The sequence below is a fragment of the Aythya fuligula genome, chromosome 8 (assembly GCF_009819795.1).
Source record: "Aythya fuligula isolate bAytFul2 chromosome 8, bAytFul2.pri, whole genome shotgun sequence".
Lineage (NCBI taxonomy): Eukaryota > Metazoa > Chordata > Aves > Anseriformes > Anatidae > Aythya > Aythya fuligula.
The window spans coordinates 26,435,554-26,570,221 of NC_045566.1; the positions used below are offsets into that span (position 1 = coordinate 26,435,554).

The 134,668-nt window shown below is 38.7% G+C and overlaps 8 protein-coding genes across 14 annotated transcripts; 5 read left to right on the forward strand and 3 right to left on the reverse strand.

Annotated features, from left to right (window-relative positions):
• The first annotated feature begins 2,986 nt into the window (after positions 1-2,986).
• Positions 2,987-26,168, forward strand: WDR47 (WD repeat domain 47). 3 transcript variants are annotated; one of them, XM_032192195.1, is made up of 15 exons: positions 2,987-3,029; positions 7,768-7,934; positions 9,452-9,535; positions 9,989-10,073; positions 11,724-12,526; positions 14,141-14,267; positions 16,696-16,874; positions 16,981-17,238; positions 18,053-18,128; positions 20,034-20,191; positions 21,688-21,857; positions 22,816-22,986; positions 23,411-23,542; positions 24,048-24,266; positions 24,759-26,168. In XM_032192195.1, exons 2-15 carry the CDS (start codon positions 7,777-7,779, stop codon positions 24,899-24,901), a joined length of 2,763 nt encoding a protein of 920 aa, XP_032048086.1. In that variant the 5' UTR covers positions 2,987-3,029; positions 7,768-7,776; the 3' UTR covers positions 24,902-26,168. The 3 variants fall into 3 exon arrangements, with proteins under 3 accessions (XP_032048086.1, XP_032048084.1, XP_032048085.1); XM_032192193.1 differs by lacking the exon at positions 2,987-3,029 and adding an exon at positions 3,882-3,953; XM_032192194.1 differs by lacking the exon at positions 2,987-3,029 and adding an exon at positions 3,882-3,953 and having other exon boundaries at positions 14,144-14,267.
• An 884-nt stretch (positions 26,169-27,052) lies between these two features.
• Positions 27,053-42,332, forward strand: CLCC1 (chloride channel CLIC like 1). Its single transcript, XM_032192619.1, has 11 exons — positions 27,053-27,215; positions 28,842-28,937; positions 29,767-29,874; positions 30,819-31,040; positions 31,893-32,033; positions 32,483-32,576; positions 33,638-33,735; positions 33,815-33,961; positions 34,547-34,837; positions 35,390-35,639; positions 39,406-42,332. The coding sequence occupies exons 1-10, from the start codon at positions 27,063-27,065 to the stop codon at positions 35,618-35,620; spliced, it is 1,581 nt and encodes a 526-aa protein (XP_032048510.1). The 5' UTR covers positions 27,053-27,062; the 3' UTR covers positions 35,621-35,639; positions 39,406-42,332.
• GPSM2 (G protein signaling modulator 2) lies at positions 37,286-62,709 on the reverse strand. Of its 2 annotated transcripts, none has more exons than XM_032192618.1 (15): positions 62,632-62,709; positions 53,920-54,229; positions 47,459-47,680; positions 46,246-46,381; positions 45,673-45,815; positions 45,059-45,182; positions 44,664-44,779; positions 43,886-44,041; positions 42,966-43,074; positions 42,428-42,557; positions 41,735-41,805; positions 40,331-40,507; positions 39,388-39,550; positions 39,051-39,268; positions 37,286-37,844 (listed from the first exon to the last, which is right to left on the reverse strand). In XM_032192618.1, the coding sequence occupies exons 2-15, from the start codon at positions 53,979-53,981 to the stop codon at positions 37,680-37,682; spliced, it is 1,992 nt and encodes a 663-aa protein (XP_032048509.1). In that variant the 5' UTR covers positions 53,982-54,229; positions 62,632-62,709; the 3' UTR covers positions 37,286-37,679. The 2 variants fall into 2 exon arrangements, with proteins under 2 accessions (XP_032048509.1, XP_032048508.1); XM_032192617.1 differs by lacking the exon at positions 62,632-62,709 and adding an exon at positions 55,020-55,336.
• A 222-nt stretch (positions 62,710-62,931) lies between these two features.
• Positions 62,932-74,044, forward strand: AKNAD1 (AKNA domain containing 1). Of its 4 annotated transcripts, XM_032192486.1 has the most exons (15): positions 62,932-63,814; positions 64,369-64,489; positions 64,601-64,752; positions 64,861-64,920; positions 65,415-65,548; positions 65,893-66,028; positions 66,364-66,518; positions 67,008-67,101; positions 67,660-67,751; positions 69,119-69,204; positions 70,327-70,446; positions 70,533-70,643; positions 71,500-71,581; positions 72,453-72,534; positions 72,932-74,044. In XM_032192486.1, exons 1-15 carry the CDS (start codon positions 62,942-62,944, stop codon positions 73,049-73,051), a joined length of 2,418 nt encoding a protein of 805 aa, XP_032048377.1. In that variant the 5' UTR covers positions 62,932-62,941; the 3' UTR covers positions 73,052-74,044. The 4 variants fall into 4 exon arrangements, with proteins under 4 accessions (XP_032048377.1, XP_032048378.1, XP_032048379.1 ...); XM_032192487.1 differs by lacking the exons at positions 67,660-67,751; positions 69,119-69,204 and having other exon boundaries at positions 71,511-71,581; XM_032192488.1 differs by lacking the exons at positions 72,453-72,534; positions 72,932-74,044 and having other exon boundaries at positions 71,511-71,568.
• A 794-nt stretch (positions 74,045-74,838) lies between these two features.
• Positions 74,839-98,103, reverse strand: STXBP3 (syntaxin binding protein 3). Its single transcript, XM_032192458.1, has 19 exons — positions 98,030-98,103; positions 94,636-94,685; positions 92,957-93,038; positions 90,648-90,724; positions 89,929-90,007; positions 87,843-87,943; positions 87,086-87,240; positions 85,317-85,407; positions 84,602-84,726; positions 83,331-83,435; positions 82,741-82,798; positions 82,466-82,531; positions 81,977-82,057; positions 80,878-81,016; positions 80,161-80,267; positions 79,585-79,683; positions 78,589-78,674; positions 77,646-77,794; positions 74,839-75,510 (listed from the first exon to the last, which is right to left on the reverse strand). Exons 1-19 carry the CDS (start codon positions 98,070-98,072, stop codon positions 75,419-75,421), a joined length of 1,785 nt encoding a protein of 594 aa, XP_032048349.1. The 5' UTR covers positions 98,073-98,103; the 3' UTR covers positions 74,839-75,418.
• An 813-nt stretch (positions 98,104-98,916) lies between these two features.
• Positions 98,917-110,435, forward strand: FNDC7 (fibronectin type III domain containing 7). Its single transcript, XM_032192564.1, has 13 exons — positions 98,917-98,989; positions 99,467-99,485; positions 100,106-100,363; positions 102,129-102,383; positions 103,100-103,360; positions 103,880-104,137; positions 105,547-105,801; positions 106,513-106,770; positions 107,182-107,436; positions 108,186-108,440; positions 108,994-109,254; positions 109,898-109,927; positions 110,398-110,435. The coding sequence occupies exons 1-13, from the start codon at positions 98,927-98,929 to the stop codon at positions 110,433-110,435; spliced, it is 2,466 nt and encodes an 821-aa protein (XP_032048455.1). The 5' UTR covers positions 98,917-98,926.
• A 3,957-nt stretch (positions 110,436-114,392) lies between these two features.
• PRPF38B (pre-mRNA processing factor 38B) lies at positions 114,393-123,244 on the reverse strand. The gene is made up of 6 exons (XM_032192456.1): positions 122,959-123,244; positions 119,970-120,038; positions 119,510-119,661; positions 119,365-119,425; positions 116,758-116,981; positions 114,393-116,470 (listed from the first exon to the last, which is right to left on the reverse strand). Exons 1-6 carry the CDS (start codon positions 123,241-123,243, stop codon positions 115,612-115,614), a joined length of 1,650 nt encoding a protein of 549 aa, XP_032048347.1. The 5' UTR covers position 123,244; the 3' UTR covers positions 114,393-115,611.
• A 319-nt stretch (positions 123,245-123,563) lies between these two features.
• Positions 123,564-132,284, forward strand: HENMT1 (HEN methyltransferase 1). The gene is made up of 7 exons (XM_032192077.1): positions 123,564-123,623; positions 126,623-126,754; positions 127,597-127,709; positions 128,821-128,955; positions 129,231-129,413; positions 130,141-130,318; positions 131,874-132,284. The coding sequence occupies exons 2-7, from the start codon at positions 126,638-126,640 to the stop codon at positions 132,282-132,284; spliced, it is 1,137 nt and encodes a 378-aa protein (XP_032047968.1). The 5' UTR covers positions 123,564-123,623; positions 126,623-126,637.
• Positions 132,285-134,668: the final 2,384 nt, after the last annotated feature.

The window sequence follows — 134,668 nt, forward strand, 5'->3', positions numbered from 1 at the left end:
GTAATAAAGTTACTCTAGCTTATTCCTTCTAGAAAGCAGCTACTTTGTTTTATTCAGAATGACTGGTCTACATATGAGGAGGGAAGCAATATACAATACATACATTTAAGACCTCAATAGGCATAGCCTTTGGGAGATGGAGTTCTTACCACTAGGTAAGAGCTATCATTTCCTGAATTCAAGGACAACACTAATGGACTCAAGACAGAATTGCCTCTGATCAGAAAAGATAAAAACCAGGATTTCAAGAAAGGTAAGAACAGGTAAGAATGGTAGAACAGAGGTAAGCATTCTACTGAAAAAAAAAATAAATATATATATATATATATATTTAAAAGTTTCTTCAGCCTCTTATTCAGCATTATTAAACAACTGCATGTATAAAACTGTAGGGTTAGTGGATAATTCATTATCCATTGACAGATTTATTAAGCAAGATACTGAAAAGATTTTTTTTCGTGTAAAATGTATGTATTTTTATGTCACTGTTAATCTGTTAATGGAGTTTTGCACAAAGACAAAGCTAATATAAAGCTTTCCATCAAGGCGGCTCTGCCTTATCCTTTCTACATCATCGCTGATCTAAATATCTGCATTACAAGACCTGGCAAGGCCCCACAAGCCTGCAATTATTTAAATGACTTGAAGCCAGATTATCCTTTAGCTTGGTATTTTTCTTGTTTAAGCTACCTGAAACTCAAGTTGTGATGCTGACATAAGCGCCTAATTCTCCCACAGGTTATGCAAGAACATTTTAACTTGTTTGCTGCATTGTCACCTCAAAGTTTCGGGAAACCTCTCATGAAATGAGTGAAGACTGTTTCCAGAAGAAAAGTTTTCAACAGATTTTTTTTTTTTTTTTTTTTGCAACTTTTTACCAGATAATGCAAACATATTATAAAAAGTCAAGACCTGAATGGGCCTTTTATAATCACTAAAAATCAAGGGCCCATTTTAATGATGACAACACGATGATGCTTTACACAAACTGCTGGACTCCACTGGCAGATCCTGTGCAAGGTTAGCACTGGAGAATAGTTATAAGAATGTATCCGACCGTGCTAACATTGTCTGTGGCCACCTGCAACATCTGCAAAATAGTTGCTTGGTTTTTTTTTGTGTTTTTTTTTTTTTTTTTTTTCTGAATTGGTTCCAGAACAGACTGCAGTGCTCTGCCTTGTCACTAGGCAATGGAGAGCTCCTCCTCTACTAATCCTGATTTTCAGGCTCCCTGAAGCCCACACCCAACAGCTTTGCTATTCATGGGAGTTACCTTCTCTGCAATAACCACTTGGGAGTTCAAAGCAAGCTGAGGCCATCCCAAAGACATCCTTCTATGCCAGAGCAAAAAGTTCTTAGTGACCAGAGAGCAGCGGCTTCTCTCTCCTTTGCTGATAGGATGCTTCTGTGTATCCTCTCCAGATATTTAAGAGTAAAATTATTGCCCTCCCAAGCGGGCACATCAACTATTCTTCATCCCTCTTCCTGAAGGCATACTTGGTTCTTGAAATCTCTTTCCAGACTACAGGAATTTACTACATTCCTGTGAAAGGCCCTATATTCTGAGCAGGAGGGACAAAAGAAAAAAATCCTCTTTTTTTGGGGTCTATAACTTGGAAAAAGCCTCACCTCTTTCTTCCATTCCAAAACTCCAGAGGTGAAGTCACAGGCTTGATCTCAGGGCCTCCACTGAACACAAAATTATTACAAAAAGATTGTTAAACCACTGTAACACCGCTGTAAAATCAAGATTAAATTTAAAAACAGATGTGCTCAGCCCTAGCTTTGTTAAACAAAGTTTAAAGGAGACTCATCCAAACGTATGTTCAGCAAAGCTATACATACAGCTTTGTTTGGACAACCAAATTATCTTGTATCACTTGTATGGGGAAGCAGTTTCATTTCTATAATTAATTTGTCTATTAATCCGTGCCTCCAGATGTAACTAAGCAACAAGTGAGAGCTTTATTAGCAGGAGGAAGGATTCAGTGTTTTACTGGAGAACCGAGCTTCCTGGGCACGATGCTGGGACTTTGGTGGTGCAGAAGGAGCCAGCAGGTGCCACAGCCCCGCTTCTCCATTGCAGGCATTGCTGCGCAGCCAGGTGGCACCTTGCCGGGGCTGCTCCTCACCAGACGGGCTGCAGGACAGCTCCGTGCATTCCTTTCCAGAGAGAGAGGAGGACGGTGTGAGGGGATTTCCCTGCTGCCCTTTGGCTGATTCTCAGCAAAACAGTTTGGGAGCAGAACCAGCTCACTGCCTAACATCTGCTACCTCACATTTTTAACCACCGTCGTGAGAGAGAATCCAGTTCAGCTTCTTGTCAACCCCTGACAACCTGACACATGTGTACACAAACGTAATTTAAAATATATGTGTGTATATATGTATATATATCAGGTCTTTGCTACTTCTGCAGTCCCAAGAGTTCTCTGTCAGGAAATGGTCGGTCTCCATTTTGATGGGGCCTGCCGATGCCCTGCTGTATCCACGCCGTGTGTTGTCCATGTACAGCACTGGCACCTCAGCGTGACTTTTTGTGTTTCACCTCACAGCTCTATGTGAACACAGAGAGAGCTCACTGACTGTTCACCTTGATCTTCCTTAGACGCTCCCCTCTCCTGACAATTACAAACAGGCATTACATTTAGCCGAATATGAAGTTAAAGGGGGGAGACGGGGCAGCTGCGAGGTGCTTGTGCTTTGTTGACCCCGCACCTGGCGCTGGGGCTCCCTCAGCGGCTCCCTCAGCCCCGTCAGGCAGTGCCCGCCCCGCCGCCCCCGCCCCGCCGGACCGCCCCTTCCCGGTCCCCGCCCGCTCCGCCCCGGCTCGGGGAGGGGCCTGGTGGCCGGGCAGCAGCGTCGGGCCGGGCGGCAGCCGCAGCGCCCAGCGGCAGCGAGACCCCGGCCGGCAGCGGCAGCGGCACCGCCAGCGGCAGCGGCACCGAGCCGAGCCCCGCCGCGCCGCGCCGCGCCCCGCCGCCATCTTCTCGCCCCGGCAGCGGCCGTCTCCGCGCGGGGCCCCGCGGGTGAGCGCCGCCGAGCGGGGCGAGAGGGGCCGGGTGGGGCTGGGCAGGGCCGCCCGCAGGGGCTGTCGCCTCCCCCGCCGAGGGAAGGGAAGGGACGGGAAGGGAGGGGACGGCAGGGGAGGGCAGCGCAGCGCAGCCCCGCACCGCACCGCCGAGCCCACAGCGGCGTCTGGGGCGGTGGCGGCGCCGCCGTCTCTTTGTTGTGGCATCCGCGGGGCGGCTCGGCCGGGCTGGCGGCGTGTGGCGGGCCCGGGGAGGCTCCGTGAGGCCCGGCCCTGCCCTGTGGGGGCGGCGGGGACCCGGCCGCTGTGTCACGGGCAGGGCTGGTGCCGGGAGCGGCGGAGGGGAAGCCGCCCGGGGGCCGTGTCAAGGAGCGGCAGCGGGCGCTGCCTCGCTCCGTGCCTGCCTTCCTCCTGCAGCCCCCGTGCTGCCATCTGTTTGCTCTCGCCTTTGTGGCATTTTTTGAGCGGGGTGCTCGGTGTGTGTGAGCTGGCTGGCAGGCAGCGCCCGCGGTGAGGCAGGCGCCCCCAGAGCAGGGTGAGCTGGGTGGGGGCCGCCCTGAGCTGTGAGGTGCTTCCCCTGCAGCAGCCAGGGCACGGGGTCAGCCCCAGGGGACCCCTGGCTGTTAAAAAGAAGAGAGTTGAGCTGTACAAAGTGGCGAAGGGCTTCGTGTCCTCAGCGCAGCTCATCTGGAGGTACGAATCCTGGAGTGGCGTGGGCTGAAATGGTTGTGATTGAGTTGCGCTCGCTGCTGTGGAAACCAGCTGGAATGAAGCGTTGGCCCACAGACCTTTCTTTCGCTTGTAGAGTAACTGGAAGATGACTGAGGGCACTTCAGGAGCGGAGCCGCTGGGTACTGCCCGGGCCCCAATTCCCCCGTGGTGGGACTGCGGAGCGGCCGCTGGGCAGGCCGCAGGGTCGGATGTAAGTTCCTGCGGGTGGGTGAAGGGGTGAGAGCGCTCTGCAGAGCTGTCCGCTGCCTGAATACACAGCACTCCTCTGCGCTTCAATTTCTGATGCCAAACAGCTCGTGGAGATGCTGAGGTTTTGTATTATGCACTACAGCTGTCACTGAAGTTGGCTAAGCAAGACTTTTCATTAGGTGTTGCTTCACGTTCAAAACGCAGGGCTGGTCTCTGTCAGTGTGACAGCTAGGATCCGGACTGTAATCTCCAACCACACAGAAATACAAGGGAGAAGTTCTGAAATGCCTTGCCTATTTTTGTGAATGCATAGTGTATACTCTTGGCAAGTGGTCTACTTTGGGCAATTAAGGCATTGGAATAACAATTACTTTAGAATTTTGCAATTCATTTTTATTACAGAATATTAAACCTTACTGTTACTTTCTGTCATGTGATTACATATGTATTTTCGATTTCTTCTAGAAAATGTACCTTAAAGACTACCTAAAAGTCACAGTTTATAAGCATTTTCCCAAAACACTGTGTTTGCAGGCCTACTTAATCATAGGAAAATAGTTCTTTTAAAAAATTATAGCACCATGAGAGGATTCTTGCTGTTGGTTTGTTCTTAGAACATAAGTAAAAGAATAGAACAGGAATGGGATTTCTCCCTACAAAATATACAAATAGACAGATGATGTTCCAAAGGGCCTGTTCAAAGGACATCTTGTCCACTGAAGCTAGAGGAAAGGTGTGTCAGGTTAGTGGCAGGAAAGTTTTTTGTTGTTGTTGTTTTTGGTTTTTTGTGTGCTGTAGGTTAATTTAGGAGGAAAACGTGCTGAAGGACAGAACTAGGGGACAGGAGTGTGGAAAAGTTCTGTTCTAAAAAAGGTTGGGTAAGAAAAAATGGTTGTAGCAAAAACCCCGTCAGTAGAAGGCACCTGAAATTTTAAGCTTTAATACACATTTATCTTCATTTATATCTCAAGCTAGTGCTGCGCTTCACTTGTTCTTGAGTATTAGTGCTTGAGCTGATCGGATTGTGACGCTACGTGCCATATGGGCTGGCAGAAAGCAATGCAGTGGGATGGACTGGGATGCAGCTTGAGCTCTTATGTTGCGTTTCCCTGCTGCTCGTTGTATTTATTTATTTATTAACACATACACACCCCACCGAATGTCAGAATAACTGATTTATTTCATAGTGTCATGTGTAAACCTATGTATATTTATGATCTCATCATGGTGTTACAGTGCTGCTTACTATTTTGACAGCATAATGCAGAGAAGCCTGGACTCATCAGTCTAAAAAAAACTCAATTAAGTGGAAATCTTTTCTAGTAGGTTTACCGTTTTCTAGCTGTCTGTCAATAGGAGTGATGCTCTGACATCAAATGCGTGCTAGGTATTTTCAACATATGTCTAATTTATGAGCTTATTGGTATATTTCAAATCTATTTATTTCATTTTTCTTAGCAGGACCCCAAAAGTGTCATTACTTAGACCTATAAAATAGAGGGTGCTGATCATCCATTATCAGATTTATATGGATGATATAAATAAAGCAAAAGAACGTAAGTTTTAGAACTTGGCAGAAGGATCTACATGCAGGACAAACCAGTCCTGTTAAAACTCTAATGGAAAATGGAAGCTAACTACTTCTTGCAAATGTTAAATTTTACTTAATGTAGTTGTACTCTTAAGCAAAGTACTGAGTGTTACGCTCGCTTTTCCATCAACAGCCTATATGAATAATTCAAGGTCATCTTGAAGCTGTGTAGGGTGGCTTCCTATTCAGATTTGAGTTCAATGGATATAGTTGAAGAGAGAGCTGGACTTGTTCCTTTCTTCAAAGGGAATGTTAGTGTGAATTATTCTGGTAGTTTTCTTATGGCGACTCTCCATGCAGCTTTGCCTGTTTTACTTTGTTGTTTGGCAAGGAAGCTCATGTAAGTTACATGAAAACTACCAATGCAATAAAGCATAATAAAAGTGAAATGCAAACGCACTAGGTGGGGAATTAAGATGTTAATGCTAAACTGCTGGATAGATTTGTGTTGATTTCTTCTCCGGTCTGTAAGAACAGAGTTGATTTTTTTTTTTCTCTGGGAACAAAAATCCCTGTGCGGTTGCCAAAAAGGGGAAATGGAAACAGTGCTAAAACATAAGGAAAAAGCATCTTTCTACATGTGCTGGCTTTAGGTTTGTGTGTTGTCTGTCTGTTTTCTTTCCTGCAGAAAAGCATGCTGCATGCCAGATGTTCCTTTTTTTTTTTTCTTTTGACTTTACTAGGCAGGAGCGGGCACGTGGTCTCTGGGTAAGTCTTCCATGAGACCTGTCAAAACGCTTGGTGATTGGAGTCTTCTGTGACTAAAATAAGAATTAAACACAGACATTTTAAAAAAGAAGTTAGGCCATTTCATCTGGCACAACTAGGTCTCTGTTGTTCCAAAATAAACTGTGCTGCTATAATCAAATGCTTTCCTAGTCAAAAGTTCATGCAAAAACCTCCTTGGAAAAAGGCTGACATATAACTGTGAGGAAGATGGAAAAAAATCCTACACGTATGAATGCCTCACTTTCTGTGTTTCTTATAGTTCAGTAGCCCTGGTTTGTGAGGAGCAGTGAGAGGTTTCTTTTCCCTTTGTCTCTGTTAATTAATGAATTACCATGTAATGCTTGGAGTCTCTTATTTGAATTATTCAAACTTTCACAGAAGTAAGTAGTTGTATGAAAGAATTCAGCAGTGTTTTTATCTTGACTTTTGACTTAAAAGGGGGAGCAATTAGGGTAACTCCAACTCCTTACTGCAGACATTTTGCTCTGTGTGCTAATCTCCCTTTTTTCATTTTCCTCTCACTTTCATTCTACTTCCCTTGTTTCTGGGAATAACGCTTCCTGCTGGGGGGTTCATCACAGATACCAGCTTCTCTTCTTTTGTGCGCTCTCATAATCGATTTAAGTCGCTTGGATGCTTTGCTTCTGCCACGGAGCGCAGCTGTGCTGGTCCCTGTCGGCGTTAGGGCCCCGAGCCTGCAGGCCAAACCTGTCGGCCTTCAGTGTATGCCAAGCTCAGCGCAAAGTGTCTGGGATGTGGGGCAGAAAGCAGGGGAGCGTTTTCCTTTTTGCAGGAACCTGGATGTCAGCTGAGCCCTGCTGGGTGGGAAGGCGTACCCAGGTAGCCACCGGGCTGCTGGGTTTTTTGGAAGAAGCCCGGCACCCGGGGACAGGGGAGTGAATGGGCCTTGTTAAATGGGCCTGGGATGGCTTGGGTTTGCAGGTTTAGATTCTTCATAAAGCATGCAGACACAGGTAGGTGTCCTTAAAAAGGAAGAATGGAAAGCTTTGGTGTCATTGCCATTTACAGCTTCAAAAAATGGGGATGAAGAAATTGCCTTTTGGTGGGCTTTGCTTTTTGGATATATTAGAAGCATTTAAGTTTACGTGTAAGATACCTAGATAGTGACATAACTGGCTTGATTCATGGTTTTTGAGCTTATTTTGTGAAATGCAGATAGTCCAATACAATTTTACATACTGTATACTCACAGCAATACTTCCACACTGTGGTAGGATTGAGTTCTTTGTAGGTCTGTTTCTCCAGGCCTATATGCATAGGACAGAAATACAAAGATGCAGTGTTAACCTTAACTGTGGCTTCATAACCAACCTCTTAAATAAACAAGATTAGGAAACTGGATTTTATTTTTGTAATGCTACGATATTCTGCCCTTTAAGACTAGACAGAAAAAAAATGGTAGCCACGATTTGTTAAACAAGCATAAAATAAGATACTGAGCATGGCTAAAATTCTCTCTTCTCTTTCCTTTTAGGCTGCCATCATGACGGCTGAAGAAACAGTGAACGTTAAAGAAGCTGAAATAATCAAACTAATTCTAGACTTTCTGAACTCCAGGAAACTTCATATCAGTATGCTGGCACTTGAGAAAGAAAGTGGGGTCATAAATGGCCTGTTTTCAGATGACATGCTTTTTTTAAGGTAGGACTTCTTTCTCCAGTGCTTAAATACCACATACGTGAAAGCATACAGTTGGGCTGTGATTCCGTGGGCAGCCCCATGCCACTAAATAGGAGGTCTCATCTTATTCTGCTTCTTCCTGATTCCAATTGTGTGGTCCAGCCCTGTTGAGTTCCAGCTCTGAAGGTAATGAAGTCCTTCACTTGAAGTAACTGACTAAGCATCAACATAGGCTTTAGAGTTACATTTGAGGCTTTAGTGTTACATTTGTTTGTTTTTCTTGTTCCTTCATGTGTTCATTCATTTTGACCTTGGTTATTTTTCTGGCATGCTTGTGAATTAAAGTAGGAAGGGGTCTTAACAAGGGCCCGTGTCAGCACAGGCTAAGTCAGAAACGGTACATGAGCAGACGTAAACAGGAGAACAAGATCTTCTGTTAACAGCAGCCATCTGTTGTTACCTGCTTACCATGGCACATGAACTGAGCATGTAGTTTATTGAATTCTAATATAAATAGAATATTTTCAGTGTTCTAGCCCTATGCTCTGGGATGAGTATAGATGTTTCCAGAGCTTTTCCCCTTAAAAATATCTGTATTTTGAAACAATACTTAGGTTTCTCTTAAAGTTAGCAATATGAAAGGGGTGCCTGAGGTCATCAAGGCATGAAAGTTTGTGTGATTTGCCATTCATGATATCACCCTCCTAAATTATGAAAATGTTACTGTAAATGGTAGGTTGTAGGTCTTCAGCATTGCAGTCTTCCTTTTCATGCCGAAGGTGTTTAAAAAACTTTTCTGGAAGCATAAGAAAACAATTTATTCAACTGTTTTTATCTTGTTTGGTAGTAAAAACATTTTTAACATTTTTTCTCACGTGGCTTCCCTTTTGATAAAATTACACATATTGGAATAAAATGAAAGCAGAATCAGAGAAAGATTGCAATTATTAATACTTTGTGTTTCATTCTTAGTTCAGTATACATCTAATGAGAAATACAGCCTTTCCTTCTAGAACTGGACATTTTACAGACAACTCTGTGCATTATGAGGAAGTGAAGGGGCAAAATTAATCTACCTGTGCAGTCTAACACACTGGTCTTGGAGTTGAAGTTCTTTTGCTGACGTAGTAACTTCCAAGCTTTTCCTTTTATATTCCTAATACTGGAGGCCTGCCCCTCTTGGTATAAAATAGGTCCAGCAGTATTTATACAATTAAAACTTTAGGTCCATTTTCCTTCTTCAGGATGTCTTAATTGAATAAATGTATTTCATTTATACTTTCCAGCAAGAATTTTAAAAATAATCAATTATCTTATACAAAATACTGAGAAAGGACTTGGATTTTGCACTTACTGCATCTGTCAACTTAACATCTGTACAAAGCATTAATTTTTCCAGACAGGTTGATCACCTGTTGTATGCTTAAATATTCATTTGTCATCTAAATATACAACTCGTGATATTAAATGAGCTGATTGCTTAGAAGAAAGCTGTACTTGTCCAGTGAAATTAAAGCAGTAATTTTTTCTTTTACTAGGCAGTTGATTCTTGACGGTCAGTGGGATGAGGTTCTTCAATTTATTCAGCCTCTTGAATGTATGGAAAAATTCGACAAGAAAAGGTAAAATAGAATGTATGTTAGAGTTCAGGGTTTTGTGATTTTTTTTTTTAAACTTAAACTGTGAAAAATATATGCAAAATATGTGCAAAATATGTGTAAAGAGTTTTCATTTCCTGCATACTTTTGGAATACGGTACTACATGTACCATTGTTTTATAGTCGGCTGAGCTATCACACTTCTGTTTAAGAAAGGAGTATGCTTCCTATACTTATTTTACTTGTGACCCTTCAATTATTTTTATTGTGCTGTTTCTGAAAGCAATAATAGAAAAAAAATCTGCTAAAATTTTTAGGTTGCCAATTTGTTGAACTTTGATCAGAGTTATTTGTCACTGCAATTTCTATGCCTACCTCAAAAAGTAGCTGTAAAATACCCTGCTCATCTCTAAGAGAATATTGACCTATTTGATCGAGATGTGTGGTGTTTCACTGCATTTCACTTCTTACCTGCAGATTTCGTTACATTATAATGAAGCAGAAGTTCTTGGAAGCCTTATGTGTAAACAATGCAATGTCAGCAGAGGATGAGCCTCAGCATGTAAGATTTCTCTTTGTTTTGGGATTATTTTTTTTGTTGGCAAAAAGCTTATTGAGATATTGTAATTAAAAGCAAACTGAAAACTCCCACGCTTAATATACAAATTCTACCTATTACCAAATGGTTTCATAGTTTAAAAAAAAAAATAGATGTCCTTTGGAAACTAATGTGATTGCCAGGTCTCAAATAGTTTCATATGTAAGGGTTGCTTGAAATTTAGCAGTATAGATCAGTGACCACATGTCATCTTTGTGGTCCTGATCTTTGAAGTTTACTTTAGGCCATTATGCTGAAGTACAATGCTTCTTTTCAGGAGTACTCTGAAGCAAGCTTGAAAATCAGGGAAATTTATTGTCAGAGTCAGGTCCAAATGAAAGATTCTAGTTTCAATTAATCTTAAACATAATTTCTGTAGCTTTTAGAGAGAAAGGACATTGTCCTTTCTTTGAAAGGAACAGATGTGGTCACAAAGGACTGATTTAGTTAAATGTGCAAACAGCAGTAGCTGTGAACTTAGGTTCTTAGTATAGAAAGGGACGTGAATGGCAACTCACACTGACAGAAAAGGCATGCAGGTTGTGAAGGTTATTAGTGTATCATTTCTGTTGATAACACAGAATAATAAATTTCTAACATAAGAAGTTATTAAATTAAAGGATTATAGTAATTTTAGGATGACTGATTTTGTTATCCAAACTGGATTAACTTTAATTCTCTGTCCCTTTACACATATATTAAACTTCAGGGCCTTGACAGTATAGAGAAAGCTTAAAGTCAGTCTTTATTGTTGCAAAGGAAATGCATGCTTATCCACTAAGCAGTCTATCTTTTCAAGATTATTAGATAACAGCACAGGGAAAAATAAGTCAGATGTATGTTTATTTTTGTGCTGAATGTTAACAAATATGTTGACATATTGTGGATAAAAGGTTGGTGTATCGAGAATGTGCTAGGGAACATGGATAGGATTTTTTGAATACATATTTAAAATCTCTGTAACTAAAAATACTAAGTTACATGTACTTAGCATGTTTTTTGGCTTTTAGCTTCAACAGGCTTTCTACTAAAGCCATGTATTCATTTGGAGGTCTTATCTTCAGAGATTAACTTCTTGAACTTTGTTTTGTTTTGTTTTTTACATTTTTATGATTGGAGAACAGAAAACCTTGATATAAAACACAACCTACAGTTGCTACTCACTGAAAACTAGAGAAGTATGCAGCTTTATGTAATTTACGCCTATAGCTTTTCACATGCACACAAAAGAGAAAAAAGAAATTCAGTTGGCCCTGTGAGTGGAATTAACCTTCTGTGCTACAATAAAATTGAAGCTATTTAGCTGCTGGCTTAAAATGTTAAACCTGTAAAACCTGCAGTGACATGAAAGTTCCATAGACCTGTAGGCAATGAGACTGGGAGTGGGGCTGGGAGGGATTTCAGAAAGCCAAAACATCCAGGAATTTGACTCTGTTGTAACTACACTTGCACCAGCAATTTCGGTCTCTATATTATGTGCTGTTTTCCTTAACTAGAGACAGTAATAGTAATAGAGGAATGGTAGTGGAGAAATTCCACTACTCCTTGTTCTTCTTCAACTAACTGTGGAAACATACGTGCTACCAACTACTGTTCACCTCAATATTTCTGTAGCTGGAATTCACAATGCGAGAGGCTGTGCAGTGCCTACATGCGTTGGAAGAATACTGTCCCTCTAAGGAAGACTACAGTAAACTCTGCTTGCTGCTCACGTTGCCTCGCTTGACCAACCATGCAGAATTCAAAGACTGGAATCCCAGCACAGCCCGGGTGCACTGCTTTGAAGAAGCTTGTGTGATGGTGGCAGAGTTTATTCCTGCTGATAGGAAACTGAGTGAAGCTGGTTTCAAAGCAAGTAACAATCGTTTATTCCAGCTTGTAATGAAGGGATTGCTTTATGAATGTTGTGTGGAATTCTGTCAGAGTAAAGCAACGGGAGAAGAAATTACAGAAAGTGAAGTATTGCTGGGCATCGATCTCTTATGCGGTAATGGGTGTGATGACTTGGACCTTAGCTTATTGTCATGGCTGCAGAATCTTCCAGCTACTGTTTTTTCCTGTGCTTTTGAACAAAAGATGCTTAACATTCATGTTGATAAACTCCTCAAGCCTACAAAAGCTGCATATGCTGATCTTTTGACACCTCTTATCAGCAAGCTTTCTCCATATCCATCATCCCCAATGAGACGGCCTCAGTCTGCTGATGCTTACATGACCCGTTCCCTAAACCCTGCCTTAGATGGGCTGTCATGTGGATTAACAAATCATGATAAGAGAGTCACAGACCTTGGGACCAAAACTTCTCCAATGTCGCACTCCTTTGCTAATTTCCATTACCCAGGAGTACAGAATCTCAGCCGAAGTCTCATGCTTGAGAATACTGAGTGTCACAGTATTTTCGAAGAGTCACCTGAGCGGTAAGTGCAACTGTAGCTTTATTTTTTACCTTGGCTCATGTTACATTACTAGATTCTTACACGTGTTGTATTTTTGAACATAATTGTAACTTTGAAATAATTGTTCAACTTCTTTTGTAAGTAAAACTGTAACTGGAGTTCGTTTTTTTTATGCTTTTATGATTAAAAGTAGATTTTCATATTTGGGTCATGAGCCTTCTGGTTTCAAGCTGGACTTTCTTAAAGTTTAGACGTACAGAAACTTGAAATCCTGATGGACTTGATATTTTTTTCATGTTGGACTTAGAGGTATTTAACATTTATTGCTATCATAACTTATAACAACTTTGTTTAATGCGGTGTAGACTGCAAAGTTGACTTCTTTATTAAGAAATAACACATGAAATCTTTGCCTTTCTACTTTACCCTTTTGAGAGAAAAGTCTTGGTAAAAAGGAGAAATAGTACTTGTCAGTTAAACACTTAAGTTTTTGCTTGGCCTTTATTTTGATCAGTAATTCTGTTCCTTTTTAAAAGTTTTGTATAAATGCAGTAACTTACTGCAATCTTCTGAAGACCCTTTGTATAGGCATTTGAATGTGATACGATGTTAAATGAAGTTGATAGACATTAACTTTTTTTTTTTTTCAATGAATCTCTTGAAGTTCAGAATGACCCTACATAGCTTTCAAGACAGCATTATATTTTTCAGGAAAAATCCAATTCTGGATTGTGTATCCAACTGAAGTGGCAGTATTTGTGAGGGTACAAGCTGAAAGCTAAGCTTTCTCAGTATCTAGCCCCTCCATCTTTTTGGATATGGAAGAAATATGGTATTAAATTTGTAAATTGTATTTGGCAAGCAGTCACTTGTCAAAAAACTCAGTTAAGTAACTTTTTAAGTTACTCAGTTAAGTAACTTTTGTTAGCACACAGAGATAACAAAGAGTTCAGAATAACCTTAAAGAGCTTTGCTCCAAGTCACTGAGTAAATAGGACTTTGTAAGCTGACAAAACTGGAGTTGGGAATGCAAGTATTCTAATGTGTTGTGTGCACTTACTGCTTGCTAAAGCATTTGGGAAGGTGTTCCATGGGAAATACTTATATAATATAAGGATGGCCAATTTCATACAAACTTTTTCCTAAATAACACTTTCAAGAATGTTCAATCTGATGAATGTTAAGCATAGCTTAAATTTAGATTGGTAGCAGTAGGTTAGTATTAATCTATCAATTAATCAATTGGTAGATTAGTATTAAAACTTAATACCTGCTAGAAAGCACTAGTCACATGGTTAGTTTAAAGGTATATAACTAAAGTGTAAGGATAGAAAATAGAGGGCTTTGATATCGCATGATGCTAAGGTGTTTAGGAAAATGTTGGCACATCACAGTGCCTCTCTATTTTTTTGTTTGTTAGTTTTTGTTGTTGTTTGGGTGTGGCTTCTTTTTAGTGCAATCAATTTTTTCTGAAGCAGTATCTTCAGTTTTATGACTTAAGTAGGTTGCACACTTTGTTATCAGTTTTTACTCTAGAATATTACTTATCTTACCAGGGGATTTTCTACTCACAATTTTTCTCATTTATGCTTTTTTATGCTTCTATGCTTTTCTTCTTCTCCATGTTGCTACAAGAAGTGATACTCCCGTGGAGCCACAGCATCCCATCAGCAGCGAGACTTTGTGCCAGAGTTCTGTTCCAGAAAATGAGCCAGTTAATGGAGCACAGAGTCAGGGATCTGCCAAACAAGAGAAAAATGAGGTAGTGGTTGTTTATTTAAAAATAATGAGGCCCTTTGAGCTATGTTCTGATACATTCATAATTATTTGTTTTTTGTGTTGAGAACTTCATGTATGACAATGGATTGTTTTAAATCTTGTTTTCACATTAACAAGTGAAAACACAATATTACATCTCTGACAAATTTCTTTTTTTCCATTATATGAAGTTCTGCCATCACTTCAGTCTACAATGCACCTGATGAGTGCATTCTTGCATCAGTGTTGCTAAACTATTGCCTGTATCTTAAAACAAAGACTTCAGTACTCAAAGCCAGCAACATTGAATTAACCATGGTTAAGAATCCTTTTAGTGTTTTAGTCATGAATCTGGCACGTAGTCTGCAATTTTGGTGTTAATAGCAAGCTTCACAGGCCACCTAATGTCTAGAATACAGTGTTGAAAATCAAATAATTCCCTAGTGAATGTATCTTTGCCATTCAGAATTCAATAGCATAACCTTTTTCAAAAATAAATAAATAAAAATTATTTTTTTGAAGGCCTTGTGCCTTGACTTTCTTTTTTTCCTTAACAGCAATGTGGAAAAAGGAAAGTAGCAGTTCAGTAGAAAGCAATGAGAATAGTTACCTATTCTATTCCCTTTCCACAGTTTTAAATATGTGCCTCTTATTTCAGTAAGGATGAATTATGTCATCTGAATATTTGCGCTAAATGTTTGAGTGCTGAAATAACATCAACACTGCGGTTTGTTTTGCAGACTCCAGTTTGATTTTCTTAAGTAAACTCCTGTCTTGGCTTGTGACATCTATATAGCGCACTGAAAACCAGTCCAGTCTTGACAGGGTTATTCTCTTGTAGACTCTGGGTGCTTGAGTGAGGCAATGGGGCTATGGGAGGATTACCAGAGTCCTTCAAACACAAGGACTGGACTGCATAACTTTGCCACTGCAACAGCATTGTGTATGTGGATTGGGAATAAGGGCGAGAGGAAAGAGCTTTAACTAGAACTATAACAGAGCAGACTTCAAATGGCAGAAAACCAGGGGGAAGATTTCTGGGGGAGAATGAAGACAATAGATGCTATACTGTAGGTGAATATGTTGGCCAGACTATTGTACACAGGTATAAAAGAATGTAACACCAGTCCAATTGCTTCTTGTTTTTTTTTCTATGTCTTAGTGGTATATGTGAGAAAGAAATTCTGTTAAGTTTATTTTCATTATTTTTTATTTTTGTATTGCTCCTGGAAAGATTGATTTATACGGCAGAATTTGTACAAAAGAACATCTGGGCAACACATTTTAGGTTTAGGTGTTGGATCATTATTATATCTTTATATAATTTATCTTATATATATTGTTATTGTGTTATTACTCAGACTAAACAATCCAAGGATCGGATCCAATTGCAACAAACAAGTGTCAGTCATGCAAAGAAGTATTGGCCAGAATATACCTGTTCCTTAAAAGGATAACCCAGTGACCAGGAAATAGCTTACATATTTGAAATATTGAGAATGCTTGTTAAACTTCTGAAGACAATTGCCCAATTTTGATCTTTGGAAACCCAATGTGGTAAACATTTTACAAGTGCAGCAGCGATAGGAATCCACTAGATGACAAAGATGTCATTTCTCTTTAAGCAAGAAACGTGTTTTTTTTTTTTTTCTTATACTGATTTTTTTTTCCTTTTAGTTGGTAAAAACGGTGTTTGATTAGTTTTCTTGGGAAAACACATGGCACGGTTGTTGATACTTCTGGCCTTGGACCGAAGTTCTTTCGGTTTCCTGTGTGTTCCATTTTTAATTTTCAGCTTGTTCTCATCTGGTTTTGATGGTAGCATTTGGGACTGGTGACAGAAGGAGAAAGTGAGGATCAGAGACTGCAGATGGCAGAGAGTCCGGAGGAGCTGGCGGTGGCTGACACCAAAGATAGTACATAAATAGGAAGAGATCATGGAAAAGGAAGCACTAATTTGTTCTGTCCAGAAGTGCTGCATCTGATTTTGATGTTGATAAATGGCAGATTGATAGCAGAGAGGTGTCAACACAGCAGAAAATACAAAAGTTACATTGGAAATATTACTTGGAAATTGGAAAGTAGCTTATGTTGCTTTCCAACTTCTATTTTTTTCCTTTTATTTTCAGCTTTGGATTACTTATTTGTTCTGATATTAATTACTACTTTGGGAGTTTTATGGGCAAGAGCAGTCTTGTCCTGAATAAGGCACAAAGGCAGAACTACTTCAACAGTACAGAAGGACAGGGATTTCCTTCTTTAGTGAGTAAATAATATCTGGTTTTAGGGGAAAACGAAAGCTTTGTTCTTCAGAGGACAATTTGATGGCTTTGTGATGCATGTGGTGAAGTAGTGAACCAGAGTGTAAGTATTTAGGTTAACTACTGCAACTAACTATTTAATTCTCATTAATAATTCTCACTTCTTTCAAGCTTCGTGATTCAACAGAACAGTTTCAAGAATATTACAGACAAAGACTACGTTACCAGCAGCACTTAGAACAAAAGGAGCAGCAACGTCAGTTGTACCAGCAAATGTTGTTGGAAGGAGGTGTAAACCAAGAAGATGGAGCTGACCAGCAACAGAATCTTACTGAGCAGTTTCTTAACAGGTTGGGGACATCTGTTAACTTCCTTCTTCACCCACCCCTATGCCTCATCAAGTTCTCAAAATAACCTGGTTTGGTCTTCTCCCCCCTTTTTTTTTTTTAATATTAGATCTATCCAGAAGCTAGGAGAATTAAATATAGGTATGGACAGTCTTGGAAATGATGTGCAAACACTTAGCCAGCAATGTAATGGGAGCAGAGGGAATGCATCTACTAACCCAGCAAGTAACTTTACATCACCACCTTCAGATGCTTCTCAGAGGCTAACGGCTGATGGCCAAAACATTAACACAAGCACTCCTCGAAAACGTGGATCAGCTAATCAAATACCCTTTCCTGAAGAGTCACCTGTGCAGGGGAATCAAATGTAAGTTATTTGAAACTGCTTAGGACTGGAAATCCCCCTATTTTAGGAGGGAAGAGCTGTTTGTATTTGTTTTGTTATCACGTTAATTTGTCATTGAATTAGGGGTGTATAGTTAATGACTGTTGTTACCTAGGTATTTTTATATTGATGATAAAATTGATGTTTTAAGACACAAGAAATAGTGGTTATTTGTGGTTTACGTTGTGTACTTATTTTTAATTTCTTCTTATTCCATCTTATTTGTATAGTTCTTGTTTATTTTGTATTTCTACTAAGCTTCTGAAAGCTTTTTTTGGTGGTTGTTTTTTTTCCCCTTATGAAATATTAGTTAAATGAGAGGCAGGACAGAGTGGCAACTGGATTTCTTCCCTTAATCATAGAATGGCTTGGGTTGGAAGGGACCTTAAAGATCATCTAACTCCAACCCCCCTGTCAGAGGCAGGGATGCCACCCACTAGATCAGGTTGGCCAAGGCCACATCCAGCCTTAGGTAAAGGTACCACTAACGTGAAAGAAATAAACATTCTTCCAAGTGTGTGTATGTTATGGAATGAAAACAAAAATCTTGTTTTTTTTCTTGTAACTTTCTTTGACTCATTCAATACTTGGAGTACCTGCAAAAAATGGCAACATCTTGCAAAAACAGTAGTTTAATGATAAAGAATCAGACATGCGTAACACTAATCCACATAAGTTAGTTCTAAGTGTGAGTTAATGTAACCTCAGTCCAAAAATATTTATAAACAAATCTATTCCTCCTCTTGTTTGTTTTTTTTGTTGTTATGAATTCAAATTCTTCACCAAATCAAAACAGTGCATCAGAACATGCTGTCACTCAGCCACCGTTGGACGACTCTTCAGGGAGCCTAAGTAGGACAAGAGGTGATGAGGTGAGTTTCCTTACTGTCTCTTGCAGTGTGTTTTCACAAGATTCAGTGTTTTATCCTGAGTATGCAGCATGCTCTCAGTGTTAACAGAAGTTTACACTGAATTTTGGCTGATGTAGTACTTTGAGAATCACAGAACTGTTGATTGGAAGGGACCTCTGGAGACTGAATCCAAACCAACTACTCAAGATCCAACTTGAGCAGGTTGCTCAGGGCCTGTTCCAGTTGGGTTTTGAGCATCTCCAGGGATGGAGACTCCCCAACCTCTGCGGGCAGCCTGCATCCATGTTTGACCACCTGACCACCCTTTGTTTTTGTTTTTTGTTTTTTATTGTATTTAAAACAACAGAAATATTTAAATTGAACCTCCTGCATTTCAATTCCTGTCTATTGCCTCTTGCCCTTCAGTGGATACCACAGCAGAGAGCCTTGCTCTGTCTTTATAAATACTGGACAGGAGGAGTATTCACTGATGAAATCTGCCCCACCAGCCCCCTTCAAGCCTCTCTGTCTCTCTCAAGAGCAAACAGTCCTAGCTTTTTCAGCTTCTCCATGTGTAACAGAGACTCCATCCAGTCCCTTAGTTGTTTCAGTGGAGCCCAGCACTGGATGCAGTATTCTAGATGTCAGGTGTTAAAATGTGGCAAAAAGAACACTGAGCGGTAACTCGATTGTTTTTTAATCTATTGTACCTTCTATTCACTCTAGATAATAAAGCTGCTCCTGATTACAGCTTCCATTTGACTGTCCTTGCATTTGTCTCTGAGTCTGTACCTAAATACTACTGCAGGGTTAACTCGTTGGTCCAGTAGCATGATTTGCTGATTGAATCAGCAAATAGCTATCCAACTAATACTACTTCTGTTGGTGAAACAATTAGGATACACAGGAATTACATAAACTGCTTATCGGTAATTAAGTACTTATTTCCTCTGCTTTTTAGGTAGCCCCAAAGCTGTAATCTCTCCTCCTTACGAAGGAAGCTACTTTGTATAGAAATTGAACCTAATGATTTCTGTCTTGCTTCCTGGGGATGTAGGGCAACAGAGTCAATGCTTTCAAATTCGAAGTTGTAGATGCTGACAACTTGCTCAGTAGCATTGCAAGAATACTTACTGCACTAACTGCTGTTGCTATAATTGGCAGCAGTGTAATAGGTGATTACTTTGTGTTCTCCAGGTTAAAATTAAGATCATTTGACTCAACTCAGTATGGCCAAACTCTAGGGAAATAACTTTGCAACGAGGACGTTCCAAAGTTTCTGTATCACACAAATGAAACCAAAACATAAGGAAGGTGGTGATGAAGCCTTCTGGAGGACAATGTAATAAAAAGTTTTGCATAAGTTGAATTATTTTAAATATATATATATATATTTAATATATATTTATATATATATATTTATATATATATATAAAAGATTATATATAAAAATTGTTTTAAATGTTAACTGCATGGTGGAAAAGGTAGTTCTTATGCTTAGTATTATATCTGTTTTATAAATCATTTGAGCTGGACTGTTTTAATTAAAAATGTACCTTTGCTCTCCTTACAATTTACACCCAGATCAAATATGTTCACACAAATAAATCATAATATCAGGCTTCTGAGATGGGCTGTTAAGAAGGAGAGTTGTTGGTAGCCTGGAGGGAAACTGAGAAATGTACATCTAATGTCAGCTTCAGAGGGAGTTGAGGTAAAGAACTTCTTGAAGAGTGCAATTCCATGACCAGGAATAGACATTGTTTTACAAATCCCTCAGTTTAGTCTGGTGCTGCTGCTTCTTAATACTTATAACAGTTATAAATTATTCTAAAAAAAATAAAAATAAAAAAAAATCAGTCAAATACACTTAAATGTCCAGTTTGATATTGTAGAGCCTAATCTGACTGTGATCATTCTACACAGGATGACAAATCAAAAAAGCAGTTCATTTGCATTAATACTCTAGAAGACACACAAGCTGTCAGAGCTGTAGCCTTTCATCCCAGTGGGAGTTTATATGCTGTTGGCTCCAACTCTAAAACTTTGAGAGTGTGTGCCTACCCAGAAGTAATTGACCCAAGGTAAGAAAGCTTGTATAGTTCTGTATTTTCCTGAGTCATAGCACTTTTCCCCTGTAGCTACTGAAATCTGTATGTTTCATACCTTTATTTTGTTGTCATAAATAGTGCAATGTTTTCTTTCAAAACCAGAACTGACAAGCAAAAATAAAAAGAATCTACTGAAAAATTTGTGTATTCGTGGACTAGTTTTTGTTCTCTTCTGTTATGTGTTGGATGCTTTGCTGCAGTACTACATACAGCTTTACCGTATAAAAGTGGTTTTTTTTGCCCTTGTGATTGGGCCTCTGTTTACTCTGATCGCTTCTGCTTTCAGTACTTTGGTTGTAAAAGTGGGAGAAGAAAGCATGTGTCAGCCTAAGCAAGCACAAGGTGGGTTTAATGAGATGGAGTGTTTAGCAGAAGGACAGATTTGACAGTGGAGAAACCAACAAATCCAGCTGTTACAGCAAAGTTACAGAATATGTCTGAGTCTCTTGTTATTTTAAAGACTGTTTTCCTGATACTTAAGCTCCTTGAAAAGAAAAGGGTCCTTTGTGGTTTACTGGCTACCTAGTCTTTTCTGTTAGTTTTTCTTTTTTCTCGTTTCGCCCTCAAAACCCTTATTTTTAATAGAGGGGTATGTGTGTGCCTCTTTTTTCACCTGGAAGAAAATACTGCCATCTCAATAGTCGTCGTGTCTCTACTGTAGTTACGTTATTTTCTTGGACCAGAGGGGAAAAACGTGTCTAAAACTTCATAATTTGAGAGAGCTACAAGTATGCACAGTGACTTTATCTGGGAGACCTTTCAGTTTAGGATTTGTGGTCAGGCTTCTAAAATGTTCAATAAGTAATCCGATTTATTTTTTTTTCCCCACGAAAATATAATCAGTAAAGTAGCCTTTGAAGTTTAAGTCCAAAATACTTATTGGCAGTATATGAAACAACCAAAAAAGCTGTTGATTTTTCTGATACTCAGTGCAACCTGGCTTGCTGGGCTTGAAGCCCAGATAACCTCTTCTTGATTGGTAAAAAGTGCAAAACTCTCTCAGTAGGACAGATGCTTTGTTATCGACTAACTACAGTCTCCTCTCACACACCTTACTTCTCTAACTACTGGGAAACATTCAGTTGACTCTGTAGCCTTTGTCTCTTGTTTAGAAAAATCTTACCCATTTAGGAGCGTGGGGATAAGGATTCATTCATTCATATGTAGCTACAATTTCTATATTTTTATCAGCCCTCTATTGATGAAGGGATCCTGTAAGTTCTTTCACAAACTTAATCACAAACAAAGCCTAATCACAAACACAATGGAAGACAGGGGAAAAAAAATAATAAAATGGGATGGAGAAGATCATTTTATTTTGTCTTAGATCCCATGCATTTGTTTCAGTGCTAACAGTCTTACCTATGTCATGTTATCCAAAACAACAGGGAAAAAAAGGCAGTATTTTTATTTTAGAGCACACAACTTTCCTTGCAAATAAAAACACGCTTTTCTGTTTTCTTTTGCAGTGCTTATAATACTCCTAAACAACCTGTGGTTCGCTTCAAAAGAAACAAGCATCATAAAGGATCGATCTACTGTGTAGCATGGAGTCCCTGTGGACAGTTGCTGGCTACTGGTTCTAATGATAAATATGTGAAAGTACTACCTTTTAATGCTGAAACTTGTAATGCGACAGGTAGGTCTCTGTATAGTTTAAAGAATTTATTTTCACTTGTTTATCCACTATTTGGCAAGACCCTTGAAATAAATATGTATTTAAGTTTTGTTATTCTTACTCCAATACTTGAATTAATTTAGCCCCTTTTCCCATTCACCATTTCTGTAGTCTTTGTTCAGCAAATAGCCCCAGAGCTGTTGGGAGTGAGGATTATCATTTGGGCTTTATTTTAGTTGGGTGTTCTGGGCTTGTTTTCATTGCAGGCATTTTTTTTCTTGTTTTGGAAGATTCTGTGCTATTGTGTTGTCTTCTCATAAAGTGTTTTTTGTTTTTTTGTTTGTTTGTTTTTTTTTTAGACACGGGTAAACGACTGGATATTCTTACCCAATTCTAGTTCTTGATTGTCAGGAGAAATTCAAGCTCTAGTTTTCCTTACCTACCTCTGTCATCTTCTTCCCCATCTTAAAAATCCAGTATTTCTTTCCTGCAAATACTATTTTCTATGCCTGGCCCTTCTAGTCAATTCCCAGAATGTGGCTCTTCTTTATTTTGACCTCAGGGTGACTTGTCCTACGTGACTCAGTGTTCTTAATGATCCTTTCCTCCTGGCAGAGGAAGCCTTCCTAATTCTGTTATTTCACCGCAGTTTACAAAAATAAATGATTTTACTGTATAATGTTGCCTGGGATTGGCTATAGAGATACATCTTTGGTATGCTTTAGGAACTGTGGGAAGCTCAAGCAATACTCGGTGTAAATAAGATCATTGAAGCTTTTATTTGAACGCCCATAACTCAAATGGGATATTCTGCAGAAAGTATGCAGTGTTTATAGTAGGTAGTGTGCCGCCCTTGTCTGAAATAGTCTGCGTTATCACTGTAACTGCTTTAAAGATTGTAGCGCTAACTGTGCTAAACAAAGTATGCCTCATCATGTGTTTTATTTTTTTTATAATTTGTATTTTATTATTATTTTAGGACCAGATTTGGAATTCAGCATGCATGATGGAACAATCAGAGATCTTGCTTTTATGGAAGGCCCAGAAAGTGGTGGTGCTATTTTAATAAGTGCTGGAGCAGGGGACTGTAATATTTACACTACAGATTGTCAGCGAGGACAAGGTCTGCACGCTCTAAGTGGTCACACTGGTATGTTGCTGTTTCTCTTTGGCACTTCTGAAGCCTGTATTAGATTCAAATAATGTTTGTTTTCAAAAGGTTTTATTTGTCTTTTTCTTGCTAGAAAGACTTTGGTCCTCCCCAAACTGCTTCAGTTGTTTTTGTGTTTGGGGATTTGGAGTATTTTTTTTTGTTTGTTTTCTTTTTTTGTGGGTGACTCTGGTTGGGTTTGTTTAAATATCCTGGCTGTTAATTTAATGGGAAGTGCATGCTTCACTCCAGAGAAGGTGCAAAGCTGGCTATTGCCTTATACTGTTGGCATTTTAGACCATGCAGCTTGCAGGTTTTCCATGGGACTGTTTAATTTCTGAGTACAGAAACGTAATCAGAATTGCAGTATTTAATTATTTGATTAACGTTGTTTGATCAAATTAAGAAATCTTCTTGTTCATAGGTCATATTTTAGCACTTTATACGTGGAGTGGTTGGATGATTGCATCTGGATCCCAAGACAAGACTGTAAGATTCTGGGATCTGAGAGTGCCAAGTTGTGTTCGCGTTGTGGGAACGACGTTTCATGGAACAGGTAAGACTTGCTATCATGCCTCTGATCATTTTTGCATAAAAACTTATTTTAAGGACATCTAAGTAGTGTGGAGTGAATGTAAGGTATGGGGTGTTTATATATATTTACATATACACACACACATACATATATATATATATATGTATGTATAAATATATATATAAGAAAAAATATATATATTATATTCTGTGGTATATATATATCACAGAATGGAGATGCCCTTAAGGACATCCTCACCAATTTCCTTTTATCTGTGTTTTTATTTTTTCCCCTTAAAAATCAATAAATAAAATAATATACTTTCAAAAATCAGCTACTTTTTTTGCCTTGTGATTATCAGACATCAAAGCTGTCCAAAGCACATCAGAACAAAAGCTGCATAGCTGTTTCAGAGTAAAAAGAAGGCCAGCATTTGGTATTTTTATATAATAGCTTTTCTTTTAAGCAAGAACATACATTTGCATAAATGTACATGAATTCGGGGGGGGTTGTTTTTCTCTTGTAGGAAGTGCTGTAGCTTCAGTAGCTGTAGATCCTAGTGGTCGTCTCCTGGCTACTGGACAAGAGGACTCCAGCTGTATGTTGTATGATATTCGAGGAGGACGAATGGTTCAGAGCTACCACCCTCATGCCAGTGATGTTCGCTCTGTGCGCTTCTCTCCAGGGGCTCACTACTTGCTCACGGGATCATATGATATGAAAATAAAGGTGACAGACTTGCAAGGTAACGTACTTCAAAAGATGCAAGGTTAACTTTGATGGTTTTAATATTAAGGTTGTAAGAATTTCACTCAAAAGATAGGGTTTTAGTTTAAAATGGGGGGAAAAAAAGAAGCTTTGAAGCATTTGAAATGTGTATAAGTGTGATTGTGTTGAGGAGGGTTGGGAGGCTGATAATGGTAAAAACTAATACTGTTGCTGGATGAGTTAGCCTTCGCTTTCAGACAGCATTTAGAAAATCGACTCTTTTTTAAAAAAAAAAAAAAAAAAAGATTCTTATGCTTACTGTGAAGAGTTGAGATATCTGATATCTTCCCTTTTCCTATGATCTTGTTTTTCCTGGACTGCTAAATTGTGTGTGTGTGTTGAGAGTTCAACTGTGCTTCACGAGGTGAAGTACATAGTAAATTTTATTAAACAAAAACACACACACACAAAAAAAGAGCTAAGATGTAAGTTCATGGAGTGACTAATGATTTCTGTTCCTCTGCTGTAGGGGACCTCACGAAGCAGCTTCCTCTTATGGTGGTAGGAGAGCACAAGGACAAAGTTATTCAATGCAGATGGCATACGCAAGATCTTTCCTTCTTGTCTTCGTCTGCAGACAGAACTGTAACCCTGTGGACCTACAATGGCTAGAGTGCAGCTAAAGGCAACCTATGCAGCTAAAGCACAGAGACCTGAGACTACGGAACTGTAAAAACCAAGTAATAATAAATAGGCATTCAGAGAGCAGCAGTTGAGTAGGAAAGTGTCTTATCAAGAGGAAAGGCGCTTGTCACAGATTTTTCTGGTTTCTCGGAGGTCTTGGTGTTTTCAGTATATTCTTTTGCAGTGCTTTCAGTCTTCCATGTGAACTCATGCTGCTGTGACCTATTGTAGTCTTGTTGCCAAAGTCTGAGAAGAACTCCTTTGTTGTCGATGTGCACTCTGAGTAACATGAATGACGTGTTTACAGTTTGGTATTAATTGCATTCCTTGGTCTTTGCCTCAATGAGAATTTTATATAGAACCTTAAGTTGAACAAAACTTCAAGTTAATATCAAACTAGTTCCACATGCACATAAAAGATAAATTACTTCCACTGTTTTTTCAGATTTATTATATTCATCACTTCTCCACGAGAGGTCAAACTTTTTAACATCTCCATGGTTTCAACTTTTTTAGTAATAAACTCTGAACTTTAAAGTTGACTAGGCAGTAACCACATCTTGATTATGGTCCATTGTATAGTGGGGGTCTTTCCTTTCTCTTCATCTAAACAGGGGGAAATGTTGCCGTTTTTACTACATGACATTGTTTTCAAAAAGCTAACATGTTGGAGGGGGGGAAGTAAAATATTGTTGTTGTTTTTTTTGTTTTTTTTTTTTTTTGCTGTAGAAACATACAATATTTTACTTTCTGAATGCAACAGAATACCTCTGTGTATAATGTACTGTAGAAAAGAGTGGATTGGCAGCAGTTGTCACAGTGAGCTTAACGGCTATCAGTTTTCAAAGTAAAAGGGATACCATTAACACTATAATAGAAACCAGCATGGCTTAAAATGCTATGTCTGCATGGTAATTTAAGAATTAAGTCATTTAAATTCCCAGGTCAGAAGCTTATTTGAATTTTATTTCTTGCACTGTTTATGTATGGGAAATTACAATTTTATTTCTACAGAACTTTAGATTCTAATGTTTATGTATTGTTATATTTTTCATATTGTACAGTTTCTTTTACTTTTTAAATTTAAACATTAGCTTATTTATTTATTTGAACACCTAAGTTTTGGATTCTCTTACATACTAAATTATATGTGCACTGTAGCAAGCAATTTTAACTATCGTATAAAAGTGGAAAGGTAAATATAGAAGTGTATCTGTGCTATAATCTCAATAAAGACCTCCAACACCTGCAGCTATCTCATTTGTTGTTTTAGACTGTTGTTCTATAATTCCAACGTGCTGCTCTGATACCTGAACATCAAGATCTGTTGTATGATTTGAATTATAAAAGGCTTTGGATGTTCGATACGATTTCCAACTATCTCACTTTGCAGTGTGGTAAGTAATAGTATGGCAGAGGTAAGAGTTTGGTAATTTGATATGTAGAAGTCATGTTTTCCTTAGCATTAGGGCCTTAATCAAACTACTCTATGCCTCGGGCTGTGTGCCTATTTGTGGACATAGCTGACAGGCTGTTATTAAGTAGCACCTTGTGTTGAATGCCACCTTTCCTGCGTGGGTGTTACAACAGTGTGTCTTGGCATTGTTATATGTGCTTGGCTTTTGTTGTGAAGCCAAATTGTTAATAGGGCAGAGAGCTCCTGTGTTTATTGCTTGGGTGTTCTGCAGCCAAACAAGAAAGAAAGGGGAATCTTTCTTCCTCTATCTATGCCTGCAACGGCAGATGACAAAGAAAAATGGCAGTTTGGACTAAAACCCCTGCATTCAACAATCAGTAAGAATTTCTCCGTCCTCTGCCACCCAGCCTCGTGTGGCCGTACTTGGTTTTTAGCCTCCTTATACCCGGGGGGGGCCCCGTTTGGCAGCGCAGCCGGCGCCGTTCCCCCCCTCAGGGGCAGCCGCCATGGCGCGGGCAGCGCCGCCCGGGGCCTGAGGGCCGCGGCCGGGCCTCGGGGCGGGGCCGGGCCCGCGGAGGAGGCGGCACCGGGGCCGCTGCGCCTCGCGAGGGCCGCGCTGAGGCGGAGCGGGGCGGGCCGGGGGCCGGGGGCGCTGCCGGGAGCCGGGCGAGGAGCGCGGCCTGCGGCTGGGGGCTGGGGCCCGGGGCCGGGGCGCGGTGCGGTGCGGGCGCCATGAGGCGCGGCGGGCCCGCGCTGCTGCCGGCCCTGCTGCTGTGCGCCGCGCTGCTGCCCCGAGCCGCCGCGGGGCCCGACGAGGAGTGGATCGACCCCACCGACATGATCAACTACGACGCGGCCGCCGGGGCCATGAGGAGGCCCTACAAGGTGCGGGGAGGGGTGAGCTGGGGGCTGCGGCAGCCGCGGAGAGATTGCCCCGGGGCTGTGGGGTTTGGCAGGGTTGTGTGACAGAACAGTAGGCGCTGTTTATAATAAGAGATAAAACGTATAGTAATATATAGTTATAAATAATAGAATTATGCTTGTATCACCTTGTAAAGTTATATCCTCCATGGCGGGCGGCGGCTCTGCAGCCGCTTCGCTGAGAGGTCCAGGGCTCAGCAGCTCCTGGTGGCCTCTGAGGTAAGGGCTGAACATCTCCAAGGGTTTAGTCGGTAACAGTTGGAAGATCCGAAGTTAGTGGTTACATTTGGCTTGGATTACCTGGTTCCCCAGTAATACAGGAGTAAAGCCCTCCAACGCCTCGTAAGCTGTGTGAAGTTTTGTAGCGCTGGGCACTGGGATCTGTGGAAGGGGATCAGAGGGGCTGGTACTGCACGGCCGTGAGCCTGGAGACAGTGAGCCATGAACAGGTAACTGAGAGACAGGGAACTGCACTCGGCTGTCCTGCGTCGGGGGCTGTGTGTATGGATCGTGAGATGCATATTATTTGTCTACAGTACATGTGCACACAAGGCGCTGTAAGCCACGGGTGGTTGTACAGGCACCCCTGATCTTGCCGTCCTTCAGTTTTAAAGTTTGGCTTTGCAGTCTTGAGTACTATTATTTTAATGGTTCAGAAGTTAGTTTTATGGAGCTTAAAAAATGCAGACTACATTATTCATCTCCACAGAGTTCCCCCTCAGCCTGCGCCGACCTCAGGTGCAGCTGGTAGTTGTCAGCATTTGTGAAGTTCAGCAGCAAGCTTTGGAGTCTTTAACTTCACTGCCCAACTGCTTCTACTGTTATCAGAAATACTCAGAGTTCTCCTATTGTCTCCCATGAAAAAGGGAGAAATGTGACTGCTTTGGAATAATCCTTCAAGAATTTATTTTCTGCTCTACAGGGAAATTTTAGTTTTCTGCTGTACGGTGAGAGGTTTTAGGCAGGCTCTGCAGCCGAAACAAAACTTCCTATCGGGTGATGTGTTCTCGTGAGGTCACTTAATTCTGTGACATTTTGCTTCCTTTTGGAGACTTTCCTCAAGGTGCATACCAAATCGTGTAGAAGAAGCACTGCTAAGACTGCAGCTGGGCAGTAGCCAGAGAACGTGGGATGTTGTTCCAGGGCGAAGGGGAACAGGAAGGTTAGAGCATGCAACAAGGAACGTGCTTGGTGTTTGCTTCCAGTCGGGCTGCGTGGCCAGCCAGGCCGGGAATTTCATCTGGCTGAAAATGGTGTGTGCTTGCTGAGTCAGTTTTTAGCCGGTCAGATATCTAATCTGGTGCTCTGTGGGCTCATGTGGTCACCAACACTCAGAGGAGGGGAAAGGGCAGGTGGGGGAGGACAGGGCACGACCTCTCCTTTTGATGGCAGCATGCATTTAGATAAGCATAAAGCAATTGTCACTCTGGATGGAGCCTAAAACAACAGCAGAGAGGCAGCGAATATAGCTGAGGGAGTACATGCAGAAAAGGCTGACACTGTTTTAGCCCCTTTGCTTTTTTTAAAGTGAGCGGACCATAAGAGTGTAACGTGGCATATTGACAAATTGTTCTTCTTTTGTAATTTTAGGTAAACTATTATGACTCTGAGGATAAGACAGCGGATACAGTCAACACTGAAAAGTTACCAAGCTGCTTCAGGGAAGTGGATTCCTTGCAACAGAAGGTTTGTGGTGGAGCTTCAGAATGTTTTCTGATCTTTTCTAGTTCGTGCTTTCTGACAGTTGCAGAGGCAGCGGATAGCATAGAGCAGGTGAATTGCTGCACGGTTTGAGAGAGATCATGGATTATATAGGGGGAACTTCTTCGTGTAACTTTAGAGGAAAAACTAAAAGTGATTTGACCTTAACTCCAAATTGCTGCTCAGCCTACCAAGGCCTGTTCCCTAAAACGTTCTGAGCTGTAACAGAAGTCAGGAGGAGTTGTGTGCTGTTTGGTGCTGACAGTTTAACCATGGTGGTGGTGGTGTTACTCCGTGCTGCCAATAGCCAGAGTACCTGACCTGTTCGAGCTGTTCAGTTCCGTAAGATTTTAAGGGGTGGGCTGTGGGTGTAAGGAGTGCGCTTCCCCTGAGCTCAGAAGGATGCAGTCCTGCTGTGTAGCTACCAAGACTCGCTTCCCTCATCCGTTTGGAGACCCAGTGTGAAATGTAATTTTAATACTGCTTGACTTGGTGTGTTTGGATAGGAACTTAAAAATTAAGGAGATCCAGATCTTAAGTTTTTCTCGTCTTACTGAGGTTGGTATTCAAACCATGCTATCACCAGAGCTGAAACCCCCCCTATTTGGCCAAAGCCATGGAAAGCAGCAGCAGAATGGAAACTTACACTGTACAACTACATATGATTTTTAATTTGGGATTCAGTCGTGGGATTATTGCCAAACTAATGCGCTTCCATTAACTGTGGGTGTAATGTGTTTTTGTGGTGTTTTTTTATCTCTTACAAATGAGCTGGTTTGAGCAACAAACGAGTGAAAGCATCTTTCCATTGTAGATCGCAGAATGCGAGAAGAGGAATGCCAAATCCCGGGAAAGCCGGAGCTTTTATATTTTTAAGCGATACTTGAATAAGATTCTAAATGAGGCTGGAAAACTTGGCCTTGTAAGTATTTGAATATTGCTTTAAAATGAATTCATATTACCATTTCCTTTGTTTTTCACAGTTAATAAGTATTGATTGATTATTCTCTCATACTTTACAATTCAGTTCCCTTCATTTTAATTTAAAGAAAAAGATGATACAAGAATGTGCATCCGGTATTGCTGTTAGAGTTACCAGTGTTTGTTCAGTTGCCATTTTATCTGTAAAGCATCTGAGGGAAGATTGTGAAATCAGAATGTGTATCCAAGTATCGGTTGCTGGGGTGCAGCTACAGTAATACCTCCTCCAGTTCATGTCCATGGCTGTTAAACTGAAGAGAGCCCGATCTCGTTTGTTCATTGTTTTTATGCCTTTGTTTTAGACTTACCACGTTACCCATGTAGGAGTAGTAGCTTCTGGAGTCGGCGTATAAGAATCACCTTGTTACTTTATTCATTACATTGTCTTTGGAAATACTTTCTTTTCTGTTCAGAGGTAGAAGGATACATTTTTAGCAATTAGCAAAATTAATATTTTTAAAAAGAACATTCTATTTAACAATGTAAAATTTCTTATTTCCATGCTTAATAGCTTCTATCTGTATTACTCAGGCATGATCGAGTTCGGTGGCACACACAGTGCATTAGTCATTAATAGCTATTAATGAGAAGCAATGGTAAAATTTTAATAACGCTTCATTGTTTTTAGTTTTTTGCAGTAGAATTGAAAGAGAACAAAACAGTTGAGCTCATGATTTATAGGGGTGAGGTGAATGAACAGAAGGATCGTAGAGCTATAGTGGGCTCCCTACCCCATGCCTTCATCCTGCAGACCACCACAAAAAGGGGCTGGCATAGGACGAGGGTCTGTAATCAGGATTTGGCATAGTGATACAGTTTTTCATATATCCATGTATTTCCCAATAGACGACTTCTGACCATCGTTTTGCTTTGCTTTTAACTCAGCCTGAGGAAGACATGGACCGTGTGCATTATGATGCTGAGATCATCCTTACAAAACAGACACATTTGGAAATCCTCAAGTTTCTCAACGAGGAAACGTGGCAGTCAGGGGCTGTGGATGATGCCCTTAGTGATATTCTGATCAATTTTAAGCACCATGATAGTAAAGCTTGGCATTGGAACTTTGAAGACACTTTTGGAATTGATTTATATAATATGTTTGTGGTAAGAGAAGAAGGAAGGTGATATATATATATACATATTTTAATTACTGTTTTCTCCAGTTCCTTTGTGCAAGTCTAGCCAATGATAATACAGTCATTTTCACTCCACGTGAAAATCAGCTCCTTCCATCATATGTACAGTGAGTCACTCTGGCTTCTTGGCTGCTGAAGGTAGAGGTGATATAGTCAGTTAAAGTAAGAACTAAACTTTTTTTTTTCCTTCATGGTTTGCTTTTCTTTTTTTAGAATTGCATTTTTTTTTTTATGGTATGCATTTTTTTCTTGCTTTTTATATCTGTGTTGTGTGATTCCTTAGACTAGTTTCTCATCACATTTATAATGCACAAGTTGCTCATTTTCCAGGTTTGCCTCTTGTTCAAATAGATGCTGTAGCTGTTGGCTCCTGCAGGAGCTGGAATAATTTTCTGTTGAAACAATATATATTTGATGTCTTAGATTTTATAGGTTAGAGTTGTGAATTGAGTAGAAAAAAATTGTCAGCTGCAGTGGTACTGTGGTTCATAGCATGCATTTCAACACTCGTGTTGGATTGTATCCATTTTGTAGTTTTAACTTATGATAGGTAATGTGATACATGTCATAAGGAAGAAATAACAAAATATGAGGAAAAAAAGAGCAATGGAAACATAAGGCTGTGATAGGAATGACTGCTAGTAATGCCATGATGCTTGTCTGCTTTGTGCTGCAGCAGATGTGCTATGAAAACAAGAAGTTTCCTAACTGCTTCTGTGTAAACGATGCTGGTAAAAATGAAAGCTGACAGTTTTTTCAGATGTCCTGATTGTAAGCTTGGAAAATCTGGATCACAATTCTTTCCTATCTTCTCTTTCAGATGCTCTTGTGCTTAGTGTGCGTTGTGATTTTAATAGCTACGGAGCTGTGGACACGTATTCATTTGTTTGTTCAGCTGAAACGTATTGTATTAATAAGTTTTCTCATCAGTTTTGCATGGAACTGGTTTTACTTATATAAAGTAAGTTGTTTTGAAACCTAAATGGCTTTTAGGCTTAAAACCTGACAGTTGTGAGGGAGTTAAGGTTATTTAGTTGACTGCAAAATGAAAGAAGGGATGAAAGGCTGTGTTTTGTTCTGCGCAGGTGGCTCTGTGCTGCCCGCTGCAGAGCGGGGTTTGGGGTCTGGGTGCCCTGCACCTGACCTGCACACACTGCGGGGATGGGTCTCGGCCCCGGGGGCTGCAAAGCTCTTGTGGACTGTCCCAAGGGTTGTGCTGCTGGCAGCAAGAAGATCTGTGGTGGGAGCAGTCAGTGCTTTTCAAACTAGTTTTGTCCCTGTAAAGAAACTTCAAACGGGGTTTGGCTTGTGGAACGTTGCTTTTTCAGATGTGCAATGAATCTTAAAAGTTTTTACAGATGATGGCATCTCTCTCTTTATTTTTTACAAATATTTCTGATTCTCCTGCAGCTGGCCTTCGCGCAGCACCAAGCAGAAATTGCCAAAATGGAGCAGTTTGATAACGTCTGTGCTGAGAAATTGAACTGGAAGGACAGCCTTATTGGTAAATATTTGTTTAATTGTTTTGTGATAGTTTTTAAGATCACAAAATACTCAGTAATTGTGCCCCAAATACTCTAATTTCTTCATAAATTGTAAGTACACTGAATGTTCTTGAGCAATACATGATTATGTGGTTTTACCATTTTTCCATTTCACAAGGCTTTCCTTGCTAGGCCTTTGAAGGAGAGACGATGGCAAAAATGTTCTTAGGTCCTGTCTGGGGTTACTTCTTTTCCTTTAAAACTTGGCCCATGAGTGTTTCACCAGCTCCCCCACCCCCTATGCCATTCGGTGCAAGTCATCAAAGATAGAATGGCAGAATCAAAGATTTTTTTCCATCTTTCAGGCATGTGAATATAACAGAGTTTGGAAATTCAATCTTGCAACCAATTACTGTACTTTCATTATTATACAGAGATGGCTGATTTTTTTGATAGCCATTCTTTGTTATCCAGTGGTGTCGCAGGTAGATTAAGTATAGCAACTCTTAATGAGTGTCTGTTGTGGTCTTTTCTTGGAACGTAGTGGCTGTGATTACTTTATGTCAAATTTCGATGGTTTTTGGTATGACTACACTGAATTCAAACTGCAGAAACAAACACTGGTGTCATAAATTAAGGAGTAAGACTTTCAGGTTAGATCTAAGATGCTCTCTTGAAATGTACCAGGTGCACAAACATTCTTCTGTATACTTGCAGCCAAGCAGGTAAGTGGAAACACGCAACATTACTTCTGTTTCAGTTCCTATGGACAAAATGTGCCAGATAACAAGTGTTTCCAGAGGCCGTGCTGCTGCTGCTTCTGTGACTTCTAGACTCTAAATTCTTCCAATAAAGAGAACTTTTTTGACTAAACGTGGGACTACTCTTTCCTTCCTTCTCTGCATCCCTGTGACTGGATAAGCTACGTTGCCAAGCTAATCTCAGATTGTTAGAAAATAAATCTGGGCTTTGATAGAAGATTTCCATTAGAAGTTGAAATGCTGCTTTCTGTATTATAACAATGTCATGAAATGCGTTTTTTAAAAAGTAGTAAAAATGTTTTCTCTGCTTTTGACTACAGAATGGCTCAGAAGTAAGTGGACGTTTCAGGATGATCCCTGCCAGAAGTACTATGAAACACTACTAGTGAATCCTGTTCTGCTGGTTCCACCAACAAAGGTACGTGCCAGACCCAGACAGACTGCGTATATTTGTTTGTCAGCAGCAACAACATCATTTTGGGGTTGTGTTTCTCTAGGCATTGGCTATTACTTTCACCAACTTTGTAACTGAGCCTTTGAAGCACGTGGGACAAGGCATTGGAGAATTCATCAAGGCGCTTATGAAGGAGATACCACTGATCCTGCAGATCCCAGTGCTAATTATAATGGCTCTGGGTGTCCTGGTTTGTATGCCTTTCTTATATTTCAAAGCTCACATTTATTTTTATATACTAAACTTATTTATACTTAAGTATCATTATGGTATTAATTATTGCTTATTTGTACTGATAAACAGATTTCCTAGCACAGATGAAATTATTTCTACAAGGGATTTTTTTCTAGACTGTACTCTTTATAAGTACAGCTGGTTTAGCTATTAAAATAACTTCAGTTTGTATTGAAATTGCATCACTTTCCCATTACACAAGTAGGATAAAATAGCATTAAACTGCTTACAATTCTAGACTCTGACAGTTTATTTGAAATTATGTTCCCTTTTCTTAAGTATCACAGTGATGCACCTAATTGGCATTTTGTACATAACACATTGAGGAAGAGCCTTCAGCACCTTTCTTCTAGCACCAAGGACAGGTTACAACCTGGCAGCTGCTGCAGTGTGGTCAGACTGCAGAGAGCTTGAATTTTATCACAGCCATTTTGGTCATCCACGCTTTTCTTTGTGCTTTTCAGGTTTGTGACTTTGAATTCTGTATGGAACCTGTAGGTTGCAAATGTTTGCAGTTCTGTTTCTGTTTTCCCACCCCCAGGTTTTCTGCTATGGTGCAGGATCATCCGTGCCTATGATAAGATATTTCACATCTTCTCAGAGGAAGACACTTCCTCCACCTGACAGTCAACAGGAGAAAATAGACTTTGGGCGATATGACAGGAGTGCATCGGATGGCTGCTATTCACAGATTGCTTACGTTTATAGAGGACCTTACGACAGAGGAGATGCTCAGCTGAGACCTGGAAATGGCAGCAGAAGCCCTGACATGCTGCATGCGAGCAGTGAGCCAGACACGCAAGTAGAAGAGTCTCAAAAAACAGACCCTGGTGTATGTTAGTCTCTGAGCTGGGATTCAGTTTGCTAGATTTGTGCCGTGTGCTAGAACGTGGTTAAACAACAGGCTTACCCAAGCCTTGTGAGGAGAGGTACCTGTGCTCCCCTATAGAACCATGTGGTATAGGTTGTTTTGGGCATATTTTGCTCTGGAAAAATACTGTGTGATGGTTAACTCTGCCAGGAACACACTGAATGAAAATATGTGGTAGTAGAGACTTCCCTTGTTTTGAGAGATCTTGTGTACTTATAACTGTTTGACAGTATTTATGTCAGCCTCAGGAATACAGATTACTCGTGTAAGGGGAAAAAAGCCCAGTGGACTTTCCTTTGAATTACAGGAAATTTTAAACAGATTTGTACTCTAGATTGTGCTTATTTCCATGTGCTGTTTCCCTAAGGGGAAAAAAAAAGATACCAAGACACCAGTCGTACTTAAAAGTTAGGAGATCTGGGGGAGTTCTGCCCTTGAGCTGAGAGGCACTTGAAGGAATGGCCACCATCAGTTTGGGTTGGTTGATTAATAGCTTATTATTAATTTTTACAGAAGAGATTGCACACTGAGTCTGAAGTCTGTAGAGTAGAAACTGCCCCAGCTACAACTGTTACCGAAGAACATGCACGGGAACAGCAGAAACAGCAGACAGGCAAAGCAGAGCAAGAGACTGGAGAAAAATGCGATCCCAATAAAAACCTAGAAGGAACAAGTTCTACAGGGGGGCCACTTGAAGAGAAGAAAAAGAGCAGCACGTGCGACTCACAGGAAGGAGGAGAGTGAGGAACCCGCAACATCTGCTGTAAGTTCTGTCTAATCTTTAATTGTCCCATACTGAAGTAGCTCTGCTCTAGCTCTGAAATGTTTTAGTTCTAAGTGAGGGCTCAGTAAGCTGATGAGAACTCAGTGTTGGTCAGAGCAGTGGTCAGCATAGCTGTGAGGCAGGGGTGAAAAGTGGTGATGGTGTACGTACTACTGCAACTGGAAATCAATCTGCTTTTAAGAAGGATAATACAACATTAAGTAGCCAAGGGAACAGCTCTGTGCAGGTGGCTGGCATTGTTTGAAATCAAGTTTGTGGCACAAGTTTCAAGTAAAAGTAGATAGTCTGTGGTAGGAAATCACCGATACTCTGTGATTAGCAAACATAACCCTAATCAGGTAACTGGAAAACAGCTTGAAGGAAGTTGCTGATAGGCACATAATTCATGTAAGACTAATTGCAGCTGAAATAGAAGTCTCAGGAAACCCCACTCTTGTTTTTATTCTTTAAAACCAATTTTCAGTAGATAGAATTGCTATTCATCAGCTCAGTTCTGGGACATCTTGAAATCAAGGGCAGAAGTGTGAGAAACTGATGTTGTATCAGTTTGTTTTAGGGATGTTCAAAGCTGAACAAGGAATAAGAAGCACTAAAGCACATGTACCAAAGATGAGCTCACTAAAATGATGGTACACCTGATTGTGGAGCAATGTTCTGGCATTTCTCCTTAGAAGAAAAAAAAAAAGTTTTTGTTTCAGTAGAGGTTGATTTTTCAGGGCTTAAAAAAACTACGAGAGCAGCCTGTAAAACTTTCAACAGTTAAGTCTACTTCATTAGTCTTAAAATGCCATTTTATTCTGGTGCTAAAAGTAATGGTCAATTCTTCTCCATGGATATAATACTTGAATTAAAAATGGAGAACACTTCATTCATAAATAACCAAAATAAGCATTTTGCCACCTTAGCCATTAAATCAATGACTTTTAACTGAAGTCATGCACTTAAGACAGCACAGAGACCTCGGGGTTCTCCAGAGCCCTGTACTACTCCAGGGCAGCACAGGTGTCCAGCGCGGGTGAGCACTAAAACTTAGACCAGCTTCTCTCAAGAAAGCCCCAGCACAGCACGTGGTCTTTTCAGGAGAAGTAGTTCAGGTCAAGTAATAAGCAGCACAGGTATGTTTGTTGTTTGTAATGCTAAAAATTGATTCAGAGGAGGAATGACCTGATGTCTGTGGTAGCCCCTGCCAAATACCTCCCATCCCGGTAGAACACCAGTGGTGGCGGAAATGTACCACAATCTATAGAACAGCATTGACAGCTGGTAAATAAATGTACTATTATAAATATATACTAAATAATATATAAATATACTTAGATATATCTTTAAAATAGTCTTCTGATTGTTTCCTACATTGTAGTAGTGCAGTACAGTGTAGTAGTACACATTGTACAGTGTAGTTTTATATTTAAGTTAACTAAATACTGCCCAAATAAACCCAGCATATTTTTAAAATAATGTTTTTGTTTCAAAGAGGAGTAAAACTAGGTTTTGAAATACTTTTTTCTTTTTTAAATAATCATGACTGCAGAAAGTTTGGAAGAAGAAAAGACAGACTACGTACTCAAGCTATTTCACAATTACTTTTATTTTTTAAAAAAATTATAAAAGAAAATGGGACAGTTTTCCAGGGAGGTACAAATCAGAAAAAAAAATCAAGTTTTCTTTAAAAAGAACATATACACTTAGGTCTTAACACTAGATGTGGGAGAGTCCACACATCAGCACTGAGAATACCTTGATGACAGCAAAAAAATGATATTAATGTTCATCAACTAGAGCAGTTAAGAGGGAGATACAGTAATCAGTATCTCAGACACTGCTAGAAGTAGCTGCCAATATAAGGAACAGTGGCAACTCCAACTACTGGTCACAAGCATGACGCTGCTATTATACAAAAATGATTAGAAAGGAGACAAAACTACTAATTAAAGTCTTTTGTAAAAAGGCATTTATGTTTTCCAACAAATATAATTGATTCCTAAGATGCTAGTGTACAGTACAGGCCTGTTAATTTCCTCAGCTAGAACTTGGTCCTTTTATAGCAGAGGGTAAGTGGACTCTTTGCTCATCCATTCTCTTAGCTTGTGATCGCAAAATCAGGCTGAAAAAGTCCTCATCTGGTACAGTTGGTCCTTTTGCAGATGATGGAGGAGCACATCTTTGATCATCCAGTCTGGAGCCCTGCAGACAGACCAGGCAATAAAGCTGCATGTTTACAGGAATATATATACACATATACACTCTCTCTCTCTCTCTCACTGTCTCTCTTCCTCCCCTCCCTCCCCCCACCATGTATATATCGATAAGTGAACAATATGAGTGAAAAATCATTAAAAGTAAGTTTCTGTTTTCCCAGAGTTAAAGCTATTCATGGATTTAACAGTTAGTTAAGCTTTGATGCAAGTAGCTAACTAGGCCTTAACCATTCTCAAATGAAGTTACTAAAGTAAAATTACAAGTGTAGAAAAATGGTGCCTCCAACTGTATCAGAAAATAAAACCCCCAATTTAATTCTTGTTCCTGTTGCAGAACATGGTTCAACTGTCTTTTGCCGGAAGAATTTCAGTGTTATTTCTATTAGTTCTAGTCTCATATGACCAAAAACATGGTTATTTCTGACATACCAGCATTGCTCTTTAGGCTAGGGTTGCTACCCTTAGCGCTTCTATTACAGAAGTAAGGATTTTACAACTGACTTCCTTCCTTCCACTACACAGGGAATAAAAATAGCTACACTGTAGTAAGATTTGGATAAGCAATATTAGAGAGAGTTTTCCTTCAGACTCATCAGACTGCGATTTAAATGTACTGATGTTACAGAGCAGTTTGCATGAAATGCCTGAGCTTGTTTCTGTGTTCATTTCACACAGCTGCCAGCTCCTGGTCAGATTTTACAAGCTCTGGCTGTGGACTGCAACCATGTCCTTGAATAGAGTTGACTTTGAGATAAAAGTCTCAAAATAAGCAACTCTTTTGTGCATAAAGCAGTAACATCAGTACTGGATGACAAGACTAAAGTTTTCTATTCTTTTCAGACTGAGCACAGTCCAGGCGTATTACATATTTGCTACATATAGTGCACATAAAGAGACAAAAAAAGAGACAAAATTTATCATACTAATTTCTAGATTTTTTGCTTGACTCAAAAAAAAGTAAATAGACAAGTTGCTAAAATAGGTATTTCATCAGATTATATAAATATATATATTTATATATATAAAATACATACATGTATGTGTGTATATTTATGTACATATGTGTATGTATTTACTTTCTTACCCACCAAATCAATTTGTATCTTAAAACACATGAGAAGCACAGAGACTTAGTTGAAGACACTAAATATTTGGGATGCACAATCAAACCCCGAAAGACTCAGACTCTTACCTGGCATTTTATCAATATATCAAAGAAGTCATCGTCCAGCTCTCTGTTGTTACTTGCCATCAAGTGCCCCAGGACTGACTGGCTGTTGTGCTGGTTAAGACGAAGGCCGGGCAGGTTACTGAAGCTAGCGCGCTGGTCGTCTAGGCGGCGGCTCTGGGAGCTGGCAAGTAAGTCCAGAAATTCATCCGTGTGGGGTGAGACTACAGAAGTAGAAAAGGCTAGGGGAGGAAGAACAAAACCAAATGAGCCCAGAAGCAAGCACCCTTCCATTCAAATACAGTTTTAGGATGTCATTCGACAGGAACTGAAAGCTACAGGTTTTGTTTTTAAAACTTACATTTTCTCATTGTTTTAGGTGGAGTAGAGGATGTTGCTACTGAAGCAGCTGAGAATCTGTTCTTCTCCTGGAAGTAGCATCTCTGATCATCCATCCTGTTACTCTGGAATCGACTCAGCAGATCAAAGAACCCTTCATCTGCCATCGTCTCTCGACTGTTTCTCTGGAGAGGAGAGAAAAAATAGAGGTACTTTGAACTCAGAAGTACCTAAACCCAGGACAGCTGCGTGGCAGTTTCATTCCAGTTATATGTTTGATAACTGAAATCCAGTAAGCTAATTTTTTTTAGTCACCCATTTCTATAGACAGAGATTTAGCCTAATAAGAAATGTTAATAATATGGCAAACACTTCTGGAAGGTAAATCTATTAGAAACATTTTGTTCTCCAAAACATTACAAAATAGTGCTGTTATCAGTACAAATGGAGTTATTCCTCTTCAGCCATTAATCAACCAACAACCCAAATAAATGCCCATGAAAGAGAAGACAAAAAACAGCAATGAGCAATATCCATTTGCTCCTCAGGTCTGTGGTCAAAAGCTCTCTTCTCTTACCAAGACCAAATGACTTTTTTTTTCTTAAACTGATTTTTGTGAAGAGTGCAATAACCTAGAAAATACACCAAATATCTTCCTCTATTTGAATCAGAAAAGCTACTTTTTTTTGTAAGTTAGGAAAAGCAGGGTTTGGGAGAAACTCTAGACATAAAACGTATGTGCAAGCTGACCTGTAACTTGAGAAAATCCCCCAGGAAAAAAACTTCCAACAGTAGAAAAAGCTTAAAGCTGTCACCACCCAGGAGACAAACGTAGAGTGCCAGATTCTCCCATCAGTGTTTAAACATGTAAAAGTGAAATGGACATCTGCAGGAATGTGTTTTTCATAATTTTGGACAAACTGAGATAAGTAAAGGCTGTCATCTCCACAGCTCTCCGAACCTACCCTCTGAGAGTTGGGGAGACGATGATCAATAGAATTACTGGCATCCTGCAAAACTTTGGAGGCGGTGCTGGTTTTGTACTTTTTGCCTTTTAGGCGATTTACAAAATGCAGTTTTGCTGAAGGTTTGGCAACGAGTGGTTTCTGTTTAGCAAGAATCTCACTGTTCCAGTTCTGAACCTAAAAAAAAGGAAGACTCATGAAACTAAGCCACCTAATTTTGATCACGTACGGTTACCTCTTACTCAGGTCTTCTTTTCCTCCCCAGAATGAAACGTTTTACAATATTTATTTTATCCAACCACTAGGAAGTAAAAAGTTAGTTTTTAGTTCTATTTACTTGACGTGCGATTATTGATACCTCGTTACCTGAGGCAGGTTAGTACTGTTACTGACCAAAATATGGTCAAGTGGTGCCTTTAAGCAAACTTCCTGAAATTTTCCTTGCTGACTGCAGTGCAGGAGCTGTAGTTCATGTCAACTCAAAACATGACATTCTTATCATAATAACTCTTACAAAGCGTAAGTGCAAAACAAACCTAGATATTTAATCAGCTTTCTGTATAGTCCTTCATATGCACAGAACTCCCACTGAAGATTGGAGAGGAAGAGAGAGAAAAATGCGAGCACAAGAGTAAACAGGAATAGCTGTCTATCTAATTTCAGTGAGTAACAGAATGGATAGCTTTGTCAACCTGAAAGCGTTTTCATAAAAGAGAATTCCCCTAAATTCTCTTAAAATAAATATTTTATCTATAAAATGATAAATTCATCCAGAATTAACAAACTTCTATAATATCTACACAAAAAAAAGAAAACCTTTAATCTTGATCCTAGATCAGAAAGTGTGAACACAATCACAAATCTTTCAGCAATACTGCCTACCCCGATGAAATGACTTCTAAAGCTTATTAAAGATCAGCACACATTCCACCTCCAAGCAGCTGGTATCCTTGTGCAGCCAAACCATAGTGCTAGTGCCATACGTTCTATATATCAAAGGCATTTATGGAAAGAGTTTTTGGAACCTACCACATAAGGATCTTGAGGAAACAAAAAAAAAAAAGAAAAAAACCTTTATAAGAAATAAGCTGCAATACTGTGTTACTAGTTGCTAATAAGACTCCACATTAAGCATTTTAGTGTATTTATTAGTGAAACACACTATGTGTATGTTAAGTAAATTGATTGCAGCCAAAGGAAAACTGTTTAGAGCAGCTGAGCTAAAACTTTGGCGTTTTACACTGAGTCACTTTCTGCACCAACCTCAAAACACTTTTTAAAAGGAGATGAAAGGAATTCCTTTGATGCACACTACACTGATAATTTTGATTATTAAACCCTTACAGAAGCCTATAGATTTTGTTGCTGTCTCACCAGCAGAACAAAAAGAATAAAATTGCCAACCTTTTCTGGTGTTAATTTCATAAGTTCCATGTTCTCCATGCTGTGACGGCGTCCTACTCTGGGTCTGGTACCTTCAAGAAAGAAAAAAGAAGTTTATCTTGTTATCATTAAGACTTATTGTGTCACCTTCAAAGCTGTGGCAGTTTTCATCAAATATCCAAGATAAAGCAATTCTGAGTTCCAGAACTCAGCACAGAATAAATAATCACTAGTAAAAGCAGCCTTTAAAACCACACCAATCTCAGGTATGTAAGCTGCTTTCATGGGACACAGAGAAGAGCCAAGGACCTTAGATTCAATCAGGAACATCAAATGAACCAGCTTTAACTCTAACCCCGTGTTCCAAAAAGAAGAAATTGAAGAATTGGAAGAAAAAAAAGAAAGACATAATTTTGCAGGTATTAGACAAATCTCCCACGTTAAAAAAAAAGGGAAAAAAAATCCAAACACAAAACCCAGGAACAATTAGAAACTGAAGGTGAGGCATCATATGAAGAAACGAGGCATTAAGCTGTGATTCACAACATAAACCCATCAAAAAAGCAGGAGGTGAGGAGGTACTGCAAAAACAACTAGTTTTTTTTTTTTGCTGGTGGGGAAAAAAATATAAAGCACCTATAGTCAGAAAACAGTGCAAATAACAGATTTGTGTTGAAGTTTACTGTTAGAAAGCATTCGGAAAAAAGCACATACCATGCAAATTGTTATCTACCACGTGGCTTTCTGACATCATGGAGTTGTTTGTGCTGTAGCTTAATCCAAGAACCATTTGAAGATCTGAGAGATTAAGTCTAGCAGTGAGTTCTCCACTTTTATCTCCCACCTGCAAACCAAATAAAATAAGCAGTTGTTACTGTAAAGAATTATATACACATGTAAATACAAACACTGTCCTCCCAGACTTCTGGGAGTAAAACGTTTTCCTCGCTGAAAACTTAGACCACCTTTTTCATGAAGTACACAAAAACTAAAAGGTTCAAACCAAAGCCTAAAATAACCTCTGCTAGGCTAATAACTTGAATCCCATGCTGGTTACTGGAGGTGACACTAGAACTAAGGATGCAACTGCAGTGACGTACGGCTGACATAACTTTGAATAAACTATCTCAGAAATTATCCAATATCCTTTCCATTCTCACAATCACATGTACAGACACAACCTCTGTACCATCCCTGCGTTACGTGAGAGCGAAAACCAGGCAAGCAGTGTATGTAAGCGTGAGCATCATACCTCTCGTGAAATCTCCAGGTGCCTCTCAGCAAAATGCATAGCCTGGTCATGATTTCCCAGCGCCGTGTACGCGTTCCCTAAACTCCAGCACGCTCTTCCTTCACCGATTCTGCAGAAGAGAAACATGCTCAAGGCTGTCTCCTAATACTCGCTGAACGCTAGGGGTCGGGTGTGCGTGATATTACCAGATTACTGTGCCAGGAACAACTAAGACTATCTTCAGAAACCATTCCACCACCACCACCACACTAAGTATTGTAATTAAAGGACTGATCTGGCATAAGCATAAATACAAACAAATCTCATCAAAATTTGAATTTTTAAATTTACAGCAAACATAAGTCACTATTTTCAGTTTTAGAGGCATGGAACATTTTATAACCTCCTTACTTTGCCTCAGATTGCATACTTTATTGTTTTTCACAAATTTTGCTTCCTGAACTAGAAAAAGTACATTTATGAGTTGTTTTTTTAAAAAAAAAAGTAACTGTACACTGTACCCAATATTACAAAAAAGCTACAGAAGTCATTATAGTACTTATTTTAAAATAAGCATTATTTACTACTGGATTATTCTCCCTTCCCCACCCCTTACTATTTTCTTCATTTGTGGAAAAGTAGAAGATGTATTCTGATGAAGGTACGCAAAATTATTGTGATCAAATCATGGGAAAAAATGCTAACTTTACAAAGATGATACCAACATAAGAAGGTTCAGAGACATCCATTCATGAATCTCCCTTTCATCTCACATTCATTAGCCACAATCCTTTCACGAGCAGTTTTTCTCTCCATTTGAAAACAAGTTGTAGGGAATTCACATTAATTCAGATGTCATTTATAGAACAACAGCAGCGGAGTTAGAGGTAACAGGATTCAGTTTAAGTGTCATATACATAAAACAATCTCTTAGGGCTTACTTATCATTTAATTCCTGAGCAATCACAAGGTGTTTCAAGTGATAATCAATTGCTTTTTCATAGTCCTGAAGCAAAGTGTATGTGTTTCCAAGGCTGTAGCAGGCCTGTGCTTCCACAGCTCTATCTTTAAGCTGTCGAGCCAGCTGTAATGTCCTCCTGAAAAAAAAAAAACAAAAGTCAATTACCTCAAAAAAAATCACTAAAGTTTTGAAAAGTGTATTTGCACAACTAAAAATCAGTTGCACAAGTTAAACAAATTAGGACAACTTGTAAATTAGCTGCTAACAAACTACCATCTTGCAAAATCTTAAGAAGAAGAATCCATCTTAATTACAACCATGGACTAAATGTGTAAAACCATGTTGATACGCACCACCAACCCCAGCTAATGAGCGTACCTAGGCCAGGTACCCATCTCCAGTGTACTACACTTACTCAGATCATTCCAGAACTTGCTAAGACAGGAATGCTTGTTTCTAGAATAAAGCTGAATAAATGTGTCTCAACAAAAAGGTGTCTACTGTGCTGAGAAGAATATATTTAAAGTAACAAAACATTGAAAGATTAGCTCCCCTAAAAGAACCTGAATAGTTAAGTAAGTAGGGAAAAATGCTGGGTGGTTGGTTAGTGGGGTTTTGTTGCCTTTTTTTTTTTTTTTTTTAAACAAATGCAGCTCTTTGAAGAGATGGCTGTTCTACAGTGAGCTGAAGTACTAGGCACAACAGAAATTAACTGGACAAGAAGAGATATAAACTATATTTATAAACAGTCAACTAACTTGTAGTATTCAGAAGCAGTTTCAAATTCTCCCAGGAATATGTGGGCATTTCCAAGGTTGCTGTATGCTCTTCTTTCCGCTGATCTATCACCAAATTCTTTTGCAATTAGGAGACGCTTAAAAATGGGAAAGAATTGCATTAATTACTCCATTTTGTGCTTCATAGTGTACATTTGCATACAAAAACACGTGTTCATTGATTTCCCACCCTATCTGTTCTTTAGACCAACAATGCTTGAAAAGAACAGCCTGGACTTGAGGCTGTGCCCTTAAGATCTAAAGCTTGCATTAAAAAGCTTGTGACAATATCCAAAAACCTACATGTACATAAAATCTGTAGCAACCAGTGATACTTTACAGAACAAACAGAATTGTTTACTAACACATTGCAGTACCTGTTCATGAGCTAAAACTGCACTCCTGAAGTTGCCCAGAAGGTAGTGTGTGTTTCCCAGATTTCCAAAGGCACGTCCTTGTGCTGCTCTATCACCCAGCTCTGTTACTATCGTCAGGTTCTCTCTGTTTTGGGGGGAGGGAGGACAAGAGCAAGACTAGTGACTTTTAAGTTACGTTCTTCTCATAATCACTTAAACAAAAAAATCTTTTCCCCATTTAAATAAAAGTAGATCATTCTACCTTGTCCTATTTTAATAGCCCTTATGCAACACAAGTTTTCCACTGAGTAGGAAACATTTGCTGTGAGATATCCAACTTAACTGCGTTCTTACGCTGGCACACTCATTTCTAATGAAGCAGCTATGTTAGATGCAGAACACGTCTCAGCCTGGTTCTAAGAGTTACACTGAATTCTAACAGAGAAAGAACGTGCCAGCTAGTAAGAGGTGTGCTGAAAATGGCAGCTTGACAAAAAATAACATACTCTCCAGTTTAAAGGGGGGGAAAAAAATCACAGGTGCATTAGTTCATGATACCACAAACCTCAATATTTTAACAAGCCAGATGACCAATCATATCCTCTCAATCACGAGCATTTAAAACTGCTACTTACTCATAATAATCTGCAGCTTTTTGTAAAGCATTTTTCACATCATCTGGAAGTTCCCCTGGATCGTAAGTCCCAGCACAAGCTACATTTTTCCCTTTAGAGTGATAAACATTCCCCAGATTATACAGTGCTCTAGCTTCTCCAACCTAAAGCAAAAACAAGGTATTAAAAGGACGCCTCAAAGACTTGTGTCACAACAGCAATTAGAACAAGCCACAGAAGGGAGAAGAGGTTTGGTAGCTACTTGTCAACACACGCTCTCATTGCCCAAATTACTCCCACCCGGTCACATTCCTCAATCAAATTGTTTTGCGCATTATTCCCTTCTGAGGTGTAAGATACATAATAACTGTTGAGGCCAATTATCATTAAAAACTAAACTTAAAAAATATTTGGGAATCTGGATACTGTAGACTTCTAGGTGCAAACAGCCACCTGACATTCTTATAGTCAGGAAGGAATATTTGAATATGCAATATTTAATTCCCCCTGAAAGGTGGCACACTCATTACCAATACAACAAGGTTCACCACTATTTGTTCGGAGTTCATTTAAAGATTCCTAAGCAATTCTTACCTTATCATTAAGTTCTCTGGAAATATCCAGATGTCTTTGACAACAAACAATAGCTTCTTCAAAATTCCCAAGTACCTTTAAGGTATTGCCCAGATTCCCACTAGCTTTAGCTTCTCCCAGTAGGTCTCCAATTGTCCTAAAATTGCAGCAGAAAAGCACCCAGTTAACAGTGTGCAATTTGAAACCAAGGACATGATCAATGCATGGCAGACAATTCAAAGAATTTACTGAAAGAAATTAAAATTGTGTGTGTATTCAGTTCATTTTATATCTAAAATGCATTCACATAAATACAGCTCACTCTGTGGTTACAGAAACATTTGGTTTTGTTGGTGCTGTTTGTGCGGTATTGATCTACCTACTGTAAATCAAAAAAGAAAAAAGGCATCACTTCTCCTAGGAAGAGAACATGGATACTTAATGATTATGCAGAAAGACTGTTCCAGGATTACAAATAGTTTTATAAAAATACAAATACAAATTTATACAAATAGTTTTAGCTGTTTCTGCATTTAACTTGACTATCATTCTTACATGATGTATCAGACCTGCCAGTCTCCCAGAAAGCTCAGAGGAAACATTACATTTCTAGCTTCTAAACACGCTTAAGGCAGAAGAAGGGCACTTGAGCCACTGAGTCTCGGATACTTGGGGAAAAACACAACAGAAAAAAAGGGGTTCCCGCAAGGATGCTTAGTGAGTTTAGGTACCTCTCTGCTTACAGTATTTGAACAGATAAAGGGGGTGGGGAGAATAGATTTTTGCCTAAACTGTGGTTAGATTCTACATTAGGTGATTGTGTCTTTTATTGGATCCATACTAATTAAAAGTCAGATGCATAAATAGTGTATGAAATGCACAGTAGGTTTAGACCTCACAGGATTATACTGTGAGTTTTACACAGAGAACCATGAATGCGCTCTGTCTATTAAGACGGCCAGAAAGACTGAATTTTAAAAACAGGAAAGGGCGGATTTAAAGAAGCTACTTAATTACCCACAACCCGGTGAGGCCTCAGTTAGTACCAGGATTACGGTGCTCCCAGGTTAAAGGGCAATCGAGTTACCTCCCTGACTCCCCAGCCCTCTGCCCTCACCTCCTTCGCTCATTATCTACTGTTAACAGCAGGCTTTGGTAGGCAAAGCAACAGCCAACTGCTCATCTCCACAAGAACAGGATCAAACAGAGAATATGGTTAAAGACAGAAGATTACCTTGCAAGAGTTAAATCATGGTGATGGTATTCCAAGGCCTTCGCATATTCATGCAAGTAGAAATAGGCATTGCCCAGCTGGCTGTAAATAGCACTGAGTGTTTTTAAATCTTCAGTTCCCACTTGAACAGCTGCTTCAAAGAAAGACACACCAGCTCGGCAGTCTCCTGCTTTACACAGGCGCTCACCTTCCAAAGCCAGCTCTAGGCAGGAAGCCTCCATCCTGCACAATTTAAGTAAAAAGGGAAAACTGTTATTCTGCATGCACTACTCTGTCCAATAATGTTCTGAAGAGATGTATTTTACTCCAAGGCTCTCTATTTGTTCAGGACAGGAAGGCAGCACCACAGTACAAGCAATGAGCTTGACATCAATGGTGCTATGAAGTGAAGGCTGAAATCTAACTTGGCACTTCAGTAGTGATAAGCAAATATTTGTTCTACATAACAATAGAACAAATGGCTTCAACCATATATTTATATTTAATTTTTTATGTCTGGGGGGAAAATCCGAAGTCTGCCTCATCCATACATAGCAGCACCTGTAGGTTCTAAAACGCAGAGTATTTACTGCCCAGGCGATGTCAGAACAACGACCTCAGACTGCTGTGACTACTGGCAAATACTGATTTTGACAAATGTTGTGTAGTATTAGCTTTTTATCAGTAGGCTTATGGATGCAGAACAATCAACAAAATAAGCGTTGTAACAGCAAAACATAGGTGCAAATGGATGCGGCAGTATTTACAGCAAAAGGCAATTGCTTGCTGCTTTCTACCTCTTCCTTCCCAAAAAAAGTGGAATTGATTTTTAGGAAGATAACACAGTTACATGCAAAATGTCTTAAAAACAAACAACAAAAATCTTCCAAGTTCAATATTCCTGTGTATCAAAGATCATGACTACTTTTCCTCAAGCTGTTTCCTATGTAGCTAAGCACTACTTGGCACTTCATTTCCTAGTGTCACTGTTAGAAAAATTCTCACAGTGTGAAGAAAAAAGTAGACTTAATTAACAAAATGCACATCAATTCCAGTTAGTTAACTGAGCAGCAATAATTTCAGAAGCCATTGGAATATTTTTGATTATTATCAGCAAATAACTGTGTGATCATACAGGTATAAAATGCTGCAAGAAGGTACTAGTTAATTTGCAAATTACATGTTAAACAATGAATAAAGAAGCTCTTATAGAAAACAGTGGCTACCAAAACACATCCATATACATTTATGCTATTGTGAATTTTGGTGTACAAAAGGCAAAAAGGCAAAATTTTATTAAGTGTTAATGAATATACATGAACACTTCCTACTTCCCAGTTCTAAGATGTGAGGGAAGTAGGGAGGAGGAAGATGAAGACGACAACCTCAGGGTCTTAGTCTTGAAGCAATACGGTTCTCTAGCTTTTTAAGGCTGTATGCACTTGAAAAAGCTCACAAAAATGCCACCGTTCTACTTTCTAGAAGATTTTTTTTGAAAAGAAAATCAGTAAGAGACATCCTCTAAGTGTTATACAAGCGTGCACTTATATTTCCAGAAAATGTTGGACATCAGCCTTGCAAATTTGTATCTTGTTTTGCATTTTTCTTCAAGATGGACTGTTTTGGTTTTTTGGCTTGCAGTCCAGAACAGAACATTTTGCATGATTTAATATTATCTTTGTTATATCATTATTTGATATTTACCTAGTTTTAAGAATAGATCTTCTGTAATTCTAGCCCTAAACCAGTTTTCCTTCATATGCAAGATCAGTAATAGCAGCAATCACAAACACTCAGTACTCCAACAGCTATTTTAACAGCAACACCAGAAGACAGCTGTTTTGCCAAGATACAGAAATGCAGTATGTGACAGACCCGCAATGTTTGCATTTCTGTGTTTGTCTAAATCAGAAAAAAACAAGCTACACAACATTCTACTGAAAGCTGAGTAAGGAGGAGGTATTTTTGAAAAATCCTGAGTTTCCAAGAGAAATAGAAGAATTTGGATCGTAAGCAGAACAAGCTACTAGCACAAAAGAGTACCGTACCTGCTGGTCTTCGACATTCCACAACTCAAGCACAGTGAGATGACAGACATGTTTAACTTTTGCAATTACAAATACTCTATGCGTGGCACCTGGTAAAGATGCAGACAGCAAACAAGAACTCAAGCATGAAGTTCTTCCCAGGCCCAGCTTCTCAGGTTGGATATCCATACCACATGCAGTATTTCTAGGTTTGGAAACTTCTCAGAGCAGTTAAAGCATTGCTGTTTGCTAGAACAAACAACCTGGTTTTCACTACATTGTGCATTTGTTGAATGTGAGACAGAAAAAGGCAGAAATGATTAAGTACAGCATGTTACACCATCAGCAACTCAAGGTTTAAGATTTAAAACACTTCATTGGGTAATCTTAATCCTATCCAAAGAGGTTCTCTCCGGGCACCTCATGTTAACTGACACGTCCAATTAAAGTGATGGCTAGGAAATATGGCGCTCCTTACTGCAAAGATTTAGAGCATTATACAATCACATTCATTTCCTGCGATTTTTAGCTTGAAGGGATTACATTAGAGCTTCCAGGAAAATGTGCATATGGCGTCATAGTCACAGCGCTGTACCTGGCTCCAGTTCCATAAGGGAATTGTTATGATTTGCAATTTGTGATGCAACAGTCATCAAATCAATTAAGAAAAGGCACAGACTAAAACGGTACAAAGGCAATACCAGAGAAGGCTACGAAGCAGGAATTTTCAGGTACCTCTCCACTCAAGTAATTTCACATTATTCCAAAGACAGCCAAACGCCAAGGCAGCATTAGGCAGCATTACCGTTTTGGCACGGAACTTGAAACAATCTTCTGACTCTGCAGCCCAGACTTAATGTAACTTCGAGAAAGGAAAGATGTGGTTGGTTGTGGTTTCATACAGAACCTAAATAGCTACAAAGCCAAGTCTTATACCCAGGCTGATGAGTATCAGCTGTTCTTACAGGGCGTCAACTCAACCAGAATTACAGGAAGTAAATGAGAATAAGAATTAGCAATTGCTTGGGTATAAAAGAACTCCAAATGTAATATTACCATTGAGAACAGCTCTAGAAAGGCTGTATTGGCAGGTAGCTAGAACCTGCACAACAAACTAAAGCTACACAGCCACCTGGATCTGTGCTCACTGACCTTCTACAGTTTCAAAGTCTAAGTAAGCTACTAAAAGGGATGAACAGAGAAAATGAAATATTTATTTTCATCTTATTACAGTGGCCTACACCCAGTATAAATATTTTATTCACACTACATAAAAGCTTTGGAATTACTTATTTTTGTTTGTTTTTTACCACTGAAGAGCACAAAGGTTTCTTCAAAAAGTACAAAAATGGACTCAGAAAAGGTGGTGTTTGTTTGTTTGTTTCAGTCCTTGAAAGACTGTTAGGAAAACCATGCAACATTTTAAAAAGAGGCACATAATTCTACAGTCAAAACCCCGTCATCTCTTGTTCTCAGAGGCTGCTTTAACCATCACTTCCAATGGCTGAATAGCATGTCAGCAGACTAAACAGGGCCAGGTTATCAATGTTTTAGGAAGTCATTAAATAGTTACAAGGAGAATATAAAATTACTTTCTCTGTTCCCAGAGCTGAATTGAATTACTTATTTATTCAATACCGAATGGCTAAACAAAAGATACATTGAGCCCATAGAGACAAGAGGAGAACAAAACCCATTCATCTGGGTACTTCTAATGAAATTCTGTTCCTGCTAAACAGGATAAGGTTCTTCCAGATATTACTGTGGAAATACTCTTACAGGGCTTCATTTTATTATTCTGCTTATAGTTGCCTCGACCTGTTCTCTGAAAGGCTGGCATCTCCTGAATAATTTCTCATCTGTAAAACTACCTCATCCTTATCTCTCCCTCTAAGCTCTTCATCTTGCCTGGCTCCCTTATGCTTTTTTTTTTGTGTGTGTATGGTTTTATTTTTTGGTCTTGTTTCTCATCTTAGCAAAAAAGAAAGAAAACTGGTAGGAAATAAGACAACAGAAAACAGCAAGAAGATTACACTGATTATTACAGTCTCTAAACACTACTAACATAGTTTTACCCCATTCAGTCCCAACTAAGAGCATTTCTGAACATTTTTGCTATTGGGGCGAGCTGTCGCATGACTATGCTGTGACACACATGGATACATAAAACACATGGACACGGAAACAAAAAAAAATCCTCTCTAATTCAGAAGCATAAAACTGCTACTGCCAGTGAATCCTAGCCAAAGATCCCACGCCATTCCCCACTCCTGCCCCTGTTTCTATGCCCCGTGCAGAAGTGTATCGCACTGACCGCTCCAACCAACCTGCTGCATGTCCACTGCAGCACTGTGCTTAGTCAAACCCTTCAAAAAGTTTTAAATTTTGGTGGTGTATGGACTCAGCAGGCTAAGACAAATTAGTTCTGCAAATATTTACGCAACAGATCACTTATCAGTCCAATTTATTAACATCAGCATTTTATTTTCAGTCATTAATCTGTGATTGTTATAAATCACATCAGAACAACAAATAGTTTCCTTCCGTCACTTTTATGGCTGCTGAAGTCAGCTCTAAGTTCACGTGGGTCAGATACCTGCAGTGAGGGGAAAGAAACAGCTCGCCCAGAAAGAAACTGACCCAGAGCAAACCCTCCCTTAGGAGTGGGCCACCAGTTTCTTTTAAAGTCAGTTCCACTACAAGACCAGTAGGAAAGAAAAAGCAGTGTGAGAACCCAATGAACATGGGATGAAAAAAATAATAATAATAATAAAACACCCCCTGATAAACATTCACCCAGTAATCCATTATGTTTTTTCCTGGATTAAATTTTAAACTACAAGCAAATCAAATCTTTTGAAATTATAGGTATTAAAGCATCATAAAAATCTGATTTCTATACTGAATTAATTTGCAGTTTCTTCTTAGGGAAGTTTAATATTTGAAAAAATTTAAAAGGATTACTCCTCGGTGGTTTTTAGATGTTCATCAGATTACAGTTCTTACAGCACAGTTTAATAAGGGCACGGATATTTTTGTTGTTAATCAGTACCATTCAAGCCTGGACTGAAATACAGAATAAAGCTGTAGGACACTTTGCCTTGGCTGTGCTTGCCATATTTTTTAGAAGTTATTTTTGGCTTGTCAATTTGAAACAGGCAGCTGGCCATGCCGCTTTCTTAGTCCATTTACTTCCACAAGGGTAACCTGAGCAGCCCCTGCTTTAACTGGAGAGCGGGGCTCTGTGGGGTTGCGTGGGGACGGGCAGGGGCACCAGCTAGCTACACCCCAGAAACGCTGAGCGCAGCACAAACGTCATGCTCAGACACTCAGGGATTCCTGCAACCGAAGCCACAACATCAAGTTTTTAGCAAACTAAAGAGCAGAAAGTAAATTACATTTGCCTATTTTTTTCCATATTGAGCATGAAAAAGCTCTTCCTGCTGAGTGCGCTGCTGAGCAGACCCAGCACTGTGCTTCTGTGAAGGAAGGCCAATCGATCAGCAATCCAACGCGGTCACAACAGCTGGATGAGAATGTTCTCAAAGCACCTCCCTGTTTTCCAGCATTAATTTTAAGCCACAGCACGTGCTGTTGTACAAGTAAGGGTAGTGGTTTGTTCCCGTCAGTTAGCCAGGAAAAAGCCCCCAAGCACGGCTGCCTGGGGGCGAGGCTGGGGGAACCACAAGAGCCGCGCTTGCCATTTGTGTTCAGAACAATCACTGCAGTGTTCCCGCGCCCCTTCCTGCTGAACGAGCCGCAAGATTTACCCTGCCCAACACCAGCCAGCCAAACACGGTGTGCTACACAATGTTTCTCTTGTTCTGGCTCATTAGAGCGAGGCTGCAACGCTAACACGCTATCCCACGTCTGTAAAGGGGATTCCAGAAGAAAAATGATAAAAGCTCTGGGAGGGAAATGGCACATCCTCTTGACTTGCAATAACAGCACTGTGCTAGTCCCAAGTATCACAGCAGTTTTAATCTATCAAGCATAACTATTATAGGCAGGGAAAACGGTGCTCTATGTGACAGTGCAGCTAAAAAGTCATCATTCATAGCAGCAACACGGGGACAAGTAGAGAGGACATCAGCAGGCAGAACTTGCACAGGCAGCCCAAAAGCTAAAAAGAGAGAGCACGTATTACCAGGCAGGGATCACACCTCGTATCATTCTGTCACAAGCCCAGGCAGAAAGACAGGGAGGTACAAACACTCGCACATTATTCTGTAGCTGCACACAGCTCCAGCATTAGGCAAGCCTGTAACTGTGCCAGTATAATCTGCTGTGCAACAACAGCGAATTTTTGTAACTCAAAAATCAAGAAAAGCAAAGAAGGTGTCGTTTTAGCTTGCAGTTTCATTAGTACTGGTAACAGAAACACCGAGCTATTTGCTTGTTTACTTCTCTACCACTAGCAGTACTAAAGCACCCACACTGATTTAGTTGCCTTACCTGTATCGCACATGGAAGGAGCGATCTTCACGCATGCTTATCAACACATTACTTTCCTCCATCGAGTTGCATTATCAGCAGAGCAGGGACTGTTCTGCAGCAGGTAAGTGCTCTGCTGTGGAGAACTGCTGCCAGAACACCATTCCAGTCAGTACATTAACAAGGTGGAGCACAGGTATCCTAAGCTCCTGTTGAAATATTCTTCTTTGTTACTAAGGTAAGGAAGTCACTGCCAGACACATCTCACGCTTTCAGAAACGTGCTCAAGTTCTTGCATCTGTGGCCCTTTCAGTTCCATTCAGCTGCGTTTCTGCAAAGGGAACACAAGACGCGTGGCTTGAAGTCTGACAGTCAGTTCATAACTCATAACCACTCGCAGCTGATGCAGCAGCAGAGCGCTGCTCCCACCAAGCAGGAAGTGTCAATCAACAACCTGAAGCTCGCCCCGGAGCCAAAACCTGCTACATACACACGGCAACTCTCGTAGGCAAGCAAGAAAGCAGGAAGGTTTAATGAAAAACAACGCTCTCTTTTCTGCTGGGAACTTGGAGTCATTTATCTTTGTTAGTACTTCTTGGCCTCCTGCGATTCCAAGTAAAAGGCTTAAAGGATGAAAGCTGCAGGGTGAAAGGCATAATAGGAAGCAAATCACAAACTGCTTCACATGCAAACAGCCCTGTTGAAACCACGCAGCTTCCCTGGAGTCAGAACAGGCTGACACAATCCCACCTAGAGATGAGCTGTTCTGGAGTTCATCCTGCCTGGAACATGAGGAGCACAGAAGCCAGCAGATGTTTAAGCCCTATTCCCCTTCCCCTCCTTCCTCAAAAGGGATTTTTTTGTTTTGCCTTTTTTTTTTTTTTCCATTGGCTTCACATTCCAGAACGCCGCAACATTGTCATATGAGCTCCAAACTCAGCTTCAAAGGGATCGCAGCAGCCAGTACTCAGAAGTCAGACACGTTTAGGCTGGCAGGGAAAATAATTTACAAAAAAAAAAAAAAAACAAAAAAAACACACCTCTATTCAAAAAGTTTACCCACTTTAAAGTATATTTTTAGTAAAAGAGTTGACATATTTATTGCTCAGCACTAACGTTACCTTCCTTTGCAGAGTTGTGTAACTCACAAATGCATATTTCATCAAGAGATGGCGGAGATGTCACAAAGTAAGAGCAGAGCTCAGATTTAAAGCTGTCACCAGAAGAAAATGCATCCGTCTTTAACTGTCAGTGCAGGCAGTGCTTTTCCTCTCAGGAGCTTTATCAAGTGCCAGGAATGAAGATTTGTGCTTCCCATCCTCCTCCTCCTCAAGAGCATCCTTCAGACCGCCCATCCACTTTCCTCCCGTCAAACAACTCTGCCCTTCCATGCTCCGCAGCAGAGTTATTTGCCATCCACACGTGGGTGTGGGCATGTTTTTGCAATTACCAAGTGTGACACATACATTTTAATACCATTACAGCCCACGTCCTGGGAAGACTGCATTACGGCTGTTCACCCTCTGGAAGCCTGTCCAGAGCACTCACACCAGGAGCCAGCTCTAAGTCACCCATGAGCAGTCTTGGTGCTCAGCAATAGCAGGGAATTGCAAGTTTGTTCGGCAGATGGGCAGATGGCCACCCTCACGTGCCCTACTGCGTGCCACAGACCAACAAGGGTGTGCTTGGGCGACTGGCGGGGCTCAGGAAATAATGGCTGTGGCAAGTTGTTTGTCCATTTGCTCTGTAATGGTAATTAATAATTTGTATCAACCACGCCAACAGGCAATCAGAAACAAACCTAAAGCACATTATTTAGAGTGAGGGATTAAAAATTAAGGAGGCAGGTATCAATGAAGCCTTTTGCAGACACGATCTCAGGTGTAAGCTGGCCTTGGAGGATCACGCTTCAGCAAACTGAAGGCTCTTTCAGTTGAAGCACGGTGACTTCACAGATCACCTCTGTAATCCAGCCCTCCAGAGCTGGAGATCAGCACCTCCGAGGGCACCGTACTGCAGCAGCACAGCCTCAGGAGTTCAGGGAAGCTGGGAAAAGTTCTACCATATCTGCGTCTCTCACAGTGAGAGTTTCTCCTAAACTTGTGTTTAATTAAAGCTTCATACAGCATGAGAAAAGCACTTGTGATTACTAGGAAACCTCTGTATTAGTGTGAAGCAAAAGCTTTAAAATGTATTCTCTCCACAACTTGAAGCAATGAAAAATTCCTATACACCTAAAAGAGCTGCCTTTCACGCAGGCATGACTGCCATGTTGTAGTTGCACGTACAACTGGAAAATGCCCAATTTTACTACTCCAGCTAACAAATGCAAGAAGTCCTAGCCACTTTTGCCATTTTAAAATGGGTGAGAAAAGCACAAAGAAAAGAGCGGGCTTCCTTGAGAAGTGGAAAATTAACTAAACTAGTGTTCACAGTTACACAACAGCAAAACACCGAACAAACAAACAAAAATGAAATACAGCAAGGCAGATAGTAGGCAAAGTGGCAGAGTTTATACCCCCAACTGACAAAATGCGCACTCTAATAAACTCCTTCTTCTGATAAAGAAGAAAACGGTGAGCCACAGAGGCTTATCCATCCCGTCAACAAACAGGTAAAGGATCTCTAAATCAAACCATCAGTAAAAAGCTCTCTCAGCATCAGCTGGTAATCACAAGGCAGATGCAGAGGGAGATGGTTTTTTCCCCTGCATTTCCCTACCTCAGTAAATGCCTGCAGCTCCATTGGCTCCTTCCCTCACCCCACGGTCTCCCTGAGCCCGAACCTTCCCCTGCGGAGCTGTCAGACGATGCGAGGACATTTCCCTGCTCACCTACTGCTGCTGGCTGGGCACCCGGCGGCTGGCTAGGAGAATTTCACAGTTCGCTTCTGCCTGCCTTTCCCTAAAGGAAGCAACCGAGTCCTGCCTTCCCCATCCATCTGCTATTTTCACAAAGCTATAGGGAAGGAGCATCTGCCAAATGAAGTCATCACTGCCTGAGAGGTATAAGTTACCAGGGGAAAGGAAAGTACAGATTGAGGCAGTCCAATCACACAGATTCTATTTCTGTACATAAACTAGCTACAGAGGTTTGCTGTTTCGAGATTAAGGCAAATTTTCCAAGGTTGAACTAAGTTTGAATTTCCTTTCAGAGACAGGCATGGGTGGGAAACTAAAAAAAAAGCTTGCAATGGATTACTTGAAAATAAAGAAGAGTTTTGCAGCCCTTATGGAGAAAAAGAGACTAAGCAACAAAAAAATGTAGTGACAGCTGTGTTACCGAAATACAGAGAGTAGCTTGACTCCAGACATTGAAATTATAAAGCAGCATATAAACATAAATAGTAAGACCAGGAACACCAAAACCACAACCAGAACCAGACAAACCAAAATTTCAGTCTTCAGTGATGCCCAAGGATATTTTTAAAAATCACCTGAGCTAACACAAATAAGCCAAAAAAAACTATATCAAGTTTAATATTGTATTTGCACAGAAAACAGCACGGTCCACAGCGTTTGTGCAGTAACAAACATTCCCCTCTGAACAAACCTTAAAATAACCGTGCGACATGTTGGGACATGGGCTAGGTTTTGCAAACCTTGAGCACAGCAGATACAAGTGGTGCGAGTGGGCCAGGCAGATACGAGGAACGCTGTAAGCAGATGACCAGCGTGGTGACTCTTGGAAGTTGAATTTTATACTCCTCTCTGCACCACTTTTGACACAAGCTCAACAGCTGATAAGCTAACAGCAAACAGAAACCACCCTCACTGGTGAAGTGAATTTGAGGTTTTATTCAGGGTGAGCTATGCCGTGCAGCAATCCCTGCTCTGAAATACCGGATTCTTTCTCCAGCTGGATTTCCACATGGAGCAGATACCCCCAGAATAAACCACGGGGCTTCTGTGAAAGGACTGGCTTCGAAGCACGCGAGATGAGCAGCGCTCCAGTCTGACACAAGCGGGCTGCACCTGAAGGACCACACAGGAAAGCGGAGGTTCGTCAACAACCACCCCACCTAGGTGCTGGTCCGACAAAGGGCACTCTGCAGAGCTTGTAATTCCTGCGGAGCACGGGCAAGACCCAGCCTAGCACATCCTATGCTATCAGGCACACCAGGCAAGCTGTAAATAAATTAATACCAGTATACAGCGTGCCTCATTCAGATGCTTCCTCCTCCGCCCCAATTATACTTGCTGACTTATAAATATCGGGCCCTATGAAACCAAGTCCCAGTACTGAATATTGCAGACAATCCTAAAACAATCCTGGCAGTAAGGTCCCTTCCAAGTCTTAAAATGCTAAAAAAAATACACAAACAAACCAACCAAAAGAAACCTAATAGGTGATGAGTATATTGGAGACCAGTCTTGCTCACAGAGCAGTGAGGATCTCGCTGCCTCCACAGCTGAAAACGACAGCATGGACTTGAATTCACTGCTTGAGAGCGCAGCTCCAGCACCAACACCTGCTCCCGAACCGCTAACACAGTGCTGCATTATGGCAAGCATGGTAACAGCGGAGAGAATTACTTTATCGCCCTGTTTCTAAAAAGGCTTGATCTAATTTTTATGTTTTTTGGTTACGTAAGCCCAATTGGCCTTGCTGCATGGCGGGTTGTATACAAGGTTAGCGAAAGCTCGTTGCTTCAGTGCCCTTTCATGTGCACTCAGTCCTCCTCAGTCTCCCTCCCCTCACAGCTCTTTTTGGCCTACCACTCCAGCCAGCCTGCCTTATACAGTATCATGGTAAAGGCAAACAGACGTGTCGGAGCATTTCTGCATGCCCTCTACTGTTACCTGTATATATTTTCCACTTATTCTGCAGATCGGCAGTAAGATTTTTTTCTTCCATGTTTGCGGAGTACCTTGTTGAGCAGAGTTTGGTGCATTAATGCTAAAGGGCTTCAATATGGCAAGCTTTTTAAACTCTACGCATGCGTTTTGTTCGTTTTTTTCTCTCTGCCGTTACAGGGTTGTGCAAGCGTCTCCCTTAACAAGTTGGCATTGCCTAGCATTACTTGCAACATTACTCACAATTATCAGCCTAAAAAACAAGCAGAGTCTTAATGACACACGTTATTTCTGCCAGATCATAAAAAAACTATTCCCAACAACCACGATAACTGATTCCAGAAGCATCTTCCCACTGTGAGTCAGAAGGAAACTCGCCCGCATTCTTAAGGGTTATTTTCTTTTCCTTCCACACAAAACACCCAAGCCATAAATAAAAACTGCATATATATATGCTTTGCAACAAGAGGAAAAGTACATTATACATCAAACCCAAGGAGGGAAAAAAAAAAAAAATCAATTAAGGAACTTGCAAATATCTGGCAAGAATCTGGGAGCTCTGCTCAACCCTAAATGCCCTGTTTGCACCCAGCAATCAGAAGCGTAAATACATTCCCTATAATGGAATCATTAATTAAGCACAGAAAGAAATGCCGGAAACTTAGGAGAGTGATGCAATACATAAGTGGCAAAGCCCCACATATCCTCATTGCTAGCACGCTCAGCAGAGCACTGTCACAGTTGCAGGGCAGCTCCATTAGCTGCAGCACGAGGAGGTGCCCTGCCAGGCAGCACTCGGTCCTACAGGTTTGTGAAGAGAAATACTTCAGGCACCTGGCAGCGATGCAGGCCCTACCCTGACTTACAGGCTAAGCATGTACTGGTGACAAAAACAACCAAAACTATCACACAGATTTCCACTACGTGGAGTAACACAAAGCAGCAGAAAATGCACATGATACTAGACTGATATCCAAGTACATGAAATATCCAAGTGCAGGGATGCAAAGGTGGACTTCTCAGTGCCTCTCTCTCAGAGCAGCTCTCAGAATGGAAAATAATGAATATTTAGCTGAAAATCAGCATGCTACTTAATGTCTGTAATTGCTGCCTAGTGTGCAAGCTAAAGAACCGGGTGTAGCTAACGCACGTAACCACAAGCATTTTTATTATACGGACAGTTCTGCAAACAGTTTACGTAAGCCATCCATTTAAACTCTGAAGTAAGGCAATCCCGCACCAAGACAAAATACGAAAGGAAGAGCGCACAAAGCGCCTGCAGCACAACGTAACTAATATCCCTACATCCCTATAATAAATCTAATCAGGCAACTGGGAGCTCATTCTAAATGCAATAAGATTAAGATTTCAGATGGAAGGTGCTAGAGTAACATCCTCTGTGCATTAAAAAGAGCAAAATAGCAAAATCTAAATAGCTTTTTTTTTGTTGTTACGTATTTGATACATCAAGTTATTAGGATTCCTTTATTTTTATTTTTGATTGGAATAATGAGTTCTAAGTTTTTACACATTGTCATTCCCAGACTGAAAAATATTGTGCTGCCAGCAACCTTCTTTCCAAGCATCCCACAACAGGAGATGAGATTCACAGTTTTCAAGCACTTAAATGCCACACCAGCCTTCAGTGACGATTCACAAGAAAACAGTATCTTGTGATCTTTTTCTTCTTCTCACATAAGTCACATTACCACAAAATCGGTACGAGTTGTGTAACCACGACCTGATCTTAAATTTGAATCTCACTCCTTCTGCTTGTTAGGGACAAGCTCATCATGCAAATAATGGGGTTTCTCTTTCTCAGCCATCCAAATACCTTCAGTTTGGTAAATGGAGCACGTTATAAGATGCAATAGAACACCAGATGGGAAAAGTTCAATGCAAGATGTTGTAAATATTGTGCTTAAGCTGATGGAGCATGTTTATCGCAAATCTTTCCAACAAAGTGTTCCACTTAGCTCAGCTCCTTCTTGGCCTGTAACATCTGTTAATAAGAGATCCTGGGAAGTAAAGAAAGAAGCCAGACTGAGACTGCACAAGCACCTTGCAAAGAGAGAAGAAAATCAATCTTAAGATCTGATAAATCAAAAAAAAAAGTCTTTCTATAGAATCACAGGCAATAAAACACACTAGCACGTACAGGTGAAGGAATAAAAGTGATGTATCAAATTTCCTATTTCATGCTCATTCAGAGATTAAGCAAGCATTCAGCATAAAGAACTAATTGCCACCCCAGCAAGAGTTATCCTGCAAGGAGAAGGTGTAGCTCTTACAGCAGCTGTTACACAACTGCAATGATCCCTGCTAGCTTACTGCCATCAGAATCGCTTGGTGCATCACCTGTGTCCCCCAGTTCGCAAGCACCAACAGCAAGTGGTAACATTCCTCTCACCTCTGAGCCTACAGCTGAACAACGTGCAGCTACAGCCTAGGTGCGGATGAACACACAGCACAGAAAGAAGAGCACATGCTGTTTTTCCTACTGTTTGCTTTTTATAGATACAGGTACTGTTTATTTATGGCACAACGCTTATGCAGATTTAAGGAAAAAAATATTTGTTGAGGTGCCAAGTCGCAAATTGCTTTGCATATTTATCCCGACATTTGGGATGCAGGTGCAGGTATTTTTAGGAGCTGTTCAAATCCATTTTTTCTGTCTGTGTGACAGATGTTGAACTGGCCTCTATTTTGCCTCAGTTGCCCACAGATTTATGTAACTATATTTCCACATTGTCACACAGATACTCTTGGTCACGACACTGTATGCTGTCCAGTAGCAGCCAACGATTGCCAGGTAAGATACAGCCTCCAAAGTGTTTCTTGCCTGGAACAGTATCCTGAACAGCAAGACAATGGTAGGAAAAAAATGTGGTGCAAAGAAATAAAAGAAGATTTAGAGAGGCTTAGGTAGGTCATGTACGATTTTCTTCCCCATAATTTTCTTCCCCATAACTCTGCTGTGTGAACGTTTCTCCTTCTTATCAGGAAAAGGTTCAAATTACAAAGAAGTTTTATGATCTGAACAGGATCCCTACTTTTCAAACAATCCGATTCAAGTCCTAGGAGGCAACTTGACGTTAATCATCTGTTTGATACTATATGTGTCTCAGACCACGTCTTACCAGCTTTTCCACTTTTTTTCCTGTATTTTCCACTATTTGCTTACTTTTTTGATGCAATCATTTGCCTAGCTGACTCACTCTTAAATGCCTAAATGGAAGTTGCAGGCTTCTTCCTTCGCCTGGTTAACCAGTCTTCGCCAAGGTTAACCAGTAACAGCCAGAGCAGGTTAATCTTTCTGAAGGCCCTAAGATCAGCGCCCACTCCTTGAACACACACAACTTCATTAAGATGTTAACGCTAGAGACAACTAAAACCAAAACCATCGTTACCAGATCCGGGCATGGATGTGGAAGGTGAAGCTGACCGCACGACAGCTACAAGAACTATGAATGAGAGCAAGAAAAACACACCAACACCTTTGCTGTTAAATTAAAGAAGCGGAAAAGCAGAAGCTAAAAACGATCCTGTTGTAAGCAAAACCAAAGGGATCACGAAAAGATTGTGCCAGAGCGAAAAAACCCATCCCACGCTCAATAGTCAGGACCGCGGGCAGGCAGCGTTTGCCTTTGGAATTACTGATTATTACTGATTTCTTGTGAACGCCGCTCCCGGCGACCAGCGGCGCTGGGACGAGGCCTGGCCGAGCCGGGAGGGCCGCGGGGGCCGTCGCGGTGCCGAGGGGCCGCTCGCTGCCCGCCCCACAGCGCGGCGCGGTGCCGGAGGCGCAGGCCGGCTGCCCCCGGTGCCTCAGGCGGCCGCCCCGCACCCCAAGGGCCGCGTTCCCCAGCCCGCAGCCCCGCCACCAACGCGAGGGGCCCGGCCCGGCCCGGCCCTTCCCTGCCCGCCCCCCGCCTCACCTCAGCCGGGCGCCGCCGCAGGCCGCGGCCCCCCCCGCGCGCCCCCGGCCGTTTCCACAGCGACGGCGGCGGCTGAGGGGAGCGCGCGCGTGCGGCCGCCCCCGCGCAGCCGCGCTTCGAACCCGCCAATGGGCGCGCGGCCGCGGCCCCAACGGCCGGCGGGAGGCAGCGCCCTGCGAAGGGGGCGGGGCTTATGGGGAGCCACGCCCCCCTCCTGGGGTAAGGGGCGGGGCCATGAGGCGCGGGCGCGGGAAGGGCCGGGGGGCGCTGCAGGGCGGAGCACAGCGGAGAGGGGGGACACAGCGGGGAGATGGAGCCCGGCAGCGAGCAGCTGGGGCCGCCGGCACACAGCGCCAGTCCCACCTGCAGTGCCGGGGAGCAGGAGGAGCTGCCCTACGATGGAGACGAGGGGCCGAGCTCTAAGTACAGCAGCAATGCGGAGGGGCTGCGGGACTGCCCAGGGAACATGCCTCACGTGCTAAGTGTATCCTGCTCTGAAGATGAAGCAGCCTGCAAGGAACAGCTGCCCAACGCAAAGATGTCCAACGGCCTCTGGCGTCATTTTCCTGAAGGAGAGTTACTGAACACATGGCAGCTAATCGAGTGTGAGACCATACCGGAGACGTCCTACACTGAAAGCATTGGTGAAACAACAACCAAACCTGAGACTCACGAACACAGCCAAGGCTCTTCAACACCTGAACAGTGGGCAACGACAGGGGAAGAGTATCATCGAGAAAAGCAGGAGGATGGATGCACCGCTGGGAAAAATCCAAGTGTGCTAAATGAAAAATTTGTTTCAAAGCGATCTGTTTCGGCTGCTGGTAGCTGCGGGTGCAGACACAACAGCTCCCAGTTGAGGAGCGGATACGAAGACACACACCGCTCTCACAACACGAAGGAACAGAGAGAAGTGTTTAAGAAAACCGCTTCATCTCCCAGGCTCATACATGGTGACGTCCACCAGTGCCTTCCTGACTTCTCTGAAATTACTTCAGAACTAAAAGTGCCAAAAATAAATGAAAATATTAAATCAGTTCCTACAACTGAACCAACAAAATCCTTCCCCATTTTGCTCAGTCAATCAGAAACTATGGACAACATTCTAGAAGGTAACTGTTCCCGTTCCGTTGAAGTAGAAAATCAAGAAATGAGAATTCCAGAACTGTTGCAACAGCTCAAGGTAATTAAGATGCTTTAGAAGATTGTTAATACTTCTCAAGAGTGATGTTTACCATAAAAAAAGATATTCTGTGTCAAGTAAAATGTAACATGACTAATTCCCAAAAGCATTCTGCAGCTATCAGCAAGTGTCTCCCTTCTGTCAATAGTCGCTTTCATGTAGTGTTGTGGGACTGAATTTCTACAGAACTTAAACGCCCAGTTAATGATGCACTGAAGTATTATTTGTGATTGCAAGTCGTCCTATCTTTAGGAAATTATTAATTCGTTCTCTTACCTCTAAGAATATCAATATTCTCCCAGCTGTTGTCACCTTTATATTGTGCTACCCATTTACACAAGTTCTCTGAACACAGATTTCCCTGACATTGAGTTAAAATGTTCCAGCATTTATACAGTGAGATATTATCTGTACTGAAAACACAGCAAATTATGTGGTGCAGTTATAATACGCATCTCATTAACAACTTGTCCTATGTATTTCTAAATTTTTTAGTTAAATATTTGCAAGTGTTCTGGACCCTGTTTCTCTAACAGAAGTTCCCATTTTAACAGATACTGCCTCAGCCGGATTTTGCACCTCCAAGCTTTGTTGTTTACTCGGGAGGCGCTGGGACATCTTCTCAAGTCTTTACAGCGCCTGCTCCTAAAACTACACAGCACTTGCCTGATCCAAGTAAATGAAATGGCAGTAACTATGCAAATGACTCATTTAATGCAATTTGATAGTACTTTCAGGCAAAGTTTTTGGCAGAAATTCTAACTGATCTTCTCTTGTATTATATAGGATTACCACATGGGACAATGGTATCAGCATTTCCAGCAGCTGGTACAGTACAAGTACACTGTCTGAGTCCTTCTAATTTACTGCCAGAACTAACACAAGGAGAAAAGATGTCTCAGATACTGAAAGAACAGACAGATCAACTGAAAATTAAAGTAATAAAGAGCTCTGTTTCCATATCTATTTTGCATTGACGTTCAGATTGTATACCCTTTCTGAATGCTCAGTTTTAAAATCCAATATAAAAGTATTTTCTCTTGAAGGTGGAAGATTTCACTAAACGTATGACCCATGAGACATTCGTTCCACAAGACAATTACCTGGTAAATTAATATATTTTCAGTAATCAGAAATGTTCTTGAATTGTCTATAGACTTAAAATTTTCTGGCAAGATATTCAATATTTTCCTCATATAGACATTTAAAAATCTTTTTTTTTTTTTTTTTAAATCAATCACAGATTTAAATTGAGTTTCAGAAGCAAAAAAATGAAATTGTTCATTACATGGCTGAATTAGATTTAAGGATTTACGATTCAAACCTATCAGTTAAAAGCCCTAAATTGCCATAGAAGCTATGAATTTTGACATGTAGAGTATCAGTTCTGAAGTCAGTTCAATATTTTCCTTGTACATAATTGAACAGCACAGTGTCCTGGGTGGGCATATGAGATGCAGCCCTGTTCTAATTCAGAGCAGTAGCCCAATTCTTACCAACATCACCGCAAACAGCATCTGGCTTACATAGCGTAACTATGGTTACCATGACTTACTAATGAAAATGGAATTTACTACTGAATTATTTCTCACTGGTTAAGGCATTAAATCAATTGAGAAAATACCTGGATGCCTTGGAAAGGAGTTACTTAACTGCTAGAGAGGAGCACCGTGTTTTACAGCTGCAGAACTACAAGGACAAGTCTATCCACGTTGGAGAGTTTGATCCTGAAAGGTTAGAATATAAGTGCTGAGTATTGCATCCATATATTTTCCATATTTTGAGTGTCTTCGAACTATTACTTCATTTATCCATTAACATTCTCCAGAGGTGCAAACATCACCTTAACATTACATGGAGTAAGCTAGAAGTGATTTGGCCAAAATTCATGTCAGGCTTTACGTATTGCTGTTATAATTAGGCTAATGGATTAATTCGAGTACTTAAAAGAGACTCAGTGAACTCCATTAATCCTCCTCCCCCCCCCCCCGAATATTGAATGCAATGCCAAATATGGTTATAAGATAAGAAATGGTAAGAAATAAGTTTCACTAGCTGTGTATTGTGATTGGTTTTAGAAAGGTGGAAGGGGAAATATTTAGACTTGGCACGCTGCTTGAAGACATCCAAGAGCAGACTGATGACTGCAAATACAGCTTGGCTCCTTCGCTTATTTCTGATGAATCTGCCCATTCATCAAATCCTCTTTGGGAGGTAATTCTGAGATTTATCATTTAAAAACTATATTACACAGTTTTACTAAAGAAAATCTCCAAACGGTGTAGTTGTATGTTTTCCTCTAATATTTGTAAAGCATGACAGTTTTGGATAGCATGTCACTTCAAAGAAATTTTGTTCCCCATTAAATATCAGCTCCATTAATTTTGTTAATTCTAACAGAAAATTAAGAGAGCTTTCATAGGCACTATTTTAGAGACCAGTCTTCTCTGAATCCCAAGCTAGAGATATTCAGGAAATGCTGGCTGGTGGAAGTCATGTACTTGTGATACACTGACCATATACTACCATCCTATGGTTACTTTGTACAGAGCTCAGTAGTTCCAAGCATTACTGATCCTCCAGAAGAAGCCACATTTCTTCACAAGAACAAGCGAGAAAATACAAGTCAGACAAGTGATGTAATCCCACAAACAAATCATCTGTTTTCTTTCGAAGCTGCAAAGTGCAATCTTTGTCCTCACATGTAAGTGTAAAGCAGACAGCTACTGAAGTTATTAAAGCTTTTTCTATAACTATTTGCTGAGTACAGAAAGTCGGGATGTCTACAATATCTGCAAGTAGGTAGAATATTCCCAAATGACACTTAAGAGAATTCTGAACACCCAAGAATTCCTTCCAGCCTGGCATTTCTACTTTAAGGCCTTTCCTGAAGCCAAACCACTACCAGTAGTTTCACTAGAAGTTATCATATCTCTGCATAAAATTTAATGCAGCCACACTAATTCAGGATGTGAAACGCTAGTCAAAATGCAATACTGCTACAGAAGAATTTGCATTAAATTTTTAATTAAAAAAATGAGGGATGCAGATATATTCATGTAATTAACCATTAAAACTTTGTGAAACAATTCTAGAGGCCATCTCTCTACCCTTTCAGGGAGTATTTCATAGGTGTTAATCATTTCAATGAGATTAGGAAAGTAAAAACATGTTTTTTGCTTAACCAATGCAGGTTACAAAAGAGAGCTGAATCAACTTCCAGAAGAGAAATGGAGCCTCTGGGAAAAGGTTATCTGCTAGCAAGCAAGCATTATTCCAGTGTAATGGTAGGAGATCTGTTTGCATATTCATTTGAACTTAGATAACCATATTCAGCTTTAAAATTATTTATGGAATATTTTTCCCCTTTTTGCACTGCATGATGGCTCAGCTTTTGAGATACTAGTTTATCATAACACTGCTGAATTGGTTTCCAAACTTGTGAAATTTGTGATCAAGTTCATTTCTCTTAAGAAAGACTTAGCTGTGTTTACTGGCCTGCCTTGGTTGTTTGTTCAGAAGGCAAAAATCTACAGGCAACTCCTTGCTTACAACATTTACTGTAATTTTGAGGCAATGAGAGATGTGAGTGAATATAGGCTAATCCTTCTCAAAGCTACATAGGACTTCGCATACTCCCAACTTCATGGATTAAGAAGTGTTCTTATGGTGTCCAGCCTGCTTTACAGTTACAATTGTAATAGATGAAGTTGTAGAGCTGACGGCAACTAAAGCAATACAAAAATAATGTACACCCAATGCTGCTGTTCACACTTATCCTGTTTGATGACTACACAGTAATATGAACAATACTAGCAGTTTGTTTTGCTTTCTGGGTGCTACAGAGATTCCTTTCACCAGAAGAAAAAGGTCTTAGATTCCATACTCAGGGTACGTTAAGTCAAAAGTGTAATGCTGATGAAGAAAATATGAAAGGGTAAGTGTATTGTGTGTTTTGGCTAGTCATAGACACTGTTTTCTACAGCTAAATGAACTGACACACGCATGTGCACCAGTCTTGTCTCTACACTGGATTCTGCCCAGAACACTGCACATTCAGTATGTATAAAATACAAGGATGACCTGTTTTCAGGAGTATTCCTGGTTAATCACATAAGGAACGTGATACAGCAGACCACTGGAGAAAGGGCAAAACTCCCATAAATTTCATTAAAGATTGGAATGATTTCATATTTAAAAAGCCCATCTCACTGGACCACTGCAAGGCCTGTGGTACTTAAATACCACAAACAAATTTTAATAGTGCATGAAAAGAAGAGGCTTTGTGTCAAGCCCCCCGCCCCTTCAGTAATAAATGACAGAACTCTGAATAAGTAACTACGAACTATTCAGCAACTACAAATATTTGAAATTACCATTGTCATAAAACAAATCTGGTAGGCCTGGAGCATATTGATAATTCTGCATATAGTTCAGGTGTAAGGTGTAAAGGCCAATCTGTAGAGTTTCGTTTACAGAAATCTCCATGTGATAAAATAATTCTACATGCCTTATTTGGGAGTTTGAAGTTTTGGCAAATTAAATCTCTATCCAAAGTCACATCTTATGGTAACATGCAGTGTAGAATACAACAATTCTCTAAGTTTGCTGGGAGAAGAATGCAAGCATAAGAGAAAAATGCTCTCAGACCATTTTACTGAATAGATAATACTTCTCTAGTAAAACTCACCTAACTTAATTTTTTCCCCTCTCTGTCACTTAAGAAAAAATAACTCAATCTTCTGATCCTTGTTTTCATGAGTGGCTGGAAACACTTCCAAATAAATCTGAGGATACTTCATGCCCTGTTGAGAATACATACATCAAACATGGCAAACAAGGAGCTTTGATCTTGTTCTGTCAGAACGTACATCCCAAATATTCCTCTAATTCCGTAAAGGCTGTAAAAATTAAAACCTTAACTTGGCTCAAAGTTACTAAAAAAAATACATAATCTTTACCATTGATAATGTTGTTACAGCATGTTTAAACATTTACATGTAAATGTATACTGTTGTATACTACATTGCTATTCAAAGCTATAGCTGTTACTTCACTTTTAGGCATGTTTAACTGCTCTGATAAGGCAAGGTCTTTCTGACAGACTGTATTCTTGGACAAGAAGCCATTATTTTGTGGTTGGTTAATTTTTCATTTAAGCTTCTACTTCCCACTTTTTCAGAACAGTGAAAGTAAATCTGCTATCTTCTTAGTTAAGATCTGGTTAGACGTTATTTTATGTCCATAAGACTCATACAGGTATTAAGCTAAAATTAAGATATTATTCTGTTTCCATACTCAAAGAAATAAAAACATCCAGGAAAGGAAAACTGGAGTATGTTCAATCTTCACTCAGAGAAAACCAACTGATTTATCAGACACAAATCTGAGTAAGTAGCGATGCGATACAAAGGTCAGAACCCTGTGCTTATACCTCCTATTCAATCTCGCTTAGAAATGCATTCCTGTAACATCTAAGCAGCATGAAAATTGTTTTGGAGTTTCAACAGATGGTACTGCTTAGCACAGCACAAGGCAATAAGAACACAAAGTTGACTTTCGAGGAGACCACATCAAATCCACTCTTGGTCGGTGACAAGTCTGGGTACAACCAAACATTGAAACAAATTTGGTAATTAAAACATTGCACATTAAGATTTCCACTTCCATTTTTGGAATTCAACTTCCTTATTCTGCATGAAAATCAAGAACGGTTTCTTAAATCTTTCTTCCATTCAGGATAGAGACAGACTGGAAGTGTTCTGCTTCCTCCGTCCAGCTCCTAATAGTTTCACCAAATGCAAACCAGAGCCTACACAGGCTACTGTGAATGAACTAATTAAATCAGCTGTCATCTAAGACTCCAGTTCTTAGAGGTTCACTAGGAATCTGTAAGCATTTCTTTCTCTTAGGGCATCTTAAATTTATCTTCCTAATGTAGAATACTCTGAGGCAGTCTGTCAAACTAAAAGAGCAGCATGAGCTGTAGTAGATTCAGCTTGAAATCTCAGCACGTGGGCTCTTCATGCTTTGGGCCTACCTTTTTTCTTTGACTTCTCTGTGACATCCTTTCACTTTAATAGAATACACTGGGGCCATTATTCTTAATGCTGATTTGTGCAATACCTAAAGCAGTGCCATACTATATCCTCCCAGCTTCTTTGTTATGTTCCTCTTGGGCTGCATTGTTTTCACAATGCTTGTTTTCAGTGATTTTAACCTCCAGAACAAAAAACTAAGGACAGTGAGAGGGTGTGTTTAGTTTTATAAAAACACTTCTGGGACTGGAAATAACATCTGCATTTGAGGCTTAGAGTTAAAGCTGAAAGCCAGTCTTTACAGCTCAATCCCCACCTGTAAAATGGAGGAAAAAGAACTTATTCTAACTGCAGTATTGCTAGTGGCTGTGAAAGGCTCAGAAATTACAGTGCTGAAAGCCCAGTAATTGCTTAGGTACACAGGCCAAAACTTTTAGTATTTCAGATCTTTAATATCTGTATTGGGGATTTTAGGCAGTGATTCAGAAGACATCTCAGCCTGTGACTCTTACGGTTCACAAAGCGAGGAATTTATGGAACATGAGACTGAAAGTTACAGAACACTCAATACAAGATTACATCAAGAGAAAAAAGGTAAAACAATTGCAAAAAATACCAAAATCTACACAAAATATTCTTGTTTATAGTATTCTACTTTTTAAACATGTCTTTGTTTTCAGGATTTGAATTCAGATGCCCTAGAGAAAGCAGTTATCAACTCAAACACAGGAATTACAAACAGTCTGTTCAGTCTTGTGCCCTGTGTAGGAATAAAAATTCTGGTTCAACCTGTAAGTATGGTTTGTTACAGAAATATTTTAAATTGTGGGCTAGATCTTAAAGAGCAAAAAGTCATGTTGCTCATGTACCAAGAAAAATTTAGCTTAGCATAAGAAACAGCACTATGACTAACCAGTAAATGGGTACAGACCCTGCAAAGTGAAATTAGCAAATCCAACCTTTACACACCTGCCTGAGTTTAATCCTTACTCACAACAGCTTTTGCCTTCTCCAGTTTTGAAGAATCCTGTATTTTGTTTCAGCCAGGAGCATCTCCAGTGCTGCATGGAAGAACACTACCATTGGGCATTACCATGCCAACCTTTTCAGTACTAGCTGTTACTGAATGTAGCATAAGCAAGTATTGAAAGGAAAGACCAGCTCTACACTGAAATTGTGTGTCACACAGCAGAGATAGGGAATACCTGTTTTTTTTTTAAAAAACATTGAACATCAATCTTTTAAATCAATTATCTTGGACTCTACTCTCTGTACTGTAGAAAGAAATTGCAGGCAGAAAAAATAAAGTTAATTAGTAAGTTAGCTACTTCTCTGTATTAAGACTGTAAAACAAAATCAAAGTGGTATTTATATAATTATTAGGATTATGATAGTCTGATGATTCAACACTTTCCCCGTGCAGTCTTTCACTGTATGAAATTAAATACAAATCTATAGATCGTTTGAAGAACTAAATTCAACAGGGAACCCAAAAGGAAAAATTTGGCCTCATTTACAAAAAAATCATAACGTATTCAAATTTTAATTCAGCAGTGACATTGAGTTGAATTTATGCTAAATGGAGAAAGGTGTTAAATATATAGAAAATACATTTATCAGTTTTAAACACAGCCTCAATATCTTAAGCTTATTCACAGAAGAGAATCTCCACTCAGAAGACTCAAACAAATAAACAGCCCCGTGAACTTGTAAACAGACTTTCTGAAAGGTAAGCTGTAGTAATAAGTGTGTGGCACAACAGAAAATACCATTAATAAAGGTCCAGCATGAAAAATATTCAGCACTATCATAAGCAGGGGCAGTGCTTTGTCTTTTTCAGAGCACACTATCTTTTAATTTAATTAGTGAGTAAAATTTTAATATATTTACCATAAGCACAAATGTAAGTAACTCTTGGAGTAGTTCTTCAATGTTTCTAGTTTAACAAATCAACATCTGACCTCTGTAGCTGACATATTTATTCCGAAAAACAAGACAGAATTAGGACTCTTGTAGCAAAAGTAATTGCATATTATTACAGACTTGTTTTAGGGATCTGTGAATGGAAACATACTCTTAATAAAGTATGTTGTGTGTGTTTTTTTTCTAAGAATTTGTTAACATTAAATTACACTCAGAGTCTGCGGAATCAAATGGATTCTTAACTATAGTTAACACAGATGAGGTAACCTGAGGCAAGTTTTGCAACCATAGGTTTTGGCAGCATTACTGAGTAGCAGTAATTGCCTGGAAGTACGGTAGCTGCGCTTGAGTATCAATGGCAGCCTACTCAAGAAGGTTACAGCACTGAGACAATGATGCTAGAGAGATTTCCTAACTCTTCATTGGGGAATGTTTTCTGTCTTACTGCAGTACAGATGCAAATTATGACTGGCTGTATTTTTATAGGTAAATGAAAGATTCTATTCACTGTAAAGTTAACTTGCAAGCGTGTTATCAAGGTGTATTTATCTAATTCACAGTTTAAAATAATTTTGCATGTTTTATTATATACTTTATATCTAGACAGATTTTTTAGGTTAGTGAATCCTCCTTTTCAAATATATATGATAAAGTTGTCCTTTCACATCAATATTTAGGAATGTCAATGTCAAGAAGTCTGCCCGAAACAAACCTGCAATCAACATCAGAAACAGAAATACCAATGATTTCAACGCAAATGTAAGACTTGAGAGTAAAAATTAAAAGCCATATCATTATCTTAAAAAAAAAAAACATATGTCCACACCATCATGGAACTGTTTAACAATACCCTTTCTCAGCGCACCAGTTATTACCATTTAAGCTTGTCTAATCCATTTGAGGATAATAATGGAACAGGAGAGAGTTTAAAAAACCTGTTCCGTAGCTGAAACTTTCCACACTAAGTTAAAATAATGATTTATTACACTCAAATCTTGGAGTAGTCTACCACATTTTTTGTTTTAAACTTGTCAACATATTTTTAGAGTACACCTGTGGAAAATGCTACACAGAGCCTTAACTGGACATCATTTCCTATTTCATACCTATGGAAACAATCGTACTCAAGATGGCTTTATTTTATTATCCCTAACAGATTTTAAATTCTACCCTGGATCATGCCATACAGACAGCAAACAGTTTGAAGAAAGCTACAGAACGAATGGTACAAGCAATTTCAGAAGATCTAGCTAAAGTTGCAAGAAATCAGCTTTAATTATCCAGTTTCAAATGCTGTGTTTTGCTGGTTAATACTGACATATCAGTGTGTCTGCAAATATAAAATAATAAATACAACAACTGGATAGTCAGCTCGCTTCAGTTCTATGACCATCAATACTGAACTAAATGAGAGCATACTGGTATTCTGTATCTTTACACTCAGTGTCTGAACAAGAAAACAAATCACTAATTTTAGAAGAAGTCTTTGGTAGATTTGCTAATACCTATTCTTGCTTACAGCTGCCTTCTCTAAGATTTCACTTAAGGGAGCATTACAAAAATTGATTTAAACAAGCAAGGTTAGCTTTTTGGCTTCTGTTTTCCTTCTACCCCAAACAGCAGAATAAATATCTCATTCATTACATATATTTTCTCTTCAGACTTTATAGCAGCTGCTTAAGCATGTGAGCAAATGCAAACAGCCTCTGCATCTGTAAGCATCATACTAGCATACCAAATCACTGTTAACATATGTAACTATTTGGGTTTTAGAGTGTGTCACATTGAGAGTGCTTTAATTTTAAGATACTCCTCATGTCTCAATAACCGAGTAATACCATTGGTTGTCTTGTGTATCCGTAACAATTAAACGGTTCTCTCACTGTGATGGTCTTACCTTGTCCAATATATCTGTTGTTGAGATTTCAGCTGATGATGTAGGCTGCAGGATTTTAAAAGTTATGTAGAAATACAATCAAGAAAATTAATCTATTCTTTTTCTTCTGGAAGAAGAGCGTGATGGATTCCAAAGCCACAAATTTTTAGTCTCATATTTATCAGCTATGAAGCGTTGAGCTATTGATAGCATTTAAACCCAAAAAACCAAACACTTGAAGAAAGTTTAAATGCCGACTGTGGGAAAATAGTCCAACACTTCAAGTTGATATTTCTCCAACCATATACAATACATAAGTATCAATACAGCGAGCTTCATTTGACTTCTCAATTATTTTAGTCCTTAAATATGACACTGATATCAGTTATTACATTCTGCACTTACTGCTTTTAAATCATTTAGTTTTATAATTTATAAACTGCTTTGAAGGAAGGAAAAAAAAACCTGACCTTTTGCCACCTTCTAATTCACTTCGACCAAACTTACCTATCAAAGATGTTTTCTTAACCTACTAGTTAACCTGAGGGCAAAAAGAAGGAAAAGAAAACACATTTCTGCAAAACAGAAGATGAATACCCTTACAGTTTGTAGAAATGGTAAATAAACAACTTGAGTAATCGTGTTTTATGACATTTCTCTCAGATTTCTCTCACATATCATAAACTAGCATACCAATGCACATCAACACAATATTATCCCTTTAAAGGGTTAATAAAAGTTTACACTTAAATAACTAAGACAAATCTAATTATTAGCAGTATTACAGAACTAATATAATTTATTTGATCCACTTAATCACAAACTAATGTATTTCTTTCTTAATAAGTAAGAAAAAAAAAAGAAATTCTCCTTGAATGCATCAGGTTTTGTTGTTTGGTTTGCTTTTTTCTTTTTATTACCAAGCCCTGCCAAAGATTTGGCTGCTTCCCCTCTTTTTCTCTCTCATCTTCCTCCCCCCTTCAAAAAAAAAAAAAAATAAAAAAAATTGAAGCTTACAATTTTGAAAATTACATGGGAGCTAGCAGAACACTATTATAGGCAATTCCATTTATAAAACAGGCGCACTACACAGACAATCACAAGCAAGTCTGTAAAAAAAACTATTTTTGGAAATTTTTAGAGATAAGTATATGCTTACAGTGTACTTCAGTCCACAATTGACAGCATTTCTTTAATGTTATTTATTGAAATTAAGTGCTCGATATGTCTATGACTGGATTTCTACCTTACCCACAACCACCCAGAAAAAAAAAAAAATTCATAATGACACGTATTTAAAATTATTTTACAGAGAAGTTAGAGACATTGCACTTTTGTGAAATATACATTTTTTTTTTAAACAAACTAGTATTTACAGCTTTCTTTTGAAGCCTCTCCCTCAGACCCTCGAGTCTTTAATTCAGTGATTTTTAGAAATAAACTATTATAGAAAGGTTTCACAGTTTTCAAAAACAATTGGAGTATACATATATATAATCATGATAACTTTTATCATAACTTGTTAGGGAAGAACACGCCCTTTTGAAAAGGCACTTACAGTGTACCACCGCCTATACTAAATACAACCTAAGAAACATGTTATTCTTTTTCCCCTTTCTCTGCCTTCTACTCCCCCCAAAAAGCAGCAACTTCAGATTTTAAATGACATTCCATTAGTCCCTGTAGTATCCCAGTACAGTATTTGCAAAAGTCAGTTGCATGAGAACGTGTACATACTATTTGTCTTTTCCTAACGCATCACCCTTTCTATTCGTCCTTAATGCAGACCGTATCCTTGGGTTTACTGAGGCTCTTTACTTCATCCAGTAGTCTTCTAGGTGTCAAAATATGTGTAGAACCTGACAAAGCAAACAAATTTTTAGACTGATTAAGTTAATTGTTACGCTTTGCAGTCATTAGAAGTATACATACACACACACACAGAAAAACAGTTCCAAATGTTTTCGTGTGTTACGTAAAGTTGTGTGTTACATAAAGCCCAACTGTCACGATTAGGAAGGCCTACGAGGGAGGTGTCCTCCTTCCACACACAGTGGACAACCAGAAAAAAAAAACGGTTGTCTTTCTTGCTCTGCCCCTTGCCCCAGTTAAACAAAGGCTACAAGGATTTGGGGACCAGGAGAGAGTAGAGAAGCAAAGATGGGAGGGCAAAGACCATATCCCTAGTACTCTTACTTTGGACACCAGTTTCAAGTCCCTGCTCCGTCTGGTTTGAAACACAGCCTTGAACCTTTCACTCCATAATTGTCCCAAGCTGCAATAAATCTGCCCATTCTGTGGAAGGGTGAGTTAATGACAGGCTTTATCCTAAAAATCAGGAAGTCATCTGCATTAAGGATTACCACAAACAGTTCTCCATACAAATAATGGTTAGAGAAAGTTTTCTTTTACCAGTCAACATTTCCTAAAAAAATTCACAACAAATTCCAAATTTGGAGCGGCCAAGAAAATCCATGCTATTCCTCAAGAGCACACTACTATTACTTCTCTGATTCTCATGGAGTGTGATATAACTTCTGCCTTGAAGGGTCACCCTACAGTTACAAAGGAAAATCTTAACCATTTAAGATTAGGGCAGTTTCAAACCTTGAGTTTTAGCAGTGTCAATCTGTACAGGCTAGTATTCCTTGAATTCTCAATTCAAAATTGAGTAATGTTTTCATCTTGCATGGAAATGTTATCACCTTCCCTCAGAAAGCAGGATTACATGCAAAGCTACAAGAATCACTTCCAAATAAAAAAAAGGAAGATGATGCTGAACTTAGTGCCAGAAATTACAATGGAAGTGACTTATGCTAGATGCAATTTTGTAAACAAGTCTTAGATGAAGAAACAGCCTTGTCAAACTACATTCCTCTTGTCCTTGTCTTCCAATTGCAACTCAACACTGGTGTTAAACCTACCTCAATCACTACTAACAAGACCAGCAACCAAAAGAAAAAGAAGTACTAATGGCAGATTCTAGTTCTCAGAATCAAGTTGTTACTGCTTTAGGGAAGAGTCTTATTTATTTAAGTGACAGTAGATAGGATTATTCCTGAGTGTCAAAAAGGATTTAAAGTTTAGTTGCCAAAACACAGGCATCTCAGGCAATTAGGATGCTTTAGATGACTCCGCACCCAAACAGCAGTTGCCACTGCACATCAATACAGGTCTCTGGTAAGGTTCTAAATCTGGGATTTTTGTTTTGATATATCACATACCCAAGTGTTTTAGCAATTAAATTTAAATAGCAATAAATGATTATCTGGAACACAGCAGATGATAGAAAAAGCATTTGCTGCCTCTAGGTATTAACTGAGGGATTATTACTCCTGCTAGTGATTCATGCATTTACAAACACACCGCAGAATCCTAAAAAGATTAGGGAGATCACTAATTTTCACGGAAAAAGCTATTGAGCATGGTGTGTTTTATTTAATTTTTCTGAAAGAAAAACAAAAACATGACAAGAACGGCAAGATGTTGTAAAACAGACTTAGCTACACTTGAAAAAAACTTTTAAAAAAATGAAGAAATAATGATTTCTCCTCCCTCCCACAAGAAGTGATTACTTTTGCACTATTCTACCAGCTTTCCTACTACTTACAAAATTAACCAGAATAATAATTGTAGCTGCAGGTAATTGTAGGTACAATAATTGTAGGTAAAGCACAGGCAGATGCATGAGTTTGTGAGGAGACAGTGTAATGCAAGGAAATAAAGATTTATTAAATATTTTTTGCTATACGTCAGACTACTTTAATAACTCATTTCTCTGATTTAATTTATGATGTTACTTCTATGTTGAAAACTACCAAAGGATCTTCTCAGTTTAAACGTCTGGTTTTAAAAGATACATTGGCTGTAGCATTAGTTTACTGAACCAACGTTGAAAAAGATGCTTACATTTTTACAGAAATGTATCTTTAGACTACATACTCTTGTTTAAAGTAAATCTCTACATATCACCCTGGTCCCAGGACAGACTTACCAATGATAACTTCACATGACTTGTGGGCTTGAGAAACTTCGTAAGCACTGCGCATCTCAGAATATGTAATCCCTCCAATCACAAATATAATCAGTCTTGCACTACTCTTTCGCTCATCTTGATAACTAGCTTTAGGTTTCTGGCGAGCACTGCAAAATATTTCATAAGATGACATTTATATAGTTTTACGGATTAATTTTTGGTAAAAATGACACACTTAATGAGCAGTAATGGCTTCTGTCATGCAGTTCACTAAGCAAAAAAAATCCAGTAACTAAAAGAGTTTCTAAGAAAACAAGTTAGTACATTACAAAAACTACTCAGATATCCAAAGGGAAAATAAATACAAAGCAAAAATCTTGTTGTACACAGCTTCTCTGTCAGGAAACTTTGTTCTGCATGCTACCAATTACAGCAGAAGCTTTCAGAAGAGTTCATTTGAAAAAGCTAAAATCTCAAGTACTTCAGTGTCCATACACAAATAGAATATAACTAAAAATAGATTTATTTAGCTGTTATCAAGTAAGATTCACATAGCTAGGAAAGATAAAAAATAAAACATACTTTTCCTAACATATATACTAATTGCAGATTCAAATTACCAGCATACTGATAACACATTCTTAAAACTACTTCACAGTAAAAAGCTCAGTTGTTTAAGCTTCTCATTCTAGGAATATGGAAATGCTATTTCTAAATTAGAAGCAAAAAGGAGATACTCTACACAAGTAGCCACGCAGGACTAGGAAGAGTTACTAAACTAACAATCCAGTTCAGGGTGTTTTAGATGAGTTAAAAATTATGGTTTTACACCTCAACATTACATAACCATTTATAAATCATTTCACCACTTAGAAAGTGCACTTGTATAATGCTTAACAACACATGTGACAGAAGTACTGAGAAACAGGAACATCGCATCTCAAGATATTAACCACTTTACCTTACTGCTCCTGAACCATTCCAGGTAGGTGGACACTGGGAACAATAGGGCCAGTCTTTTGAGTCTAGTTTGTTTTCTATAGCATCCTGAAGGGCAAAACAAAAACCCAGTTTAAACAACCATGGAGAACCAAAGCCCAACAAGCTTCAACTTCCAGTAAGGATGTCTACCTGACATTTAATGACAGCACATATAATTTCTTAGAACAACCAATGGCAACCAGCATCGCCAAAACAGTGTTCTTGCATACCAAAATGCTAGACCACGTAATACTAGAAGCAATTATAAGACTTTCATACATCATAAGGAATGGAAGTACACATGCTTTCTTTCTCAAAAGGATAGTGATTTAACTGCTCAGATATCACTAGCAGTTTTTCATCTGCAACTACTCTAACTTAACTCATTTCTCTAGGGGACTATATGAGAGAAGTCATGGTCTCCTGAAGGCACACCCAGTTAATGAATTAACAAGGTCAGAAAACTCTGAAAATGTGTGCACTGAGTCAGACCAAAGACCCAGTAAGCCCACTATTGTCTGACATCAGTGACAGACTGATGCTTAGGAGGAGATTTAAGAATAGAGCAGCAACTTCTGCCAAGTAAAATTTTCTGGCTTCTACCAATCTGCAACTTAGATTTGCATTACAGCTTGAAGACCTACTAGAAGAAAACAAAAATGACAAAGGAGGTAATATCCAGATCTTTAGATTACACTAAATATTACCAGTGACAAGGCAGGCAGCTCAAAACAAACAAACAAACGTTCACTTTGGTTTGCTTTACTCTTAAGTCAACCTCCAGTAAGTAGCATTAACAATAAACAGCACTCTAATTGCCTATATTATAAACAGACTAGAATTGATTGCTTTACCAGCAGAAGTATTAATAGAAGTAAGTTAAAATACTATAAAATTTCATTAGATGGAATACAATTGCACACTTGGATATATATTCCTGCATTGCACCATGAAATAATTACTTGTTCGAAATTACCTCCATAACATCTTTGATAACAGGCGTCCACCTAGAGAGTTGAAAAGTTTCTTCTAAAGAACGGTCCCTTCTTGTTTGTTTCTGTTGCTGAACAGCAGACTGAAAAGATTTTCAAAACCATAGATATATTATACAGTACTTTTGTTTTGAAAACTTATTCCCAGTTCACAGCAGGTGGGAGAAAAAAAATCAGTAAGAAATTTTAAAGAAATTATTATCAATTACGGTGATAGCATAGTATGATTGATAATCATTCCACAGGTATGATTACCTGTAGAATTCAGGATACACTACGAAAACACCTTTCAGAGGCAAGGAACTGAGTAAGTTAGTGCTTCCCAAAACCAACCAGCTAGAGTCACCATCTGATGATGTTACAAGGGAACATTATAGACATCTCTTTGAGAAGTATTCAAGTTAATTGTTTAAAGGATTTCTCCTAGACATGTCATGACAATAGGAATGCCTAGTAATTGCCTGCTTCCAAAACAGAACCCGGTCAATATTGCTAAGAGTTGCTGAAAGAGCTGTAGACAAGTGCTTGGATGGTAGGAAATTTAAGAAAAAAAATCTTACTGAAGAGATAATAGGAACATCAAGGTATTTCCAGTTTCTTATCATATCACTATCACTTTCTATTTGTACATTCTGGATCAGCTTGTCCAAGTTCTCCTGGGTAGTTCCTTTGATATAAGAAAAACATACGACTTGGTTACCACGTGACTTCGTCAATGCAATGAGACCAATTTTGTCTCACACATTCTGGGCTGTTATTCTTTAGTCCAGGATTTTTTTTTTTTTTCCTTTGGTTGGCCAATACACTACTGTGTATTTAACATAAGTTTAACATAAGCAAATTTTTATGCTAAAATATAGGATTAAAAATCCATTTTTGAGAACAGAACTCAATATTGTTACAGATTCCTTAGACCCACATTCTGATAGTTTCCTCCTTTTTTTAGTACAGATTTTCTCCCACTGACTTCGTTTTCAGGTTCCCTTAACAACTTCAACATTGTGTGAAAAGGAGAAAAATTCTTACAAACATTCAAGCACAGGAATGATGCTAAAAGAGGGTATGGATCTGCACTTCTACTGAACCTCTTGTTTCTTTATCAATACTATCTTCACTACCAATCTGAGGGAAGAGAATTTACAGAGGATAGACTGTTTCTTTTAAGTTTGACCATCAACTAACACATATGCTTGAGTTAGTTAAAATACTGGACTCTTTCACAAAATTTGAGTTGAAGTTCACAGCACTGAGACAAAAAACAGGGCAGCTTAACATACCATTTGTGCTGAAGATATACAGGAGAATAGCTCTAATTTTGTCATAGTTGTCATGATTTTTGTTGAGCAGAACTGGCAGGAGGACTCTCATTGAGTCTTTCACTTTTTGACCTTCTGCATCAGTTCCAAGAGCCAAGTCCTAAATTAAAAACAAAGTAAATCATTTCAGCAAGTACACTTTTTCTTAAATGGGTTTTGTTTGTTCTGAAATATATTTTTATGAAAATAGAGGCTTCAAGAAAAAGAGGCTGCATAAAATTAAACTGTATGAAAAGTTTTAGACATAACTATTTCAATAGTGATGTGGTAATACTATATAATGCTTTTAGACATTTAATATTGTTTGAATACAGTTTGCAATGGACTTTGAGAAAGCTGCAAGAATACATTTTACGCAAACAGTTTCAAATTCTCATAGGACAATCAAAAACATCTGTGTAAGAGGAATAAACCAACAGCTCAAATACAAGCAGCTACAGTCTTTGTTGTATTGTTATTTTGGACAAGAGCTCTGTCAAATTTAAACTGCTAGCCTCAATCCAGGCTACGATAAAAACAGTTGTATCCCTCTCCCCACCCAAAATAAAGATATTCTATACCTCAAAACTGTTATAAAATATTAATTCAGAAGTATTATATATCCTGTGAAGCTCCCTAGAATTCATAATAATATGAATGTTGAACTTGAGATTAGTAGTACAACTGCAATGTCTCACCCAAGCAGGTGCTTTTTCCAGACATTTAAAAAGGGCTTCCTTCAGCAGAAATAGTAAGGCAACTTCATAGGAGATTTGAATCAAGAAAATTCAAAGATCATCTTTATACAGATCAGCCAAATTCGAAGAAAAAACCGAACTCTAATAACAACTCTTTAATTGGCAGAGTAAGAGTTGTATATCTCACCTTAGTTCAAATACTACTACCTCAAAAAGTGACTGCAAAGAAAGAAAAAAAAAACACAAGGGAGATACTAGGTTTGTCAGTTAAAACTAAGCACCTATTCCTGCCCACAAAAAAGTTGCATTTGCAGTAGTTTTGTGGAGTTGTTTTTTTTTTTTTTGTTTTTTTTTTTTTTTTTGTTTGTTTGTTTTAAACATACCTGTTCAGTTTTACAAAGCCTTTCTATATTAGGCTTGAACTTGCTCATGCAATCTTCTGCTAAGTTAAGGTGGACAACTTGCTAGAAGAAAACAAAAATCCGTTTTCATAGCTTGTTTTTTTTTATTTTATTTTAAACAGAGCAATCATTTTTACTGGTTACAAAACTCAGTCTTTCACCAATATTCAGAATCATCATGCATTTTCCATAGTTTACCCTTCACTTGAAGATTGATCCCCCCCCAATACTTTCTAGAACATTACTCTTACATCTTCAGTCCTTAAAGTACATACATAAAAATGCTTAACTGTAAACTGTATTTAAATGAAACACGTGGAAACAAGTTTTCTTCTCAAAAATTTACAGTAGTTGAACATAAATTGGAAAAAAGTTATACACAGTAACAAGTGAATAAATCTAAACTTCAACAACACAATTACAGCACATAAATTATTTAGCACTGAGCTGTACTTACGAAATACCCCTTACCCTAGTAATCTCTTTACGATAGTGTGGCATCTTTTTCATCAATTGGGACAAACTGGATATTGATAACTGTGAAGAAACAATAGAAATTTATTTTTTTCCCCCCCAGTATTAGACACTTGTACTTCCCTTCCTGATGCAGCTTTGCATTTTCCAAATATTGCAATTGGTATAGGTTTGCACGTGTATATTTAGGTTTCTCTAGTAGATCCACAAGTTACACAGATCTGACCATCTGAAAATTCAATTACCAGGAAAAACAGCACTAAACAACTTACTTTTCCTTCTGTTGCTTTCTTTTTTGATGAAACTTCTTTCACCAGTTTTGGTATTTCCCTGCATAAAAATAATGAAATAAATAAATAATGAAATGCAACAGCATCACAGTTCTTAAAATCTTAAAGAGAACTAAGCAGCAATAAGTTCTGAATGAAAGTAAAAGCTTCAAATACAGGTTTTCTGCAGAGTAATAAGTGTTTTCTACAGCATGTTTTTCAGCAGAGGAAACTGAAGTTAAACAATTTATTTTATGATATTTATCAAGTCATTTGAGGCAATAACTTCTTGGTATTTCTTGCAAAATCCGTATGAATTTAAAAGATTTGAAGATATTTCCTAGGAAATAATTTTATTTTTCCTCAAGAACTGTAATGACTACTCACAAAATTGCATACCTTTATACATACATGCTATGATTCTCAAAGTATGTTTTCTTCCTGGCAACAACTATTCAACAGCTTAACGTGCATATAATAAGCTATTTTCATTATTCCCTATACTCCTACTTCCTTGACTGTTTGTGAGACATATACCCCTCAAAGAAACATTTATAACTTGTATTTAACAATTTGTTAATTGATTCACATACTCTATCACATCTGCAATATGCTTGTGCCGAATCTTCACCCAGAGCTCATCATCTTCCTCCAGAATTGCTTCCTTTTCCTTCCCAGCTGATCCATCTGTTTTGTACCTTCAAAAAGAAGATTTGAATGACAAATTAAATCTAAAATAAATTTCCCTTCAGATTTAAATTGTGTGTGAAATAATATACATTGATATTGCAAAGCACAGATTTTTGTACCTACTATAAAACATTCTATAACTCTGAGGGAAAAATCAAGAATCTTAGTCCCCAAATTAAATCCCATTCACACATAGAACAGACAAGGCATGACAAATTATTTCACATGCACAAGGTAACATGCTTCACAGCATTACAGACTATTACTTTCAACTATTACTTTTCTACTAACACAAATCAACCTACATAACAAAATAGTCTTACTATATAACACTTCCAGTTACAGAAACTCACAGATAGGGTGTGAAGCCAGAATCCAGAAAAATAGAAAAAACAAGATTAATTGTGAAAGCTGGATCATGACTCTACTTAGAAAACATACTCTGCTATGTTCCCATACCCAACAAATTTCAGATTTGCAAAATTCTACTTTATATGAAAATACTCAGTGTTTCCAATGAGCATTCCTGTTTGACTATAGCAAATCAGGTCAAATTGCCTCATTGTTCCAAGAAGCAGTCATCAAAAAGAAAAGTCTTACCAAAATCTTTGGTGTCAGAACAATTCGACAGCAAAGTACCATACTCAAACAAAGTCGTTATTCCAATTAGTGATAAAACAACACACACAAACTGAACACAGCTTACCTAAATGTCTATTTGGGGTAGAAACACGTAAGTTTACAGCAACCACACAAATTAAATGATGAACTATAAAAGTCTTATGGAAAAAAAAAAATCTTTTTCTCCAGAATTATTATCCTATTAGTGGTCTTGATTTATCTTAACAGAAGCCAGGAATCTGAACGTGCCCTACCAATGCCTTGATACAAGTCTAGCACAAAGGTTGAAAACATTAGAAATAGAGATTACTTAAGCAGACAACTAAGAATAATGCATCAAAGTCAAATTTAGCAAAAATATTAATTAGTCCCCACCTAATCTCAACTAAATGAGGAAGTTAATTAAAAAAATTTGCAAATTCAAGAGGAAATAACTAAAGCAACTATTACATATTAAAAGCACCTTAAAAACACCTACAGTGCAATTCAGCTCAACAATTCTGTATATATTATCAAGAATAAAGTGTTTAGATTAAAAAGAAAAAGTACTTGCTTGTAAGTATCATTTTCAATTGGTAGCAGATCATATGCCATTGCCTGGAATGTGAGTTCATGAAGCACAGTTGATACTGGGTCAAAGCCACGATCAATTATTATTAATTGTGAGTGGGTTTTAGCCTAGAAATCCATCAAATAAATGTAAAGATAAGATGCACAGTACAAAACCAACGCATCTTAAGTCTATTTACAGTAAATTACATTGCTGTACATGTTCTTGGAATAAAACCTATCCTATTGCTTGAGGAATTCTCCATAACTGAAAAAAAATGGGGTCCAAATGGTTATCAACAGAAACAAATATTTAAATGATAATCAGAACACAATGCTTTTAAATAGTAATCCTAATGCAATGCTCTTAGGACAACTGCATTACATTCACCTTACCTATTCAAAACAAAATAAAAATGCTTAAAAAAAAAAAAAAAGCTTTTAAGGCCTCTCATTATCTATTCATAAATCTGTAAATTGCTTTTATTTCAGAGTAGATTATCTACACTGTGCTGCAGTACATCAAAAAAGATCTGCACTAAGGCCTCCAAACATTCAGCTCAAAGTTCTATTTTGGGCTTTAGTGCAGTAGCATCAGATACATTTATTTCTGTAGCAGAGTGGAACATCACTAAGTCAAATCCTTTACCCCATACTTTTGTGCTTAGGCTGCTGCCCATGATGTAGCAAAAAAGCAAACATTTTAGTTCATTTTCTACCTTTATTTGGCTTTTCTCATCAGTTTTGTAGTAGTCTTCAAGATGTTTTTCAACAAGGTGTGCAAGTTTGCTGGCATTATCTGATGGCGCGCTGGGAAAAAAGGAAATGAACGTAGCTTAGTTTCTTAATCGAAAAATTAAAATGCTACCTTTAAAACAAGGATCTCCTTAGACCAATTCCCTGGTTTTACATGCAGTTTCAGTACACCATTCTAAGTATCTCCATTATGTTTTCATTCTGATATTATAATTCCACTCTTTTCATGTTTCAGGTTCTTCAGACAGTAGGAGCAGTGTCAGTCAGAAGATGGACATAAACTGTCCTATTAGCCAGCACCAAAAATTCTCAGTCAGGGAGACACGCCCAGAACCACCACCTGGTCAAGAGCCTGAAGCTATTGTTTTAATAGCCCACCATTACCTTTGCCTACTTTCCAAATTATTTTTCTTACAGGAATGTTACAGCCAGCTTGACTAATGTTTTAGGCAAAACCCAATTTAGGAAGTGCACATTATTACCTCTAGCAATGCCCACAGCCCCCAGGCTTTTCAGATAAGTATAGACATGCAAAGAAACAAGTCATCTGCAAAGCCAGATGGTACTGTGGCCTAGGCAGGGCACTGCTCATAGTAGACATTAAGACACTCTTTAAAACATCACAAGGAGAAAAGTCTCACTGCTAAATTTTCAGGCAACTACACATTTAAATTAACAACTGGAAATCTAATAATTAACTTTTTTTTTTGTAATCACTTATTTCTCTTTGCTTCCAATATACCACAAAAGTCTTTTATAACTAGCAAAGAGATAGAGAGAAGAGTTACATTTTTCCATTAAAAGAATCTCGAGTCTAATTTTAGAAGTGGAAGTTGCAATTCAGGAAAGCACAAGACTAAGTCCCTGATGAATAGTCTCTAAGCAGAAATCCTAAAATTTTTGGTGCATGAAGCTTATTACAGATGAATATCAAATCAACAAGCAAATACAACACATGCAGTTCAACAAACTAGGGTAGGTCTGATACACCTTGGATATGCCTTACTGCAACACATGACACATATGTATATATTTCAAATCATGACTTTTCCCCAAAATTTAAGGTCACAGAATAAATCTGTGGTCAAATCTCAAAAAAAGTTTCATATTCTTTTGGAAAAGGAAAAGAGAACAGAAGAAAAACAAGAAAACACACCCACAGTCAAGCAATTATTGCTTCATTACTCTCATTAAAAATATTAGAATGCCATTCCTGAGTGTAATTTCAGATGCTTACTCTGATTTCAAAGCTACTATCCTGTACTCTCTATCAAAGCTCAACAGAAGTATTCTCTATTTCTGTACTATCAACAAATTCAGTAAAAGCATTATCGTCTTTCCTGATATCATCTGCCTCAGCAATTTATTAATTCCTTGATCTTAACTGAAGCTACAAAGCTCCCAACAGCAGCATCTCTGTTAGAGGACTCAGTAGGCATACTGCGTAACGGAGGGCAGCATGTTAGCATCACCCTATAGCCCAAACATGAAATACAAGCAATTCACAACAGAACTTAATAAGGTAAGCACTGGTACGTGCTTACACAAAGGAAGAATCCCTGTTTCACATATACTTTATGAATTCCTACCTTTCTGTAATTAGAGTTGTGGATTAAAATCAATTAAGTCACAATAAAAGAAACAATTCTACAACTTCAAGCTATTATCGAACAATGTGGCAAGTCCCAAAAGTGAAAGCAGCTACACAAACAAACCACTATTTTTGCCCCACCTTTTACATCGTACTCCTGGATTCTCTTCTAGTGTGGCACACAGAGTAACAATTTGTTCAGCCATTGTTTCCATTACAGCATCTTTATCCTTTGTCTTTTCCAGAGTTGGACTATAACAGCGGTAGAATGCATCTGGGACATTGAGAGTAAATACCTAGGTAAAGTACAACCAAGAAAAAAAAAAATGGCATAAATCATACATTTCCAAAGCATCTGTTAAACTGCGGGCTTCACTAAAAAGTTATGTAATAGTTATGTAATAAATAATAATAGCAAAGCAACCAAATCCACAGTGATGGCTCCTCAAACTAAATAATAATAAAAAAAACGCGGCCCTATCCGCTATTCTAGTTTCCACTGAGCAATTAGCTCTGGAATTTTCCCTATTCCTACTCCTACATGCCAACCTACCTAAGTCTGTCAAAATACCGAAACTTACTGCTTCAAGACAAACAGGAATACCTGCCTTCTCTTAAGGAACAGATTCCTTCTATCACCTTTCTACTACAGTTCTCTACCACAACTGACTGAGTCTTGCGAAGAGGTCAAACACAACCAGTAAATGCTCTTCCACCACGGGAGCATTTGTTTTCAACAGAAAAATACAGGAATGCCCTGGAAATACGTCAAAGTGGTAACCAGTCTCACAGTTTGCCAATAAAAGAATAGAAGAGGTACTTTATGTGATCATTTTCTAGTACATCAACAACAGTCATATAGATTTAAAGTGCTGTTGAGATGAAGAATGAAACTTACCTGAGACTCATATGGGAAGAAGGAAATGTTGATCTCCTTGCATCTCCTTATTGATTTGGAGCAGGAAGACTTAATTTTATTGAAGAGGTTATCAGGACAAACTATGGAAAGAAGATACTACACTAAAAATCTTTTGGGCATATTCCAGCAATTACTTATGTCATTTATAAACTTACAACCTTAAAAACCTCTAACATTATTTTTTTTTGTTTTCCAAAAATGAGCATTTGCAATTATTTATGTGCTTTTAGTATGTCTTCCTTGTAGGTTGAGTTCTGATCCCACGGCTTTCATGAAATGGATCAGTTCACCACACCATCCAATTATTCTCCTTTCAAAGCAATACTAATTAAGAGCCAGTTATCAGTAACATAACAAAGTTGCCAAAGCTTCCTGAAGTGAAAGAAAATATACAATCAGTATCTTGTATAGTGAGATCTCTTTTTAAAGATGCATTGCTGATCATTTTTACTAGCTTTTGGCAGGTGAGTTTGTATAATAATTTTTAGTAGTGTACAGCAGTGAAGGATATCAACTATAATAAAGCAAAAATTTCTACTCTTTTCTTTTTTTTTTTCCCATATAGGAGAGAGAAAACATTTCCCATGCTACCAAAAAAAAAAAAAAAAAAAAAAAAAAAGGTTAAAGGAAGAAGTACTGTGTAGATATCAAGTATAAAAACAGAAATATAGCATTCAATTATGGATCTCACGTGTTCCGCCAATTCACAGGCTACATTGGATCACAGTCTAGAAACTGAACTAAAAACCACCACCGTTTTGATGACAAATTCTACATAGACTTGAAAGTGACCATAGAAAGTATTTCTCTCTCTCAGAGAAATTTTGGCAAATATTCGTAGTGAAAGCTTGCACATTTGCAACATGAGAATACACAGGAGTATTTTCTCAGGAGAACCAAAAACTGCATTAGCAGCAAATGAAACAAGCTGGGAGATGTTGCTATGAATTTCATAACTGCTCTGAGAAAACACAGTTCCTTGAAAAAGCAAGTAACAATACCAACCTGAAACACCTAAAAATTTGACTGCTGGAAACAAGACTAATTCATGAAATAAATGGTTCTGTAAATCTGAAAGTGATTTGAGGGTAAAACAGAGACAAAGAATTACCAGCTTTTACTAAGCTCCTGCCAGTGGCAGATAGACAGAAGCAGACCCACAGGAGTGGCTTGTCAGGCACAAAGAACAGTCTTCGCAGAAATACTCAACAGAAAGGGAACTTCACCGGATAAGCTTGAGTAGTTTCCAAATGCAACTTTAATGACAGAAATCTGACAAACACGTTAAAGAAACACTACAGAAATTGTCTTGTTTTTCACTCTAAATTGCTACACATGTTACAGAGTGAAAGGGTATGATTCAAACACCAAAACATGGTTGAGATTCGGAGTAACAAAAACCCAACCAAAGAACTACATTTGAATTTTGGTTCAGGAGCTTTTCTTCCCTATGAGCTAGATTGAGCTGGCAAAGCAACTCCAAAGTAGCAGACACACATATATCATCCACAACACCTATAGAAACTGCCAAGATTCAGCAGCACATTTTGTTTCTTAACTTTCTTCCCTCTCTCCGTGCCATTTTAGTCACAGAGAGTGACAGTGGAAGAACACACAATCACATTAATCACTTGGTAGATACCAAGGCAGATGCCTTGCATCACCCATGCAAGGGCTACATAGGCACCATATTCTTTTTTCAGTTGCACACAAAAAATGCTGGCTCACAAGTAGCAGTGAGCCTTCTCTCCTACATAAGAAGGAACTACCTACAATAAAAAATTATAAAACATCATTCTTGCAGCAAAGCAAATCGTCGTGCATTTATATTTTTAAATAGTTTTATTTATATGAGGTACATAGTTTTACTTTATTTGTGGAATGACTGAGCATTGCCACAGCATCATGAGCAAGTTCTGGCAGCCAAAGGACAGTTGATGACTGGAGTCTCAAAACCTCTCTAGAGAAACAGGACCCAAATATTAATGCATTAACCTACAGAAAAGACAGACAAGAGGCTTATTTACTACAACAAAGTCAGACTACAACATAAAAGCTTACTTACAGTCAGTGAAATACACATATGCTGCCTTGTATCTGCTTGATGATCTGCTGATGAAGTCATCAATAAGTCCATCTACAGACTTGTGGGGAAGAAAAATATCACTGTAGTATTTTGCCCTTCCTCCAGTACCAAAGCTTCTCCCCCCTACCCTTTTAGTTACCCAGTGTAACTAAAGAATGCTGCAAATCAGCACAAAATACTTAAGTAGATATTTTTATTATTATTCAAAAGCAACATTAATAAGCAGTTACAGAAAGTCACTCCTGACTGACTTTCCATACCCCTCTGCCAAGATTACTTTGGGAACCCAACAGGATACTTGTATCATTTTCCACCTGTCACAGTGCTGAGATTTGTTCTCTTATGAAGTTTTAGGAAGTAGCTGTAACCTCTTACTAGAGCCATCACTTCAAATTCCATTCTTTAGTGTATTGCATTATTTGCTGCATTGTGTCCGTCAGTGAAGTTACCAAAATCTACACAATGAAACATTATCTCCTTGATCAAAAGCTACACACCTGCAACTCGATCAGTGGTGACAATGCACTGCCTTTTCACTAGGGCAAGTTAAGCATGACACAGAGCAGCATCACACAAATATAAAAAAAACACTGCATAGTCATAATCAGTACATTAATACTCGAAAAAAAGATTGCTTTTTCAGTCTGATAGATTTTGCAGTACTTTTTTCTGTAAAAAAAAAAAAAAAAAATACGCACCTTTTTGGTCGGAGTTATGAAATATATTGCTTTCATGTGTGGAACAGGCTCCCGGTTTTTATACACGTTCTCCACCACTACAAAGTAAAAAAAAAAATACTACTTGAAATTAAGAGCTTTATGCTTTCATGATATACAAATATTTTAGTATAGACAATAAAATTAAGACTAATGAAGTTGTCCTCAAAATTACTGCCAAGCATTTTTTTTTTAAACTTATTTATTACGTTAAATAGAACAAATTACCAGAAGACTTTTGCAGCCTGCACCCTTGTGTCAACTTAAGTTTTACATCCAGATTTTCCTGTCTATTCTATACAATATTTGCCCTCACACAGAAACTTAGGGCAATACAAAGATGCTCAAGCTATGGGGCCCAGCATGAAATATCTTACAAGAGGACTGCAAGATTATTCTTTTTCCAGTACACTGAAGTAGAGGGAGAACGAAAACATGGAGGGCAACATTTTGGACTCTATTCCTCTATTGTCTTTTGTTCACCCTTTTCCTGTGTACTTATTCTGTTTCAATATAATAGCAGGCACAAATTAGATGTTTTCAACAAATCAGCAGGTTCGTTCATCTCTTGCTTTTCTCTGTTTATTAAGGTCATTACTGTACACAGTGGTACAATACATTAGATCAAGAATGCAGAATGATTCATGATGCTCAGTAATTTTGAGGGGGAGAAAAGAGCAGGATAAATAACGTCAGATGTGGAAAGACAGGTTCTTTTCAACACTGTGTTCACTGAAAAGGAAAGACCTCGTATTGATGAATAGAATGCATACTTACTGATTTTTCTCACAAAGGATGGATAAGTGGTACTAATTATGATCAAAGTACATAGAAAAAAATCAGTGCATACAGCTCTGCTATCATTCTTCCTAAAGAATCATGTTATACGGAATATTCAGAACATGTAAACGCGTTGTAAAAGATAACACTGAGCAAATTTTCATAGCTTCAGGTTATAAATTGAAAGCCTAATCATGTAATCTCTTCTTTAAGCAATCTTGCTACTTATCTGAAAAAAGCTAATTTTCAATGTTGCCTCATCCAATTACAGAAGTATTTCTAAAAATCTAGAACTAGAGGCAATGAAATAAAAAAAAATCAGTAATTTAGTTTATCTGTTTCAATTTCAAAAGTAAGTTTGGCACAATGATATACTAATAAGCATTACAGAATGGCCAATAAAAATTTGACAAGTGGCTTATGGTAGGAAAAACATCTGTTAGCTTTTATTTTTTTAAACAGTTCACTAGAGGAAAAACGCTTTCATAAAATGTGCAGAAAAACAAAGCCTAATATAATCAGGCATACCAGATCTGTTTACCAGATCTATCACAATCTGTCTCTTACTCACTTCTGACAGCAGCTAACACCAAGCATCAAGGAACATCAAAGACACTCCAGAATATGTGAGAAAAACATATCCACTAGAAACTACATACAAGCTACTGAGAAAAGTGACAACCTGATTACTTTACCTAGAAGAAAACTATACGTAGCATGAACAGTGATCATTGATATCACTTAGTTTCAAGCATTTTTTCCTGTTTGTTTTTGTTGTTGTTGTTTTCCCAGTAAAAGTTATCTTGTTTTGAAAATAGGCCAGAACATTTCTGCGCAACACAACTCAAATTTTAATTTTCGTATCCCACCCACTTGCTTGCAACCACCCCTCATCAGTTTTCTGTTGTTGCCTGTTGTTTTCATTTTGTCTTCAGCACTTACATTTCCATACCCTTCTATACCCATACCCCAATTCTGCTGCTCATGAGCATACATGCATTCAAAGCAGTGGGTATTAGTCACTTGCAGAACACATTAAGAAAATTATAGAGAGCAGTTTGCCTATTCTTTTAAGTGAACTTTAGTAAAAACATAGTTCTTTACTATGCTCCTGTATTCACTTCAGCTCACAGGTAACATCCTCAAAAAATTCAGTGTAATGGATAATTCATTTACCACATCCAGGACATCAGAAAAACAAAATAAAAACAACAAAAACCAACCACCAACACCCTTAAAGCAATCTTTTGCAGTAAGACAGGAAAAAAATAGCTTCCGAGCAGAGACATGTTTAATTTTCTATTCAAATAGTGAAATTGCAATTGGTTGGTTATTATAAAAGCCAGTTTGCTAGTCTAATACGCCATGGTAATTTGGCTGTTGAAGACAAGAAAAAAATAAAGTTTTATGGGAGGGTACCATCAACTTTATTCTTTGCTTCCTTTTTTTTTTTTTTTTTTTTTTTTAAATCAAGACATAATAACGTGTATATTGAGAAGAGCTGTGCTTACCTGTGATACCCTCTGCCAGCAGATCAGTCATCTTACAGCAGAGTGACAGCAATTTAGTAGTATAGTCATCTAAAAGAATTATCTAAATACATAGAACATCAATTAGATAAATTAATCAGCTATAATAAAACCATATTATTTCCTGAATAACTTGCCATGAAAATTTGACACTGAAATCCACTTTACTCTGTATCTTTCATCACCTGTATATAGCAGCTGTAGGAAGAGGAAGAAATTCATCTCCAGTAACATCAGAAGGATGCTACATACAGCATATCAGAAGACGAACTGCATCTTAAGTACCTTGGTACCTTGTCCCCTCGTCTCAAAACTTTCACTTAGACACAAGTCTTGAATTCTGCCTAATTTGCACTACGGCCGACTTAGGTGTATCTGTTCTTAGTCTCAAAAGTTTTACAGCTTAAGCAGCTGTTCTCTCCTCCCACCCCACCCACCCAGTTCTAACAGTTTTTTATGAGATAATAATTTCTCTTAACTAACCAAGTCTCCTTCCTTTCAGACTCTTCAGGTAATCAAGCTCTCTCACCCTTCCCAACCATCTCTGTGTATCTTCCTGTGCTTACATCAATCTTGAGCCATTTACAATAAAATGCAAGACCTCGCTGGTATTTTGTACCACTGCTTAAGTACATGTCTTCACTTCTCCACAGCTCAGAAGACACGTGTGAATTTGAAATATCTCATTAAAAAAGCAAAAACATCAGTCAAAATCAAGTCAGTCAAACTAATTGGCATAATTTTAGTCCCAAGAAGAAAAAATAGGACAATGGATTTCAGACACAAAGTCAGCTGCAAAAAAAGAACAGTCTGTCTGCATTTCTTCCCAAAATAAGAGGATCAGTAACAATTGGCTTCAACTACAACAACAAAAAAAAACATTAGTTAGAAAAAAAGGAAAGATAGACATAAGAACATATCGTGTACTGAAAAAACAGAACCTTCATCTTGGAGCTCTCTCTAACATATCTTTTAAACAAAACTTCCAAGGATGACAAATAATAATTAGATGATTAATATGGTCAAGCGCCTTTCAAAGGCAATCTGTGGAACCCCAGGAATTTGTGGGCTGCTTTAGGGCATCGACTGAAAAGTAATTCAGAAAAACAAGGCAACAGTCAGCAGACTACAGGACAAGAGGGAGTGAGAAATAGGTCATACTTGTTCTGGAAGATATATAGAAATTACTGATCAGAAAACAATGCAACACTTGAATCAGATGATTTTCTCAGGGCCATTCAGCTGTACTTCCCTATTATTTTTATTACTGTTGATGTTATCACTGAAAACAGCAAACATTGGTGGAGCTGGAGTCTGGAGCAAAGCCTATCTCATACTGTTGAATCCTGCTCCACACATACCACACAGCAACATTATTTTCTCCTGGCCACCGGTGCAATTAAGACAGCAACATGGAGTTCTAAAGAACTGCATAAAGTGCAAGTCATTCAGAAAAAAAGTGAAGATAAACAGGAAGAATTTCTAAATTTAGCAAAAAAAGAATTGAGACAACTGCCATTTGTTCTTCCTCTGCTAACCCTTACATTTTTCTTTGTGTGTTACACAGACCCAACTTAACAGAACTAAAATTCCACTATTTGGAAAGCAAACAACATTTTAAGAAAAAATAGCCATTAAACGATATTTATACAAAACTATACCTTCCATTCATCCTCTTTCCTGCAGTCGTCAAATATTGCTGATTTCAGCTCTGTAAGAAGGAACAGAGATGTTACCAATTAGAAGAATCAAATTGTTCTAAAAAAATACTAATTTTTGCTAATGTAGAGTATCTCCATAAAATCAATCTAAACGGTCATAGGCCTGTAAATATTTCATTTTGTCTTTTTTTCTTTATTTAGTGGAACGGTTTAGTTCAATAAAACAGATTGCACACATGCAAAAATCAAAGTTACTCTTCAAGAAATGATAGTTACGCCAACACAGTTAAACCTGTTTTCCAATATGTGTACACTTCACATGTCCTTGCTCTTTCTCTAGAATTCCAGAAAAAAAAAAAAACTACAAAAATACCAGTTTAATCAGGAAATAAAAGTTACCTTAAAACAGGTATCCATTAACTTTTCCTGCTATTACAATTTTGGGAGAAATGTCAATTATAAATCATGTATAGGATTCAGCACTAAGAGTTATGTCCCACAGCCATTACAGATCACCAGAACTATGAGCTGCAGCTTTCCAGAGCACGGTCCTCAATCTAGTGCAAATCTGACCATGGCAGTAGTATTTACAAATTACAAGTCAGAAAATTTGGAGAACTGATGAGCCAATACTTTTATAAACACAACCATAAAGAAGCCTTCCCAGAGAACAGAATTTTAGATGTAGCTGTGAACTATGGCTGTCATCAGTTAGACCTTTTTCCCAAGTCCAAATGTAAAAGTAAGGCAAACAGTTCTGAAATACAGACTAACAAAATTGACACACATTTTGTGATTCCTGCCAAGTGAGACAATCACAAAGAGCTCCAGAACAGTAGTTGCACATACAGCAAAGTCCATCTACTTCTTAAGTTTTTGTAAATATTAAGATCTTCATTTACATTCAAGGTCCTTTGGCATGATACTATCTACACCCAAGATACCCAAAACTAATACCCAAGGCCATTGTGTAATACAGGAACATTCTTTCCTGTCCCTTTTACACTTCGTACATTTGTTGCATTTTCTTCTGGGTTTCTACACAAGTTATAATAAAAAAACGCTTAGATTCATGAAAGTTTATTAGCCTTTGTATTTTCTGAAAACACTCTTACCAGACTTAGTCTTTAGCATTACAGAGATCTTTTTAATACTTGGACTCAGAGTCCCATCCAAAATCTCAAGTATACGGTTTCCTAAAACGTTTTCACTTGCTTGCCTATAAAATAATCCAAAACACACAAATGCACAATCCAGTTGTCTCAAACTTACTCAAACTTAATTTCTGTAATCAAAAAAAAGTCAGCTTTCTCCCACTGTGGAAGACAAATAGCATTATTCCAAGCTACCAGTTTCCCAGATACAGCATATTTTCCAACTGCTATTTATTTTATCCCCAACCTGCAACTACTTTACTCAAATAACTGGAATACCAAAGAAACTATATTGATTTACAGGATCTCAAAGTCATCTCATTTGCCTCCAGTAAGTATTCTGAAGGCAACAAAAACTATCATAAGGCCATGCATAAGTAGTGCTCCATTCTCGCCTATGGTGTCATTTCCTTAGTTCTTGTCTTTCCTAAACTGCCATATGGCAAATAAAGCCAAACACAAAAACAAACAAAAAAAGCAACCCACGCCTTGGCAAAGCCAATGACCCATTCATGCTGTACTTCCTTAAAGTACTACAACTGTGCCTTTCACCAGAACCAAGTGCCAGGGAAAACAAAGCTGGAAAAAAAAAATGCTGAATCATAAAAATATTAATGGCTAGGTTAAAATGTAACTATACAAATCTAGAACGCATTTTAAAACTGTTACAAGTTTTTAATGGCAGAATTGCTTAGGGAAAATAACCTTATTTACAGATACTGCATCCGTGTGTGTGTGTATCTGGTTAGTTTTCTAACTTCATTCACAAAAACTAATGTCTTCTAAATACAAGTAGCTTTCTTTTTATCTTCCTCCCTCTTTATTATTCTCTGTGAACTCTGGTAACTTTTTCCACACACTTCTGCTTAGATTTCATCTCAAAGCGCACCTTACAGAAATATGCATTCCCAAGGAACAAAGACTCTTAAATAACACCATGCCACAGCATAGATAAAACACTCATTTTTTTTCACAGAACACTCATTTTTTTTCCACAGAACAGGAATAAGATATGCATTGTTAACAATGTACCACATGAAATGTCAGCATTACTGATGGATTATTTCCAGACAAACCAGCGTTAAAAACATTTCACGGAAATATTACGGAGCTGCCACTTCTGGCCTTGAATTACCCATAAACAAAATGCCAATTCACTAAAAACACCTGAAACTTGTTCACCAATTTCAGAATTGTTGTGGTCTTGAGAAGACAACAGTAACTAGCTATCTAACAACAATTATTTTCAAAGGAAACTTGACTTTTACGAGACGTTTTATTATTAAACCATGAAGCAGTGCTAATCTTTTTTCCCCCTTCAGTCTCGTCCACGCCAGCAATGCCACTTTCCCAAGTTCGCGTGTGCCCTGATAACACACCAGCACTTTGATCAGGTTCCCTCCTCACGAGGCCCAGATCTTCTCTAAACACCTCAGCATCCCCCAGAAGAAACTCTCAAGAAAATGTCACAGTCAAAGGCGCAAATAACTTGGAGCAACCCAGGAGAAGGAAAGCAGCAAAAGAGGGGATTTCTGAAGCTCAAATGCTAAATAAATGCTTCTATTTACAGCAGCTAGGATATTTATGTCAGTAATTTACACACTGAGCGCTCCAAAAACGTGCCCCTTTCCTCTTTTCCCCCTTCTTCTCTTCCTTCATTCCCTGCCAGCAGCCAGCCCCCGGCGCTCGCAGGTGGCAGCAGAAGGCAGGGCGGCCACAGGCCCTTCCCTGTCAGCCAGGGTCGGCCGCCCACCAGGCTGCCCGAGCAGCCCCAAAACACCTCAGCCTGGCGTAGGGCCGCTGCCCGCCTGTCCCGAGGCTGGTTTCACGCTACCGAGCCGCCACCGCTCGGCTTTTTCGGAGCGACACCGGCAGAACCTGCTCCCGAGCACGGCCATAAAACCCCGCAGCTCACTAATAAAAATACCTCCAGTGGGTTTTTTTGTATTATTATTATTTGTATTTAGTTTTTCTGCTGAACCCTGCCAGGCGCACGCTGCCGCTCGCTGACAGACAACCTCGGCTCCCCCGGCAGCTCCGAGGGACCGGGAGCCCCCCAGCGGGACCCCTGAGGCGCTGACTCCCCTTCCCCTCCCCGGCAGCAGGCAGCGCTGCCCCGACCCGCGTCCCACCCAGCCTCGGTAGGAGGCAGAGCCGAAATCCCAAAGCCGTGGCAGCGCAATCCCCTCGGACGGCAGCCCCCGCGGCTCCCTCACGGCGGCAGCGAGCCGCGCACTCACTCTGCCACACCAGGCTCTTCAGCCCCCGCACCGCCGGCGCCATCTTGTCCGCGCTGCCGGCCCTGCCCTGCCCTTCTCCCCTTCTTCCCTTCTCCTCCTTCCCTTCCCTTCCCTTCCTTCCCTTCCGCCGCCCCGGCCCAGCCCCACCGCGCCCCTTTCTGAGGCGGCCCCGGCCGGCCAGAGTCCTGCCCGCCCCGCCGCAGCCGCTGTGGGGCACCGCGGGTCCCCGCTGCTCGGAGCCCGCAGCCCGGCCCCTGGGGAAAGGGCTCCCCCGTAAAAACTTCCCCCAGACCCTCTGTAAAAAGTAATCCGACACAGCCCTGGCGGTTCACAACGAGATCCCCTTTCTGAGCCCGTAAAATCAGCGATATGGAGTTTCAACTTGACGTTGTAAAGGCCGTGTCGTTAAAAAAAATCCCAGACGGAGTCAGAAAAACTGAGAGAAAATGTCTGTTTCTCTTCACACAGCACAAGGCCTGAGGGAGGCTAAGGCTGGTACAACATCTTTCCAATCAAAGTATGACGAGGGGTTAATACCAGACTGAAAAAAGGTGCTTGTAAGTGGACAAAAGTAGCAACAGTGAACTAAACAGCAAATTCCTAATTTGTGTTGAGCTTCATTACTTCATGTATCATGTGTACTCAATACAGAGACTGTATCTTGAAGAAAGAAAAAAAAAAAAAAAAAAAAAAAAAAAAAAAAAAAAACCACCTGCCTGCCTGCAAGCTCCTTTCTGTGTGGGACTGCCACAGAGGAGGGCCCAAGCTAAGGCAGCCTGCCCTCACCCTGTGAGTAAAGCTCCTGTGGCCGCAGAGCCGCTGTGAAGTATTTCCACTCATCGCAGGCATCGGCTTGAGCTCATCCAGATGCGAAGCCTGGAGCAAAGTTCTGTCACGATGTGCGGCTTAAAAAGTCGGTCATTAGTTTTCCTTGGACTGGTTTACAACAGCCTAGAAATGGTGAGTGCAACTGATTTTCTTTCAAATTATTTTCTAGAATGATACTGTGCTCTTTATAAAGGTAAACTAAAAGCTAAAAGCTATTTGATAGAGACTATCAAATAGCTTCCACATTCATACTTTGTTACTGTTACCCTTATGCAAATATTTACAAGCGACTGGCTAGGTTTTAAAAATAAGTGTCAAACATAAAACAGTATTTTAGGGTCCTTTCAAAGTCTTTCAGCAAGTGAACACTAACTCAACAGGCAGATTCAGAGAGGAAAATGAAGTAATGCAATCTGCACATCTGTACCAAATCTCACTGGTTGCACAAACCATCTGCGCTTAAAGAATTGGAACAAATACATCACATCAGTAGCTTTGTGCTAAAAAGTGTAATGTTTTAAGCTGTTACTAGTACTATCAGGAGTTTTTGAATTTCCCAAGTAAGATATTTCACTTCGTATTTCTAATTTTTTACATCTTCCTTTTCAGGTTTTTTCATCTAGCACAGGTAAATCTTCAAAATGGCATTTTGTTTGTGCATGCTTATTTTTGAATGGGTCTGAAGAGAACAAACAAGTTTCTGATTTATAATAAGTACTGTTTTCACAGTTTTATAAACAAAAATGTTTTCAAGTTTGATTGAGTTTCAAAAAAATAAAAATAAAAAATCTATGTTGATATCTTTATAAACTTGAAATCTCATTTTGAAGAGCCCCAATTCTGTTGAACACTTGCACAAAGATTCTCACAGGCCACTTATACCATGACATTGGTATTATCTCCTAAGCACTAAACGTTTTTAATATTTCATGGCATTTTATACTTCTTACAATCTCACATTTTGTGCCAAGAGCTCCTAGTGTCTTAAGCATGCATACATGTATTAACTAGATTAAAATATGAGGAATGCAAGACTACAAGGAATGCTTTCAGAATCGATTCATTTTCTAAGAAGGATGATAGTACATGTTTCTGCATATACTGAACTGTTAGAGTCTTGTTAGAGCAAGAGTGAGATTTACTGATTTTCTTGCTAGAGTTGGATTTACTGAAATGTTTTTCTGATTGTGTTTTTTTTTTCTTTCTTTCTGTTTTGTTGTTGTTGTTGTTTGTTTGTTTGTTTTTTAGGTTTCTCTATGTCTATATATGATGTGACATCAAGAAGCATTTATCTCAGATGGCCCAAGTTTTCAGGAGCCTTTACCTACAGAATCACAGCTACAGCTGTGAATACTGTGGGCCATTCTTTACAGGCTCATTTCAGTGGTATTACATTTACAGGCACGCTAACTTCATTAATTCCCAATACTGTTTATGTTATACAAGCAGAAGCCATTGACATGAATGGAATTATTCTGGCTGAAACACAGATTATGCAGTCAACAGGTTAGTAAGAGAACCTACATGAAATATGATTTCCATTGACTTCTGTAGCACTGGAATTTCATCCCTGGTGTTTATTGTACCTGTAGGGAATAGCTGCCGTTCCTGTTGAAGCCTTTTGTTGGTCCTCATACCAAGTTCAGTAGTAGCATGATTAGCTCATTTTCCCCTCTTCTTTTTTCATGCATGTTTCCCTAAACTGCCACACACAGCTCACTCAGACTGCAGCTTTCCAAATCATCTACTTTCTCATTACAAATGCTGATGTGAAGCTGGATACATTTTTTGGTACTAATGCTGATAAATTATATTTTTGTTTCATTTGCAAAAGGACTTGTAGCGTAAAGTCATTGATGGATAATGCAGAATCTGCATAAACAAATTTCCTTTTTTATCTCACCGCTGAAATGTAATTGAGAAACATTCTGTTGAAATTTGGTTTTTAAAATACTTAAAAATTAAGCATCAAAATTAAAAAGTAGCAGTGTTTATCCCAATAAATACAAAACCCCTCTAGTGATAGATTAGTTATCCAAGAACGGATGTTAATGACTCACGGTCTATAATTTATTTCTGATATAAATCATATGCTATATATTGTCTACTTGACCTTTGGGCAAGCAACTCCCTTAGATTTTCATAAGGGTTTCCTGCACATATTTTTTAATGAGTTGCTTATGAAGATAATTTATTATAAGGAAAAATAAGATCATAGTGCAGTAGCTGACAATTTGCCCAAAGACAGAGAAAGACAGAGAAAGATGTTCCATAGGTATCATGATATAGAATATATGTTACCATTTTTAAAAGGGGGCAAAAGAAGATGTATGCCTACAACTAAATGAGAATGCTTGGGTCTAAGAGTGTGGAGATAATGCTCAAGGGTTGTACACCTATGCCTAATATTTTCTGCCATCTCGGAAATCCCAAATTAGCTGCATTGCTACAAGTAATTTTGCCTCAAGGAGCATACTGATGTCCCCCATTTCAATACTGATTTCAGGAGTACTGAATATCTTAATTGGAAGATTAAAAATGATCTAGAATACCTGAAAATTACACGTTTTGTTAATGTTCATTTACACTTGTTTTAGACTTAGTGCAGAATCATTTGCCTTTGATATATGTAATGTCTTTCATATGAGGAGAGGCTGAAAGAGTTGTGACTGTTCAGCTTTGAGAAGAAAAGGCTCAGGGAGGATCTCAGCAATCTGCATATATTTGCTTGATGGGAAAGAATGAGGGAACCAAACTTCTCAGAAGCACCCATAACAGGACAAGAGACAGTGGGCACAAATTCAGACACAAATTCCATATGAAGAGGAGAAAACAGTTTTATATTGTGAGGGTTGTCAAACACTGGAAAAAGTTGTCCAGAGAAACTGTGGGAAAGACAAGCAGACCTGTGTAATAAGAAAACCCTAGAAAGCCACATCATCCCAAACAGTACCTATCAATCTAATTGATGCAGTCTTTCACCCTTGAAAGACAAATGTGTGTCACACCAGTAGCAAGTCTCATAAGAGTACCGAAATATTACACAGTTTTCAGTAGTCATTCAGCATGCACTGAAAAATGTTTTATTTCCTGAAACAAAAGTAAATACACTGTACTATTTAACTTCGTTTAAATTGAATAATAAAATTAAAACATTAATAGAAAGTGTAGACCATTTGTTCTGATCAGTCTTCGTGCAATGTTCAGAGCACACTGTTTTAGAGGGCTAAGTACCCCAGTGTCAGCACATCTCCTGTTATTTCTGTTTTAGCTCCAGACATACCTGTTATCAATCAAGCTTACTCAAAACTTAGCAACAGTATCACAGTGGAATGGAGAGCGGTACCTGGAGCTACAAGTTATCTACTGTCTGCACAAGATGGAGATTCCTGCATTGAAACTATAGTCACAAATCCACCGGGTACAGTTATGGGATTGAAACCTGCCACCTCGTACAGAATCACTATCAGATCTATAAATGCAGGAGGAAAAAGCCAGCCTTCACTTTTCAGAAAAGCAAAAACAGGTGGACTTTATTTTTATTTCAAATTCTTTAATATTATACTATAAAGCACTCATGGAAGCATCCTAGCTTAAATATATATAGTATAACATATATATATATATATATATTTTTTTTTTATATATATATATATATGGAACAAAAAAGAAACAGTGTAACCCAGAAATGTACCGGTACCACTTATTATAATTTTGTATTTTAAATTGTATTGAGCATACTCTCCTTGCAGTTTTTGAGGACTAGAATTTGTCTGTCTCTAACTTAATGAGCAGGACATAGGTCTGACTTGGTGGTTTGCTTTGTGACATTAAGTTAAATGTTTAATAGAGAAGTTTTAATAGAGTCTGTATGAATATACTGATTTTATTTTAACCAAAGACACATCTTGAGATAACAGAATACATAAAAAAAAAGTAAAAATAAGACAATGCAAAACTTAAATGATGGGAAATACAGTATCTTCTTAGTGATTTTCATTCTTCTGCACACACTACTTTCATACAATGTGTATGAGTTGCTTTCACTTTACAAAACCTGTTACATAATAGATAAACCAAATCAGTTTCCTGATTTACTCTGTCAAATTTGCACTATTTTGTCTTCCTGTTGTTGTTTTAATAATTTGTTGATTTTGTATTCTGTATATTCACCTGGAATTTGGACCTTCCGAACAGTATTACTAGCTAACTGCAAGCTGAATTGATGTTCTTTCTCAACAGTCCTGGCTGCTCCAGTTCTGTCTGTTAGTTCCCCGAGCTGTGACTCCATTGCAGTGAGCTGGAAAGCTGTGTATATGGCAGCTGGATTCTCTGTGTCCCTGATGAGATCGGATGGTTTGGGCAGAATGCTGAAGCAGAACACCACCAATACTTCCTTCGTATTTACAAATTTAGATCCAGGAACTCTCTATACTATCAAGGCATATGCCTGGAATGCCAATGGGCTTCCTGGAGATGATTTCACATACAACCAAAGAACAAGTAAGAAATTTTATTTTCTAAAACTAAGTAAGCATTAAAAAAAAAGAAAAGGATATACGAAGAAGTGTTTGTGTGTGTATGACTTCACTGTGTTATGTTTTTCAAAGATATATTGGGTAGATTTTCAGAACATGTAAATCTTAGTCCATCTCAAACTTCCTGGAAACCAGATGATGGTGTGGCTATGTCTAATGAGCATTACTGAGGCAAACATGCCATTAACTACCACTGAAGATTTACAGGCCTAGGTAAGGATTACACAAGCTTAAACTGTTTGGGGGATTTTTCTAACTGTCAACAGCAAGCGTTCAAATAAGGCAAGGAATTTCAACAGAAAGCTTTATGTCAGCGTACAAACAGAATCATTTATTTAGAAAATTATGTTGCAACTTTACTATGAACAAGGGTAAGGTGTGCACCACAAAAAATTGTACTTCATTTGCAAGTTCTGAAAAACTTAATGTCTGTAGGCCGTACGCAAAGTTGTACTTACAATTATTCCTAACTGATATGCCATAGGTCCTCAGGCGCCAGTGGATGTTCAAGTAGTTTTCAATAGCGGTGCTTTAAGAGCTGTTGTTTCTTGGATGCCAGCAGAAGGAGCTCTAACTTACACTGTGACAGCCTCCAGTGGACTCCTGAAACTGAATTGTAACACATCTTCTGCCTCCTGCATGGTACTGCCACTCCAGTGTGGATCTGAATATTCTGTTTCTGTCACAGCACATAATGATGCTGGATCCAGTAAACCTACTGATGCAGTAAGCTTAAAAACTAGTATGTGAATCATTGATTCTTACATAGCTTATGGCATTTTAACATACATTTCTTTAACTTCAAATGCTAGTCCGATACAATTCATGATTCTCAATTAGTTGTTTCTGCTTCTGAACTCTGCACATGAACTATACCATATACTTTTGTACTAAGGGGATAATAGCCTAAATTTTCTTCATATTTCTGTGAGAAACTTGCATCAGTATACATATTGTTAGCTGAAACAATAAGCCTGCATTTTCCTCCTCCCAGAAGTACTTGTTCTAAAGTCAATTTTCTGAGTGTAAAACTAATCTAAGGTATAACAGATCTGCTCCAAATAGACTGGGAAAAGTCTGTGAGGAAATAGCACGGAGAACTGGCTTTAGGCTGAGAACTGCTCTAGGCTAGATTCAGTTGCAACTTAGAAAGCAGGTTAACAAATAACCACTCCCAGCTAAATGGTGCCATGGAACTGAATTCAGATAGTCACAGGCTGTTTGCAGGTTGCAGCTTTGTCAGTACAAAAGACTGCTAGCCTCAGCTACTGAGCACCACTGCCATGTCAGAGATTTGTGCTTCCTGATCTGTTAGATGAATGGCTCACATAAACAAAACCTAAACCATTTTTGTTATGTGCTACCTTAAGGACAGAGCTTTATTTACTGATTTATTTAATGTTACTTGTCTCATTCTGACCTCTCACCGTATCAGTTAGAGATCACCCCTGTGAGTAACTCAAAAGTAGTTCTAATGGGATGAAAGCCTTTAGCAAGAGACACTTTTAAGCTGTTGGCTGTAATCTTCTCAACCAACATTGCTTCAATTAGATCATTTATGTTCTAGTAGCAGCAAGCTATACTTTTTGAACCAGGAGAGGAAAGAAAAATGTTATTTGAGGAAACAAACAAACATACATGGAGTTAGAAGTTTATTGTGAAATTTTGGTATGATACCAGAAACGAAAGCTGAGCAAAAGATTCTTCTATGTCAGACAGAGTCAGGGAGTTTCATACCAGTATATAAAGAGTTTTCACATAAAGGTTTCTGGATGTCGATGGTTATTCAAGATATTATTCATGTATTCATCCAAAACTGCTATTTGTGAGCACAGAACGTGCCAATTCCTTTTCAAATACCGACTAGTGTCTCTTTTTCTTCATGGGGGCTCAAGCAGGTCTCTTTTATGTAAGGGATAAAGGTAAAATCTGTTTTTTTTTCTGTAAAAATCATACTCACTTTTCATCTAAACGTAAGAAGCATCCTCTGTAAAGAGGTATGAGTTGCTTTTTTTGATCAAGACAATGATAAATGTTCAAGCTGAGTAGGATAATTCTGTATATTCCTGTATTCCCGATTTTACTTTTTTTTTTTTCCATAAAGTATAACTTTAAAATATTTTGATGACAATTCCTTTTTTTTTTTTTCAGTCCCTTGTGCCCCAGGAAATATATCAATTGAAGAGGATGAACCTGGCAACTTGTTGGTATCATGGTCTAGTGTCAATTTTGGCCATTATTATGTGGTTTTTGTGAAGAGTGACGATGGCTTGGAAGTGCACTGCAACACATCACATACTCAATGCCATTTCCAATCAGACTGCGGTTTCACCTACTTCATTAGCGTCTTTGCATACAACAAGGCAGGGCAGAGTCCTTTAGGCGATGTATTCAATTACACCACTGGTAAGTATTAATATATTCTTGCAAATTCATTTTGGATCCGTTAACTGTATTTATGATAGAGCTGACTGGACTTTTCGTTTGTTTGGTTTTGGTTTTTGCGAGATAATGACTTGAACTGTTTTTATTCAATTTGGGGACAAAACACACAGAAGCTGGCAGAGAAAAATAACCACTTCACATTGCAGTTGATTTTAACTTAACTAGTCAAATGCAACATACTTACAAACTTGAAGATAGCTTTATGTTCTACAAACATTAGACAGGAACGTATGAACAACACACAGTCCTGGGATGACATTTGAAGTGTAGTCCTGGATTTTTTTTCTGTTGCCTTGAGAAGGATGTACAAAAGTGTAAACTTCTTTAGAGATGGTTTTCATATTTGGAAAACTAAAAATAACAATTTAAATGTGAAGAACATTGTTGGACTTACTTTAATGTTACTAGAGTTACTTGGAATTTTAAATCAAGGACATACATAATTCTATATATATATAAATATGTGTTGCATTAGAATGCCCTCCATTAAAGGAGGGATATGGAAGTAATTCAAAAAGTAAGTCTGGAATTAATGGTATTCAATTTGCACAAAATAAAACACTTCTAGAGATTTAAGATATGAAGCACAGAGGTAAACAACACAACACTGTTCAGTTTAATGCCCGGTCTCTGTTCCTGCTGAAGTTTCCACCTCTTTCTTGCCTCTCCCAGCACCTTGCTGCCCCAGTGACTTCCACGCTGTGCTGGTGACAAGTGACACTGTGGAGGTGACCTGGGCTCCTGTCCGCGGTGCTGAACTGTACGAGACAAAAGCTGCTGAGGGGAGCAGTGCTGTGCTCTGCAACGACACCGCCCCGGCCTGCACCTTGTCTGCTCTGCGCTGCAACACCCTCTACAACATCACTGTTTACTCATTCAGCGAGGCCAGGGGCAGCAACACATCATGCACATCTAAATATGTGGCAACAGGTATTATGATCTTTCTGATTTTCCTTTAGAAATAATTAGGCTGCAGTGATTAATGGATGAAAAGAATTAATAGAGGGAGTGCTAAGGTACTATAACTAACCCAAATGAAAAAGCCTGCTGGAAATATTTAGAAATATATTGTAATTGGGGACTTTAAAAGGGGTTGGACTGAAAGCTACTCAATGCTCCAAGTTTTTGAAACTCAGATTTAAAATTAGTCTGTTTTTCTATGCAAAATACTTACATTGCTCTTTCTCTCACAAGTTCTAATTTCTCACCAGAAGCAACTCTTTAAGGATTATATACTTCTCAGAAGTAGTTTGTCAGTTCTCACTGGAAGGTAATTTTCATGTGTAACTGATTTAGTATGCATAAACACTGTTTAATAGCTGTTACTGTGAAACTTTTCAGCTCCCTGCAGTCCTGAAATTAAAAATATCTCAAAGGAGGCTCTTTCTGTAGTCACTGTGCATTGGCAGTCTAACAATGAAGAAGCTACATATACTGTAACTGCACGAGGAGAAGCTGGACTTTGGCATTGCACAAGCTCTGGAAATTTCTGTACCCTAGTTAATCTTCCCTGTGGATCAGCTTTCTCTGTTAGTGCTATTGCAAGGTCACCCGTTGGACAGAGCTTACCCAGCTACAGCGTTCCTTTAGAGACAGGTAAGTGGGAATTGTAAAATATTTAGCATCTTGACATTAAAATATTTCTACTTTGTTTATATTTTAACTTTTTAAATTACCACATGTGTAAATTATATTTTCTGTTGCTGGATGTCTTCTGCTTAAATGTGTGTGAGGGAGAGAGAAAGAGAAGGGCATTTGACTGATACTGAGAAATATGAGTGCAATCAGTTATCATTTGTCACAGCTAACTACTATAGTAACATCATCCACTAATATAGTGCATAAACTCCTTGTCAACATTTTGACTTTTAATACTGCCAGGAGAAGCAATAAGGTGGTGTCCACCCCAACAACTGGAACAGTCTGAAGAACAGATTAAAGTGCACCTTACCACCCTTCCTGCTATTAATTTGTTAGCACGGTTTTGTCCTATATTGTTTGCCCAGATAATTCCCAGGCACAGTTGTGGGATAAATGTAAGCCAGTGTCAATTTTTAGCAGGCAGTTTGTCTGTTAACAGTCATTTTATTTTGTCAAGGAGGAAGACTTAAAAAGAGACAGAGCTAGACTGAGTCATATGACTTGATGGGTAGAGATGGACACTGCTTGAACAAACCATAGGTACAGCCTGAGACTGTTTTTCACTATGCTAATACTTGCCTGAAAAGTATGCAAGCTTTCATTGCTTCACTCTTCAACATGTAATACCGTAGTAGCAATGCCTCAATTATTTCAGTTCTACAAATAAAAAGCAGAAAACAATTTTATTTTTTTCCCTTTTTAAGCTCCTTGTTGCCCTAATGACCTGACACTGACTCAAGTGACACAGTCTGTAACGAACATCAGCTGGTCTGCTGGGATGGGTGCTCAGACATATGTAACAGTGCTGGAGTCTTCCAAAGGATGGGCAAAATGTCACACTCTCCAAACCTACTGTCTCCTGGGATGCATCTCATGTGGCACCACCTATACAGTTTCACTGAGAGCAATCAGTGAAACTGGTTTGACATCCAGTTGCACATATCAAGGATACTCTTCCAGTACGTAAATAATAAAAGCAATTGGGAAGACCTACTATACAACTTGGTGTAGCGTTCCTCTCGTACAAATAGCGAAGCTGAAATTCAACAAATAGTTAATACACTTGCAGTTCCCTCTTTTACATAAATGCACTGTGGATTAATTTCACATATCATTCAACCCCTGGTCTTTTAACTGTTATCAGGGGCTATATAAAGAAGTTTTAATAACAGCATTCCAGAACCAAATACTTAATTATGCTAGAGCATAATTAAAATCTGGAGTCCACAAAAGGATCCTTACCTTTCTAGGTAGCCCTAGAGCCTCCACGAGACAGGCAAGAGCAACAATATTCCCATGTATAGAACAAGTACCAAATTCCAGCTCTATAATATGAGTCTGATAGAACATTTTCATCCCTATTCAATATTATTCTGGCTTTCTGCTAAATGCTAATTGCTCATTGAAATGCTGGTATTTAGTGTGGTAGTAATCATGTCACATGGTATAAATGCACTATAAAGTATTGTGGATTTACAAATAAGGTTATTGATACATTGAATATCCTATTAGGTGCTTGCTGTCCTTCTGGAGTGAAGCTGTACAGAATTGGCAATAACGGTATCCGGGTGTACTGGCGAGCTTCTGCAGAAGCAAAGAGCTACAATACTGATTTACGTGGGTCAAAAGGCAATTTCACCTGTACCCCTAGCTCTGGGCGAAGTTACTGTGATATCACTGAGATACCTTGTGGGGACGTCTACACAGTGGTAGTATCTCCAGTTACCGATAAGGAGCCAAAGCTGACTTTTTGTCCTAAGAAAATATATTCAGGTAAAACTTAATTGAACAATGTATTTCTGTCAATACATGCTAGATTGTTAAAATGTAATCAGAAGTTATGTGAGTAAAGGCAGCACAAACCGGAACTTTTCTATTTTAATGTTGACTCCAGAGTAACCTTTATGAGTACTATCACGCAGTATCTGTGACTAGAGCTTCACAGGGACATTTTGGGATTAATGCAAGAAAAAAGTTGTTTGTCTCAATGTATTTCTTGCATAAGGATCACTAGCACTTATCTACACAGATGCTTCTCAACTCGATCATTTCTCTGCATAGTGAATGCAGAGAAGTTCAGTTTCAGCTGGGATAGTAGTGGTTAGACTACAGAAGCAAGTAAAAGAGGATTTTAATTGATTTGTCTTATATTGTTATTGTTTGTGGAAAAAAAAATTAAGAACTTTTTATGAACCACTCCTAACGGGATAGGAGCTATTATACATAAAAATTGTAGTAGTAATAATTGCAGTAATCTCCTTAGGATTCCTTTCCCAGGACATAAATTTAAACTATTGTAACTACAGTTATCTGATGAAAACGCACAGTTGAATAACACGGACTACATTGTACAGCCTACTGTTTTGCAGTTTACAACCTGGTATCTAACATCCATACCGCTTTCATATCATTTCAGTAACCTGTTCTGGAAGCTCTGTTGGAATGGGTAAGAACACATAGCACATAAATTCCAAATTCTTGATGTTTGTAAAGCTAATTAACATTGTAACACCAAATAAGCTGCAAATAAGTTATATTGGATAGTTAAGGCTCAGTGTTGTGCAGGGTTGACTCACACCTGTCTTATAATGCATTATTTGAAAAATTCTTGTTACCTATGGTACTGCCTTTATAGTATCATGCCATTCTATCCTGTCACATGACATTTACTGTTTATCTAACAGTACATAACAAAAGGCAGGCTTTTGTAGCATAGCCATACCGAATTACAGATTAAACTAGATCACTACTCTGGCTATGACTTATCTGAATCTATACTACCGTATTTTGCAAGTGCTTCAGAGTAGTCTTGTGCTTCATTTCTCTATATGATGCTGAAAGCAGTTTCAAAAGCTTCTCCCTAGGCAGTTGCTTTACTCTAATTGAAATCACCTTAATTTCTGAATTCTGTTCCAGTGATTTATAGAGGAAAGAACAATGCAGAACATGTCTAGATGGACAATCTGATTCAGACAGGGAGGTAAGTTCTAAGAGTCCTAAGATTAGGATGTTTGTTTTTTTCAGCTGCTTAAATCTTCGGGACTGAAGGGATAAACTGCGCTAATTCTATCGAAGTTATTTGTTAAAATCCATCATATTTACCTCATGTTGCCTACTCCTACTATCAATACTCATTTGTCCTCTCCTCCAGTAACCGATCTTTAGCTTCCTTAAGCCTTTTCTATTGATTTTATAATCCCCCATCAGAGGAACCTTACACCGAAGACAAACAAATCAAGCTACTCTCCAGTACTCAATTGCCTTCTTTCTCCCATCCAAAACTACTCAATCTCCCACAAAGTACTCGTTTTCTGGGCAAGTTACTGTCCTTGTCTCAAGGATGTTCTCAAAAGGATGGTAAGAAGTCACTGCCTGCTTTTTTCTTCCCCAGGGTTGATAATTTCCTCTCTGCTGCTCTCCAAGAGCTACCTTGGATATTAAGGATGTTGCTAACACCATCCTCCCTATTGCTCTTTCCCTGAAGCTGGAAAGATGACATCTATGCTTAATTGCAACAGTCACAGCTGCTTCAAGATGGGGAGGAGGGAAGCTGAACACCTAGCTCTATCTGAAATCTAATCCAGAACACTGAATTTCAGCCCTAAATGAGATCATTTTTAAATGCGGATGAACGTAGATAGTGATATTGGTTACCTTGAACTGTAATTTTCCCTGTACAGCAATCAGTTTTAGAAGCTGCTCCAGAAAGCTGTTACCAATCACTAGGGGCATTCTATACCTAATATACCACTGAAGTACTGAAGGCCAAAAGAGTAAAATTTAACTTTTTTTTTTTTTTTAAAAAAAAAAAGAAAAAACAACAGTTTAGGTGCTCTCAAAACTATTTTGGCACAATCTAAGTATGCTATTTAATTTTAATTAAAAGAGTAAGTTTCCTCTTTATAATTTTGAGGTGACTCATGAGGGTAAACAACAACCTCTTCAATCCATATTCTGCTTTGTACCTAACTAACAAATGCCATTTACTAACATGGTTAGCTTTTTTTTTTTTTCCCCAAGGCAGAACTTTTTTCATACTCCACTGTGGTTACTTTTTCAGCCAACATAGCAAATAAGATAAAACATGTGCAAGAGTTCCAGTTATACATAACATTATGAAAAGGTATTTTACAAAAAGTCTTCAGAAAATTATGGCAATAAGGTTACCAAAGTCAAGAGGTTTGTTTGGAACACTTTTCAGGTTATAAATGCCATGCATTGTGAAGTTTCCTTTCTTTGCAGACCACAGTTGTACTGGCTCAGTCACAGGTTCTGCTCTCTTACACAAAACCATCTCATAGGAATCTGACACTTGAGCGTAGATGTCACAAGAAATCACATTGCTTCTTAGAAAATGGTTTGCATTGCCTCACTGTCAATCAAGTCTTTCAGAAAAGAAGGCCTAAAAATGCCCTGCATTATTTAACAGTTGAAATTTCTTATTTGTTAGGGAAAACAAGTTTTGTTCAGTTTACCTGTTATAAAAACACATTTTGCAACAGTATTTGATAAGTGACTGGATTTTCAAAAGTCTAAAGCAGTCTCTTTTGTAATCATCTTAAATTTAGACCACAGCTTTCCTCCTTTCATGTAAAGGATCCCGATACTTTTGTTCTCTCACTTCTATCAAGGAAGTGCTCAAGCATGTACGATTGAGTGGAAGTCATCTAATTCTTTTAGCTTCCTCTTAGGATTTCCTGATGCTTTGTATACTGTTTCTATAATGAGTCTACTGTGACATTAAGCTTTAAATACTAAAACTACAAGCCCAGTAATATTTCAGCAACATATGAAAACAGGTGCACACAATTACTCCCACAGAATGCAATCTGGTGTATAACCCTGCCGTTCAGATTACTTTTTCCAATACAGAGACAATCAAAATACCATTCTCAACATGTTCAGAATTCAGAGATGCACAAGTAATTTTTTTTTTATTTACACCCATTCCCTGCATAGTTGTGTGGCAATAGATGGATGTAAATCGTTGGGGTCACAAAGCCTTCATCCTTACTTAGAGGATGCCCATTTGCTACCTCTTAATATCTGAAATAATGTTAAGCTAATTAGGTAATATCTTCAAAAGGAAAGAAAAGTAATTAAGTATTATATTTCTTAAATTAGTATCGTCAGTCCAGATAAGTACTTACCTTTGAAGCTACAGGAAATTTCTAAGACAGATTTGGCTTCAAGAGAAATGACTACATAGGTGTGTCAATATGATCAAACACTATGGACGCACGGTAAAACGTGGAAACTTCAAGTTCACAGTGTTAGACTTGTTGCACCTTTAACCTCAGAACAGAGTAATTAAACAGGCTCTTGTCAGAACAAAGCTCTGTAACCATGCCTCCTGGGAGAAATGAAGTTTTACAGAACTTCCTCCAACAACCAGGAGACAAATCAGCGCTGCAGCTTGTACTGCTAGCTACCACATCAGACCTATCAGCACTCCACAGATCTTACCGTTTCTGATCAGAGCTGTTGTGGAAGTTCTTTGGATCTGTTCCTTCAGGTTTCAAGGACAGTAGCACAAATTAAAATGGCATCAGAAAGACAAAAAGAATTAAAGAGTCCCGGTATCCAAACCCAAGAGCTGTAAGATACTAAATCCCAATAATTTAAGACAGGTGTCTTGGTTTAAATGATTTTCACATTTTGGTCAGTCACAAATATTGTGCTATCCCCTACATTGCTAGCTCAAGTACACTATACAGATCAAATCAGGTCCAAGAGTCAAAAAGTCCTATTTATTGAAAAAAGGCAAAGTCCTCAAATTATTGCATTTGTAAGAGACACTGGCATGGGCTGGCCTTTGCACAAGCTGTATCAAAACGTTCACTATTGTCATTAGAGTAAGACAGCTCTATCCACTTTAAGGAGATCGTTTCTCCTGTATCTGGATTTTGTCTGCAAATAAACCAATCCTTCACCGTAACTCCAAGCAATGGGAAAAGAGAAGCACTGAAGACAACTTGAAATCAGTAATTAATTTTCCCTGGCATAATGAACACTGGCCTTACAGCTGCTCTGCCACAAAATACACTTATTTCAGAAACTCAGTGGCTGAAGGTTAAAAGCTTACAAGCCCTCCAGTAGCAAATAAGGTGTTCCACAGACATCAAAGCTGTCCTAATTCTTTTGAAAAAATCCTTCCAGACTCTCCTGGTGGACTGCAAGGTTAGTTCTAATCATCTACTAATCAAGGTATTTCTTGAATGGCCAACACAGCTTTTCTCCTCTGCCACTAAAAGTTCAAACACTGCAATTAAATTGCGGTGAAACTTGTTAAAGGATACACTTAGTTTCAAGCTCAGATTTTAAATTCAGATAAAAATATAACACCAACTAAACAACCTCATTATCGACGCTTCTCATACTGCTGATCATGGTGACAAAAGAAAGACTAACTCCTTGCAAAGCACTAAGTGCAGAGAGGAAGAAAAAATTGAGTTTGTTATTTTTGCTTCCTTAACTCCTACAGAATGAATGGTATTATCAGAAATCAAGCACTTTTTTTCTCCTCATGAAAGATTAGTGACAAGGTAAGAATTGTTTTACTACAGTAGGATTTAAGATAAATATTTAGTGAATACTCAGGAAAATGGTGTAAGAAAATGTTAATATTTCAATATATTATACCTAGATGACCTGCATCAGACAGAAGCAAAAAAGGCACAAACATCAATTTATTCCTACCTTCACTTCACTTCAAGACCCTAACTTAAGTCACCCGCACGTTCTTCCCATTTCCCGGGCTACTCCATTTCTTTGTTAGTTACATGTTCTACATAAGGTACCTGTTACATAAAAGGCCTTATTCATAAAGTGTCACTTGGTTTAAAATGAAAGATGGAGGAACACAAACACTTCAACTGGCAATAAGCATGCAGGGAAAAGCTGAGACCCAATACAAAGGAATTAATTGAGAGTTTATTCCAGATGGTTCTCCTCACTTAGTATACAAGTCAGAATAGTCTATCAAATAAGCCTGGACTTTAATGAAATGGATTTTGTTTTTCCCTATAATGCATTTTGGTTTTTGCTTCTAACAACCTGTTTAAAAAAAATCTGCCAGATGAAACGTTCTGCACAAACTGCAATCTTCCTATTTGTAGAAAATATGACTTAAAAAAGGACACTATCAGGTAATTCATATTTTAAATGTTTACACTTAGAAAAATGCTTTGGAAGCTTGAAACTGAAATCTTTTGTAATGATCTTCTTCCTCCTACCTCCCTCTTCCCATCTTAAATGCCTTTATTAGCCCAGGATTACCATAAATGACAGAGTGCAGCTGCTGATTAAAAACATTAGAAGACCACAAATGGATGAACTGTATAAAAGAATTGGAAGCTTACATGATTATTTTTTTTCCCAAACAAAATGCATAGATGGCTACAGTACTCATCCATCAACCTTTACAGTATCTGCTTGAGGTAGCCTTCCTAAAGAGTTACTAAACAAGCCCCAACACAATCTAAAACCTTTGCATCAAAACCACTATCTCCTTCAAAGTCCACTCTCAGTTTAACACCAGCGGTGATCAACAACATAATACATTTTAAAAGCTTTTGAAAACAGCAGGTACAGTGGACATAAACGTTATTCTAAATCTGCAGCCCTCCATGTACGTTGTATGCACATAAATATCTCAGCTATATTACACATTCAAGATCCACCCCTAAAATTGCCATACTATTATGTAAAGCACAGCCATGCTAACTTCAGGATACAAACCATAATTCCACGTCTACAAAATGCAAGTAGAATTAGTGGCAGTTTATTGCCTCATACAAATTTAACCAACATGGCAACCATGCCAAAGGAATTAAAACATTTTCAGGACATATGTACAGACTGTACATTTCAGAAACATCTGAACAATAAAAATGCAAGAACAATCTCTGCATTACGAATTAAACTAAACAAATGGTTCGAAACCGTCGATGTGTTGAATGGGTTTACAAAGGCACTTCCCTACCCAAAATAGGAAATGACAATCTGCAGCCTAGAGGGAGGTCGGAGAAGAGTGCTCATCAACTACTGCACAATCTCAACTTTAAGAAAAAATAAGCAGGATTTAATCAAACATTTATAGGATTCAATGTGATCCACTTCCGAAAGAGTTCACACAGTCTCATCTTTGTTTTTGTGTTGCTTTTCTTGGCTCTCTCGCTCTGTACTTTGGCTCCTTCGACGATCGTGTTTGTCTGAATGGTCCTTGCTATCACTGGGATCGTGTTTGTGGGAACGGTCTTTGCTTCTACTACGCTTTCTAGATCTTTCTTTACTGGGACTGTGGTCTCGTTTTTTGGACTTCTCGACACTATCTGTTCTTCCTCTGCTTCTGCTCCTACTTCGTTTATTTGATTTCTCTTTGCTTTCGCTTTTATGTTTACTTGATTTCTCTTTGCTCCTGCTTCTGCTGCGCTTACCTGTATTCTTACTTCGACTTCTACTCCTATGCTTTCTTTCCCGGCTTCGACTTCTACTATGTTTTCTCTCTTTTTTGGAATCCCTCTTATCATCCCGGTGTTTCTTGTCATCTTTGTCATCCTTGTGTCTTCTCTCTTCTGGATCTCCCTTACTTCTCCTTTCTTTTGATCTTTCTCTAGACCGATCGCTATCTTTTTCCCTCTCGCTACCTCTCTCCTTGTCATAATCTCTCTCTTTTTTCCGGCTGCGTTCATTCTCTTTCTCTCGCTCCCTGTCCCTGTCTCGTCTATCTCCTTTCCTGTCACGACTCCGACTACGGCTTCTGTACCGTTCCCTGCTTCTGCTTCGTCTCCGTTCTAGCGTGCGATCAGTGCTTCGAGATCTCCGCCTTTCTTTCTCTCTCTCCTTAGCTTCACGTTCTAATCTCTGCCGTTCCCTCTCTCTTTCTAGCTCTCTGTCAAAGCTAGATGATCCATGGGGTTCCCGGTGATGACTTCTGCTTCTGGATCTTCTGGGAGACCTCCTGGGACTGATGGAACGCCTTGGAGACCTTTAAAAAAAAAAAAAAAAAAGGATATTCAGTAAGAAACACACTCTTAAAAGCAGAGGGAATCTCCTTACTTTCCAATTTAAATACAGGCTGTGTATGTGAAGTATAATCTTGAATACCAAGTATCCTGCAAATACTATATCATCTAATCTTAGCCATTAGCATTCATAAACACTTTGGGCTGTTGCCCTGAAACTCATCTCATTGAAAAAAAAAAGACATTTCTGGTAGTAAGTCATTCAATATTGACATTTCAATGTTAATTTTCAAAATAACATGCATATGACCTTGAACGTCTACGTTCTACATGCCGGTCTATTTCTTCCATTCCCTCCTTGCCATCTTTCTTGATTTTTCTGGGTCTGCTTTTAATTTGTTGGTCGATAGTTTTCTGGACTGGCACAGGAATTCTTGGAAACAATGTGGAAAACCATTCCAGCTTAGTGAGGAAGGAACGAAGCATCTCCCCGATGGTCATAACACAGCCCCCGCCTGCCTTCACGTCCAAGTCCTACAAAATACAAACAAAAAGTATTCTGATGGTCAAACATATTCTTTACTGACTTTCAAAAAAAATGCTGCTACATTACTGCCCTCTTGAAGTCTCATGACTATGAAAGTTTACTTGTCTTTTATTCTAATACATTTCCTTAGAAAACTTCAAACTCTGTACCCTTTGCATTTGGCAGTATGTTACAGATAGGGCCTGGGACTTAACACAAATGCATGCAGGAACACGCTAATCCTGCAGCCATCTGGGTGGTAAGGGACTGTCAATGAGGAGATTAAGACAAAATCCCCTTACAGTCTGGTTACATGGTATGATCTTGTATTTTATATAAATGCCACAAAGTTGAGAAGTCCTCTCAAACTACATTTAATACTTCATTTTGTGGATGCACAACTGCGTACCATCATACCCAACCCTGCGGCCTAAATCATTTAAGAACTACATCATTGCCTATCTAAAAATGATCACAGAAAAATCTGGAGTACAAAATGGCATCCTACCAAAATTGGAAGCAATAGCAAACCAACTGCCATGAAGCAGTGAGGTTTCTAATTTAGAAACATGTAAAAAAATAAATAAATGAACAAATAATTGGAAACGCATAATCCATGATGACCATTGTCTCTGAAAAGGGTCATTACCGCATGAAGGCCTTCTTGCTATGCCCTCTCACAGCTCAGGACATGTTAGTCAGCTATTGTCAGTCCCAAACCTATAGTGCAAGCACACAAGGAAAGTGAGATTTGTTATCTAAACAGGAAGAGAAAATCTAAATGTAAAACTGCTTGCACTCACACACATTTAAGTGTTCAGATATACAGTATTTCCAAATATAATCGCTGCAGAGATCTAAAGAAGAAAAAAAGGAGTTAAACGTAGCACCTGGAGAGTACGTACAGTTAAACAAAATAAACGTAAGAAGCATTTTGAAAGAAACCCTGGGAAGTTTTTCTTTTTCACGGCAGCATGAGAAAAGATGAACTGCTTCCATATGCTTAAGAACTGGAAGAAAAAAGAATCCTGTAGGTTTAAATAATTTTATAGATAAGTTGGCTTCATCCTTCAAGTTTGACCAGGACTGGTAAGAAACTTAGGAAAAACAGCCCCAAGGCACCTTTTCCTACATAATGCAACGCTACTGAAAGCAGCTTGGAAAGAAACACTAATTCCAAAAAAAAACAGCATTCCAATGGGATATTTTCAACAACACACAAGTATGTCCTGATAACCAATCTTCCTGGTAAAGTTTAACGCAGCACTGCAGAGTTGATAATAACTAGCTCCTCCTAGGGGAGAAGGAGGGTATCACAGCTATGCAATCAAGATTTAAATTTGTTTTGATTTTGTTACAAACATACAATAATATCAAGTTCCCTGAAATAACTGCTACCTTTGCACATTGTTTTTGAAACTTAACATGAAGGAAGCTGTTTAAATACACTGTATGGCATGTCAGTTGGAGGTATAATTAACACTTCTTTAATACAAGTATTTGGATATCATTCGCAACTACACGTGAAGTTTCTTGAAGTAGACACCTACTGTCACACTGAAGAGGGCAAATGACTTTGCCTGTCCAATTCCCCAACCATGGGATGCAATTTTAAACGTGCTAAATAAATACAAATCGCCACACTACATAGCTGACTATCTACCTTGAAACTTCACCCACAAGCTCCTTGTCCATTTCTCCAAACAGTAAACAGGACTAAAGGCATTATCCTACCCTACAGGATAATAATGCCACCTTCTTTACTGCATTTTTTAAGTTATCAACTCATGTTGCTTTTTAGTGCCCCTTACCGAAGACAGTAAGGTCAATAACATCACTTGATGCAGCAGTTGTTGGTTACTCCTCCCCAGAAATGCTGCCTTTATTTATTCCAAAACATAAAAGCAATTACCAGAGAGATTTTTTTGGTAATTTCATCTTATTCTAAGGTGAATGTTGGTTTCTACTACATACTTTCCACTCTTCATGTGAATACCAACTCCTTCCATCCCAGTAATAAACAGGAAAGACCAATTTAGCACTCAGTACTTACTATACCTTGTTAAAATAATGATTTTGTCTTGAAAAAAGCATACAGAACCCACACTCAGCCTACTGCCCATTCTGATTTAATGAAACTCTTTTGCATGGCATCATAGTATTTGACACAGAAACATCCTCATCAACTGAAAACTCCGTTACATCTTGGAAATCCAAGCAAAATGACCCAGGTCCCAGCTCTGATCTGCTTTCTGCACCATTTAATGAAAGAATACAATAACAATATTATTTGCAGCATTCAAACTACAGCAAAACTTATCAGTCTTTAATCCTAAAGCAGTTATATGAAAAGAAACAAAAGAAAACAAATTATTACCCTCGGCGACATACCTCTTCATCATCAAGAAAGGATTCAAACCAGTCCCATAGATCTGTAGGTGGTTGTGTGTACCTTTAAGTACAAAAAGAATGCAAAAGCTTTAATGCAACTTTCTGTACAGTAAACTGGTCATTAGCTGACTGTATTGACACTTACCTAATATACATAAATCCAAGAGCCCTAATATATGGAGAGTCTGTATGAGTTATAAGGCCCATCACTTGCTTACGGGTCAGCTTCAGTGTAAATAATTTGTAGAGCAGACAAAAGGCAGTGGACACAATTCCTCCAGTTCCAACACCACGGACCTTTCAAAAAAAAGTTAGGTGATGATACAGGAAGCCACAAAATCTTTATCCAGTATCTACAAACATACAGTAACTAATACAGGATGAATTCTAAATCTACAAATGTAATTACGTGAACAAAGTAACACTACTTGCCTCCACAGTTTCAGCTCCTCTGGAAGCAAGGGGAATATACCAACTCTTTGTAATAAATCCTTTTACATGTAGGGACTTAGCCAACAACCAACATACAAGAAGTTTCAGCTATGCTTGGGAAATGTTTTCTATCAGACACAGAAAAACGTAAGAAGGCACGTACTTCTACTTACCCCTCCACACATTCCTGTCTGGCCTGCTGTTTTTCTACTCCCCTTTTCCCATGGTTCAACATGTGTAACCTGAAAGGGTGGGGGAAACAAAATAAAGTTACAATTATAACCTCCATAATGTTTAGCTGCCTATACAAACTTTATTTAGACAACGGGTTTCCTAAATCAATCTTGAATAGCATGTTAGAAGACAAACTCAAAACCAAGTCTGCTCCGTCCCTAAAGCAGAGCATTTGGCTTTTTTAATGCATTAAAAAAACAATACCCCCAAATCATGGATGAAGTAAAAACAAAGGTACCATCTCAAGTGTCTTATTCTATACTCCAGTTTCAAATACTCCATGACTAAAACACATCATTACTATTTTCAGTGGTGACTAAATGACCTTTATTTAAACTGTCTCAAGTTCAGTGATACCTGCTGGTGACAAAAATCTAGTCTCATATCCAGAAATCTCATTTATGCAGTGAGCTTAACTAGAGATTTCTTCTGAGTATTACCTACAATTAGAAAAAAATTAAGATGCCTACAACATAGTGTTTTAATCTAACAAGCTGATGTTATTTTTCTTGTAGACTGCAATGATGATACTGTAGATGATGATCTTGAAGACCGCAATGAAAAATCCTAGGTAAAATGCTTCCTACATAATAAGGAATAAAGTTTGCCCAATTCAAATCTTCTTGCACTCTAAATGCATCTCAAAAGACCATAATTAGCCATCATTCCTTAAATATGACAATAAGAGTCAAATTAAGAATCATAAGAAGGCCCAAACTATTTGACATAGTGAAATTCAGAGAAGAAATGTCTGTGTTAATGAACAAGTAGATTTCCTAAATACAACTTAAAACCAGGAAAAAAAAGTGCAAAGCACACCGTGGTATTACGCATGACTGGGGATAAAGGCATGTGGCCAAGAGGCACGGTAGTTGAGATATTACAGTTCTTGACCAGTACATGAAATAAAGCTAAGTACATACACAATCACTGGAAATCCTAGAGATACTAATGGACAAAGGAAGCTGCTGAACTGTTTTTGACAGCTGCTGTCTTATCCGAATGTGAAAGCTGAGAGATGCCAATACTACATGATTTGAAATCCACAACTTCCCACGTTATTAGCATCACGTGAGAAGTTCAGAAATGCTACATAAATAATAGTGCATACCCTTCAAATTACTTCGTTTTGCCTCAAACTAAAAACTGCTTTTCATATCCTATAAAAGGTTTAAGTGTGACACTATCACAATAGTAATCCCCAATTTTTCCTTCTTAAGTTACAGTTACATTTTTAATCATACAAGTCTCGATCCTTCAAAGACTACTGCACGCACTCAACTTGTTGGAAGTACACAGATGAAATGAAGTTGAGGAAGAGCACAGAGATGTAAGATCAGGAATAAAGAAAGAAGTCACCCATTTTGCAGATACAGCACTAAAACAGATAAAGAGAAAACTAGAACTACATGTGAATTAATGTAAGTATCTACAAAGAATCTCTATTTTCAATAACAGATCCTACCACTACCTGTCTGTGTTAATTTAGAACTTTTTCTCCTACATCTCCAGCACCCAACATTTGATTTTATTTATTTATTTATTTATTTTAAAGTGAGCCATTTATTCTGGTTCCTAAAACAAATACGCCTAAAAATACTCGTGCTGCAGTGGATATTGTGCTCATTTAAAAAAAAAAAAAAAAAAAGGAAAAAAAATCAGGAAGAAAAATGGAGACCGTAAGTTATTCAACATGATTCAGGAACCTGAAAATATAAGCAGAACTGAAGTCTTGTGAGTATCAGCTAAGTACCTGAACTACGGGGCCATTTTCTGCCTCACATATACTATTTATGAGTAAGTCAGGGTCTGAACATTCTCTTCAACGTGCATTTTTGAGTCAAATAACTGTCAAGTTCAGTAAATCTTATTTATAAGGAATTAATATATTGATACCTAATGATGCATCCAAATTCTTCTCCAATTTAAGATGAAGCCACTTATGGAATGAAACGCTAGGACAAGCAAATAGAACTAGCTGAACTATTGCAGTTGAGCTCTACCAATATAAAGAAGGTGGAACACATCAATCATTTTTGATCTCATCTGAAGAGATCCACCTAACAAATGTTACGTTCTCAAATTTCCTCCAAATGTCTTAAATCAATTTTGAGCTCTTGACCTCAGTTGCAAAAATAAACTTTGCTGTTTTACACTCCAACAAATATTTTTTTTTATCTCATATGCAGCAAGTGCTAAGTTTACTAACAAGCTTTCTCTATAATCTATGTTACTCAAAGTACTAAAAAAAAAAAAATTAAATAGTCTGCTTGAAGTGCCGAAGTCCAATCAGAGATGTGTTGTCAACCCGAGGAACAACACACTGTCTTCATAAGCGCGTGCAAACAACATCAAAGATCTTAAAGTGCTTCCAAAGAGTTATTTTTCACAATTATGGTGACTTGACTTGCCTCTGTTAAATGGATGCTTTTTTTTTTCTTTCAAAGAACTGAAATCTGTTTAGTGACCCAGTAACGTTACTGAGGAGAATCAACATCCCTCAAAGAGAATCCCCATAGTGTCCTACCTACAGCTGACTGAAAACATCAACCTGAATTATCAAAGTTCTGCTCTCGTTATCAGAACAAAGAACGAGGCTGTGCTGACGAGCGTTAATTATGCATACCTCTACCTGGGAGAGCGGCTCGATGGAAGCCTCGCTGCAAAACTGATTCAATCCTGCTAACAAAACAAGAACCGAGACAGGGGTGCGCTGACGGTTATCCTCCCAGCACATCCAACCTAACGCCAGGAGGGACGCTAGGAAGAAACTGGGTTTGATTGGGAAGAGAGCCAGTGGATTTTAGTGGTAAGAGCGCCATTGGGGCAATCCCGATGGAGCCGAGGCAGAAGGGCCACACGCAAGCTGCTGCGGCGAGCACCTCCTACCCGCCCGGCCGGCCCTGAGGGCCCCCCGCAGCCCCTCACCTTGAAGTAGATCTCGTCCACCACCTCGTGGTACGTCTTGAGCTCGTAGAGCTGCACCTTGAAGTAGGGCGAGGAGAGGATGTTGGTGAGGATCATGGGGTTGAGGTTCATGGTCTTCTCGTTGCCCCACAGCGGCAGCACGTTGCCCTGCTTGCCGGAGGCCGCCGGCTTCGGGGCGCCGCTCTGCAGCTGCTGCTGGCCCGGGGCGGCGGCGCCGGCCTGGTGCTGCGCCGCCTGCTGCCCCTGGCAGTTGCCGGCGCCCACGGCGGGGCTGTTGTTGGCCATGGCGGCGGCGCGGGGCCTGCGGGGCGGCGGCGGCCGCGGCGGGACCGGGCGGGACGCGGCGGGACGGGACGGGCGCTGCCTCCGCCGACGGCCGACAAGATGGCGGCCCCCGCGGAAGTGACGCCCGCGCCTTCCGGGGCCGAGCCCGCCAATCCCCGCGGGGCCGCGCGGCCGGGCTGGGGGGAGGGGCTCGCGGAGAGCGGGAGCGGCGCCTCACGGGGCGGTTACGGCCGTTAAACGGCACGGGGGGCGACAGGGCTGCGCTTAGGCGTCCTGTGCCGCTTTTATGATAGCTTTTATGATAATTGCTAACAGGGAACAACAAACTGCGCCGGTTTTGGCTGGGATATCTGAGAGACAAATTCAACTTACGTTTTCAGGTTGTATTTAACTTATTACTCTAGTTTCCCACAGTTTTTTTCGTTGCATGCTCTTTTAAAAGCAACCCCCCACACACACACCTATTAAACCCATTATTTGGGTTTAATATTTTTGCCTCACCAACAAAAGGGAGACAATGCAAGGTTTAGAAGAATAGTAAAGGCGCTGTAAACACCAAATGGCTGCAACAAAACAAAAATTCCACCAAAGTTACGGCAAACTGTGCATGGTGGAAGAAAACAAACCTGGTTGTACACGCAGACACGAGATCCAGGTTGCTCAGCTCGTCAGGAAACGAGTGGAGGGTGAAGTTGATGTGGAAGCATTCATGGAAATGACCTCTCTACACTTAGGCGATTTAACACCAATTGAGATTTTGAATTTAAAAAATTAAAATTGGAAATGAATACCACTGGAAGTAGCAATACACTACCTTCACTCTTCATTACACACCCAAGATTCAAGACCTGAGAAAGAGTACCTCATCTTCATTACTCAGGTCTCTTAATCTACCTTGGAGCAGTGCTCATACTATAGCATTATCGGACCACGGCAGTTAACAGTTTCTCTAAACTGCCTGCTCTGCTATCTAGGCTTTTCATTCCTGTTTTCTAAGAATAACTTCACCAGCTGCCCTTTGGCCTGCACTTCCATGTCATCTAATTTCCAACAATTGGAGGACTCTGCTCTCATCATCATCATTGCTTCTGCAGTAAACATCCACTTAATCTACAAAATTAAAAGAACTAATCACAAAATAAATTCTGAAATAGAATCTTTATAGCAATAAAGTAATCTTATTCTGCAGGCAGCTAGAGTAGTAACTTTACTTTTAGGGGTTGTTTTATTTGTTTGTTTAGCATAGCCTTGACTCTTTGAGCATGTCCTTCATTATTCTTGCATAATCACTTCAAGACAGCTTGCATTTGTTATCATTTATATTGCCACAATTGTTTATTCACATATTTCTCTTTTCCTCTTGGAATATTTAGTGTGTTTCAAAAACTCAATGTTCTTCCTCTGTAAAAGTGATCATTTTTGCAATTTTTAGACAGTTCCTCTTTTGCGGTGATGCCGCAAGCTTAAGTTTAGCTGGAACCTATAATCCATTTGCTTCAAATTAGATTTTCTTCCCTCAGGCATCCCAGCTGGTCTTCATACAGAATCAGAGCCAAAAGAAAAAAAAAATCAACAAGAGAGTGATTTTGACTTGCAAAGAGTAAGGAACTACATATAATTACAAAAAAGGAAGATGATGGTGATGTGTGTAAGAGCTCATTTCTCATTCACATAGATTAATTGAGAATTTTTCTGGAACAGGCATGATCTGTTAGTTGAAGCTGAGAAGAAAGACGGTAATACCTAGTCATAAAACAATCTTAAATTTGGTTTGAGCGGAATGATTGTTAGCTCTTGAGTGATAGATTAAATAGTACTGATACGTGGATTTTCCTGTCAAACGTCAGTGTGGACTAGTGTCTTCTGGCAGCGGCACTGCATTAGCTTTCTTTTGCTATCATATTTAATTATATGTATTGCAACTTTAAAGGGAAAGTACAGGATCTCCACACCGTTGTTTTTCTCATCCCAAGAGCATTAAATAAATGTCAGCAGTTTAGGATTTCTTGATTAATGCATTTCCACTGTGAGATGCATTTCTTTATTTATAACCACGATTCGTTGCTTTCTTTGTAGTACAAATAGAATTAATTCCATAAGAATAACCCACAGAATTTTGCTGAAATTTATTTTCTGGTAATTTTGAAGGATTGACAAACAGCAGTACATTTTGGAGTACTGTTAGAAAATCGTACAAATTAACATGTTACTATAAATAGAATTTTGTAGGATACCAGAATCTATAGAATATTTAAGCCAGGACATACAAGACTAATAATGAACTATATCATCTCTCTCTGAGGTAGAAAAATATTATGTGCAGTATATAGATGGTACAATTGAAATGGAGATACTAAATGATGGTTGAAGGCTAAATAATAACAGCCCAAAAGAGCAAATGCATTATAAACCACAGAGCTTTCATCAGACATTCCGAGTATCAACCTATCACATCTTGCTCACGTGTCCTTGTTACAGTGTGTTTTCCAAAATCAAAACCTAATTGAAAGGTAAAATGAATTTACTGGATTAATCTGAAGGATTTCATGGGGATTACTGTCCAGGCAAGTGTTTCTGTGTATGGCCAGCTTTGGCCGTATGGGTCCTTAAGTCTGCCGGGAGGAAAAATCCTACAAAAAATGATTGGTCAGGTTTTATATATCCTTTAAAGTAAATTTCCTGTATGATTAGAGATTGGTAATACTGCAGCACTTATTTAAAGCCTGTTTGCCATCCGCATTCTGTTTGGCTTACTAGCTCTCAGGCTGCCTTGCCCGTGCTCTGGTCAGCACTTGAGCTGTTGTAACGAAAGGAGTTGTAGAATTGTAGACCTGCTACTCACACGAGAAGTGAGTATGAGCAAGAGGCCAGCACTGCTGCTCTAAGGTAACTGAGGGACGAGCTACCCCGGCCCCTCTCCGCTCCCTCCTACTGCCCCTGGGGCCACCTGTGGGAGGTGGGCGGTGGGGGAGAGGATGGAGGGCGAGGCGCCAGTGGGCGCTGACGCTGAGAAATAGATTTTTTCTGTCCTTGACGGAAAAGTTAAGGAAGGTTTGATGTTGTAGTCGTGCCAACACCATGGAGGATGGCCATGTTCTGGAGGGGGAAGAACAATAAATTATGAAACATGCGTTTTTAAAAATGTATATCATATATGATTGCTTTATAAAAGGGTTATTCCCATCACTGTACGTGGATGGGGCAGCTACAGCCTAGTTGTGCTAATTCCTGTTTTTTTGTCATTCTGTAAACACAACAGGGACCAGGCCTTCCCCTGCCTAATTGTTAATTTGTTGCCAATGAAGACAGCAAATTCTGTATTTTGACATTATAGAGTACTTAAGAAAATCTTTTTTTATATATTTATTATTTATTTCAGACTTACCAAAATACAATGGATAAGAACTTTCAAGAAGAACGGTGTACTGGCTTGATCAAGTTCACACCACCATTGTACAAACAGCGGTACCAGTTTGTTAAAGATTTAGTGGGAAAATACAAACCTAAGAAGGTTGGTATATTTTGTCTTTTTGCATTATAAATTTGAAAAAAATATATATATTAAGTATCTCAGAAAGGTGGGAAATGACTAAATAATCCGGTGACCTAATTAGCAAGCAACAGTACTGGAGGAACTACTGTTAAAACCAAACTGCTTAGAGAGAAATCTTATGATGTTTGTTTGTTTTATCAGGAATTAATAAAATTAATGCTAGTTGATGGGAAAAGGGGAAATATGAACAAGAAAAATGCCTTAGCATTTCCTATCTTGGAGAGTAGTTAGCATTCTGGTTGTAATTTAATGTTGAAGACTTCAGTTCAAGTGTCTCTCATCATAGTGTTTTTGTTTTTTAAAAAACTTTCTAAAGCTTTTAGGTCCACGTACAGTATTGGGTTTACATCATCATTGACAGATGCTTTCAGATGAGAAGTGACGTTAACAGTGTGGGATTATGTAAGGCTAACTTTTCTCCACCTAAAAGTCTGATTGATGACTCCTGTTCCTCCTCCAAGCTATCCTGGGGCTGGTGAGCCTACAGCTTTAATACTTACTCCCTCCAATCACTGAAGTATGATATTATGCCTTCATGTGGAAGGCATTCTCTGGAGTCAGTGAATGATGTACATGTGTTTGTTTATAGCTCTAATAACAAAAGGTCAACCCACTTTAAGCATCTTGTAAGATCCTCATATTATTTTTAACATTTTCTTAACTTTGTCTAGCCTGCTAGAAGTTAGAATCATGAAACGTTTTATCATTATGATATTTTGATTATAAATACAGAATTATTTATGAAAGTCTCAAATTATTTAATGTGCAAGTGCTCCATATTTCTAATATCTAATTTACAGGTGGCAGATTTAGGATGCGCAGACTGTACACTACTCTGGATGCTGAAATTCTACAATTGCATTGAAGTGTTAGCTGGGCTAGATATCTGTGCAAGTGTGATGAAAGAGAAAATGTAAGCTTTTGCATTGTGTTTTTTTGAGGCTTATGATTGGTTTGACCTACTGGCAAGATACATAATTTATTGTCAGTCATTTCAAAATGAGGGTAAATGCAGAAATACCAGCTTCGCAAATGGAGGGCTATCCATTGCTAATTGGTTATGATGCAGGCTGTGTCAGATTTGCTGGGAGGGTTGCTGGGCTATCCCCTAGTGCAGCAGAAGGCTGTGCTCATGGAGTGGCCATGAAGGTGTGTACATCTGAGAAATAGACTATTTGGAAAGGTACAAATACCTCGTGTGTAGCTGATGTTACTCAGTTTATGCTCATACATGAGATAATTGTATGCAAAACTGATCTTTTTGAAACGGGCACATTACACTTCTGGTCACTGTGGTGGTGCCTTCGTTTTTGTTCACCCATTTGAAATGGGAAGGCTAGCTCAGTGGTTTGTGTTTGACTTATAAAGCTCTAAAACTTGAAGTTTATATGATGCTTGAGGCATGGGGCAGACTTCTGAGGAACAACAAAGTTTTTCTCTTGAAAGCTGTTTTCAATTCAAAGCTTGATACGGTTTCAATGAATAGGTATCATCTAGATGCTGACCTTGTCATTTGCTCTTTCTCAAGAATGAAGAAAATAAACCTTTTATTAAGTTTAATGTTTATTTGTATTTTTTTTTCTGATGTAGTATTTCAGAATTAAATTTGCACATATATTTTACTTTACTTTCACTTTTTTTTTTTTTAATTTGAAAAAATATGTTAATATGCTTGCTTCATAACTTCTCCCAAAATCCTGTAAAGCAGGTCTAAAACAGACTTACCGTGTTTCTAGAGTTGAGCTATTTTCAGAATTTACAGTATCTTCTCTGTGCAAGTGCCTTGAATATAGTGAAAATTTTTGTAAACTTGAAGGACAATTGCTGGCTTAATTCCTCTGCTCTTTCTGACCTATTGCAGATGGTCATCAAACATGCTTTTGTGTTGTTGTTGTTCTATAAATATTTAACTTTTTGGAGATTTCCAAAGTACCTAGGCAGGGCATTTGCTAGTACAGTTGCATGCAAAATTCATCTTGTCCTAAGGGCCTTTGTATGGTATCGTGTTTTTAATGCTTTTGTAGGCACAGGTTGTATCCTCTTCCTGCTGATTATTTGCAGCCATCTGAAAGATCCCTAACTGTTACACTGCATCACGGCTCAGTTGCTCATGAAGATCCCTGCATGCTTGGTTTTGACTTGGTGACATGCATTGAATTGTGAGTATTAGGCCAACATGCTGTGTTTTTCTAAACTCATTAGGGTTTAAGAATTTTATTCATAATCTAAACAAGACTTGATCAAACCTCTCAAATAGAGGAGTAGCAAAATGTGGCATCTTCTAAGTTGTGCTTAAAATTAATTACACCAAGAAATTCAAGTGGTGCTAGCTCATTGTGGCAAAAGGAGATGCCACAATTTTAATTTGATTGGCTAAGAAAATTAAAATGCAGTAGGGCCTTCTTAAAGGACATATGTAAATGTGTGCTTGCAGGATAGAGCACCTGGAAGAATCAGAGCTAGAGAAGTTTCCTGAAGTGGTGTTTGGTTTCATGGCTCCAAACATGGTGGTTATCAGTACTCCAAATTCTGAATTTAACCCCTTGCTTCCAGGAGTGACAGTTTTCAGGCATCAAGACCACAAATTTGAATGGGATCGAGCACAATTTCAAAGTTGGTGAGTTTACTAACCATCTGCAGACAGCTTTGAGTGCTAAGTAATGTGAAAGAGGAATATAGATTCAGAGGGGTTTGTATATGTGGGTTGCTCTCAGAGTCTGACGCCTACTGATTTGGTGAAATGTTTCTTGGCTGTTGTAAATAGTTAAGTATGCTCTGTGGGTTTTGTGTTTTATGATGAGTTGGCTTGCTTTTACTGTAACTGCTCTGCAAAAAAATATTTAAATTTTTTCATACATTACTGTTACAGTTAATGTGTTTCAAGTGTAAAGTACTAAATAAGCCCTTTCACATAGTAATACCCTGCTGTAGAAAAGCTTTGTGGAAACAGAAGGATTGTGCTCACTATGTACGGTGTGTAATCAAGGCACTCAGTTACCCTGGGCCTTTCTGTAATAGCACACGAGCAGATTTATGAAATAATAATTACAATAGAAGAATGGTTTAAATAAAGTTAATGATGGTTTAGTGGATTCTGGCACAACAAAAGACTTGATGCAAAACATGCAACCATGAGAGGGTTGAACAAGATACAGCAGTAAGTTTTGGTTGCCTAAGTTTCTGATACTAAATGATTCAGACTGGTAGGAATACAGTTATGGCTCTGATCCAGCAGAAGCCTTTATAGTGCTTATCTTCAGGCATGTATTCTCGCATCTGTGGGAATGCATCTTTATCGCATTAAAGATGAATATTTATTATGATCAAAACATGTTTTCTTTTAGGGCTTTAGATGCTGCTAAACGCTATGGTTACTCAGTGGAATTTACTGGTGTAGGGAACCCACCAACAGGAATGGAGGATGTTGGCTTTTGTACCCAAATAGCTGTGTTTGTTAAAAAATATCCTCAAACCAGTGAACCAGCGCAGTCTAAGAAACCCACTGAAGCAGCTTACAAAACAGTAAGTATTCTTTTTTTCTTTAGGAAGATGAATGTAGAATAAAACTTTCTACGACCTGCTGGTGAAGCTGTTCTTGCTATAGTCTACTGTTGCTGTCTGGTCTTAGCTCCAATTAACACAATCCAATCACCTCAAAAAACTCAGAGTCTATGACTTGCGTTTCTAATTGTATGAAGGCCTTTAACGTCTAAATTTTTTGCTAAATAGCAATATGGATAATTATTCTTGTTCTACCAGACTGTTATCCTTAGAATGAAAATTCTCCTTTCTTACAGGTATACTCTGACACTGTAATTTTCCTCTAATCACTTTTTACTTTATCATAAGGCCGTTAAGTCTGTTGGCACTGATACAGACTGTTTCACGTGCGTACAAAATAAAAAGCATGAAGAAGAATTTCTAAACATGTATGTTTTGAAGAACTGCATAACCTTGTCAAATATACTACTTAAGGCGTTTTCCTGAAATTGCATTGACAAGAGCTGTTTTCTGTGGTTGGCCTTACTGTCTAGTGTTTCTTACACCCTAACTTTAGGGTTTTCAGGTAACTGGTTCAGGCTTTTTGCAAAGTCATAGGATCTTGCGAAGTACCCAGTTCTCTAGTGGTACACAGGAAATCTTTCTTTTCTTTATTGTTGTTTTTAGGACTAAGTGGTTTGAAGTTTTGTGTTAAAGGTTTGTGTATACCTGTTCTTAAGAAAACAAACAAAAAAAAACAGCAAAACCAACAAAAGACCTTTTTGGACCAATTGTTTTATGATTAGATACACGTAGTTCTTTGTGACTGAGGGATATTGGTTTCAGTGACACACTTCTGTATTCCCTTGCTGTGCTCTTAGGACTGGTGTAGATCCAACATTTTTACATAGTTCTGTAACCATTTTGTGGGAATAAATCAACAGTTCAGGATCTCATCAGAAAGTAATGAGAAATTGTTTTAGACTCCAACTTCAGTGGCAGTGTTTGGTAGTGTTTTGGTATAAGGCAGTTACTAGTAAGCTAGTGGGTATGATGTTGTCTACCAGATTTCTTTAACTTCTTGGAGTATAGCTCAGCATAGCACATAAAGCATGTTCACTGATTTTTGATGTCACAATGTTTTTTAGCATTCTCCGCATCTGAGAGAAACTTGTAATGGTTTGCTCTGAAAACAGAACAAAAGGCATATTTGCAGTCCCAGTTTCTAGATTAATTTAGAACCTATGTAGCCGTGGAATTGTCACCAGAGCCTCGTGATCAGTAACGTGTGAAGAGAATGATTAAAAAGAATTAAATAATTGCAGGGCTTTACCTGGCCTGATTTAAAAGTACAACTTGTAGATTAAAGCCTGATTTTTATTTTTTAATTTATTACCTTTTCTAATCACCACTGTAGTTCTAATGTATAAAATCAAGTCATATTGTCCAGTTTTTCAGTACCTGAAATGTTTAAAGTCCAAAAATGAAGCAGGACTGAATCAAAGTGGTTTGCATTTTAGAAGCTTTTCGACAAGTGAGTGTTTAAAATCAGAATCTGTGGTAATATGTGTTTTGTATGTTCCTGCATGTTGTAAAGGTCTTCAGAGCAGTGTATCCAAGTCTTAAAGATGAGAAGTACCTGCAGAATGCAGTGGTCAGTGAAGTTATGTTCACAGCACATGCCATTAAGCGAAGTCTGCTGGACCATTTAGTGTCAGAACAGGAGGACTATGATGATGATCCTACTGAGAGCAAATTGCAACTCCAACGTTCAGTGAACTGTTTTTCAGAAGATCTTGAAACACTGGCTGTTGAAAAAAGCATGGAGCCACTTACCAGTGAAAGTGTGGTTTATATACCTCTAAGGAAAATATTTTCTTTTCCTAAAGTGAACCGACTTTGTGGCACCTTTGAGAAGTTGCGTGAGCTTATTACTGGCAAGGTCACACTGAGCAGCGATGGTTCTGCTGTGGTGCTCGATACTGACCATGAAAATGAAGAGAATTAGATCACAGATTTCTCATTTAAAGTTAAATTAAAGTAATGAAAATATTGACTTTAGTAGCTATAGAATGGTATGTTCTGTATGCTAACTATAACCACAAAATCATTCTTAAACTTAAACTCAGTTGTGTATCCGTTCTGACAAAGATTCATAATCACACTTGGGATTTTGAGGTGGAGTATCAGGTGCTAAAAAAGAATTCATTTCATGAAGCAAAATTAATTGTGTGTTTGCCATTATGATGTTGAAGCTATCATGACCTAGACTCTTGGTAATATTTTGCTAGCTTCAAGGGTGGTTGATAACACAGAACTACGTTGTCATGCTGAATAATAGTGTCAGACATAGATTTGGGGCAAGGTTGTTTTTTGTTTTTAATAGAACAAAATTTATGAATGCCTTGTTCAAGATGAGCATGTGCCCAGCCTTGGTAAAAAACAAATGTTATTCTAGTAGATGTCTGTGACATTCCAGTTTAAAGGTCAGTAAATTCAACAGTCAGAGAAAGTACCAGGATGTTGAATTTAAGGTGACAGACAAGGGGGATTTAGCCCTATGTCTTTATCCAGTCTCTTGTTAACTGCTGGTTGGGAAAATAATATGCATCTCGCAACTTTCCAGAAGCTGAATTTCAGCAATTTGAAACTACTATCTTTGACTGTTGTGTTTTTGAAAAAATGAAAACCCTGTCATTATGAATGCCAACCTGGACCCAGTTATGAAAAAAAATCTGCATTTTCATGCATGTAGAGATGGTTAATTAAAAGGCTGCATTTATCTTTCAAAATATCATTGGCAGCCTGGAATAAGCTAGTACTATTGGAACTGATTGATGTTTGTGAAACAGGATTTTTGCAGTTTTCTGAAAATAAAAAAAAAATAATGTGTAAGCCGTGACTGTTTCTTAGAGAGGATGGTTGCATTCTACCATACATTTTTTTTGAGTTTGTTTAAAGTTGGTCCAGGTGACAGACTAGGCATAAAAGGAAAAGGCAGCTGTAATTCTCGGAATTGAGAGGTGGTATGTAGTCTATAGCAGGCTGTGTTTCAAGGAAAAGGGAATTACTTACAGTGTTCTGTCTGAATATGTATATATATTTTTAAAAGAAGCTTACTTTAACTTTCCTTTGTGGGAGATTGTTCTCCCACAAAAAAATAGTCATGGATTATTAAAAGTAATATACTAGTTAGAAGTACTTATTAGAATTAATTAAAATTAATCTTGAATACAATATTAAGAATGGTTTCACTTTTGAAAATGAACTTGCCATACTCTCTACGTTACAAAGTAAGCATAGCTGTTTGAGAGTGGGCATGGTAGCACTGCTTTGCTATTAGAAAATCCCCACAGTTCACTGTATGGTTTAGCGTAGTTAGGGTTTTGTACCATGGAGCTTCTTCCCGTGTAGTCTCTTCTTGAAACATTACTTCAGTGTGCTTTGTAGCATGGTCGATTGAAAGTGAGGAAAACGGAGGGGGGAGAGGATCTGTCCGATTTGGAATGACAGGTGCTTTGAGTGCTGTATTCAGGTAGCATCTCATTACAGGGATGTCTTGTGAACAGCCAAGAGTGTATACAAGTACACACTTGTCTTCTGCAAATGTCGTACCCCTAAGTCTTCATAGCTCTATTTAGAAAATGGATGAGGTGAATATTTGGTGGACTGAGCTGAGGGACACAAACAGTAATCCAATTTTTAAGGGCTCGATGAATTCTACCTTTCTTCTTTGTAAAAGGGTAGAGGTGTTGTTGTTTTTTGTTGTTTTTTTGTTTGTTTTTTAATGATATTTTGGGCAAGTATCAGGTCTTATATTCTTGCTTATGCCTTTCCTGCGCAAAAATCTAATGTCAAATGACAGATGTTTGGCCATATCTGTTCAGTGTTCCTTACTACATGTATGCATACTGAAACTAAAGACTCTATTACATATCATATCCAGAAGACCTATTTGGAATATACACATTTTAATTGAGGCTGCTACCTTTTAGTGAAATAAGCTGTATCATTTTGTGTGCCAGCTTTCCAGGTTTCCACTGGCTTACATCAGTTTTAATTAAAGTTTTCTTTAAAGGATTGAGTTAATAGTCTTTTCAGGAGCAGTTAAGCCCTCTCACACAATTCATTGTGCACAGCTCTCTGTTTATCAGCTTGATGTTTCTGTTATTAGGCCTTCGCTGTGTCACATTTAAACTTGTAGCATGAAACCGACCAAGGTCAATTATGATGTCTGGAATCAGGATGCTGAAAAGAATTTTATGAAGAGTAGATTTTTTAAGTTGCATGTGGCCATATTACCAGAAGATGGCACACACATCTCAAAACAGGTCAACCTTAGGTTGTTCAAAACTAAAATCCAAATCAGGTAGATCTGATTGACATTTTGAT

Excerpts from the sequence above, each read along its gene's own strand:
- WDR47 (XM_032192195.1), top strand. The coding sequence starts at position 7,777 with ATGACGGCTGAAGAAACAGTGAACGTTAAAGAAGCTGAAATAATCAAA. Across the intron at positions 9,536-9,988 it reads GAAAAATTCGACAAGAAAAG|ATTTCGTTACATTATAATGA; the intron begins GTAAAATAGAAT and ends TCTTACCTGCAG. Across the intron at positions 14,268-16,695 it reads CCAAACAAGAGAAAAATGAG|CTTCGTGATTCAACAGAACA; the intron begins GTAGTGGTTGTT and ends ACTTCTTTCAAG.
- CLCC1 (XM_032192619.1), top strand. The coding sequence starts at position 27,063 with ATGAGGCGCGGCGGGCCCGCGCTGCTGCCGGCCCTGCTGCTGTGCGCC. Across the intron at positions 29,875-30,818 it reads AGGCTGGAAAACTTGGCCTT|CCTGAGGAAGACATGGACCG; the intron begins GTAAGTATTTGA and ends CTTTTAACTCAG. Across the intron at positions 34,838-35,389 it reads CTCAAAAAACAGACCCTGGT|AAGAGATTGCACACTGAGTC; the intron begins GTATGTTAGTCT and ends TAATTTTTACAG.
- GPSM2 (XM_032192618.1), bottom strand. The coding sequence starts at position 53,981 with ATGGAGGAAAGTAATGTGTTGATAAGCATGCGTGAAGATCGCTCCTTC. Across the intron at positions 47,681-53,919 it reads TCCTTCCATGTGCGATACAG|GATGGAGGCTTCCTGCCTAG; the intron begins GTAAGGCAACTA and ends TAAATTGTGCAG. Across the intron at positions 42,558-42,965 it reads ACCTGGAGATTTCACGAGAG|GTGGGAGATAAAAGTGGAGA; the intron begins GTATGATGCTCA and ends TTTGGTTTGCAG.
- AKNAD1 (XM_032192486.1), top strand. The coding sequence starts at position 62,942 with ATGGAGCCCGGCAGCGAGCAGCTGGGGCCGCCGGCACACAGCGCCAGT. Across the intron at positions 66,029-66,363 it reads CATCAAATCCTCTTTGGGAG|AGCTCAGTAGTTCCAAGCAT; the intron begins GTAATTCTGAGA and ends TACTTTGTACAG. Across the intron at positions 70,447-70,532 it reads ATTACATCAAGAGAAAAAAG|GATTTGAATTCAGATGCCCT; the intron begins GTAAAACAATTG and ends CTTTGTTTTCAG.
- STXBP3 (XM_032192458.1), bottom strand. The coding sequence starts at position 98,072 with ATGGCGCCGGCGGTGCGGGGGCTGAAGAGCCTGGTGTGGCAGA. Across the intron at positions 93,039-94,635 it reads GGAAAGAGGATGAATGGAAG|ATAATTCTTTTAGATGACTA; the intron begins GTATAGTTTTGT and ends CTATGTATTTAG. Across the intron at positions 87,944-89,928 it reads ATATGTGTATTTCACTGACT|TTTGTCCTGATAACCTCTTC; the intron begins GTAAGTAAGCTT and ends TTCTTTCCATAG.
- FNDC7 (XM_032192564.1), top strand. The coding sequence starts at position 98,927 with ATGTGCGGCTTAAAAAGTCGGTCATTAGTTTTCCTTGGACTGGTTTAC. Across the intron at positions 100,364-102,128 it reads ACAGATTATGCAGTCAACAG|CTCCAGACATACCTGTTATC; the intron begins GTTAGTAAGAGA and ends TTTCTGTTTTAG. Across the intron at positions 108,441-108,993 it reads ATATCAAGGATACTCTTCCA|GTGCTTGCTGTCCTTCTGGA; the intron begins GTACGTAAATAA and ends ATATCCTATTAG.
- PRPF38B (XM_032192456.1), bottom strand. The coding sequence starts at position 123,243 with ATGGCCAACAACAGCCCCGCCGTGGGCGCCGGCAACTGCCAGGGGCAG. Across the intron at positions 120,039-122,958 it reads TGGACGAGATCTACTTCAAG|GTTACACATGTTGAACCATG; the intron begins GTGAGGGGCTGC and ends CCACCCTTTCAG. Across the intron at positions 119,426-119,509 it reads CTTGGATTTATGTATATTAG|GTACACACAACCACCTACAG; the intron begins GTAAGTGTCAAT and ends TTGTACTTAAAG.
- HENMT1 (XM_032192077.1), top strand. The coding sequence starts at position 126,638 with ATGGATAAGAACTTTCAAGAAGAACGGTGTACTGGCTTGATCAAGTTC. Across the intron at positions 126,755-127,596 it reads GAAAATACAAACCTAAGAAG|GTGGCAGATTTAGGATGCGC; the intron begins GTTGGTATATTT and ends TCTAATTTACAG. Across the intron at positions 129,414-130,140 it reads CGAGCACAATTTCAAAGTTG|GGCTTTAGATGCTGCTAAAC; the intron begins GTGAGTTTACTA and ends GTTTTCTTTTAG.